Below are 117,054 nucleotides of genomic sequence, written 5' to 3'. Positions count from 1 at the left end.
CTCCTTTTCTTCTCCAGTTGAGTCCTTCTCTTGGTGCATTTTACTTTTCGACAATTTTCACAAAATCAATTCGTTGTTAATCATGGGTTGTCTTCTTCGCTAAAAAACTGAACCCAAACCCAATAATGCATGCATTTGAGACTGACAGATCTCTTTCCTCCCTCTTTTAACACTTTATTCAGAATTAATAATCCATAGTCAATCATTTTCAACGTGGCCAATATTTTCTTAAAATTACCAATTAATAATAATTCACATATCCTCCACCTAATATTGTTTGAATGATATTAAAAAAAAAGCAATAAATAAATAAAATCTGCAGAGTCAATAAAAGGTATATAAATATACGTATAAATAATTATTATAGTATTAAAAAAATTCAATATCGTAACAAAAATTATTATAAACATGTAATATATGTAAAACTTATCTAAATATAACACCATCTTAAGCTTAACCCAGACATCCCCACAAAGGCATATTTCTTTTCATTACCATGATTTTCCACTTTTGTACCGTCTCTTACAGCGTATTATGGTTTTTTGGTTCCTTGTAATGATTAATACGAAGTAACATGTTATTTCATGATGGATGTCAACGAATCTCTCCGTGTTTCTTCAACCATTTAACTCTATAATCTATAAAAAAAAAAAAATCAAGGTTATGCACAGTAAACCTTTGTTGTTCCAGTGAAATTTTTGCCGAAGAAACGAATGTCAGGATGGATTAAAAAATAACTATTTGCATGCTTGAATTTATGTTACACACGATTCCAAACACACTATATAATTACTATCCAAATCAACTTTGAGAGAGGTAGAAGTATTAAAAATTTCAATTTCATTCCGCTTTCTAGAATTCAAGACATAAAGCACTTGTTGAAAGAGAAAAGATAGTAGTAATAAGCTCCACTTTCAATTAAATGATGTCTATAATTCGTGCAAGGTGGAACATGTTTAAGATAACACTATTGATGTATCTGATAATATTTTATTGTGCTTCTCAATTATGTCGGCAATATTAATAATTTTTGTTAACTTTTTTTTTACATGCACACAATAATAATCAATAAACCTTTAAAGAACATGCATCATATACAATATGGGTGGTCTATTAAACTGTACACTTCATTTTTTGTTATACTACAATTTATATCTAAATACCTTAATCAATATTTAAACTGCGCTTCATTTTTTGTTCTACTGCAAGTTAAATCTGTTTTGAACGTAGAACTATTTGCATATTTAAACATGTGACCACTGGCCACTAATGAAGCTGAATTTTAAGTTGATTGAAATAAAAACGAATCACATAAATGAGAAAAAAAAGTGTGAAGAAATAAATAAAATTTGTCCAAACATTTTTTGGGGCGGGTTACTTATTCCTGGATGAGTCCAAAACAGTACTGCGCAGCATGATGCTGGGATCAGACACAAAAAGGAATCATTGAATGGAGCACATGCATCTCCAAGATTACAAATCCTTGCAGATGGCCCACTGCCCAAGTCACCCCTATTCCCCCTTTTCAGTTCCAGGAAGGGAAGAAAAACTCGTCATGGGCACAAATGATGAAGCACGAACACATTTTAATTAATAGATAAGATTTCAATTCTGGGGTCAACTGTGCATGCTATTGGTTGCATTTTATACTTCCATCTAGTTGCATTGCTCCATACGGTGATGTCCACATTTGGTTTCTGCCCCGAAATGATTGGATGATTCAAACATTCCAAGGTTAGGATTTAATTAATTAAATAATTCCAGGTGACGAAACAATATTAGTATATGACGATAAAGTAGATCATATATATGACTCAATTGGAGTAAAAAACCAAAAAATGGACCAAGTTAAAATTACAGTAAGTTCATAATTAAATCTGACACATAATAATTATTCTCTCAAGTACTACTAGCTAGTAATAATTATTTGATCTGCATGCTGAAGGTGCCTGCATATATGATGTATGTGTGTTGGGAGGAGGGGCCGAAGGTTCACAAGTCTAAGACAAGATTAGATTGGCAAGAGGATTACACTTTACAGTTGGAAGTGGGTTCATGTTCATGGTCGTTGTTCCACTTGGAGTCAAACCCAAACCGCAATTCATGTGATTTGTACCGTGTGACTTAAGAAACATAGGCCCCTTGTCTGTCTTTGTTTTCAACTTTCAGATTAATAATTTTAAGATCAAAGATTAGTGTTTTGAGCAGAGAAAGAAAAGTAGAACGTTTGCGTCCTAGTTCCGTTTGTCGGGGGATGGGTAAATACATAAATTTGGACGGGTCTTGAGTCTGCCAATTCTTCGTTGGATCCACACCACCTCCGACAATACGGACCTTCGGTGCTACCAAACCCCACCGGTGAGAATCTAGCTTTTTTTTGTTGTTTCTCCTTGTGTTGTGCTACCCCTTTAAAATAATACAACTTTGATGATTTTTAAAATTAAATATTATCATTAAATATTAATATAATTGTCACAGAATATTATTTTCATGAAACAACACAGGAATAGCACGAGAATGGACAGTAAAAAAAGCCAAATTCCATAGATGAACTGTTTGATTTATTGACAAGTGCGTTTCAAGACCATTGATTGAACAAAAAATAAGTATGTCAGAGATAACTTTCAACTCAAGGGTTGTTTGAAATCAATGACAAAACAAATACACTAGTGAATTAAGCTACTTGCCTACTTCTATTAGTGAAAGAGAAAGTTTGGATTTTTTTTAAATATGATATAAAAAAGCTAATTATTAAATTGCTCCATATATTTATTTTCAGTTATGTTTTGACTTTATGCGTAAAAATGATAAGATTTAGTAGCAAATTTAACACATTTTGGTCTCTTTCCTCGGTTATTTTCTAACTCTGTTAACTTGGAACATTGTAATATTGCTTCAAGATTTTTTCTAATGGTGTAAAATAGCTAAAAATGTTTTCGAAAGTTTCTATGGAAGGAATTAAGTTAGTGGACAATTTGTTGAGTGACAATTGTTGTGCAATAGTTTATAGTTTATTAGATTCCTAGTTCATAATCATAGGGAGCCCAAGAGAGATGTGTAGTTAACTGGTTACTCTTTTTGCCGAATACTTTTTTTCTCTCTTTTTCTGATGGTCCAAACAACAGTGAGAAGCCCGCCTATGTCAGGATATCAAATATTAACAGTTTAACTTAAAAGAGAAAAATGATTATAACCTTAGTGTACGTTTGGATGGTAATTTTAGTCTCAAATATATGTTTAAAGAGAAATAAAATATGATGTTAAACTTATTTTCTTCTCAAAGATACTATTGGATTCTTTTACCGAAAATTCAAAGACATCCTTTACGATCATAATTCATAATATAAGATAAATGAATTAGTATTTATAGTATATGAAAGGGTCGAATAAGGGTATTGAATTTGAAGAGGTGAGTTGTGCTGGTCTTGATGGAACTCCGTGGCCAGAGGACACAAACAAAGGGAATAAAGAGAACACAATAAGCACCACAAGGCGTCGCCCTTGTCGGACTACTCGAGCCTCCGACAAGACCGCGGATTCTGGAAGAGGTGTCGGTGTGGTTGGGTGGCTGCCGGAGCAGATGGAGACGCTGATGAGGGCTGCTGAGATGTGGCGGGAAAGAGCCATGAAGGGTGACCCTGATGCGCCTCATTCAAGGGTTCTTAGAGTTCTTCTTGGTCAAGAATTTTGAGAATCATCCAATCAAATTCAAATCAATGTACCATTGTCATTTTAATCAACAATGATGACCGCGTCAAGACAAATTTACTGTATACATCTTCAGAAACTAAACAAATGTTTAATAACTCACAATTTGCACTGACATGATCTGAAAATTCTGATAATCTGGAGAGAATTAATTTAAATATCATGTAAAATCCAAAACGTTTTGTTATTTTTAATAAATTTTAATTAATAAAAAATTATGTGTCAAAAGAGTATTTTTTTTTTTAACGTTTCTCATTAATTATTTTTTACCAATGTCTTGATGCAACTTTTTTACTGAACCCATACTTTTTTTTTTTAGAACTTGGATGTTGCTGATTAACTACACTTACTTAGTTGCTCATAGATGTATGAGCTCTAGATATTTATTTTTTATATCCACCGATAAAAAATTAGCTCCCACAACAAGTAATATTAGCATAAATTTATGTTTCTCTCCACATGTTTTACCTTCAATATTTAGGGGAAGAAATTAAGTATAAGAAAATAAAAGGGAGTTTTTTTTCTGAAAATTATCAGAAGTCAATACTTTTTCTTCAAATTTTAAAGAAACCTGAAGAGGAGAAAATTTGAGTAGAACTATTTTCCTATTTCTATTCATTCGAATAATATATTCTATTTTTTCTCTATTTTTATTCTTCTTACTTTTTCCTCTTCCATTCACATAACCAGGATTTCCCTTTCAATTTAGGATTTAAATAAATGGACTTTGTATTTTTCATAATTTTAATTGTAAAATTCATTTCAGAAGTTACTTTGTATTACGGTTTTCATTACAAATAGATGTTTTTAAGATTGAGTTTCTGATAATGATTGAAATATTTTAAACTGTGGACTAAAGAATAATAAAGGGAATACTAAAAAACAAATAAGCACGCTTTTTTTTTAGAATAATATTATTTTTACAATGTATCCCCTCAGTATTTTACAGCAATACTCAGATGAGTTTTGGAAAAGAAGAGATATAAGAGAAAAGTAAATCGTAAAAGTCCGTCTACATGTTTACCATTTTGATTGTTTTCTTTATTCAACTTGGTTCGGCACCTAGCTACATCTTAAAGCCCTTCTAATTTCTAATGCCACAACTGGGAATTCAAAGTCCACATACTTTGGGCCCTGGGCTTATAGATCCAGTAGTAAAGCCTTCGCTCTTGATGATTTAAATTTTATTTTCATTTTGAGAAAAGCTACATACACAATTTCTTACTTAGTTCCAAGCTCAAATTAGAAGAAAATAATAAAAATAATTATTTTTATTAATTAATATGCATTTATTTTATAGTAGAAATTGAAAAGAGTAAATAAGAAATTTCATAATATTTTATTAAAATGGTGAAAATTTATTAATTTTTTTTATTTTTACATAAAAACGTTAAAAGAAGGAAAACATGTAATGTTTTTTCTTTAAAAAAAAAAAATCTCTTCGCCTTTGCTAAGCAATGTATTTAATTTTCTAGGATCCACCACCACCTCAAACTATATAGTCAATGACATTTATGAGTTTCCCACACACAGCTAACTTTGCATTCGCTCATGTATTCCATTGTCCCAAAAAACAAACAACAAGAACTCTCGTATGTCATTCTAATTTCGATTCTACAGTCATTCACGTGACTAGGAAAGCGATATATATATATATATATATATATATATCCTACGAGTCGCGATAGAATCTGCCGCTTCAAATTTGTGCGTGAACTGATGTATCGCATTTGTACCCGTTAACTTATGTTAATGACCGTAAAAAGGTCATGAAGTAACAGCAAAATATGAATAAAAGAGGATTATGCTTCAATTTTAGCCACTTAAAATTTAAACTGTGTTACATTTACAAAAAAAAGTGAATTTTGTAGATAATTAATGTTTGACCAAATAAGTGATGAATCATATAGTTTTACTGATTGCCACGCATCCTACTGTCTGGTGTTTGTAAGATATACACGAGCCAAATCTGTGAAATTGTGTTTTTATATATGCTTTGGTTGCAAAATTTGATGATGAGACGATGGCGTAGAAGATACAACACCGACAACTAGTGCGGTCACCAATACATTATACACATGCACATCTCTCTCCCTCTTGTGTTTATTTAACCAAATGAAAGCCACTTTTTATCTTACATTTTGCTCTTTAGCTCCACCTTGCAACATCAAAAACTTGTCAACTAAAAATTATGGCTAGTTCATTGCCTTTGCTGTCTTCCTTGTTCATTTTCTTCCTTGCATCTACTGTTTTTGCTATCAATAATATCACTCATGCCACTTCAGTTGAAAAAGACTTAGTTCCATGCACAATGTGCGCTGAGTGTGAGAACCCATGCCAACCCCTGCTGCCACCTCCTCCTCCACCTCTACCGTCACCGCCTCCACCGCCACCATCGGTCATTAATATTGAATGCCCTCCACCACCAAAGACACCATGTCCAGATAATTGTGAAGAAGTGCCACAAGGACAAGGACCAGTGCCCCGGCCACCGTACCCACCGGTATTGTACTTTCCACCGGGAACTCCGTATCCAAACTATGTGCCATATAATATGAACACTAGCGGTGGAATGATGAGGCCTTACTCGATCTATTTCACAAAGTCCTTCTCCTTGATTATTTATGTGGCATGTCTTTGCCTTACTTATTACTTGTTCATTTAGTTAATTCTTAATTTGAGTAATTCTTTGTCCCTATTATTAGTGTTCACTGGATTAACTCTAGTAGAGTCTCAGATTTGCATTACAAAAATGAATTCTAATAGTCGAAAAAGAAATGTACTCATCATATGGTAGGAGCGAAAGCAGCGACGCCATTTGAGCAGAAGCACGGTAATATGTAATGTGTCCTTTCTGCTATCCATATTTTAGTGTTAACGCCTGTTTTTGCTGTGTCATTGATTAGTCTTCAATGTTGAAATAATTGTGGCTTATTAGTGAATTTTTGTGCCTACATATTTGTGACTCTTCTTTATCAAAAGTTCAATGCTTATAATTGAAAAGGTGAAGTCATTAATTTATCCAAATAATTTTAAAAGGCGTGAAGTAAAAATTAAATAAAAATTGCATGGTTAAAATTAAGTAGGAATTGTTGTTAGAGCAATTATTTGAAACAGTTTTATCTAATTTGATTTTTTTAAATATAAATAATTCTCTAAATAAATAAAGACTTGTATATAGTAGTAATATTTAATAAAATATTTTTATTTTACAGAAAATGTAATAAAATCTTTTTATACTGATAACTTTTTAAACTTAATACTCTTAAATTTTTGTATTATTATATTGGTTGTGAATGACGTTACTCCAACAATAACTCTTGATAAATATTCTCTTTAATAACTCATTGTAAATATTAAATTTTAACAATCAAACTGATTTTGATATTATTTCGATAATCATGTATCCCAAACTTTAGATAAATTAAACATTTATAATTAAGTAATCTTATAATTGACATTTATTTATATTTTAAAAAATATTATACGTCAAATTTATTTTATTTGATGAGATAAGAAATAATTTAAAAGTTTTATAATTTTATATATTTTACAAAATTGTAGAAATTTGATGCATTCAATTAAAACTTTTAATTGTTTGAACGAAATTAAAACATTTAATTTAATTATTAGATTGTTGAAATTTAGCATGTATAAAAAGTTTCTGAATAAAATATATAATCCTACCAGATATTGCTCATAGAATAACTTAATCGTCACTCAATATTATTTAATATATTATATAATACTAAAAATATATAAACTTCCATCACATTAATGAACTATGAATCCTATGTAAAGTGTAATTTAATAACTTAATTGATGATATTGATAACTCCACAAGTGTCATCATCCTAACTATAAAAAAAAAACATTAAAATATATATAAATAAAATAATACCCTAATATTCCAAGCATATACTATATAACTTTAAGTCATTCTTGGGTTTCTCCTTTTTTTTAAAAAAATAGTCATTTGGGTTTCAATACATTTTTGGGACTCCCTAACAGATTGGTTCCATCACCAAGCCATGCATATTAATTATGGCAACTAGCGTATCCTCAGTTGAGCCATCGTTTATATATGTATGAAGCAATTGAGCATATGCTTGACGAGGATTACCATATGTTGAGTGACTTGAGTCTAAGGGAAAAAAATCAATTATTTTCATTGCGTAATATCACTCCTTTCAGGAGTTATAATTGTTTGTAAATGGTTTGACATCTGTACTTGGAGAAACCCAGTGACAAACTTGCCTATTTTCATCCTGTTCTTGATACTAGTTTGCTACTTTGAAAATGATATTACCCACCAATTTTCTTGTTTGTAATTGAGATTTGGAATTACTCACTAGCTAGTTCAAATCAAGCCATCAACCCCACATAGATGTTAGGCTTAATTTCACAAATTGAAACTACAAAGAGTGGTTGAAGATTTGGTTACTTAATAGAAAAAGCTCAAGCTGGAGATACTCCAAGGCTGCATTTACATTTTCGAGATGCTTTGAAATCTTGAAGGTCTTCTTATAAGACGAAGGATGCTGCAGGTGAAACTTTGAGTATGCTAACAAACGAAGTGAAGTGGGACACACCAAGTTGCTTCTAAATCAAATGAATACATCAAATATTTGAAGTACAAGAAGATTATTGGTCTTTTACAAAATATAATAGTCTTTTTTTTGTTTGTTATCATTAAAACTAAAGGTTAGATCTTCTTTTACAGCTAACAAAGTTTATTTACACTTTCCTGTGCAATTTTTTCATGGAGAAATGCTTTATTTACTTGTAAAAGCTAGGCTTGACTGGAGGCATATTCTACAAATTTTGTCATAATACTCATCTTGGCCTTTAGTACTGAGAAGGTACCCAATAACATTAGTATTGCAAATTAATACACCGAAACTTTATCCTATATACTAATTTGCATATTAATGTTTCCTTGCCTTCGTGTTAATAGGTGAACTCCCAATTCTAGCTTTATTCTAGTAGCTAATTTCAACCTCCATTGCTTGCACCTAGTAATCATGTCAAAACAACTTGAACATAGGTCACGTGAAATATTTGTGTTTAGGTATGAGTTTTGAACAGGAAACAAAAAGGATGAACAATATAATACATGATAGATGATAGGAGATAGTAGGTGGATAATGTTATGGTAATCTTAGAGGCATGTGACAGGTCGTTTGACTCTGTGCGTTTCCTAGGTCAAGAAAAGAGATTGAGAATGCTCATTCTAGTTATGAGGCATCATTAGGCGTGGGAAGTGAGAGGAAGTCTAAGTCCACAGATGGAATGTGAAGGTCTCGTAGTAGGAAACCATTGGTGTCAATTGAGACTAAGGAAATTACATGAGAGACAACAAAATTTTAAAATAAGACTTAGTCTCATTGAAAATGGGTTTTTACTTCTTTTTTTTCTCCAACTTTTCCATTTGTTGTGGGATTTCCTCACGTGATGTTTGGTGGATGATGCTCTCTATCTTGTAGAGTTTTGTCACAAAGAACTTTGGATCATTATCTATTTGTATGCATTTTATTTTAGTGTTAATTTGAGTTTCTTCAATTAATGAAAACGGAGAATGAATATTTGATGTTATTTGAAACTCGTCAACTATCATAAAAAAAATTATTTATGCTCATGAACAAATGTTTTTTTTATGGGTAAAGATGCTCATGAAGAAATGTAACACATAAGGAGCCCATGTGTCCATGAGCAAGGAATAAGTCAAGAATCTAAGTCAATTTAGAATTATACAATTAGTAGGGGCGCCTCTTCTGTTTAGTTGAAGAAATTCGCAATAGCTAGTTTTGTTTTAGAGGAAACGTGAGGAAAATTTAGGAATATTGAGGGTTTAGGGAGTATGGAGTACATAAAGCCCGCCTATGACTAACTCAATCATCTTCGAAGTATTGATATCTTGAATCAAGCATGAAGCAACAAGATAAGTTTATTACATTGAAATGAGTTGGCAAGTTTTCTCACAAATATAATGCTAAAACAAAAATCTGGCCAAAAAATTGCATCATTCACAAAAAATATATATTTGGAAGTATATAAGGGCCTAGCAAGCATCAAGCACATAAAGTTCGTCTCTAGTCCTAATTGACCAAATCATCTTCAAATAATTGTTGCCCTATCAATATTTTTGGTAAGTGAGTTTACATTAAAGTGATTTGGTAAGTTTTGTGAATTGTGGTAGATATAAAGTCAAAGAAAGTGAAGAAGAAAACGAACATCGTTAAAGTAAAAAAAAAAAAAAAAAAACGAAATGGGGAAAAAGTTGTATAACTATGCCTCTATTATTGAGTTGAAGGAATTGAATGACTAAGAAAATTAAATCATTCTATAAGTATATATACAAAAGGATTTTAGCTTCATCTAACTAACTAACCGAAATGAGTAGCTTCATCTAACTAACTAACCGAAATGAGTATCGGTTTAGCGAAACTTATATATTAGACTAACTGTAACACTAAAACTTTAATAGTTTAATTTTTATTGAACAAAATCCACATCGGCAAGAATAAACCTGATGAATAACTCATAGTATATAAGATTATTATTTTTTATTTCTTTTTTGCAGAGTAGTATGTTGCTATTAAGTTGTATGACTATGCATACACGAGAGTCTCGGACAATGTCAACTCAATTAATAACCGCCAGTGCTGGAAGTATGTCTAATAAATATAGTAACTCAAGCGAAGACACGGTAATTGGAAAATTACCGTTGGTAAGTAAGAAATAGGAAATAATAACAATTGGAAATTATTGCTTACTATTTTAGGAGTACTAAATTACTGTATTTCCCCACATATATAACAATTTTATATTAATTCGTAAAATTAGTATGATTTCTATAACTAATTTTGGATTTTTTTCTACATCACATATTTTTTTACTAGATATAATTTTCTTCAAGTCAAATATGATTATTATAAATAATAAATAATAAAACTTTAACTTATAAATATTTAATACAATTGTATTCTTATTACTCAAAACTTAAAACCTCTTATTAAATTGAAATAAACTCACTTTAATGTATTCATGTGTTAGCGGTATAGTTATTGAATTCAATGAGAAACAAAAATAAATGTGCTCCTTAAGAAATATAGGAATTTACTATTTAGGGAGAGAGTCATTTATTTGAAATTACTAATCTGGTTCGCAGATAGTTACCCCATTTGAAACGCAACTTCGCTAATATTAATTGACCTCTTTCACGTACATGCCGACCGCATTTATACGGTTATACCTACATGCTGCGCAGGACATTAATTCGTTGAAAGTTGGGTTTTTGGTTTTCTTCTTAAGGTCTATTCAAGTAAAAATTGTGTCAATAAAAACATGTATTCAAAAAAATAATTTTCCAATTCAAAACGGATGGGTTTTTAAAAAATTATTAAAACATATTTTAAACATATATTTAATTTTTTTATCCGAATGCAAATCGACTAAGCAAGCTTATAATAATAAAGGCCAAGAATGCACCGTAACACAAGATAAGGGAGGCGATTCTCATCTTCTCAACTACCAACTAGCAGAAAGACGCAGGAGACAACAACTCTTGCTCGCGGACTTCATTCATCAAGACAACTTGTATTGCACTTCAAAAGTCAACTTTAAGAAGCTACCCCACCTCTTGTTCTCCATTCCAGAGTCTATTTTCTGTTTTTCTCTCACTATTTCTCTTTTTACCTAACATAAAATAAAAATATTAACTCAATGAAAATATTATTTAATCATTTTTAAAATAATTTAAAACATTTAATAAATATTTTAAATGTTTATGTGACCTTAACTTATTATTAAAATAATTTATCATTAAAGTAACAAATTTATTATAAATGATAATTTATTATTAGATAATACAAAATATTTCCTCAATAATGAAAAAATGACAGTACAATTTTTTTTCATTATTAATGCATATATTACTTACAGAACCAAGTATACATTAACTTCAAGTATAACTAGTCTTGAACTGTTATTCTTTTCCTACGTGCTGATTCCTTCCCACTTACATTATTTAGATGCGACTCGCCTATTTCATATTGGGTAATGAGGAGTACTGACAAAAATAAAAGGTGGAGAAATATAATAATAATAATATTATTATTGTTATTATTATTATTAAATGTTACGTGACGTAAACATTTGACTAAATAGCTTTTCCCACGAAACTAATGCTACCATGAATGCATGGATAGTTGTGAGCAGGATCATGGATTTAATTATGATCCTAGTGCCGAAAAAAGAAATATATTAGTCCAACAGGATACTGGTGAGACTTAAGCCTACTCTGTTTAATTTGTTATGGAAAGTGGAAACTGGAAAGTGACGTTCGTGAGAAAAATTAATGTGCCAAGTAATACGGATATAGTCGAATATTTAATTAATTTGATTTTTTTTTTCTTTCAAATAGTACTATACGTGTTTTAAAGTGAAAAATGATCGTATATGTAGTGATATATTTATCTTTATATTTCTATGAATTATTTTTTCTCAGCAAAATTTTAGAGAAGAAAATGATATTCCAGTATAAGACACAGAAAATTTCGAACTCAAAAGACATTTTCAGTTTCAAACACTACCTACATTTGTTGTTTCACTCCAAGAAGAGGAGTCTAACTCAAACTTGCAAACTGTCTTCTTTTTTTTTTAAATTAAAACTTAAACATATGTTTTTAAAATGTTAATTAAGAATATGAATAGGTGGTAGTTAAAGACAATCTAATAATTTCTATTTAGGTACATAAAATTTTGAACGTTGGCATTGTTCATTATTCCATTCTACATTTTTTTATCTTTTTCTATTTATTTTTTTCAATTACAATGTAGTACTATTTCTCACATATATGATTTTCCTTTCCTCTTTTATTTATTTTTCTTTAAAGATAATTACACTATTATAGTGTCTAGCAAATATATATAAAGAGCATCAACGTGTACCAAACTTCATTATCTCCCCTCCTCACATTCTTACCCACCCTACTACCTCATCTTCTTCCGATCCCTATACTTTTTTTGTGTGTGTTTGAGCAAGAGAGAGCGCAATGGAAGGTATCTCAATGGGTTTGAAGAAGTACTGGAGAAGAAGCATTAGGGGATACCAAAGATTACACGTGTCGGATCGGCGAAAGAAGGAAACGGTTCAACTTGGAGGGTGCCAAAGAAGGTGGAGATGGCGCATAAAGATGGCTCCTAAGATGAGAATTCACAAAATCTCTTCCCCAAAGAAGTTAGTGCTGTGGGTCAGAGACGCCTACGTGAGGATGATGCTGGGTATTGCTAACTCCATGGGTGCCTTCGCCGTCGGCTACGGCGGAGACGCCGCGTCCACCGCCAAGGGTGGCTTCGAGAGGGCCCCACCGCCAAAGGAGTACGACCAGAGGATGATCATGCATATGTACAAGTCCTTGATTATGGCACAGGGACAGTTGCTGCCAAGAGATCCAACACCCAAACATGCCACAACAACAATGGTTACCACCTTCTGAGAATTTTTTTATCTTTTATTTTTAATCATAAAAATGTCACTTTATTTTCATTACAGTATAATTTAAGCATTTGTATAGAAATAGTAAAAGAAAAACTGTTTTTACTATTTTTTTATACAAATAATAAAGAACCCCTCTCTCTGAGAGATATCCATGATTTCTAAAACAATACAAATAATAAAGAAAAAAAGGAAAATGAAGTTATATTTTTATAATTGAGATAAAAAATTATTAAGTAAAAATAAATAGAAAATTCTGTTAAGCTAAGTTTGGCTTAACTTCTCTCCTTCTCCCCCACGCTTCATATTCCAATCTTTCCATCTTTTCCGTTTTGTTTTTTCTAATTTTACTTGGGCTTTTGCTTTTAATTTTTTTAATAAAGTTGCATTGCATCAACTACGTACCTGGATTCTTCCCTTCCCAGTTAGACCTGGATTGTAATTAATGACGTCGTTGCATCATGACGTTACCATATGTGTAGCTTGGTTGTTATGATTGTACGAATATGTGCAGCAGAATGCATATTACAATTCACAATACGATTGAATCATTCCAAATTCCAACCATTGTTCAGCATGTGTAGTCCAGTCCAATTCACATAGTATGCGTCAGTGTGAGAAAAAAAGAAGGTCATTTAAGTCATAATCCAATTAAAATAGAGAAGGAGAATGTACTTAGAAAAAAAAAAGTAGATATATCATTTGTCAGGAATATTTGGACCGGATCGGGTTGGGCCTCCTACTTCAAATTATGATATCATTTGTCAGGAATATTTAGACTTCGTAACAACTGGTCAAGTTATGATATTGAGCTAAATATATAAAAATATAAAATAAATAAATTAGAAAAAATATAAAAATTATATAAATGAAACATATTTTGTCCCAAAGGTTAGATGTTGAAAATAAATAAACAAAATTAAAGATTAAGAATGATTAAATACGAATTTAATTGAATTACTAATAGTGTATAAAAAATCTGGTTATTGCCATGTATAGAATGATTGTATTCTTGTAAGTTGTAATAGTCATTTTAAAAACCATGTTTATTTTTTTTAATGGGTTAAATCTCATTAAATATTAAGTATTTTTCATGTTTTAATATGGTTGGGTTGGATGAAAAACTTTTAACACACCCCTCTACCTAGAGGGTAACAAACATGAGCTATGATACCATGTCGAGAGTCTGGGTTTTAACTCAACCCTATCAAACCGACTTGTAAGATGAGGATTGTTCTCCATTTATATAATTTATCTCGACACTATCTTTATTTGATGTGAGACTTCAACATCTAGGTGTGACCACACGCTAATTTTCAAACAGAAATCAATTCATCATTTCAATTCAACTCATTTAATGAAAAATTTGTCAAATAGTTTAGAAAAATTAATTTATCCATATTTTAATGAAAAATTGGGTGAAATTGACAGTTTTAAAAGATGAAGGGTATTTTTATCATCTGTCCATAGTTTGATTGACAAAATGATTAATTACTCAATTATAACGAGTTGATGATATTCATGTTCCATAAATTAATATTATAATAACAAGGAGTTGGCAATATCTTTGTATGGGTGAGAGTTAAATAAAGGGGCCATGATGATATTGAAGATGCATGATAGTATTATATAAAACTCCACATGTGATAAAGGGGTGCATTTGTATATTGTCAAATGCCTTTTTTTTTTTAATCTGATTTATAATCTACAAATTACAATAAATTTTGCATTTAGTTTGGAGTACAACTCACCTATCTACCGTAAAATTTTATCTAGCTTCTGAAAGGAGAATGAAACATTGACTCACAATTCATGATTGTTACTTATACGATACAAAAGTAAAGATAAAAGACCTGGCTAAAAGAGACTTTAACTTCCAAACTCACAATTTGATTCTTAGCTTTTACCTCTTGTTCTCGAAATGTGGGTATCTCTTTTCTACATCCTTGCAAAGCCCTCAAACCGATAATCCACGTATTGACTAAAAGCATCTCTAAATGAAAAAAATTATTTTGAGTTTTTAGATCACTTTTTTTTTTACAAATTACATAATGTCACGTAGGATGTAAAAAAATGTCATTTTTTTCTATTGATAGAATCCAATTTTTTATTTTTGAATTTTACTTACATAAAAAGAATTACTTTTTGAAAAAAGAAAAGTTATTAGGAAAATTTTTTCTTGAAATACAACTTCCAGCAAAAAAAAAAACTCTTAAATATAACTATATTTGATCGACAGAAATCATTAAACTCAAGAATTCAGCTTAAGACCCATTAAAGATACTCTAAACACTCTTTGCCACAAACTTAGAATAAGAAAGACGGTAGAGTTTAGGATGCTTGGTAGCCCTGTAGATTTAGCAGCATAGTAACTTAGTAAGGTTGATGGATTTGATTCTTCGAGTTGTAATAAAATTTAGAATATTAAGAAGAAAAAAAATTATTTTAAGGATTACTCTGTAACTAGGTGTATTTGAAATCCCGTTAGAAATTCTGATGCGTGTTTTTCAAAGTAATTTCTCATTTTCCTAGGCAGTGAATGCGAGAGCAACAAAATGTTATTTGTCTATTTAACATACATCAACGTTTTAACAAACATGGCTTAATGATTTTAGGGATAGTTTCGTTGTGTGAAAGAGAAAAAAATGAGAGAAATAGTTGAATTAAAATAAAGAAAAATAGACATGAGATACAAATAAATTTGGAATTTTTTAATAATTTATTTGACATTTGAACACAATTAAATTATCCTTTAAAAATCATAGGTCTTACTTTTTTGAAAGTTAAGTATAACTATTTATATAAACAAGCTAATTATTAAATGTGTTAGAACCAGAGGAAAAATATAACTAAAAAATAGAGATATATGAAATTGTATTATTGAGAAGTTATATCAATTACAATTGAGCCTATTTATAGGCAATAGTAATTATGCCTATTTAAAAAGTTAACCAGTAAACCTCTTGGTTATAGACTAGAGGTAGTATTGAATTACCCTTTTAACACCCTCCTATAATTTAAAAGCTCTAAACTTATACAATACTGAACACCGCTAAAAAACACCCTCCATGTGTTCAGCTCATTAAATTGCACATCCCTACTGAAAACTATTTGATTCATTCTTGGATTTAAGAGTTTATATGACCCTGTGGAATTGTAGCCAACAAAGATCATGTGTTCACTCTTGTCATCTAATTTCTTCCTTGTTTGATCAGGAATATGTCTGTAACATGTTGAGCCAAAAACTCTCATATGCTTCACAGATGGTGTTTTCCCTAACCATACAGCTTCTGGTACTTGATTTTTAAGTTGTTGTATGGGGCACCTATTCAGTACATATGTTGTTGTGATAACTGCTTCTCCCCATAGGGCTTTAGGTAGGTTCTTTCCTCTCAAAATGCTCCTCACCATGTTCATGATGGTTTTGTTTCTTCTTATAGGATGCCTTTGTCTGTGCAAAAGGCTTCAATTTCTCTAGAGTTGAACTCTCTTCCTCCATTTGTTCTAAGGATCTTTAACTTCTTCCCTGATTTTTTTTTCAATCATGGTTGTCAATTTCTTCAGGTTCTTAAATACTTCACTCTTAACCTTGAGTAAGTATGTCCATATTTTCCTGCTAAATTCATCCACAAAAGACACAAAACCTAATCCCACCTAGAGAGGGAACCTCAAATGGTCCACAAACATCGGAGTACACTACATGTAGTAAATCATTGGCTCTAATGGGTGTGTAATTGCTAAAGGATGCTCTTGTTTGTTTGCTAATCATGCAATGGTCACAAACAAATTTGGGGATTCTAAATTGTGGCAAACCAGTCACCATATCTTTTGCATGTAGAAGGTTTAAATCTTTGAAATTGAGATTTCCATACCTCGTGTTCCAAAGCCAAGACTCATCTGATTTGGTTTCTGCATTTAGGCACTGAGAATCAAATGCTCCTAGCTTCACTTGGAAGGTCCTATTCTCTAAGATTTTGGCCTTCAATATTTTCTTCTAGATTCTGTCAAAGATCTCCATTGTGCCATCATGGAGGTTTATGCTGAATCCTTTCTGCAGTAACTGACCAATGCTTAACAGATTGTTCTTCATTGTGGGAACATACAAAACCTCTGTTATCAAGGCCTAGCCTCCATCTTTCCATTGGATAAGCACATCATCAGTTCCTTTTGCTTCAATGACTCTATTGTCTGTGAATTTGACCTTGCTTCTCTTCTTCATATCAAAATTCACCAACCACTCTTTATGTCCAGTCATATGATTGGAGCATCCTGAGTCAAGATACCAAGAATCATCGTTTCCAGCCTCAGTATTTGTCGTCATCATCAATAACAAGGTGTTGTCTTCTACATCAACATCTTCACCTTTTGCCAAGTTTGCTTCTGGATCTTGTCTCCCCTTGGACTGATTTTGAGTTAGTGCTTGTCATTTTGCAGAGAAATGCCCAATTTTGCCACAATTGAAGCATTTAAGCCTCTTTCTATCAAATCTTTTTTTTCCTCCTCTATACTGCCTGTACCTTCCTCTACCATTGGACGATTCAGATTGTTTTGAGTCATGTTTTTCAGGTTCTTGCTGTTGAGGAGCCTTTCCAGCATTTGATCTTGGATCTCTACCCCTACCTCGTGTTTTGTTGTAGCTTCTACCACTGCTTCCTCCTCTTCTGTGAGTTTGTGCTTGCAATGCCTGATCTGTGTGCCTCTTAGTGGTTCTTTCATTGAGTCGTTGCTCATGGGCTTCAAGGGATCCTTGAAGTTCTTCAATTTTCAGAGACTCTATATTTTCGGATTCCTCAATCGCTACAACGATATGATCGAATCTTAGGGTTAGAGTTCGCGATATTTTTTCAACAATCGTGGATTCTGTGATCGTTTCGCCACACAATTTCATCAAATTCATCAACTTGATAATCTGCTTGAAGAAATCTGCAATCTTTTCTGTATCCTCCATTTGCATTAGCTTGTACTGATGCCTCATGGTTTGCAACCTTACTTTCTTCAATTGATTTGCATCGGCATTTCCCTTTTCCAAAATGTCCCATGCTTCTTTGGAAGTTGGAACTCATGCCGTCTTCTCAAATTGGGGAATATCCACTGGTGAAGAAGACACATTGCCTTGCAGTCTCTCTTCTTGTTCTCCTTGTGGATAGCTTTCTATGCCTTCGTGGCCTCTTCAGGAAGGCTTGGGTAGCCTTCTTTCATGATGTCCATGACATCTTGATAGCGGAGGATCGCCTTCATCTAGATTTTCCCAATTCTTGCCATCGAGGATGGGGAGGACGGTGGCAAAGCTTTGAGTGTTAAGAGTCATTCTTGCAGCAAAGTCTCCATAGGATTTCTTGCTCTTGATACCAAATGTTAGATCCAGAGGAAAGATAGAGCTAAAAAAACAAGAATATATAAAATTGTATTATTGAGAAGTTATATCAATTATAACATGTATTGAACTTATTTATAGACAACAATAATTATGCTTATTTAAAAAGTTAATTAGTAAACCTCTTGATCACAGATTAGAGGTATTAAATTACCCTTTTAACACAATGTAATAGCTAAAATGTATGTTTAGATTCGTTTTAACATTAAATTTATATTGAAATCTTTATTAAAAATATAAGAATTTAATTTTTTTTAAAATGTGGATTTTCGTATAATCCACTCGAGCGAGGAAAAGACACGGGGTTTGAAAATGGTATGTGCACTTGCAGGGGAAAATATAGTCAATTCCAGAAAAGACAAGGACAGCTGTTATTTGTAAGTAGTAGCTTTTACAAAAAATAAAAATGTTAATATCCGGATTTAAATTTAATTGGGTTACTTACCAATTACAGTAATGAAAGGCGCATTTGAGTGGTGTAAAGTGGAAACCGCAATCGGCAAGCTGGAAAGAAAAGGCAGCCTTTCTGCACCACTCCCTGCCTTATCGCCCCATTTCCGTTCCAACATTTGTCACAGATTAGTAGTATATGCTTTCAACAATGGAAGATTAGAAAGCGCCAGTGTGCGCACGTTAGCACCCAACCCCATGGATTCCTCTCCCCCAATTCGTAAGGGAAGGAAACTATAACGGAGGAGGGGGCAATAAACAATAAGAAAATGTTGCGGATAACGAGATTCTCGGGGTTTTTCTCCGCCGCAATGTTCGTGACTGTTCTTGTTATTCTCTCCCCCTCCTTCCAATCCGAAGCCATTCGATCCTCCCACCGATTTTCCTTCCGGAAAGCCCCTCCTTTCCGCAATGCCGCCGAATGCGCTTCTGTTTCCGGCCAAACCACCACCGTCTGCGACCCTTCCTTGGTCCACGTGGCCATAACCCTCGACGTCGACTACCTCCGCGGCTCAATCGCCGCCGTGCACTCCATCCTCCACAACTCCCTCTGTCCGGAGAACATCTTCTTCCATTTCCTCGTCTCCGACACCAACCTCCAAACCCTAGTTGAGTCCACGTTCCCAAACCTGAAATTCAACATCTATTTCTTCGATCCGAACGTCGTCGCTCACTTGATCTCTTCCTCCGTGCGGCAGGCGCTGGAGCAGCCTCTCAATTACGCGAGAAATTACCTCGTTGACCTTCTGGAGAGTTGCGTGGAGAGGGTGATTTACTTGGACTCCGATCTGGTGGTAGTGGATGACGTGGCGAAACTGTGGAGCGCGAGTCTGGACTCGCGTGCCATCGGCGCGCCGGAGTACTGCCACGCGAACTTCACCAAGTATTTCACGGCGGGGTTCTGGTCTGAGTCGAGGTTGTCGGGGACGTTCGCGCAGCGGAGGGCGTGCTACTTCAACACGGGGGTGATGGTGATGGATCTGGTGAAGTGGAGGAAGGAAGGATACACGAAGAGAATTGAGCGTTGGATGGAGATTCAGAAGAGTGATAGGATCTATGAGCTTGGTTCTCTGCCGCCGTTTTTGCTGGTGTTCGCGGGACACGTGGCACCCATTGAGCACCGGTGGAACCAGCACGGGTTGGGCGGGGATAACGTGAAGGGTAGTTGCCGTGACTTGCACCCTGGTCCGGTTAGTTTGTTGCATTGGTCCGGTAGCGGTAAGCCATGGCTCCGTTTAAGCTCCAAACGGCCTTGCCCTCTGGATTCTCTATGGGCTCCTTTTGACTTGTATACACACCCATCGTCTTAACTAATTCTTGCTGCATGCTACATACATACATTCATTAGTCATTCCTGATTTGAAAATAAATTGTTGAATTTTATTAAGTTAAGTTTGTTTATTATAATAAATACTAATTGTTAGAAGAAAAAATAAATATTTAGAGAACACTAGCTGGTTATATATGTTGAAGCCGTCGTAATTAGATTCAGGTGTCTAGTTTGTAAAAGTTATTGTTAGTACTGTTCTGGCTGATGTTCGAGTGAGTAGTTAGTTGATTTTGATTCTGGGAAAAAAAACTTGTGGGTCTGAATCACATTTACTGCATTCGCGAATCTAACGATAGAGTCTTTTTATTTTATGTGTTGGCAAAAGGAAAGTTTTGAAGCATCCAGTATAGCCGGCAGTGCTGCTAAATGAGGCATGAGAACAATCCAACGACAACGAGCCTCTGGATTGTGTTCGCGGGGAATCTGAGGGACATTTTCAAACTATGCCTTCCTTTTTCATTGTCCTTTGCATCGCTGCCAATTATCTGTGTTCTGTTTTCTCTTCCATCATTTGGATATGTGCTTGCCGCATTTTCTTCCCAACTCGGGGGTGGGGGGTTCTGACATTGTTCGATAGTTCAATTTTTCAAATAAAAAAAATATATAAAAGATTCTGATAGCTAGGAGTGTGTAGCAAATCAAGCTCGATTGTTACTTCTGCTACTATTGGATGAGGGGCCCAGATGTCGTTCATGCTTTTAAACGTTTCCTCAACTGAGATGTTTTGTTGTTTTTTTAAAAAAAAACCTGAGATGTTTTGGGGTCCAATTCTAGATTTCTTAAACAATTTTTTTGTGTGAAAACTGCAAAGCAAGAGTCATCGCTCACAGTACTTGTAATTGGTAATAGTTGAGTGCCTTTTTGTTCCCTCTTTGACCAGATAAAAAGTTTTAAGAATTTTAACATTTAGTAATTCTTTACTACGAAAATTTTCTGGCTGTAAACTGCTAAAAGGATTTTTGATCGAGACATAGTTTTGTCACAAATTATATAGTCTAAAATACTGTTATTACTGTTCTAAATTTATGCATGTGAGCTGTCGTTGGCTTTTAGCCTTGCTAGCTGTTGCTACATAATAATTGGGTAGTAAATTAAAGTGGGGAATAAACTATAAAGTCTCCGTGTTGGGTTGAGTTTAGGATAATGTAATATACTAATAAAAGGTATAGGATATGTCTATGGATGGAGCTGAAGCCATAGGCAAACAATGAAAGATCAGTTTTTCTTTTTCTTTTTTTACGTTGACATCTTTGATAAGAATTAAAAGGTTAAAACAAATAGAAATTTTTGGTTTGATATCTAGGTGTTTTGGACGGTATAGAGTGTGAAGATAAACATAAGAGGGGGACATTAGAGAGGCCGAACACTGGGCAGTTAACCGCACTGACCCGTGGTCAGTTTGGTTGTAATAATTTATTCCCTTGATCATCTACCTGTTTACACTGGAATTTGGTAAACAACCGCTAGTCTAAGTTAATTGCTTGCGAGACCAACTAGTGAATCTCAGGAGCATGCCATTTGTGTGTATTTGCATAAAATGTCAAGTTTTTGATGTTCATCGTTGCAACGAACACTTGGTGATTTTGAGGTTTGCAGAAAGTAAAATTTCTTTGCAAGAATCGAAAAACTGGAAGTAAATTAACAAGGGAAAGGAAAATTGCAGAATTTAAAGGCTCAGCGAGTTCATTCAATCGAATGAACCATTTAAAAGGCAGGAATTATAAAATGAAACGTAAATTGCACTGCATTTGAAATGTAAAGTTTACAGAAACTTAAAATGGTTCACAAACATACATTCTCCTTGTGTACTCGTTTCTCTCTGCGCTGGGTACTTTGAGTGTATAAGGATTTGTATAAACGATTTGTGACCACGAAATCTAACTAAAAACTGCTATATATAGATTTTCGAAAATAAACTGCCCTAACGGTCGAACGCTATCCTAATGCCAAGTGTCCTGCTACGTACACCTTGCATGCACACATAACTGCTCCCTAGAACGGTTATCCACATTACTCGAAATCGAACTGATTTGGTGAAGATTTGTTCAGAAATTACGCTAAGTCCAGAACTCTTGCTGCCTCGACTTCGACTCGTCCATACACCAGTTCGAATTGCCCAATGGCTCGAAGTCCTCTTTCTTGTCTTAGCTTTGTACTTCGTAAATACTTCTTTGAACCAGGGAATTCCTTCTTAAAGACTCTCCTCTCTTTTCGATTCGAGCAGGTCCTGACCAGACTCTTGCTCTGTAATACGCTTCGAAACTCGAGACGACATCTAATGCATACTTAGAGCATATTTTAGCTCGTCGAAAATATGGGCTAACAAATTGCCCCCAAAAAATGTCCGCTTCGATTCGAGATCGAAGGAAGATGAGAAGTTGACATTTTTTCTCTTCTTCTACCAGCTTTCCTGAAATGGCGACACGATGGCACGTTTAATGTAACCGTCGCCTCGATCTTCCACTACCCATCATTAATCCCACCTTTCTAGGCAGAGTGGGACACGTGTCACGCCGGGGAGTCAAAAGGGAAATCTGATGTGATTGATTTCTGACCCTTGATTCTTATTATATTATTTTCCCTTTTTTAAAGTGAAACCTCCATAAATAGCGCCAAAAACCTCAGAGAAACCCCTTCAGCTTCTTTGCTTCCGAAACCCCGAAACCTTTCTTCTTCTTTGCTTCATATCCATTATCTCCGGCGACGCTTCCTTATTTTCAGATAACAACTTGCTACTCCTTTCATCATCAAACTCACCGAATCTCTGAGCTCTGCCATTGTTCTCCGCGAGTCCACACTTTTACTCACTGATTCCCTCAGTTATCAAACCCTTCACGAGAACATCGCCCCTTTTCAGATTTCTTACAATGTCGCAAGAATCAGTTCCGTTTGCTGGGAAATGGCACCGTTTTACAGTCAGGCCTGATGGAGAAAAGGTGGTTCCAGAACCACATGGTGACGCCGAACACACAGAAACCTGGGAATCGGAGGTGATGATCCCCTTCGCAGTAGAAAGGACAGTTTATGCTTTCGGTGGACCTCTGCCAGACCAAGAGTCACTTTCGAGTTCAATGAACAAGGTATTTCCCTGCTACCCAACTTGCGAACCCAGGATTTTTGATAGTGAGCCTTACAACTTTAATTGTTTAAGCAAACCCAACAAACTCTTTCGATCCGCCCCGTCAATAGCCCATAGGGATTACCTACCTTGGCTTGATAGAGTCGAACAAGCATATGAGGATTTTTGGAAGACATATGGCATCTTCAATTTGATACAATTCTCTCGATCTGGTCCTGAATATCGACCAGAAATGCTGATAGCAGCTATGCACTTTTTCGAGTCTTCTACCAACACCTTTCAATTTAAATGTGGTATGATGACCCCCACTCTCTTAGACGTAGCCGCCCTTACAGGCCTTAGGCCTAGCGGAGAAACTTATGATCCCACTAAATCTAGTGATAATATCAAGCTAGTATATAAGGAGAACACCTTTTCCAAATATATAGCTGAACACAAAGGATCGGTCGAAGAGGAAGTCTCTGATGAAGAGCATGTAGCCTTCTTGACCCTATGGCTATCTCACTATGTCTTTTGCACAAAATCCTTGCAAGTAGCCAAAAGATTTATTCCAATGGCAATACAAATTCATGAAGGTCAGAACTTTGGATTTGGACGCCTCTTGTTAGCAGTGCTATACGAATCGCTTGGTGAGGCATGTGATGATCTGAAGAAATCGAAGGATGGGTCTTCCTTCTTAGTGTCTGGGCCTATGTGGCTTCTCCAATTGTGGCTTAATGCCACTTTCGAACAAGAAATGGGATTAATAATCCCACAAGATTATGCTGAAGAAGTTGCGAATCGCTCGATCGAAGGCCAGAGAGCACTTCGATTAACACCCAAGACCTTCGATCAAAACCCGCAAAAGCTGTTCCTAAAGTACATGAGGATTTTTCTGAGCTTTGACAAGTTTCTTCCCCAACATGCTCCATTCATTAGTCGAGAGGTTGGCCCGGCCTGGTTCACTGACGATTTTCCTGCTGTCGATCCGGACAATGAAGAAGAAGTGAACGAAATATGGTCATTTTACTTGAATCCACAGATCCTATCTTGTCGTACAGGTGTTCAATCGAACTATTTAGGCTTGGTTGGATACCAGCCTAATTTGGTTTCAAGACAATTTGGCCTCTCGCAAATCCGTCCTAAAAGCTTGTTCGAAGATCCTCGAGATGTTATAAGAGGGGCCAATCTTTCAGAAAAGACTTTCAAGAAGTTTTTGAAGATTTCTCTAGATGAAAACTATAATCTGCATCCTTTTGAGTTCAACCATTCCCACTTCTGCACCATGGGATTTGTTACCTGGTGGGAGAAATATTATTCGAGCCGTTCAGTTGGAGACACTACTATCATGATCTCCAGACTTGAGAGTGGTTTTACACAACCAACGGTCGAGAATATCCGCTCAAACCTTCAAGCTCGAGGTACTAACTTACTTTTTGATTTTCTAAATTGATATGTATTTTTGCCTTTTCTAATATTCTTATTTTTAGGCAAAACAATCATAACAAAGAAAAGCACCGAACTGTCTCGAGCTGATGTGAGACCCAAGAAACCCACTGGGGTGAAGATCCAAGAATGGAAACAAGAAGAGAAGGTAACTCTTCTGAACTTATCTTTTACTCTCAACGTCTTTGCCTCATTTCTTTATTTTTTCAGAGTAAAAAGAAAGATGATAGCACTGAGACTACCACGACCTCAAAACGCTCGAAGCGTGTGGTCATCGAATTCGACGAAGAAAAAGATACAAGTTTTATTTCTAATGTCAATATTATAACTCTCTTTCCAGTCTATATTCTGACATTTCTTTACCCTCATAACACAGGAAGAAGAGGAAAGACCTCTTATAAGAAAAAGAAAATCACCTGAGACTTCGACCAAATCTGCTGACCAAACAGAGGCAGGCAATTCCCAGGCTCAAATGCCTAAGAAGAAAAAGAAAGTGAAGCAGGTCGAGCCTGAACCTTCTGTGACTGTCGAGGGTGGCGAGCCAGCCAGGAAGAAAAAGAAAAAGACCAAGTCTTCAAAAGAACAAGGTGACAATCAACCCGTTGATATCCAACCACCTTCGACTGATGTTGACGGTACTGAAGTAGAGGCTACTCCCTCTATTGCTGAAATGGACAACCCTATCGAGCCACCGAACTTACCACAAAAACAACCTGCCGTCGAGGTATCATCCTCTTAATGTGTTTTAAATCATAGCTTATACGAAACTATTTGTTAACCTTTTTCCATGATAATTCGAATCAGGTACAACACAGTGTTTCTGTAGAAGAAATACCCTTACATGCTCGAACATCTCCCGCTCCTGAGACGGATGCAGTGAATGTTGAGGAACAGGGTGAAGGTCAAGGCATTGGACCCAGCAGTCCTCATGGATCGAGTCAGAAAAGTTCATCTGAAGAACACTTTTCCGATGAAGAGGCCATACAAGAGGCTGAAGCTGGAGGTTCAGACATTTTCCCGGCGTCTTCGACATCTAAACTTTCCGCTAGCATAGGGATTGCAGAAGATACATTCATTCAAATGCAAGACGAAGACCCTGCTGCAGCCCTTCGACTCCTACTGAACACAAGTCAAGCCAACACTTCGAGTGAAAAAATTCCTGGTGCTTCGTCCTCATCCGATGCTGACATAACCTCTTCAGTACGCCAAGATTGCCTGCTTTTGAAGTTATCAATGGAATACGCACGGGCAGACGTACTTAAATCCATTGAAGAGAACCCCTCTGCTGCTTTTGGACACCTGAATTTTTTGAAGAAATTGCACAACCCCCTTACCTCTGATGAGATTCTAGGCAAAGTTATTCAAATCGAGGCCATCATCGACCAGTTTGCAAGTGCCGTGCAGAAAAAACGCGAAAATGACGCCAGACTGGATGCCCAGAAACAGGCACATATCCTTCTGCTCGAGAAAGCCCGAGCTGCTCAACAAGAAGTCGAACGTCTCACCAAAGAGGCAAAAGAAAGGTCTTCTGACGTCAAAGCCTGTGATGATAACATTTCCTCCTGGGAGGCAACTATTACGAATTTACTGTCTCAGGTCGATGATCTAAGGCAGAAAATTGTAACAGAGCAGGCCAAACGCAAAGAACTCCAGGAGAAGGACGCTAACTCGATTCAGAAACTGGTTGCTGAAAAAGGGAGGGAAGGCTTGAAGGCCTTTAGCGCATCTCAAGCTGTAGCAGATGAGGCGAGAGTTATGGAGAGTACTGACCAGGTCTTAACTAAAGAGATGGCCACCTTGAAGAAACTATATGAAGACTTGGTCATGCATTAGTAGAATTTATAATTTTCTTTATTTCGAATTCTGTGTTTCGATTCTACTTTTCGATGTAATATTGACACATGCCCTTTCGTGGCAATTTCTGTTATCGCCATTTTTGTTTCCCATATTCCTCTTATTCTATGCTTATTTTAACTTCGAGCAGTGTTGGTTTATATTTTTTCAAATACTTACCATTTATGCTCAAAGTACGTTTCTGAGGGGTTAGCTCCTCTAACTCATAAGCACCATTCGAATAAATCTGAATTATTTTAAACGGTCCTTCCCAATTTGGGGACCATTTGCCCAAGACTCGATCCTTACTATCCATGGGCAGGATAACCTTCCAAACTAAATCTCCAACATTAAAAGTTTTTGACTTCACTTTCTTATTATAAGCTTTAGCAACTCTTTCTTTTTGTTTAGTCAAAACTTCTAATGCTCTTAATCTCTCCTCATCTAAATCAACTAACTCATCTGACATCATTTTCCAATAATGGTCGATTGGAATGTCCATTTGTTTTTGTACCCTGGCTGATTGCAAATGTATTTCGACCGGAAGTACAGCATCGTGCCCATAAGTCAGTCGAAATGGGGTAGTATTAGTTGATTCCTTAGGAGAATTTCTACATGCCCATAAAACTTGATCTAACGTTTTATTCCAATTTCTTGGCTTTTGGGCAATGTGTTTTTTAATTAAGTTAATTATAATCTTATTGGCTGCTTCGACCTGACCATTTGCTTGCGCGTAATATGGTGTTGAGGTTAATAATCGAAAGCCAATTTTTTGGGCAAATTCTTTCATTTTTCGTCCCATAAAAACTGAACCTTGATCAGTGGTAATTGTTTCGGGAACACCAAACCTATAAATAATATAATTTTGAATGAAACTAATTACTGCTTCCTGATCAACATTTGGCAAAGGGACTGCTTCGATCCATTTTGTAAAGTAATCGATACCAACTATAATATAACGCTGGTTCTTCGAAGAGGCAGGCTTGATTTCACCAATTAGGTCCAAAGCCCATCCTCTGAAAGGCCAAGGTTTGATTATGGAGTGTAACTCACTAGCAGGTACATGCTGTATTCCTGCATGCTTTTGGCATTCCTGACAGCCTTTAGCAAATTCTATACAGTCTTTTAACATCGAAGGCCAATACAAACCTTGTCGAAATAAAAGCCATTTCATTTTATGGCCTGCTTGATGTGATCCACAAGCCCCACTGTGAACATGGGAAACTGCCAAGTATGCTTCTGATTCACTTAAACATTTCAGCAACACTCCTTCTGCAGTCTTTTTAAACAAATCATTTCCCACAATCACGTAATTTAAAGCCCTATATTTAATCTTTCGAGCCACATTACCTATTGGATTTTCCAAGTATTCAACAATGGACTTTCTCCAATCATTATCTAATATATTGTCAATGGCCAAAATTTGAATTTTTTCCTGGAGATCATTCATGCTTTCATCTCCATTATTTTGTGGTGTATTTGCCCCCACAAGTTTTGGCATTGGCAATTTAGTGCTTAATGGCTCTAGTAATTCCAGTTTATCTTTTATTTCGATCAACTGAGTTAACTTTTCCTTCGACATTTTGTACCCTGAAGCTACTTGGGCTAAATCATTTGCTTCTTGGTTTTCTAGTCGAGGTATATGCTCAATGTTAATGTAATCGAAATGATTCAGAAGAGAACTGGCCATAACAAAATATTTTGCTAAGTGTTCATTGACACATTTGTATTCTTGTGTTAATTGCTTCACTACTAATTCTGAATCACCCCTTATGTTAACATTTCTTGCCCCCAGGCTAATTAAAATTTCTAGGCCTGTAATTAAAGCCTCATACTCAGCCTCATTATTAGAACAAAGCCCTTTGATTTTATATTTAAATTTAGTTGGAACTTTATTGGGGGATATTATTAAAACTCCAATTCCAGTTCCATGTTTGTGTTTCGAACCATCGAAATACAAAATCCAAGGCTCTGTATCCACATAGTCTTGCGGCATTTCGATCAGTGAGTGATCTACAATAAAATCAGCCACAATTTGACCCTTAACAGATTTCAAAGGCTTGTACGTTAAAGAATATTCTGTTAATGCTAAAGCCCATTTTCCAATTCTACTGTGTAAAATAGGTTTTGACAACATGTGCTTAATAATATCATAATGAGAATACACATGAACATCAACAGGCTTTATATATTGCTTAAGTTTTGCACAAGAGAAATACAGACAAAGACAGAGTTTTTCTATGACAGTATATCTAGTTTCTGCATCATTTAGTACACGACTAAGATAATAAATTGCATGTTCTATGCCATCATCATCTTCCTGAGCCAACATGCTACCAATGGTCTTGTCAGACGCAGCAATATACAACTTCATAGTCTTGTTTCGACTAGGAGGCATTAACACAGGAGGCTTGATCAGATATTCTTTAATTTCATCGAAAGCCTTTTGATGCTCTTCATTCCATTTGAATGGTTCATCTTTCTTGAGTCGAAGTAATGGCGAAAAAATTTGAGCTTTGCCACTTAGATTCGAAATGAATCGCCTCAAGAAGTTGATTTTTCCTAGTAAAGACTGAAGCTGTTTTTTGGTCGAAGGAGGCTTCGTCTCAAGAATAGCCTTTGTCTTGTTTTGATTTATCTCAATGCCTTTTTTATGCACCACAAATCCCAGGAAATCTCCTGCACGCACACAAAAAGCACACTTTAATGGATTCATTTTTAATCCATGTTTCCTCATTCGTTCGAAAGATTGCCTAAGATAATCCAAATGGCTATCTTCTGAGGAGGATTTGATGATTATATCATCAATATAAATTTGCATAAATGTGTCAATAAAATCATGAAACATGGAATTCATGGCCCTTTGATAAGTGGCCCCAGCATTTTTCAACCCAAAGGGCATAACCACCCATTCATAAGTGCCTAAAGCACCAGGGCATCGAAATGCTGTTTTCGACACATCACTTTCAGCAATAAATATTTGGTTATAACCAGAATAACCATCTAACATGCTTAAAAATTCGAAGCCAGCTGCCGAATCTACCAACATTTCCGCTATTGGCATAGCATACTCATCTTTAGGTGTAGCATTATTTAAATCCCTAAAATCTATGCATACTCTAAGAGTTCCATTCTTTTTAATGACAGGGACTATATTTGCTAACCATTCGACATACCTGGCAGATCTGATGAATTTACACCTCAGCAGCCTTTCGATCTCTTCCTTAATTTTGGACATGATTTCTGGTGCAAATCTTCTTGGTAGTTGTTTTACTGGTCTTTTCCCTTCCTTAATCGGTAATTTCATTTCGACCATTTCTCTGCTTAACCCAGGCATTTCGTGGTAATCCCAAGCAAAACAGTCTTTAAATTCTTTAAGAAGAGGCACCAGCTTTCCTTTTAGACTTGAAGTGATATTGGCACTGATATATGTTGGCCTTTTCATCGAGCCATCTCCAATGTCGATTTCCTCCAAAGGATCTTGAGCCTGCATCTTTGGCACCTCACTTACGGGATTTTTCTCGAACCCCAGCGGCTCATCGTCATAAATACAATCCAGTCTTCGATCCTTTGTTTCTTTGTTTTCATGATCTTCGATCTTGGCTTCAACTGCCATATTTTGTTGAGATTCAGCCTCAAAGGCCGTATTTAGTCTATTTTCGGCCATATAAGCCGTAATTCTGGCCCATGCAGTGGCCTGAGCCATATTAATCTTCATATATATTCCACCCAGTTGGTGGAATGACTCCATCTTCAGAGGGAACAGCATCAATTTCCTCCCTCTCCCATATAAACCCATAGGTAGGATGGAGTTTGACAGAGTGGATAACATTGTCACTTGATTCGACAACAGCCTCCTTGTCACCACAAGGTGCTATGTTAGCCAACTTTTTGTCAAAGGTTTGTGCAGTAACACTATCGACCTCTGACTTATAGAAGCTTTGATCCGCCTCTATATTTTCAACAATCTCATCCTCCCTCCAGATAATGAGTTTCTGGTGAAGGGTAGATGGCACAGCCCCAACTCCATGGATCCATTCCCTTCCTAATAGCAAGTTAAAATTAGCCTTGGACTGAATCACCAGGAATAGAGTTGGTCGAACTATACTGCCTACAGCAACATCTACTTGAATGGCTCCCAAAGAATAGCCAGTTTTACCTTCATAATTCGAAAGCACAATGTTGTGGGCAGATAGATCAGTGTCATGTTTCCCGATCTTGTAGAGCATAGATCGAGGCATTAAATTGACAGCCGCTCCTCCATCAATGAGCACTTTGTTGATTCCAACATTCTCAACTTTTGCTCTGATGAAAAGAGGTTTGAGATGACTTTTCATCTGAAAATCTGGCTTTTCGAAATAAGCTAATTGCTCTTCCACACAGCCATTATTCATAACATAGTAACATACTGGCTTTGGGTCAGCCATATCAAAATGATCGAACTCACTTTCGATCTCAGTAACTTCAGATTGGACATCATATTCAGATGGCAAAATAGATACCACACAGATGACATCAAAATCTGGTTCAGAATCGAGTAGATCCTCATCCTCCATCTTATCTTCATCCACTGGAGGCAGGAGTCTCTCCTTTACTGGCCTCCTAGATACTTCTTTATACTGGCCCGTTTGCAGATTCTGTTGAGCCAATTTCTTCTGACGCTGGAACCTGCGCCATTGGGTCCTCGTCATAGGATTCTTTCCTTTGTAATTGTTCCTATAAGAGTACCTATTGGCCTCCTGTGGGCCAATTTGCTTTGTTCCACTTGAACCACCTACTTCCATGGTCCCTTTGTTGAACCTTATGAGTCCCTGGTGCATCCATTTTTCGACCGGAACTGAACCAGGAGGAACGAAAGTATTCCTTCGACCAGACCTCTGATTAGTATTCGACTGCACCATAACTCTTTTGCCTTTATCGAAACGTTGGTTCTGCTTTGCCCCCTTGTTAACAACTTGGTATTTCTTGAGGCCCTCAGTAGCCTCCTTATCACATACTGCACTGCAGCGAGGGCAAAGCATCACAATCTTGTTTTCGAGTTTGCATCTGTTCAAGAAATCAATTAACTCCTCCTCAGCCTGAGGATACACAACCTTCATTTGTTCGTTGTAATCCTCTTCAGATATGTCCTGAACTTGCACATGGGACACCTCCATTGTTTCCACCATCATTATTTCTTGGGGCTCCGCATAGAGAGTTTCAGCAGCTTTGGATGTTTCAGCATTTGCCTGAACAACCTTTGGTTTCTCATCAAATTTTAGCCTCCCTTCGTCAAGTGCCTTTTGAACCAAATCCCTGAAAAGAACACAACGTGAGGTTTTATGGCCAAGGAAATTATGAAATTTACAATAACCCCTTTTCTTCTGTTGTTCGATTGGGGGTACTTTCAAACCCTTAGGAACAACAATCTGGCCATCTGTGACTAATAAATCAAATATTTCATCACATTTAGTTATGTCAAATGTATAAGTTTTAGACACAAATCTATCATTTTTAGGTTCAACAGGGTTTTTTCCATTGGAAGGTCTTAGGAGTTTACAAACATAAGGAGGTCCAGGTTTTAATTCTGCTAAATCAACCTCACTGTCTTCGATATCTTCATCAATAATATCGAACTCCTGGTCACTGTCATTGGTTTCGACATATGCAACCTTTTCCTTCTTGTGGAATTTAGAATTTCTAGCCTTTTCGGCCTTCAATCGTTCGAGTTGTCGAACTCTATCAGCCAATTGAGCCATATCCCTTAAATACTGGGTATCTAATTTCTTTCTAATCGAATAGTCTAGGCCACCAGCAGCCATTTCGACTAATTCATGTTCAGGGACTTGGGTGAAACACCTTGCCTTTAAGAGTCTGAATCTGTTCAAATAATCATCAATTGATTCAAGTGCCTTGCGTCGAACGCTGGCTAACTCTTTAAGGCTGATCTTAGACTGTCCCATATAAAATTGCTCATGGAAAATCCTTTCCAATTGGTTCCAATTATGTATGGAATGAGGAGGAAGGGTTGTAAACCATGTAAAAGCATTTTTAGTCAAGGAACTAGGGAAAAACTTCATTCTTAAATTTTCATTATTAGCCAAATCCCCTGCCTCGACCAAATATCTAGCAATGTGTTCGACAGTGGACTCATTTGTCTCTCCTGCAAATTTAGTAAACTTAGGGATTTTCACACCCCTTGGTAATTCTGTCTGTAACACATACTCAGATAATGGAGACACAAAATTAGGCCTGTGTAAGCCTAAGTTCAAACCATTTTGTACCAAAATCGTTTCGACCATTTGGGCCAGGTTATTCTGCCTATCGAAACGGTTTTGTTGAATATTCCCTATTACTTCATCAGCATTTTGGTTCCTATTTACCAATACTACACCAGGGTTTGGTTCGACCTGTTGGGCTGGTGGCTCTATGCGTGCCAATGGTTGTGGTGCTTGAGCCATTTGCATCCCTGGATTGTTAGGCATCTGTATCTCTTGGACAGGCGCCTGTATTTGGATCTGTCGAATTGGTGGTTGTTGTATGGGCGGTGCCCCGAAAAAGTCAGCAATTCGACTTATTTGATTTGTTAACATTTGGTAACTGTCATTTGTATTTTGAATTAAGGGGTTAATAACAGTTCCTATTTGTTGTGTTAACATGTTAACCATATCATGGTTACTTTCATCCATTTGTTGTCTAAGTGACAAAACGGATGTATTGGTTAAATGTTGAGGAATTACCCTACCTTGATTACCCGCTACAGATCCTGATGGAGAGGACATATTAAGATTCTCTATATTTGGTTGAGAATTTTGCAACCCTGCCATCAAAGATGTAGGCATGCCATATAGAAGGTTTTGAGGCGGTCGAAAGGGACTTCCACTGGGATTCCCTAAACTAGGGTTATTCCATGGGGCAAAAGCAGACGCTGACGTGGTCGAACTTGCCAACGTCATGTTGGTCATGGGAGAAGTTACCCCTGTCTGATTCATAACCGTCGAAGCGGTCGAACTTATCGTGCCAACAGTTTGGTCAGGAATTGCCCCTATGCCAGAATTTATATTGGCATTACTGACAGATGTTTGCGTTGGTTGCCCCTCCATATTTGGAAGATCATTGTTTCGATTACTTGGGGGTGGTCTAGCCATCCTTGTACGAGTTTTGAATTCTGTTAAGTGTGGAACAGATTTCCCACTTCTTAAATGCATACAAAATCAAAACAATTAAGAAGGCAATAAACCAACTACACAAAACAAAACTTTAATAATTTAAAACCAAAACACACAATTGACCGGTCCCACTGGGCGTGCCAATTTGTTTACACTGGAATTTGGTAAACAACCGCTAGTCTAAGTTAATTGCTTGCGAGACCAACTAGTGAATCTCAGGAGCATGCCATTTGTGTGTATTTGCATAAAATGTCAAGTTTTTGATGTTCATCGTTGCAACGAACACTTGGTGATTTTGAGGTTTGCAGAAAGTAAAATTTCTTTGCAAGAATCGAAAAACTGGAAGTAAATTAACAAGGGAAAGGAAAATTGCAGAATTTAAAGGCTCAGCGAGTTCATTCAATCGAATGAACCATTTAAAAGGCAGGAATTATAAAATGAAACGTAAATTGCACTGCATTTGAAATGTAAAGTTTACAGAAACTTAAAATGGTTCACAAACATACATTCTCCTTGTGTACTCGTTTCTCTCTGCGCTGGGTACTTTGAGTGTATAAGGATTTGTATAAACGATTTGTGACCACGAAATCTAACTAAAAACTGCTATATATAGATTTTCGAAAATAAACTGCCCTAACGGTCGAACGCTATCCTAATGCCAAGTGTCCTGCTACGTACACCTTGCATGCACACATAACTGCTCCCTAGAACGGTTATCCACATTACTCGAAATCGAACTGATTTGGTGAAGATTTGTTCAGAAATTACGCTAAGTCCAGAACTCTTGCTGCCTCGACTTCGACTCGTCCATACACCAGTTCGAATTGCCCAATGGCTCGAAGTCCTCTTTCTTGTCTTAGCTTTGTACTTCGTAAATACTTCTTTGAACCTGGGAATTCCTTCTTAAAGACTCTCCTCTCTTTTCGATTCGAGCAGGTCCTGACCAGACTCTTGCTCTGTAATACGCTTCGAAACTCGAGACGACATCTAATGCATACTTAGAGCATATTTTAGCTCGTCGAAAATATGGGCTAACACTACCAAATATGGATTTCTAAATGACTTTATTCAAGGTCTTATTTTCTGATTTTATTCACATTTCTTGACTTATGGAATGGTCTCATATGCATGAAAAAAAAAAACTCCTTAAAAAAGAACTTGATGTATTTATATACGCTAAAAAAAGTTGTTTCTCACCAAATTTTTTGTGGGTTCATGTTGATGAACTTGGGATCAGTTATTTTCATGCATTTGTTGTAAACGGGGTTGAAGGTAAATAAAACTAGCTTAGTGCGGTGAAACTGCCAAGTGTTTTCACTGAATGGAGGCCTAGAATTTTGATAAATTGGTCACTATCTCCTTAGGATGCATACGGTTACGGTATTGACTTCCATTCCCCATTGTTCACCAGTCATATCATAGGGAGATATTTATGTGACAGTGAGAACACAATTTCAGCACTAGAGATGATGAACATTTTGTCTTGGCCAGTGAACAACAGGTCTTTGTACCAATTAGGCGTCAAAAAGACTACATCAATCATTGCATACTAAGCACGAAAAGAAAAAAATAATACTCATCAAAATTCTAATTTGGTAAGCGTCCATGGTATCTTGTTCTTATGCGAGCAGCCTTGCTTGAGAATAAATTTCGATAAACATTATAATAATTTTTCAAACCGTATCTTGTCTCTTTTGTGGCCACGATTAAATTTCTTTGTTAACAAACCACTTTCTTGATCAAATTTCTCATTTAAATGATTTTATCTTAAATGCTAAATTCAGCTGAAATTATAATGATTTTATAAAATTACTAACCTTGACTCTCTTTTTTACACAACTAACCTTAACTTTTAATCTTAGAGTATGTTTCTCAACATTTTAAACTAACTTCTAGTTCTATTTTCCTAGATGAAAAACTTAATTGATCAAATTAGTAATGTTTGGTTAAAAAAAATGTTATCTGTAGCATTTTGTGAGATCTTATTTCAATTAGTGTTTTAACTTCTAATTTATTGTGAATATCTTTTTATTCTTAAAATATATATTAAACTTACTTTTTATGCTTTATTACATAAGTTTTATTTTTTTATTATTATATTATTTATTTTAACCATAACAAATTCACAAATTCACATTATTTATTTTAGCGTATCTAAAGATGAACTTATAAATATTAATGGTAATGCAAAAAAAAAAAAAAAAAAAAACCTGGAAGGAGAAATCTAGTAACATAAAAAAATATCCACAACAATATTGTCAATTTACTGTGGGAAGCTAGATACTAGATAATACATTTATTTTCTTCGGCATTATGAAATTTAGAATATCACTTTTTCTAATTATTTTGTAATGTCACCACTCTTTTATAATATAACATTTTAAAATTATTGTCATGATTTTTAAGAAAAGGGATTTATTATAAATAAATTCAATTTGATGATTTATAAAAGCTTATACTGCTAGTTTTGGAAAGCTTTTAGCTTATGAAACTTTTCTGACTATTTTCCTCAACGTTTTCAGTTTTTTGTCAGTTTAATTCTAATTAATATACTTTCTGGTTAATAATTTGGTATAATCATTATCCTATACTACTACCATGCGTCTCAGTGAAAATACTAGGGAAAATGATTACATGACTTTATCCTGAATGATTGACACAAATGATTGCTCGGGCACATCTCAGTCATTTGAGATGTTAACAGTAAAATTGAACTGATAACTACAATGATTGAGTTAATATCTCAGTCATTATGAGATATTAACAAAAAAAGTTAACAGATACCTACTTGTTTTTCTCGGACACATATTGAGAGTGTGGCCCACACATAACAGAAAGTAAGATATAATCACAATTGAATGTAATCTAGCACAACAAAGGCACAGTACTACTATTACTACGAGATGATGAAGCAGAGTAATCCAGACCCAAAGCAAAGAGATAATAATGGAGAGCAATCCAGACCAAACATAGATGATGAAGCAGAGGAACTTCATCTATCTACCCTCAAACTCAAGGGAATTGGAAATTCATGTAATCTTGTGTTCTTCCTGAAGGAGGGTTTATGTACACCCAAAGCAAAGAGATAATAATGGAGAGCAATCCAGACCAAACATAGATGATGGTAGGAACCTTCCCTCTCCTTCCCATGAGGCCCTTTGCAAAGGGGTAAAGATGGCACAAAACCCAGAAGCTGAAAAACACCCCTCCTACTAGTCTGCTCCATTGTGGAAATGGACTGTACAAAGTCCTGGCTACCCCCACAGCAATAGCAATGGAATTCACCATCATAATAGTGATTGGAGGGACCATTAAAAAGCTCCACTTCACCTCATAAAGATCAGCAAACTCATCATCTCCATCTTCTGGGGTGGCTGACTTTGAGGTCAAAGTGAATGATATGTCCACTCCTGCTATGACCTTCAACAACCCTTGTAAAACAGCAGCAGGGTGTGCACTTGTTCCACCAATCAACCAGAACTGCTCATTTCGCCACCAATCATGTAGAGTGATTCCTGACCACTTGATCTCGAGGAGTGCAAGCAAGCACAGTGTGATTGTGATGCCAAGCAAGAAGACTAGAAAGGTTGCACTAAGGGACTGGACTATAAACTGCCCCGAAAATAGGGACACTGCTGGTAGAAAGCAATAGACAATCAGAAAGATTGAAGTGAAAGGGTACATTCCCACGTTGAAATATGCCACCCTCTGCAGGAACTTCATTCTAGGACTTGCCAACAATGCATTGTTCCTTGACAAGAAAATCTCAACAGAACCTGTTGCCCATCGAAGCACTTGGTGGAGCCTATCTGTCAAGTTGATTGGAGCTGTTCCTCTGAAAGCATCCCTTTGGGTCACACAGTACACTGATCTCCACCCTCTATTGTGCATTCTGTAACCAGTGACCACATCTTCTGTAACTGAACCATATATCCACCCCACTCGTTTGCCCCATTCAGTTTTATCCTCGTAGAAACAAGATATCACACTTATTGCCTCAGCAACAGTGGCTGCATCCAATGGCTCGCGAGGCACGGCAAGAGAACCTGCTGGCCTTCCTTGTGTTCCCTTTCCTTGCAAATCTTGAAGCAACCTTCCCTGGTATTCCGCCACAGGAATGGATGCAGCAAGAGAAGTAGAGTTCCCGAACCTTCTGGGAAGAAGCAAGGACTCTATGTCTGCATCATCGTCATTGTAACCACCATTTATTGGCACACAAATTTCATCCTCTTCCTTTTTTGACACCTTTGGCTTTCTCAAAAACAACTTGATTTTCCTCCTGCCTAACCAGCCATGGTGTTCTGTGGCTCTTGGAGGACTAAATCCATAAAGAGCTGTTCTTCGGAATATGCAACCCGTTCCCACGTACATGGGGCCTTGTAAGCCATCAAGAGCTCTCATGCTCACATCAAAGAACACTGTGTTGTGGTTTGCATATCTGTCACTGGGGTCGATGCCCTCAAATCTTTGAGGGAACTGAACGTAGCATATCCTATCACCACCCCTGTCAAGCATAAAGCACATACCTTCTCTCATAGCCAAGGAGTTGTAGATGTAGTGATCACAGTCAAGATTCAGAATGAATGGTCCATTGGACATGATGGCACTGGTCCGAACAAGAGCATTCATTGCTCCTGCTTTCTTGTTGTGATCATATCCTGGCCTCTTCTCACGAGACACATAAACAAGCATGGGAAGCCTAATATCAACATCTGTTGTGTCAATCAAGTTATCCCCATCAGCTTCTGCACCAAATTCTGGTTCTGCATTTGGTGGAGCTAACATTGCCTGCACAAACATCATGAAAAACTCAGTGTTAGTGTCCTATCTACGATTCAAGATAGCACAAAGTTAAAATCCAAGGTTAAACTAAATATGTTTTTGTTCCGTAAAAATGTCACAAGTTTTAATAATCTTATTCGTTTGAGTTTAGTCTCACGCATCATTGACAAATGTGTTAGTGAGAAACTAAAACCAAGTCATTTATTAAACATATGAACTAAAATCATGATCATGATATTTTATATGCCTAAACACATCTTTAAACCTTTTATATTGTTACACCCATACACACAACATGGAGAAGTATTGAAGAAGTTACCTGAATTATACCAGCATGGTCCCCTCTTGAGTGGTCTTGATCACCCGATGCCCAAGTTCCTGGCCAATGAGAACCATCGGACATCCATGTAGCTTTAGGAACCTTAATAGGTTCAGAGACATTGGAACCTGCTTCCATCTGTTTCTTCTTAGCTCGCAACTCCTCGTGAGCATTGTAAGCATCAGACCTTCTCCTTATGGATTCAGGCAATGAGTTTATCCTCACTTTGAACTCATCATATTCCCTCTTCACCCTTCTCCTCTCTCTCACAAAGTCCAACCGGACCTTGTTCTTGAGAAAATCACGCTTCTGCCCAAAATACGTTTCAGGATTTCGCGGCTCTATGTGATGCTTCCGACAGAAAGGAACCCAAATTCTAGCAAAGCTAGCAGTCTCAGCAAGAGCTTCAAATGTCAACAGAGCTCCACCATCATCAGACAAGTAACACGCAACCTTCTCCACTGGATAATCAACTGCAAGGATCGAGAGAATGGTGTTGGCGGTTACAAGAGGAGGTTCCTTTTCAGGGTCTGCTGTGGAAACAAACACGTCAATTCCTGGTAGATCAGACCTCCCTTTCGGGTTTCGCAGGTTCGGAGACTCAAACCGCTCTTTCAGAACAGAGAGATCAGTGACTCTGTTCACTGGACAGAGCTTAGGAAGCTGATCAAGAATCCAAGAAAATGCAAACCATAGCTCGCAAGTTATGGACATAGCCCACAGCCAAATCGCTTCATGGTTGGGGTGTCTAACCCTCCACGTAAGAAATAAACCCAAGGCAACAAGACGCAGCAGAATAAGCAACCTGAACAAAAGAATTAGAATTATTAGAGACTAGTTTATGCATCTACCAAAATAGACATATAAAACCATGTGAAAGAATCAAGATTTTAAACAGATAACTATGTCTCTTAAACATATAGTCAAAAATTGATCCCAATTCCAAACCCATCTAAAAAACAATTTGACAACAATTTTGACCACATCGGCCACATTTATCCACAATATGAATGATCACAACAAAAATGTTACAGCAATTTAAAATGTTAAAAAAAGTAAGAAAGAATGCAGAAAAGAAAAGGTGAAAAGGTTTTAGATTTGAAGTGACAGACCTATAAGGACTGATAATAGCAGCTGAAACTCCAACCTTCCTAGTCAAGGGTCTCCTCGCCTTCTCTCCAAACTCCGGAGGGGGTTCAAACCCATTAGCACCACACCCATCTTTAGGCCACACAGCGTTTCCATAGCCATAGGTCCCCTTGGTCTCAAATAGCCACCTCGTGTGGTCAAAATCAGGAGGATGGTTCTGCGTCTTGAACGATTTCACAACAGAAAGCCTCTTATCCAACTTAAACTCAGCCATCGAAGGCAAAGGCAGAGGCTGATCCTCACCCTCAGACCCCTCAACGTCGTCTTCTTCTTCCTCATCATCATCGCTCACATACTTATAAGGCGCTTTGCAGCCAGGGCACTTCCCTCCACACTCCGAGTAACACTCTCTGCAGATCTTGAACCCGCACTCGCACGGTCCACCACCACACAGCCTTCCTTTCATCGCTTCCTCGTCACAGCCCATCATTCCGCAAACCGTCAACGATGTCGTTTTCGCCTGCGCATCGCTGTCCATCGAGCACTCCATGACGTGGCCGCGCGTCACGGAGTTGTACCCTCCTGTGAAGATCGTGCCGGAGATGAAGCTCGTGCTGTTCTTTCCACCGTCCTCCGAGGCTGTCAGCGGCCTGCGGTCCGGCGTCGGAGGGATGTGGACTGTGTACGACACGTATTCGGTGTTGGTTTCTTCGATGCCGCCGTCTTTAGACGCGCCGCCGCCGCGGCCGCCGGAAACCCTGAGAGGGGAAGCGGGGTTGTTGGCGGAGACGGAGGCGCGTGGAACAGGACTGGTTAGACCCATGCTGCGGCGTCGTCCTCCGGACGACACTGTAATGGTCACCGGAGAGGAAGAAGGGGACGACGCCGTATTCACCATGTTACTAAAAAATAGAAAACGGAATCAGAAGGTCTGAACGATTAAGGAAAGAGTGATGAGAAAACGAAAATCGTCAATGGTCCATGAGGACGTGAATTGAAGGAAGAAGGGAAATTTGAAGTGAGTGTGACTAGGAAGAAGAAGTAGAAGTAGCTCGGAAAGGAGCAACGGTCGATTTTGAAAGTGAAGAAACGTTCACATTTTCAGACTTAAATGCAACGGTCGATAGATCTTGACCGTTGATTTACTGAAAGCTGGAGATGATAGATCTGGACCGCTGGTTTACTTAAGTTGGAGTTGCTTTCGTTCTTTAGTAGATCTGGTTCCGTTTGACGGCTGAGGGAGAGAAAAAAAATGTGGAGCCAGAAAATTTTAAATTTGAATGGAATATTTTTAATCAAATAAAAGAAAATTCTTGTGATAAAAATCCAAGAAACGCATTATACTCATGTCTAAATTCTTTTTCACATACTTTAACGAGTAATGAATGATATAAGATAGTATTAATGTTTCCTATAAAAACATTATTAATTATTAATTAATAATATCATGAATTTTATTTTATTCTATTCTAAAATAAAATAAAAATTATATGATTTAAATAATATCATAAATTAATATTTTTTTAAACTATTAAAAAGTGACTCATCTGGTTAATAGGCCGGTGAATGTCTTCAATTGTATAGAAAATGAGAAAGTGTCTTTAATTAAATATATAAGATAGAAAACAATTTCAATCATCCCTTCCATATTCCATCGTCATTTAATTTCTAGTTCAAATAAATTTTGAATCTGAGTTTTTGCTATTTGTGTAACAATTTATACAATACTTTGTGTGTCTCCTCAATTTTTCTCTCTTTATAAATTTATTGTACAAATAGCATTTCCATTTGAATTTCACCAACATATAATACTTGTTAAATTTTGAAATCAATATATAATTATGGTCAGATCTATTTGCAAAGCACGTGGGACCAAGGGTGGAAGGACAAAAACTGCACCATGAACAAAATCAAAATTTTGTTGCAGTAAAATCCTCTGATAAAAGATAAACCTCACCAATGCTAGCTAAAAATAAGGCTGAATAAAAATCACTATACAATTTTGATTTTTTTTTCCAAGCGGATTATAAACAACGGTATAAAATGAGCGTAAAGCATGTGAATTGAGAAGTGCTAAACAGGAAAAAAAAAAAACAGTTTACAAAATATCAACATGTTTGATGACTCTCGGATGTATTGTACAACAAGTTGCCCTTCTGCTTCGTCTTTATACAGGATCTATCTTTGAACACGAAATTGTTTTCTATCTAGCACTACTATCCTTTTTTCTAAAAAAATTGGCCACTGGAAGATGAACTTGCTGAAAATCCCTCCTTACAGGATTTGTTAAAACTAATAGCAATGTTAGCACGAAGGGATGCTGTCCAGTGCCATCCCCAATTTGCCTCTCAATAAGGAGCCAATCATTTTAGCCCATGGCACTTCAAAAACAAATCCCCAAACCTGAAACGCATTATCATAGTGCCCCAATGATACCGGCATCATGATTATCATTGAACGGAAGAATTAACATGATGCCGGCCAGTAAAGTGCTCAGTAACGACTAGAAGAGAATCTCCTTGAGTATCAAGAGAACTAGCATGACAAAGCACATTATAACAAGCGTTGATGCACACATAACCATCCCTCCTTTTTTCTGTATTCTCTCTGCCTGTAGTACATAAGTACGTGTTTAAAATTATGATAACAGGCTAAACAACAGCTAAACAATTCCAAGAAAGGTGCTCCAATTTGCAGTCATAAAGACTGAGCAAAGTCTCTATGCAAGTAAGAAGAAGCATGAGAGAAAACAGAACCTTTTGCAACTGCTTAAGACCCTCTTCAACGGATGTAGAAACACTCTGAATGTTGTAGTCAATTCTATCCACAATTGTTCCCTGCAGGAATACCAGCTTCCTTAGTCACCTTTCATTTTATAAATCTATCTTATACAAGGGTGGGGCATTCACCTGGTCTATCACAAGGACAGAGAGATCCTTCATGATTTGAGCAAGTTCATGGACTGATTTGACAACCTATAGCAAATTTCAGTTAGTCAGACAAGGTACAGAAAGTAATTTGTGTTCAAGCAAAAACCAAAATGCCTTCAAATTGCCTGTTCAATCTCTCTCTCCCTTTCCTCTGAGAACTGCTCACTTCTCTTTAGCTTGGTCATTTGCTCTTCACTAAAACCCTGGAGTTAATCAAATACCAAATATCATTATCTCTTTCTCTGGATAAAACTTCATCCAGGAACAAAAAGAATGTAAGTAAACATTTCATAGCATTTAATGCCCCTTTTAAACTGTCAGCTTCATTGTAAGGATAGAAATAGTTGTCCTAAGAGACAAATTCCACCACTGTAAATAGGTTTTATTCTCTCCTTTTCCTCCCTCAATACCAACATCCCCCATAATTTCAACACACAGCATAAGGTTTCTTCAAATAGTATGGCCCAATCAGAGAAATTAGTTGCCAAAAAAAGCATACCACATCACTGAATTCATCATTATGGGATACAAATTTGCTCCCATTAAAGTTCATCTCCAAGTCAACCCCATCATAACCCTGCATGATTACACCCAAATATAGACATTAGTGAAGCAACAAAAATAATAACACAAAATAAAACTGTAGATCCACTGTTGCACGCACAACAAACTTGTGGGTTGGATATCAGGATAGTATGACCATAAGTTCAAGCATTTGAATACCAAGAGAGTTAAAAATAGAAGGGAAAAAAAGTCAAGAAACGATGAGTCTAGAAAAGTAGATTGATGAGTTAGAAAATAGAGAATCAGACCAACAAAAATGGAGGCATATGGAATATTTTGGAAGGGAAAAATTAGCTACACATGAAAAGTTGCAACCTCTTGTTGCTGCTGCAAATGTTTCAAATATGCTGACTGTTTTCGCCGGAGATCCATTGACAGGTTCTGAAGATCTGTAGCATGGGAACGCTGCCAAAAGTAGATACAAAAAAGTCAGTCATACCAATCTCAAGATAAAAGCAAGAAATAGCATATCATAAATTGCCTAAAATTTGAAGCAAGTAACCAAGATGCAAGTAAATTCTTGTCTATTTACAAACCACTTTTCAAAAGAAATGGCATAAAATCATTATAATGAAACTAATGGTATATTTGGATGAGGGATTATAAGAGGGAAAGAGAGGGAAGGGAAAGGCTTATGATTAGCCATTCTCTTGTTTGGGGGTATTCTAGAAGGAGGAAGGGAATGGGGATTTTTAATAAACCCTCCCTTAGTTTTCTGGGTTCCCCTAAATTGGAGGACAGGTTGGTCAAAAAAGTATTAAGTTAATTTACATTTTTTTTCTTCACGAATACAGGTGGGAGATAATAAATTTGTATTTGCTAATCTTTTTAATTTAACTATCCGTCTATTTCTTTTGCCTTGTGAATTAGTAACATCCAAACAAAAATAAGGGTTTACCCTACATTTTCCCTTCTATTCCTTTCCCTTCCAACTCTCAAACACACCCCTAAACAACAAAATCCAAATGAGGATAGGATATAAACTTACATTCAGTAATACATGAAAGACAAGGAGAAATTAGAATAGAGGCGATTGGGCTTTAAAAGGATGGGGGAGGCTAAAGGTACAATTCAACAATAAGGCTTGTTAGTGATATTTGGATTGAAGAATTTCCACTAACCTACCTATTACTTTCAATCTTGCACTGGAACAAATTATTTTGCAAGAACCTATATCAACCTTAAGAACAAGAAGTCAAAAACAGTCAACCTCAACTGAAAAAAGTTAAAGTCTAAACAAATTAATTTGCACAGCATAAGATATATTGATAGTATAAAACATTTTTATAACAAAATTACCTGAACATTTTTTCTAACATTAGAATCCTCAGAAGATCCAGCAGCGGCAGAAAGTCTTTTGAGCCTCACTTCAGACTTTCTGAGGAGAGAAGTAATTTCCTGGGTGAGAGTCTCAATATGACGCTGATCCTCTTTGCCATCCCCAAAGGAAGGCATCAAAGCCTTCGCATGAGCTTTGGTTAACTCAGAAATTCTAACCCTAGCACGTTGTATATTTGTAGCTATTTCTTCAGAATCATCCACCCAAGATGGCGGCAACCCCACAGTAAACGCATCCCTAACACAAAACATTGACAATTGCGCTGAGTTCAGAATTCACATTTTTAAAGGTACTAAACATCAAGTCCAACAAAGTTCAAAAAGTTAGTTTAGGGCACTTAGGCAATCGCTATTATGCATATAAATGAAATTAAAGCGCAGAAAGGAATATTGAATTGAGATAAGGAAAACCTAGAAGTGGATGGAGCATGTTCCTGGGTGCTTAGAGGAGCATAGGAGGATCGATTAGAAGGAAGAAGCGAAGTTGTAACCATTTCGATGACAGGACTAGATGCTGAGGAGGAGAGAGGAGCGCGCACGCTTTTCACGGCGTCTCTGTGTTTTCTGAACTCTAGAGTTCGATTTCTCGTCGCCATTGAATTCAATTTCAGGTAACCACTCTTTCTCTTTCCCTGGGAAACTACCAACGCCCAGAATCGTACAAGTTTTTGGGTTTAGGAATCTTAAGAATCATATTTGTAAATTAATCTCATCCAAACCTTACTCGAGAAGAAAGAATGTTCCACGCGAATTCCGGATTAGAACTCTTTAAGTTGCATTTTCAGTACCTCTTTCAACTACTAATTCCGTCTATGTTTAACAGTAGCAAATTACTTTCATAAACAAAAAAAATAATAAATTAACCCTTATACACGTACTCCATAGACTAGATTATGTTGAGGTTGGCCTAAATAAACTTATTTTACAAATCATCGGGTACATGTCTACCTTCTTTTTACTTATCATAGTTTGTTTTATTTATGTCGCTTGACTTTTCTTTTTTATGAAAATATAAGACTAGCTGGAATATATATATATATATATATATATATATATATATATATGACTAGCTTATTCCAAAACATATTTAGTGGCATAACCTTCAACAGCATTTATAAAAATATGGTTGAATTATTAGAAAAAAATTATAATTTGATTCAATTTAAATTATTTATGAAATTTTAATTAAACTAAATAAATGTTTTATGATTTAATTTGATTTTTACAATTTAAAAAATATGCTACTAAGTATTAGAAAATGTTTTAAAACTTTGTTATTCAATTATATAAAACTTTAATAATAACTAATTCAACAATCAATAATATAAATAAACAAAGATAAAAACAATGCATAATACTTATTTTTAAGTTTCAACAATTAAACTGTAAAAAATAATAAAATAATAATAATAATATTTACTAGCCGCCATAAAAACTTAAAAAATAGATATTAATAACAAAATACTAATTGCAACAAGAATTTCTAAGAGTTTTTATCATTTGATTTGATTTAATTTTTATGTGTCAAATTGTAAATCAAAAAGAAAAAAACCTAATGATTATCGATTTTTATGTGTTTTTTTTATTTAACACTTGAGTTAGTTCGATTCTGAACAATCTGGTTTTATCAGTTAAATATTTACTCTTAATCTTACAAATAAAAGTATGATCTTGCTATTTAAAAGAAAATGAATAATTTTATGAATTTGTTTTTGCAAGGTGACTTATGAAAAAAAAAATGTTGCTTTTGGTCGGCTATTTATTTACTTTCTAAAATCTTTTTTTTTCTCTCCCAACTACAGTTGTTTTCGAGCATTCATAATGTCTTTGTACCCAAAAAAAAAATCCATAATACCAAATAACACAGTTGATAACTTCATATGTTATTACAAGCTATGTATTTTCTCACAAAATGAATAGTGAGTATAATCTGGAAAGATAATAGTAGTAAGTATCTGGAATTTAATTTAGCCTATTTTAAAACAAAGTTTAATTATTTTTAAATAAAATTTAAAAATAATTCCTGAACATGCATTAAATTGAGATAATTACTAACTCATGAAAAATGTTCTTTAATTTTATTTTTCAAAGTAACTCATCATATCAATGGGTGAAGGGGAGTTTAATTAAATAAAAAAAACAATACACAAATGATTTGATTATAGATGAGAATTTTTTAAATGCAATTTTTTTTTCAAAATTCCTAATTTGAAACCTCCTATTTTAAGGTAAAAACATTTAATCTTTTGTTATTTAACATCTACAATACAATTTTAGTTCCCTTGACACATTTAGTTTTCTATTTTTATAAAATATGAAATGTTGGCTTTATGAAATGTTGGCTTTTTTATTGAATTGAAAAGACAGGTAAGAGTTTAACATTGATTAGGATCAAGATTAAATAAATTATCTTGTATCATATTACTAAATTTAGATTAGATCAAGTAAATTTCTTACTGATTTGTAAATTTGATGAAATGATCAAAATTATATATTTTATCTGAAGGATTAAATATCTTTATTTTAAAATAAGAAAGTTAAAATTGTGAAATTTAAGAGATATAAGGATTAAATGTTTATATTTTAAAATAAAGAGAGAAAAATTACATATTTTAAAAATAAAGGAGGCCAAAATTACATTTAAGTCTATATTTTATTTAAAGATTAGAAATTTAAAAAGATAAATAAAATCAAAATAGCTGGTATATATAGAGAGAAGTTAGGATAGGTACGCTCTTTTTTTTTTTTGTTGAATTAAGATAGGTACACTGTAATAACCAAAACATCGATCCAATAATTCGAATAAAATAAAATTTTTGTTATGAACATATTTTATAAAATTAATAGTAATATGCAAATCCAGCTTAGTATTAACATATCATGTGTTCAATTTTTAGTTAGTTTTTGGTAATACTGATTAGAACTTTCCCACACCGGAGTTGTTATTGGTCTTAATGAGTTTTGTATTAACTCTTATCATTTCTTAAAACTTTAAAATTATTTATTCTTGAAATGTAACAGAGTTGCATAAGGGATGCATAATTGTGATTCTATTGTACATGGGGTTAAAAATATATTGTATAATAGAAATGTGATTTCTTCATATCATATATAAAAATATTCAGCCAAAATGTATTTTTTACTACACATTTTATTTGGATTAATTTTGATATGGATTATATTAATGATAACACACATTATCTTTTTTTAATAATAATCAAATTAATTGTTACATAAATTTATTTATTTTTATTTAAATTTAAATGAATGTGACACAAATTAGTTTTTTTAGTTGTAATCAAAATAATATTATAAATTGATTTGACTATGATTAATAAAGGTAATTATAATAATAATTAATTTGATTATTTTTATAAATGGTAATTTATACTCAATTAATTACGAAAAAGGTTCAACGTAGAGGGTAGATAGTTAAATTTCTTAAACTGATTAAGGTTTGATTTTCTAATTATATGTAAGGAAAAAACTTTGTTAAAAAAAATAAAATTTACTTTAATAATTTTTATATCTTAAGGATTAGTCACATAATTTTCGGGGCTATGAAAATAACTTAGTGGTTTTGTTATGTATTTAAGAGAAAGTGGAGGGTGTCACACGGCTGGCGAAGAGGAAGGGGTGAGAAAATTTTAAATAAGGAGCAAATTAGGAAGTTCACCTTAGTATATTGGCCAAGAGCAAAAGTTGTACGACCAATAGCAGTCCCTTTTCATAGTATTCATTCAAGTGCGTGAAGCTGGAGGACCATATATTTGTGGTGATGGTGCACGGCCATGGAGGGTGTTTTGGTAAATGTATAGTAACTAGAATTCGTGTATGCTAAGTATCCTCAAACCCCCCAACGAAACAATCACGCACAGTCCGAAACCGAAACTCCCCGGTATTTTCCTCGTCCTATGTCTGAGTCTGACATTAACATTATAAATAGTACACACGCACGTACCACTCCCACCCGCCACCGTCCACAAGAAAAACAACAACGATTCCAAAGACAACTTTGCCGTGTTCTCTAGTTGAAAATACAACACCCCTTCCTTCTCAGTACTTTGCTCAAGTCAATGGAAGACGAGACTCTGAGTTTTGTCCTCTCCACTGCCTCAAGAAGCTACCAATCCAGGCTCAAGTCACACTTCGGTCATTCCTTATTCTCATACTTCATTCCCTTCATGGGGTGTCTTGTTTTGGATAAATGTTTAACTTTTTTTGTTTGGTCGTTCAAGCAGAGCTCTTCATCGATCTTGATGAGGTCAATGGGGACGAGGAGTTGAGGACAGCTTATCCATGCCCTTTTTGCGCTGAGAATTTTGATCTTCTTGAGCTATGTTGCCATGTTGACTTGGACCATCCAATAGAAGCCAAGTCTGGGGTATTTTTTTCATTTATCTCTCACTTTAATTTATTTCCCTTTCGTATTGTTTTTTAGCTTTGCATAGAGTACCCTTTACCTCGCCGTTGCTTCTTTATTGCTGCCTGGCTATAATTTATCCATGTTGGTGGTGTTTTATACAGATAAACATATTTCAGTTCCATCGTGAGCATTATAGTTCTGAATTGATTTGTAGATTTGATGTTACCCCTTTTAAAAAATATATTACAAGGAACAAAACTCGTGTTTTGAACAGAACATTCACAAAGAAGCAGGTGTTAGTGATTGCATTTGAAATTGTAGGTATCCAACAAAAACCATCGATTTTGACTAAAAAGACAGTACCTTTTTTACTAAACAAAAGAATACCTCGTGATTAATCTTCAGCAATGGTTATGATACTTGTAATTTGAGTCAATATCTTCCTTATCATCAGTGCAGACAACAGACATTAAATTTGATTTTAACAAATCAAGACAGCTTTTCAAATTGACCTTTGCATTTCTGCATTTTATTGCCTCTGAAAATAATCATTATTGCTTTTATTTCACGATTAATATCTTGTTTATCTTAACTTGGGGTTGACCACTGATGTGATTTTGCAAAATGAAACCTTGTTATGATGTTCTTATTGAATTTTTATATATCTTGCATCCATGCAGAAGCCCCATGAGATGTGGTTCCTGACAAGATCTTAGCTTGTAGAACCTGATGTGGTTACTCCATGTGAATCTAATTTAGATCTTTAGCACATCTAGAATGAGCTTCCATGTAAAGTTGATGTTGTTACTTTTTTAGTTGATTGATTTTAAATAAAATTAGGCAAAAGCACGCACACCAGTTGAACTTTAGGGAGATTGCAAGTAACCACCATGAACTTTTAAATCCATCATAATCGTATGCAACCCCTCTCCACCCTCAAACTATGAAAATTAAACCAGATCTGTCAAACAATACCTGGTAATCATGAGAACAATAATGTGCTTTTCATACATGAGAATTTTCTTTAATGTTCATACTTAAAAATATCAACACGTTTAATTGCTTTATAATATTTTTTATATTTAAAGCGGACTATTAGAGGTGTTACAAGTGTATTAGACAGACTTTGCATGATTATCACATCATTCACAAAATTTGTTAGAACGGGGGATATAATGATCTGTTGTAAACTTGTAATATTCCTCCTAAGTTGAGGCTTCAGTTGGTGGATTTAGAAGTTATAATGGCTACTTGCAATAGCCCTGAAATTCAGATGCGTGTATACTCTTTTCTTTTACAATTGATGTATTTCTCTACTTATAATTTGCAGTACTATTTATACTTGTGGTTGTTGAATTACACTCAACTATCTATGCAGATTTGTCCTGTTTGTACCCTGTGGATAGGGACAAATATGGTTCATCATATAGCCGCACAACATGGAAACCTGCTTAAGATATCCTTTCTGGTTTACTGTCTGATAGAAATGTTTTTGTTTATTCAAAATAAATAGTAGCATCAGTTTGCTGCTTTTGTCTCCTCTTTACCAGAGTCTTTTTTCTGTTCTTTGCCCTTCATTTTCATTCCACTATGCACTTCCTTTACTGGAGATTACAGTCACCTCAAATCAAAATGCTACAAAGATGAACCCTATCCTGCTCTTTACTTTTCAAGTAAGGGTGAACGAGATGGACACTGGCAATCTTTTTCTACTGGGTTATCTCCCACAACCTCTAAGGCAGCAAGCGATCCATGGCTGTCATTTTTATGTGGTCCATCTGCTGTTGATGAATGTGAAAATGTGCAGCCAGATTCTTCAAGTGAAGTAAGCATTGAAGAAATACACTCAAATGATAATGTGTTAGAAAGGTATGATGAAGTATCACTATTCACTATGTCAACTATGTGTCATATCACACTCCTCATGTATTTTCCAATATCATCTTAGAAATCACTAATCATGCCCATGCTTGACCCATCTTCGAAGAGTTTGTGGATGAAAAAATCAGTTTTGAGACCAATAAATCTTACTATTAGATGATCAATAATGCCAAAAACTTGATTTTCTCGGACCACCTTTCAGTTTGTGAAGCAATAATCTATAAATATTCAAAGCAGGCGCTTCATCTAAAATCATTCGAAGCATCCCTCTAAAACAGTTGGATTTGAATTTTTTTCTTCTAATTTTTAGATTAATGAAATTCACTTTGTAGCTTCTGCAGTAGTGTTGATAATATACTTAATCAGGGGGGAATTTAAGTTTGTTCTTTGTCTGGACCATATCTTCCTACATATAGTCTATATAGGTACATTGAGGCAAATGATGGTTTGAGCCAAAAACTTAGCTGCATATGCAATTACCAAAATAAGACTGGTCTTTTTTGTTTGTACTGCATTTTTTTAACGTTAGGAGAATTGGTTATTTTCGTTACTTGTACCTTTTAATATGGCATTCATTATCTTCCTGTTGACTTGAACTTGTTTCACATTCTATTTATTAAGATAAGATATTTATTTTACCTAACTACTTTTATCTTTCTCTTATATATTTACCTAATATTTTTCATTATTGCAGAGATGTTCAACCGTCTTTATCTGACAAAGACCAAATAGAGAAAGCACAGCACATTAAATTTGTACAGGGACTTTTGATGTCTACTATCCTTGATCCTGACTTCTGATTGAGACGATTAAGGACACCTGTCGCTACTTGCTAGTTTCAATTCGATGGGTAAAAACAAAGGAGAAAAATAGTAGTTTCAACCTTGAAAATGATTCATAGTCATAGGATCAATGTTTCTAACTAATCTACATTTAGGAATTAAATGTAATATATATTCAAGACAATGCTATTTATTAGTTCAGATCAATTGCGTACGCACTCTTATAGTTTTTAATTTTTATATATTCTCTTTCAGGATTTTGTGTCTCTTTGTTAACTAGTAAGTCTAGTAGTAGCTTACTGCCTTACTCTTGCTATGGGCTATAACTAGATTGTGTGAAAATCGTGCTAATAATGTGCATGTGTGCAATTTGCTTATCCCATCCCGTATAATTAAGTAAGGTGCTGTGTAGCAACAGTGGCTATATTAACTCCAATTATGTTCATTGCTATTCCGATTTTTATAGTGTAAAAAGAATGTCTCAACGCGTCCTGGTTGTATAGATTTTTCAAACTTCTTTCGATCATTTCACACACAAGGCATTGTTCGAATGGATTTTCTGAAATTTCACTTTTTTTTATTGAATATAAGTTGGTGTAAAATTTTGAAGTGGGTATAGAATCATAAAATCCGTAATTACGACAAAAAAAAAAAGACATTTGTATTTCTACTCTCCCTTGTTAACACTTCCCTCTTGAATTTTTTTATTCCAAAAATACATTCCCCTTTACACACCCCCATAAGTTTTACAATTTAGAAATTGCTACAAGTCAGCATCTCAGAATTAATTTTAGTTGCATTCCATAAATTGCTTTATAGATTATAATAAAATCCTTCTTCCTCAAATCATGTATATAGTCCAACTTTGTCCCAAATAAAGAAAAACCATTAAACCCACATAGCCAGGTGAATTTTTTTCTAGAAAAGCTCCAGCAACAATGCAAAAATTGGTGCTATTTCTTGCATTCAAACTCAATTGAAAAGCATAGTCAAGCAATAAAGCTACTTTTATTAACGTCTTATGATGTCAATAATTACTCACATATTACACCGGTATTTGAACGTAAATCTACACCTCAAGACTGACATATAAAACAGCGTGACCTTGTATTATCCCACATAAATTGGTCCCAGAAAGTTAGTAATCACATCTGACAATGAATAGTGAGGTATTATCCCACATAAATTGGTCCCAGAAGGAGAATCCCCTCACCCTTGCCTTCATCCACGGCCATGTTGTGACTTTGATGACGGGAGTTAGAATAAAAGGAAGGGGGATATTGAAGTCAGAAAGAGGATGTTGGGTTTCGAAATATGGATTAAGAAAACTTAATGGGAGTGTATTTTGTATGATATTTTTGAAAACGAAAATCAAGAGGGAAGTGTGTTAACAATAAAGGGGAGTGGAAATAGCAATAGCCAAAAAATATGATCCATAATTTATTTAGTAAAAAGAGGATTTTATGAGGAAATTTGTGGCAAAAGATTGTTTCCCTTGGCTGATATGCGTCGTGACTCGTGAGGTTACTGACAGGAAGAATTGTATATTCATTTTTATCTTTAGTCGGGTTGTCATTTACGTTTATTTTGAGAGACTAGAGAGCATGAAGGCTCAGTAACATTGCTTTTCCTACCCAAGAAGAAACGGTACCCAAAACGTTAATACCATCTTAGAATGCGTTTTCCCAATATCACTATCCAAAAAGGAGAGTATAAAACTAATGTAATAAAAAAAAAGCAGAAATAACATTTCCAGAAGTATAAAATAACGGGTCCATATGCGTAGAATAAAGTATTGAGTAGCGTTGCAAGGGCATAAGAGGGATTTGGGTTGATAAACCTGGCTTATGTAGCAAGGAAGGGAGGGTAGGAAGAAAAAGGAAACAGTAAGCAAGGATATAGGAAGAGAAAGATAGGGGAGTGTGTCATTGAATGAGTTTTGGTTTGGGGCCCATGAGCATGGAGGCGCAGACCCTCAAAGCTCTGCAGTGCTTTATCCTTGTTTCCTACTTCCTTGTTTTGTGAGTGATCATCATCTTTGTAATTGGGTTTATCCCTACTTCACTACAATAAATACCTAGTTCATGTCAGATTATCAATCAATTGCAGGATGCAAATTTCTTAAACACTTTCCATTCACCTAACCTGAGTATTGTTATATGTGCATTTTGTGCAGTCACTAGCCAAGCATCGTGATGAATATACAAGTTTACTGTGCCTTCCAAAATACTAATTCCATCCTCAGAATGATTAGTTGCACAAATCTGCTTAGAATCCCCCACCCATATAAATCTAATCAGCTAATCTTTCTAAAATAATATGGATCAAAACCAATAACCAATAAGAAATTAAAGAAAAATGAAAGTGGGCATAGGCTACATCTGTATGCGAAGTTTCCTAATCAACCATTTCTTCCTAAGCTTGGCATCCAATGCAAGAAATGTTTTAGCTTTTCTTTCATCCTCCAAGAAATCGCAAGCATCCAAAACCAGCTCATCATCCATATCAGGCAATGCTTGCACTGCTTCTATGACATTCTCTATTGATATTGAGGTATCGATCTTTTTTGCAGACACAGTTGAAACTACAGCTGCCATCTCACAGAGAGCAACAGCCATGCCTTGTTCATCATTCCTTGATTTTTTAGGACTAGTAAAATTAGAACCCTTCTCTAGTTGACGCTTTTGCTTCTGACATATATTTGCTAACTCATTGACACTGCTAAATTGTTCTTCATTGGAATTGGGTGTAATTGGAGACTGACCAGTTTTAGATGTCTGAGGACACTCGGTCTGAAAATCAACTGCATTTTGAAGCTTATCTTGAAGCAGAGATTCTTTTTCGTCAAAATTTGGATCAAATATGGCACACAAATCTTTATAGTATGGCAAAGGTCGGGTCATATATTGTCGTGCATCAGGATGAACCTGCATAACCACATCAAATGTTTTAAACCTTGTAAAACAAGAGGATTAAACTATCATAAGTATTGAAATTTCCAAGGGCATGCTTGATAAGGATGAAAATGGCAAGGTGGTTAGGAAATAAAATCATTGCATGCCTTTTTAAGTACACGAAATAAAGGAAATGAAGCAAGTAACATTCGTTTTCATTTTCAATCTAGAAAATTAAATGAAAATGCAATGTAAAGAGTTCAAACACAATATAGAAATTATATATGTGATTAACTTGTTCAGCCTGTGTTTGCTCAAAAGCTTTGCCAATGAGGATACTACGGTAATTAAATTAAAACATTTTAGGATCTGAAAAATCTCTTGTTTGTCAGAAATAAACACTTATTCAAAAATGTTGGACTAAATACAGAGATTTGATCCCCCCCCCCCCCCTTTCCCTCCACCCATGCACAAGTGTATCACTCTCTTGACACATTATAATTGTTGGAAATCCACCTTATGATTGCAGTAGCCTGCTTTAATTGTGGCCTATTAAAGTTGCTTGCCAATGCCTCGAAAAGGGCTACCTATAGAGGGGCAAACCAAAATAGCTGAGTAAAGTATTGTAAAGTGAAGCCACTAAGATGTTGCTTCTCAGTGAGTTGAGATCTCACATCATGTAAAGATATAATAAGCGTCGTCCTTATAAAGCTCGGGTAATCCTCACCTTACAAGCTATTTTTGTGGGGTTAAGTAAGGCCCTAAGCCCAAATTCTAAGAATAATCAAGAGATGGCCCTAATCTCACTTTCTCATTCCATGCTATTTTACCTTGTACAAAGCACTGAAGAAGGAAAAAGTCTTGGCAGGAAGAATAAGAAATTTTTTTACTGATCCTATCGTTCATCTTCCATAAGCAATGATCACCAAATGAAAATTAGAACCTTCCTACACCTCTCTGTTTTACACCTCTACTACCAGGAACACCCTTGAAATATGTAGTTTTTGCTGTTTTAACTTGCAGGGGAAGGCTGACAGCCTATTACTAAATTCATTACAAGAGACCATGGAAATAAAAAAGAATGAGTAGAAACAATTTTTTTCACGAAAAATAAATGACTTCCAAGAATAAAAAAATAACACCTGTGTCCTTGGCAAACCATTTTCTAGAAGCATTCAATCCAAATTCCATAAATCATTATCAAATGGAACTCAGGTGGAAACAGACACTCTAATTGGAAATATAACCAATTCATACTTCTAAGTGTAGACGTTCAAAGAGGTTCAATTTCCCAGGAGATTCAATTGATACACACCTTTATATAATCTTGCCAGAAACAATCATCGGCAATAACCATCTGGCGTGTTTCATCCCAGTCAAAGCCATGCAACTGAAGGAGACTTTTAATTAAATTGTATTGCCTTCTCAGAGTTTTGTGCCTATTCTTAAGAATCTCCAAACTATACTCAAAGCCAAATTTTTTATTGAATGATGAAATCATTTCCACCCATGCTTGTTTGTTGAAGACCCCATCAAATTGGTTCCCTTTGTGCAGATGGGCAAGCATCAAGTTAATGAAGTAACGATCCATTGGTGGCTGCCAATAAGTCCGGGTCCGGGTACCAGAAGAGGATGCTGTTTTCTTTGCCCTTTGCTCACAGTCATCAGTTGCATTTTCCACGGTAGAGATTCCACAGTCTTCATCAGTCCTAACATCACAAAGAAGCTCATCATCATCCTCACAGACATCCTTAGATAGAAAGGGTGTAATTGCTCCATATTCGCCTGAATTAGATGATTCTTCTGGTGCAGTATCACCTGGAAATTCATGTTTATTAGATATTGAAACATAAGTTAGACCTTCTAAGCATCAAGCATTACATATACAAATTAGTGTTTAACAAGAAGAGCTACCTTTTCCTTCCATCACATGTCCATAAACAGTACACAAATCTTCGAAATAGGGAATGCTTTTTACTCTGTATGACCGCACATTTGCATCTACCTGCATTATTATGCAGAAGATAAACTATTGAACTCCTTTTGTTAAGGTTGAAACAGTTTAAAATAATTTCAAATTTTGATACCGTGAGATATTCATCCCAAACATGATTATCAGCAATAACCATATTTCGCTTTTCGTCCCAGCTAAACCCCGGTTGGGCAAGAAGGTTCTTAATGCCCCTGTACAAATTCCGTAACGTTTTGTGGCGGTTCTTGAGAACATCTTTTTCATACTGAAAATTGAACTTAGCATTGAACTTTAAAGACATATGCTTCCAAGCTCTTTTGCTAAACAAATGATCCTCAAATTTACGGCCCTGGGCAACCTGCTCTAACATAAGATTAATGAAATATCGATCCATCTCAGGTGTCCAAATTGTTCTGAGGCGTTCAGTATCATTGCCTATACCCATTTTGTTTATCTACAATGTAACACAAGATGACGTGTGTCACTATCAAGGTTCATGAATAGTTGAAACAGAATCGCAAGTAGTGCACATATACATTGGTCAAGGTATGAACATTTGTATTCTTATGAAGATATATGCTCTTGTACAGTTATAATTGTAATTATGGTTGATAATAAAATAATAGCAATTGATTAGTGGTGAGAAAAGGAGACATTAGTGGAAGTTCAAAAGCAGAAACAGAAGTTGGTTGCAGAGACAAGAGTCATCCTAATCTGATAAAAGAAAAAGAAATAAACATATAATGATGAATCTTAAGAGAGTGAGAGAACATTGTCTATCAAAATTCTTCCAACACAACACAAATCCAGTTCGTGCCAAGATTTGTAACTATTAAGAGTTGTTGGAAACTTGGAATTAAGATTAAGAATGGTGATAACAAAAGCAGCACCTTGGTAGGAGTTTGACGTTTGCTATGCTGGGGATAAGATTTCCAGGACAAGGTTCAATCTGCTGCGTCATGGGAATAGGATTACCCTAACCTTATTAGGGTTATCCCTCAGTCAGTGTTTGTACACATCAGGAGTAAATTCCAATATTATCCCTTCAACTCCAACCCGACTTTAATTGGAATTTGAAAAAATTCATTTTAACTGAATTCAAGTTTAGTTTTTTGACTTTTTCTCACCTTATTTTGGGTTCGTTCATTAAAATAAAATAAGAAAAACTTGATTGGAAAATTCACTCGAAATCTAGATGTAAATTCTAAATCACTTAAATAAGGGATATAAATAATTACTGTTCAACTATTATTGGAGGTGTAAGTTGTTAAAGTACTTTAATTAAATAATTGGATTTTTAAAAGCAATTTTTAAAAAAATGTTTTTAGAAAGAAAAAAAATGAGGAAAAACTAAAACCACCTTCAAAACTGCTTTTTAAATCAATTATGAAATTAGATTATAAATGGATTCTAGTTGAAAATCAATTATGAATCTCAATAAGTTTTAAAATCAATTTTGAACCTAAGGTTAATTTTTCAGTTGGTTCACAAAAATTTAAATGATTTTTTTAAAAAAATATAGTTTTATTTTTAAATTCAATCCATTTTTTCTTCTAAAAAAATCCAAACAAATATCATATTTTGATTTAGATTTCTGAAAAAATCTGCCCACCTTTATCTCACTACATACTGGGGTGACGAATGAGTGTGCGTTAAAATGTCAAACAAATCACATCATATTATTGACAAAATCAGTGAAGACGAGTTTATCTGTCAACAAGTCGCAACTCGCAATCCGCAGTCTTGAAGCAAAAATTCCCAATTTCTGCCATCAAAACATGTCATTCCTTTTTAATGCCTTTAAGAAAGATAGCGTTGACATAATGACATTTGCCTCGCACACCACGTTAGTTTGACCCTAAATATTAAATAGTCACTGTAAAGAAAATGATAAATCAATAAGTGTTATTGGGTCATTGATTAAAAAATTAAAAAATTAAAAAATTATAATAAAATAAAAAATTATGTTATTTATGATTTTTATTATTTTTTATTGATATTTATAATAAATATTTTTTATTTAAATTTTTTAATCAATATCCTAAAAATACTAATCAGTGAAACTCAGGTTAAATTATTTATGGAAACTATTCTTAAAAAAGTCAAATAAAATGTTTAATTGAAATAAAGTTGCTTTTTCGTGCCACAACTTTATTTCAATTAATAGTATATATTTTATTTGTTGGTAAAAGGTAAGAGCAGTACGCAAAACAATTTTTAAATAAAAAGTAAGGGGGCTTAGTAATATTTATTATTTAATAAGTACTTTTTTTAAAAAAAGATAAACGTTGAATTTGTTTCTAACCTAAAAATAGCATCCCATCTACTTTTTCTAGATTAGTATAGAAAAAAAAATTAACGAAGAGAAAGGAAAAGAATAAAAGTTAAAATATTTTTATCCATAATAAAAAATATAAATATGAGATAAAATGATTTCTTATATGGTAAAAGTGAGTCTTAATTTAGAATAAAATATATAATTTGTGTGCGCTTAAAATTTTCGATGAAAATTTGTTACTTCCACAAAAGAAATGGATAATTTTGTATTAATCCCAAGATTTTAAAAAAAATGAGCTTTACTTTTTATCTATTCTTGCAATGGACAAGTTAAAATACTAGTAGTTTGTATAAACCTCAAAGATTATTTGTTTTTTTGGATTTTCTCTCATACACATTTGAATACTCTTCTCTTTACCGATGAAGGGTAAACTTCATTTTTCTAGCAAGTATTTAGACATCTAGTATATCATTTTATGCTTTTAAAATTTAATATCGAATGAATAGTTTAACAAACTGTAGTTGAATATCAAAAGTTTATATATATATATATATATATATATATATATAAAGGAGGTATCAAGTTATATTGATATAACTTTGATAATTTAATATCATTTTTATAACTTGATGTAAAATGTAAGTTTTATTGATCCAACCATTGAATTGTTGTTGAAACTTTCTATTCCAATAATTAATGCGGGTTAATATTATAAGACAATTATATTAGTTATTTATCATTAGTAGGTTTATTTTATGTGATTGAATTAAGTAAACTCGTTACATAACTAAATAAGATGATATGAACTTAAATGAATAGAATTAAGTTAGCACGCTATAAAAAAGTTATGATCTCCAATATATCGCATCATCACACATAGTTTTATTTTTCTCTTCATATGAAGAGTTACAAAAATCTTATTAAAGAATAAAGTGATTCTAGTTGAGGAAGAACTATAATACTGTTGTTCGTAATCTTGATTAATAGTCACAAAAATCTTACAACAAATGTTGAAAAACGCTTAGATCAATAACTAACTATATATCCAAGTATTTTATATAATTTTCAATAATCAAACATGTTGTAGATCCTAGGGCTTTTGGTGGATTGTCATAGATTATAGACTTATGAATTTTTAGCTTTCACATAAAGAATAAAGATTAAAAACTAAAAATATTCCAACAAGTGGTATCAAGACAAGTTTTCATTGTTTGATTGTTATGATTCAAGTTTTTCTATTTAAAATATAATGTGTCATTCGAAATCCTTGGATGTCATTGGCTTGATGTTATGCACATGGCAAAAAAATTAGGCTTCATTGATACATGAGTTTGTGATGTTATAATAAATTCGATATAGTATTATAACATTATTTATAGATACAATATTTGTTTGTCGTAATTTAAGTATAAATCAATTATAACATTAAATATAATTCAAGTATACAGTATTTACTCGTTGTGATTAATATTTTTATATTTATTGCTATCATGATTGGGTGCAAATTTAGTAGTTACCAATTTTTCCCATTTATTTGTATGTCAAGTAATTTTTTAATTAAATTGATTAACATAATATATTGTCAAAATAATTCCTATTGTGAAATTTGATCTGATTAAAATTACACAGATATTAATGAGATTATCTATGTGAATTGTATTTGACTTAAAGGAAGACACAATTTGTCCAAATAATAACATACCTATGATGATAAATATGTGACAATTATAAAATATTTTCATGTGAATAATGGTCAATCTAAAGAAATACTATCTTTTGTTAGAACTAATTGTCAATTTTTTATCTTGAGAGTATCAATTACAACTTTTTTTTGTCCAAAGACTATGAATTAATGTTAGGTTGAGTATCTTATCATGGATCTATTATTTGAGATATCTGCATGTCTTGTTATATATATTTTATATGACTTACTTGTTATTTGTAAACATGATATATTATGAATGATTCTTTATTATTGACTAAGTAAATATATGGCTTATGTCTAATACAAGGTCAATGTAAGGAATATTGATTTGGATACAATATTAATATATATCACAGTATCTAGTGCAGGTGGTTTGTCAATCAACATGTTTGTATTTTTTTTAATCAACCACCAAGGTCATTTAGATTTTGGAATAATGAGATATTATTCAATATTTTTTTAAAAAAAAATTACATCAAATCTGGTGGGTTAAATATATATAACTGTGATGCAATTTTATTATGGTAATTTGGAGTTAATATTTTACGATCATATATAATATATAATGCCTTGGGAAATCAAAAATTATTTTGGAAATACTTTTTTTTCACTAATGTTTATTGATTATATGATCATTAAATAATAACGTGTAAGTACAATTTTTGGTTTTGCACGCTTATGTGTAAAGTTTGTAAATTTAAAACCTTTCATTTCAATTAAATTGTTTGGTATTTTTAGTTGGACCAATTAAAATAATATATTGTCAAAGTAACCTTTGTTCCGTAGATTAATTTGATTGAATTTATATAAATGTTATATGAAATTATTATTGTAAATTGTGTTCAACTCAAAGGAACACACAATTTGATCGGATAATTAGATGTCTTTGATGTTAAATGTGTGGTGATTATAAGGATTGGTTTTTCATATGAATTACGAAGTGTCTAAAGACAATCATTATTTGACAGAATTTATCACAAAAATAGTTTTCTATGTGAACAATGGAATGTCTAAAGACAATCATTGTTTGACAAAATTTATCACCAGTGTTGCAATCCTACCCCCTAAGGGCATTAGATAGAAGATTCCAAGAAGATTAGATCAGAGATGCAAGAGAAGGTCCTAGGGTTCTCATGAATCTTATGGTAGATTTCAAACCTATGGGCTAAGTATGAATCCACTTATCTTTGTACATATTAGATTAAGGTTTCATTATTTTTTGGCCTTGTATTTAGGGCTTCATAGTGTAGGGAGGATAAATTTCACGATGCTTCATAGTTTTTGTATTAGGGGTAGTTTTGTAATTTCACATGCATTAAGTGTATTATTTGATGTGTGTGTGTTGGGAGATAAATTTAATTGATTTGGAAGAAGCCCAATCCAATTAAATTTTGGACCATCTTAAGGGAGAGGTGAACATTTACTTGCTACACCCCATTGCCACATCATATAGTCACACTTTATGCATGCCCTTCATATTTTACATGTCTCATGACACATAAGCACACTTAGTGGAGAATCTTAGACTTGATCTTGAATTAATGGACTCAATCATAACTAAAATTCACTAATCATAACTAGTGAAATTTTGCAAATTTGGCTCCACAAATTCAAATTCAAATTCAAATTCAAGTGAAATTTGAATAGAAATTCAAATTTTCCTACAATTTTGTGTGACACTTAGAATATAAATAGAGGCCTTGTGATGCAATCCTCCCTAGGAAGGGACCAATCACTAGAACCATGAGCAAGAGGCTCCAAGAAGATTGGGCTAGAGCTGCTGAAGAAGGCCCTAGGGTTCTCATGAACCTTAGGGTAGATTTCTGAGCCCATGGGCCAAGGTTGGGTCCAATTATCTTTGTACATATTAGACTAGGATGTCATTATATTTGGTCCTTGTATATAGGGCTCCATATTGTAGGTAGGGTACCCTAGAAATATAGGATTTTTCAGCCCTTGTATTTTTTGGGCACCTAGACTAGTTTTTGTATTAGGGGTAGTTTTGTAATTTCACATGCACTAAGTGGATATTTGATGTGTGTGGTTGGAAATAAATTTAATTGAATTGGTAGAAGCCCAATCCAATTAAATTTTAGAGGGGGAGGTGAGCATTTGCTTACTACACCCCATTGCCACATCATATAGTCACACTTTGTGCATGTCCTTCATGCTTTTCATGCCTCATGACACCTAAGCACACTTAGTGGAGAATCTTGTAATTGATCTTGGATTAGTGGGCTGAACCATAACTAAAATTCACTAATCATAATTAGTGAAATTTTGGCTCCAAAGTTTGGCTCCACAAATTCAATTTCAAATTCAAGTGAAATTTGAATTTCCCTCCAATTTTGTGTGACACTTAGGCTATAAATAGAGGTCATGTGTGTGTATTTTTTTCAACTTTGATCATTTGAATATTAACTTCAGATTTCAGAGCTCCTTTTGAGCACAAAATTTCGTGCTCTTCTCTCCCTCTCCCTTCATTCATCTCCTTCTTCCTCCAAGCTCTTATCCATGGCCTCCTATGGTGGTGAGCTTCTTCTAGACTCATCTTCTCCTTGAAGTGGCGTCTCCTCTCTCTCTTCCTTCTCCATTCCGCTGCCATTTATCTTCCAAGAAGCAAAGGGATCCATTGATGAAGAAGATCCTAGGCCTACAAGCTCCAATGGAGCTTGCATCATGTTCCCATCCCCCTTGAAGAGGATTTGACCTCAAATCTGTTAGTTCTTCCTCCTCAATATCAGCTCCACCTGCAAAAGGAGTTAAATCAGAAATGTTAAAAGTGGTGCTGACTCCATACTCTTCTGGGAGGTCCAACCTATAGGCATTGTTATTGATCCTCTCCAAAACCTGAAAAGGTCCATCCCCTCTAGGGCTAAGCTTGGATTTCCTTTTAGTAGGGAATCTATCCTTCCTAAGATGGAGCCAAACCCAGTCACCCTCATTAAGAACTAGCTTTTTTCTTCCTCTATTGCCTTTAGTTGAATACACCTTTGTTTGGTTCTCTATTTGGTTCTTAACCCTCTCATGCATCTTCTTTACAAATTCTGACCTAGATTCCCCTTCTTTATGTATAAAAGAAGTGTCCAGTGGGAGGGGAATGAGGTCTAACGGTGTTAGGGGATTGAACCCATAGACAACCTCAAAAGGGGACTGCTTGGTGGTTCTATGAACCCCCCTGTTGTAGGAAAATTCTACATGAGGAAGATACTCATCCCAAGACTTATGGTTGCCTTTCAGAAGAGCCCTTAAAAGGGTGGATAAAGACCTATTCACTACCTCTGTTTGCCCATCAGTTTGTGGATGACAAGTGGTAGAGAAAAGAAGTTTAGTTCCTAACTTAGCCCATAAGGTTTTCCAGAAGTGGCTAAGGAACTTAGCATCTCTATCTGACACAATGGTCCTAGGCAAACCATGGAGTCTCACAACTTCCCTGAAAAAGAGTTTTGAGATGTGGGAAGCATCATCCACCTTGTGGCATGGTATAAAGTGTGCCATCTTGCTAAACCTATCCACCACCACAAAGATAGAGTCTACACCTCTTTGGGTTCTAGGAAGCCCAAGGACAAAGTCCATACTAATGTCTACCCAAGGTGCAGATGGGATGGGTAAGGGTGTGTATAGCCCATGAGGCATCACCCTAGACTTGGCTTGTAAACAAGCCACACACCTAGTGCAATGCTTATGGACATCTTTCTTCATATGGGGCCAATAAAACTTTTCTTTGAGTAAGACAAGGGTCTTGTCTATCCCAAAGTGGCCCATGAGCCCACCCTCATGGCTCTCTTTCACAAGTAATTTCCTAATGGATCCTTGGGGTATGCAAAGCTTTCCCTCTTTGAACAAATACCCCTCAGCCAAATAGAATCCATCTTGGGCCTTTTTCCCACAACTCTCATAAATGGGAGAGAAATGTTCATCTAAAGCATACAAGTCCCTAATATTATCAAATCCTAAAATTCGAGCTCCTAGGGAGCAAAACAATGTGTGTCTCCTAGAGAGGGCATCAGCTACCACATTTGTTTTTCCCTTTTTGTATTTGATAACATATGGAAATTGCTCTAGGTACTCTACCCATTTTGCATGCCTCTTGTTTAACTTGCTTTGCCCTCTAATGTACTTAAGTGATTGATGATCACTATGAATGACAAATTCCTTGGAAACAAGGTAATGTTCCCAAGTTTGGAGGGCTCTTATTAAGGCATAAAGCTCTTTATCATAGGTGGGGTAGTTGAGGGTGGCACTATGAAGTTTTTCACTAAAATAAGCAATAGGGTGCCCACCTTGTAACAATACAGCTCCAACTCCCACTCCAGAGGCATCACATTCTAGCTCAAAAGTTTTAGAAAAGTCAGGAAGAGCTAGAACAGGTGCCTTAGTAAGCTTTTCTTTGAGCAAAGCAAAGGCTTGCTCTTGTTTTTCACCCCAGGTAAATGCCACATTCTTCTTCACCAGCTCATTGAGAGGTGATGCAATTGTAGAGAAATTAGGAACGAACCTTCTATAGAAGCTTGCTAACCCATGGAAGCTCCTAATATCTCCCACACTTTTTGGGGTGGGCCATTCTTGGATGGCCTTGATTTTCTCAGGGTCCACTTGGACCCCATTTCTACCAACTACAAAACCTAAGAAAACTATATTATCTACACAAAAGGTACACTTCTCTATATTTGCATAGAGGGTGTTTTTCCTAAGGACTGAAAGAACTTGTCTGAGATGTCCTAAGTGATCATCTAGGCTCCTACTATACACTAAAATATCATCAAAATAAACAACTACAAATCTACCTATGAAATCCCTTAAGACATGATGCATAAGCCTCATAAAGGTGCTTGGTGCATTAGTGAGCCCAAAAGGCATCACTAGCCATTCATACAAACCAAACTTGGTCTTGAAAGCAGTTTTCCACTCATCACCCTTTTTCATCCTGATTTGGTGATAACCACTTTTAAGATCAATTTTTGAAAAGATATTGGCACCATGCAACTCATCAAGCAGATCATCAAGTCTAGGAATGGGGTGCCTATACTTTACAGTGATGTTGTTGATGGCCCTGCAATCTGTACACATTCTCCACGTACCATCCTTTTTGGGCACCAACAACACTGGCACAGCACATGGGCTTAGGCTCTCTTGGACCCAGCCCTTCTCCAACAATTCTTTAACCTGAGACTCTATCTCCTTAGTCTCCTGAGGGTTAGTCCTATAGGCTGGCCTATTAGGAAGGCTTGCTCCTGGGACTAAATCTATTTGGTGTTCTATTCCCCTTAAAGGAGGTAGCCCAGGGGGTATCTCTTTGGGAAATATATCACCAAATTCATGTAAGAGTTCTTGGACCTTTGGGGGTAAGGTCTCAAATGTAGGAATTGTGGCAGTGCTAAGGGATGTTTCCCTTGATAGGAGAAGGTAGAAAGATTGTTTAAGAAGGAGTGCTCTTTTAATATCACCTTTTGTTGCAAAATGATTTTCCTTCTTAACAATCTTCTTGGAGGAATCCTTTCCCTCTTTTTCCTTCCCCCTGGCCTTTGAAGACAAGACCTTACTATCCTTCTTTTTCTTTTGTTTTTCTAATTTTTCTTCCTCATCCCTCTTATCTTTCATAGTTAGTTGATCTTTGGCCACCTGTGAAGGTGTTTGAGGATGCAACACAAATTTAGTGCCAAGATGGGTGAGGCTAATCTCATTAGTTAGGCCATTATAAATGATCTTCCTATCAAATTGCCACGGCCTTCCTAACAGAATATGTCCTGCCTCCATGGGAACTATATCACAATTAACTTCATCCTTATATGTCCCAATGGAGAAAGGTACCTTCACTTGTTGGTTAACTATCATTTCCCCTTGCTCATTGAGCCATTGAAGTTTATAAGGTTTTGGGTGGGGAATGATAGTGAGGTTCAACTTGGAAACTAATCTTGTGCTGCAACAATTGCAACAAGATCCACTATCCACAATGAGAGAACAAGTTTTATCTAAAATTTTGCATCTTGTATGAAAGATGTTCTCTCTTTGGGATTGAGATAGATCACAAGATTGACCTCCAAGGAGCCTTCTAACCATTAAGAGGTCACCTTCTTCATGAGGGTAGACTTCCTCACTAGACTCTTCACCCCTTACTTCATCTTCACTTCCACTAGAGGAAGGGCAAGAAGTAGTCTCCTCTTGACTACTATAAATGTCTTGACCCCTCATGATCATGGTTTTCTTTGTGGGGCATTGAGAGGCAATGTGACCTCTCCCAAGACATTTGAAGCATTTAATGTTGCTAGTCCTTTCTTGGGAACTAGTCTTAGGGGTGTATTTCTCTATGGTCTTACCCTTATCTTCCTTGGGTTTTGAAGGTGCAGCCCCTAAAATTCCATGGGCTTGGTCCTTCCTTGGATAAGAGTGAGAGCCATAAGATTTTGAAGAAAGCTTTCTTTTAAGTTGTTGCTCCACTCTTATACAAAGTTGGACTAGCTCATCTAGGTCCCTATATGGAAGGAGTTCAACCTTGTCCCTCACTTCCATATTGAGCCCACTAAGGAACCTAGCTATGCTTGTTCTTTCCTCCTCCCTAAGTCCAGCTCTTAAAAGGAGTAGTTCCATTTGTTGTCTATATTCTTCAACACTCATACTCCCTTGTCTAAGCCTTTGGAGCTTGTCCATAAGCTCCCTTTCATAGTAGGAGGGAATGTGCCTCTTCCTAAGGGCACTCTTAAGATCATTCCAATACTCTACTGGAGGATCCTCATGAATCCTTCGTTCTTTAACAAGGGAAGTCCACCAATAGAGGGCATACCCTTGAAAGCTAAGGGTAGCCAATGGAACTTTTCTCTCTTCGCTAATATGATGGCAAGCAAAGAGTTGTTCAACCTTCATTTCCCAATCTAAGTAGGCCTCAACATTATCTTTTCCGTGGAAATATGGGAGGCTAATGTTAACCTCTTGAGGCCTTCTATCCTTTTCTCTTCTTTGGGAGTGATGTTTAGTATGTGAACTATGACGCCCTCTATAATAGTCGCTAAGTTCTTCACTTAAACTCTTGCAAGAGTCATGACTACTATAGGAGGCATGTTTTTCTCTTTTCATTTCTTTCATTATTTTTCTTCTTTCTTCCTCTCTTATTTTCTCTCTTTCATCTTGACTTATTTCTTCCACTCTTTTTTTACCTTTTTCTTTTCTCTCTTGTTTTTCTTTCCACAACTTAAGGGATCTCAACTCATCTAATATCTTATACAAGGGGTCCTTAGGAGTAGAACCCTCACCATTAACACTAGATGAAGAATGAAGACTCATGTTGGTTCCTAAGTTATGGTTCTTTCTTGTTGGGGGTTTGAAAAAAAAGGTAAAAGAAACTATGGTTGAAACTAGCCAAAATAAACACTAAAAAAAGGTGTGAAAGATAAGGTAAAAACTAATTGGTAAAAGGAAAGCTATCTAGGCGGTTTGACAATGGAGGGTAAAGGAAATAAGCTATGAAAGTAAGCAAGAAATTAAAGTGCAAGAAATGCAAACTAGGCGGATCCTAAGAGTGTTTGGATGACCTCATTTAAGGTTCCCAACAAAACACTCACTATCCTAAGGGAAAATTGCCTAAAATTATTACACACAAATGGAAGTAGGGTGACCTAGCGGAGGCTCCCAACTTACTTCCAATGAAAGGCCTTTTTGTTACAAAATTTGAAAGCAAAGCAAATTGCCAATTACAAAATTACAAAGAAAAAAGTCCTCAATTGTGGTGGCTATTCTCTCTTTAGTGTTTCACTCAATTTGGAGTGCTTCTTAGTCCAATAGCTCTTAAGGTGGTTGGCCCCTTGCTTCTTGACTCAAATTCTTCAAGATATGGCACCAATCCTCCTTTCCAATTCCCTATATGGCAACTCACAAGCAAGGAAACAAAGAGACAAGCAATAACCAAAGACCAAAAAAAAATAAAAAATGAAACGAAAGCTAAACCAATAGAGTTTTAACAAGACAAATTTCCAAGGATTATTCAACAACTAAAGCAATGAAAAGCACAAAAAAGCAAGCTAGGACTCAAAGAGAAACCTAGAATGGCTCTAGAGTAGAGTAGAAAAACTCTAAAAAAAAAAAAAAAAAAAGACTCAAGAAACCTCTAGTTTTGGCACTTGTTTTCACAATAATTTTCAATTGAAATTTCAGAACTAGTATTGGTATAAAATAGGCACCAATTATAGAACAAATTTTGAGCCAAAACAACAAGCACACTTTCCTTTCACTTTTCTTTTTTTTTTCCCTGGACACTGATTTTTCTGCCAACTTGTGAGATTTTTCTTATTTTTTCCTTTAATCCAAATCGCTTGGTTCTTTTTTTATAATTTTCGTCCAGATGTCTAGAAAATTCAGTAAAAGTTTCAGCTCAAAAAACGTAGTGACCAATTCCCAGTAATTTATACAAGTTCGTATGTTCAAGCTGCCAGCACCAGCGATTTCAACCTAGAAATCAAGAGTAGTGTTTATGTTGCTTAAGGCTTGGATAGTTACAATTTGTGTTTGCTTATGCTCAATTATCTTGAATAACAAAATTAAAGAGAGCTTAAGACTTATTTTGATTCACAAATCCAGCCACAACTCAGCACCACAACTCAACTTCATCATAGGCATCATGTAGGAAACTTAGAAAGCAAAAAAAAAAGTTCAAGAACAAGACTACTTCTAGGAATTGATTTAGAACATGTTATGAACTAAATAACATGCATGAATTAGACTCAAAATTCAAAAGATAGGCTAAGAATGACAAGAATACATGAACAAATGTATCTAGAATTCAATTAACAAAATAAAATTCAACACAAACTTAGAACATAATGTGACAATTACTATGACTAAACATGACTCTAAGACAACATGGATTAAGTGATTTACACTTAGATTTTTGTGTTTTTTTTTTCTAATCAATATTTTGGAACAAAATTTAGATCTAAAGGTTCAGCACAAGAATATTATGAATGAAAATTGATAGAACCTAAAATCAACACAAAAACAAGATTCAAGAGTAGATCTACAAATTTTGAACCATAGAAATGCAAGAACAAGTGTAGATCTAAGAATTAATCGGTTTATTTTTTTTTTTTTGAATCTACTCTAAACAGCACCAAACCACAAGACAATGGAGGATATACATGGAGAATAAGATGAAGAACAAGGAATTAAAGAGAATTCACCGAACAAAAAGATAGAGGAAGCAAAAGAACATCACCTAGATGAAGATGCTCTTGATACCACATGATGCAAGCTCCATTGGAGCTTGTAGGCCTAGGATCTTCTTCATCAATGGATCCCTTTGCTTCTTGGAAGATAAATGGCAGCGGAATGGAGAAGGAAGAGAGAGAGGAGACGCCACTTCAAGGAGAAGATGAGTCTAGAAGAAGCTCACCACCATAGGAGGCCATGGATAAGAGCTTGGAGGAAGAAGGAGATGAATGAAGGGAGAGGGAGAGAAGAGCACGAAATTTTGTGCTCAAAAGGAGCTCTGAAATCTGAAGTTAATATTCAAATGATCAAAGTTGAAAAAAATACACACACATGACCTCTATTTATAGCCTAAGTGTCACACAAAATTGGAGGGAAATTCAAATTTCACTTGAATTTGAAATTGAATTTGTGGAGCCAAACTTTGGAGCCAAAATTTCACTAATTATGATTAGTGAATTTTAGTTATGGTTCAGCCCACTAATCCAAGATCAATTACAAGATTCTCCACTAAGTGTGCTTAGGTGTCATGAGGCATGAAAAGCATGAAGGACATGCACAAAGTGTGACTATATGATGTGGCAATGGGGTGTAGTAAGCAAATGCTCACCTCCCCCTCTAAAATTTAATTGGATTGGGCTTCTACCAATTCAATTAAATTTATTTCCAACCACACACATCAAATATCCACTTAGTGCATGTGAAATTACAAAACTACCCCTAATACAAAAACTAGTCTAGGTGCCCAAAAAATACAAGGGCTGAAAAATCCTATATTTCTAGGGTACCCTACCTACAATATGGAGCCCTATATACAAGGACCAAATATAATGACATCCTAGTCTAATATGTACAAAGATAATTGGACCCAACCTTGGCCCATGGGCTCAGAAATCTATCCTAAGGTTCATGAGAACCCTAGGGCCTTCTTCAGCAGCTCTAGCCCAATCTTCTTGGAGCCTCTTGCTCATGGTTCTAGTGATTGGTCCCTTCCTAGGGAGGATTGCATCACCTTGTGTGTATATTTTTTTCAACTTTGATCATTTGAGAATTACACTTCAAAGTTCATACCTCATTTGAGACATAAAATTGTGTGCTCCTTCTTTCCCTCTCCCTCCACTCATCTTCTCCTTCCTTTAAGCTCTTATCCATTACTTCATATGGTGGTGAGCTTCTTCTTGACTCATATTTTCCTTGAAATGGTGTCTCTAATCATCTTTCTTCCTTTTCCATTCCGCTGTCATTGATCTTCAAGAAGCAAAAGACGTCATTGATGAAGAAGATCCAAGACCTACAAGCTCCATATAGAGTTACATCATGTGGTATCAAGAGCATCTTCGTCTAGGTAATATTCTTTTGTTTCCTCTATTTCTTTGTTCGGTCGATTCACTTTAATTCCTTGTTCTTCATCTTATTCTCCATGTATATCCTTCATTGTCTTGTGGTTTGGTGCTCTTTAGAGTAGATTCAAAAAAATAAACCGATTAAATCTTATATCTACACTTGTTCTTGCATATAGAGCTTGTAGGCCTTGGATCTTCTTTATCAATTAAGTCATTTGCTTCTTAAAGATCAATGGTAACAAAATGAAAAAGGAAGAAAAATGATTGGAGATGCCACTTCAAGGAGAAGATAAGTTAAGAAGAAGCTCATCACCATATAAAACCATAGATAAGAGCTTGAAGGAAGGAGAAGATGAGTGGGGGGAGAGGGAGAGAAGGAACACAAAACTTTATGCCTCAAATGAGGTCTGAACTTTAAAGTGTAATTCTCAAATGATCAAAGTTGAAAAAAATACACACACAAGACCTCTATTTATAGCCTAAGTGTCACACAAAATTGGAGGGAAATTTGAATTTCTATTTAAATTTTACTTGAATTTGAATTTGTGGAGCCAAATTTCACTAATTATGATTAGTGAATTTTAGCTATGGTTCAATCCACTAATCAAGATCAAGTCCAGGATTGTCTACTAAGTGTGCTTAGGTGTCATGAGACATGTAAAGCATGAAGGACATACACAAAGTGTGACTATATGATGTGGCAATGGGGTGTAGCAAACAAATGTTCACCTCCCCCTTAAGAGTCCAAAATTTAATTGGATAGGACTTCTCCCAATTCAATTAAATTTATCCCCTAACACGCACATATCAAATAGTGCACTTAATGTATGTGAAATTATAAAAATATCCCTAATACAAAAACTAGTCTAGGTGCCCTAAAATACAAGGGCTGAAAAATCCTACATTACTAGGGTATCCTCCCTATACTATGAAGCTCTAAATACAAGGCCCAAAAATAATGGAACCTTAATCTAATATGTACAAAGATAAATGGGCTCATACTTGGCCTATGGGCCCGAAATCTATCCTATGGTTCATGAGAACCCTAAGATCTTCTCTTGTGTCTCTGGCCTAATCTTCTTGAAGTCTTTTATCCAATGTCCTTGGGGGGTAAGATTGCATCAACCAATGTTTGATCATTGCGTTGAGAGTATCACTTGCAATTATTTCTTTCGATTCAAAGGTTGAAGATTAATGGTGTGTTATGTATTTGTTTAGGTATTTAAATTTACCAAAAAGATAATTTGTGCAATGTTTATTGTTTTGTCATTAGTAATTGTTACTATCACTCTTTTTTCATTACTCGCATTTTTTGGGAATCCCAAACTTGTCATTTTAAAATGAGTTAATTGAGAATTTTCTCAATTGCATGGAATTGGAAGATTTTTTTTAACCACTAAAAATGCTAACAAGGCTTTATTTGTCATGATATTATATCAAACTAGGTTTTTTTTTTGGATAAGACAAGGAATATAATTAAGGATATTGCATAAAGTTTTTCTCAATTAGAGTAGAAACACGAGAGCAAAACGAGGAATTTATTTGTTACCTTTGTAAAAAGGTGAGACGTTAAAGTAAAAGTGTCCTAAGTGTGTTTGAAGAAGGGTAAACTTTTTGTTTTGTTTGTTCTAAAATTAATTTAGTTTTTGTACCCAAGGACATTTGGTGGATAGATTTTGATGTTATTACTCGCATAAGTACATTTTTGCAAGGTTACTTGTTAGTCACTTGTCAAGTGATGTTGAAAGAATCAACTTATATAGGTAGATTTTGACGTTATTACTCACATAAGTATATTTTTGCAAGGTTACTTATGGAGTCACTTGCTAAGTGATGCTGAAAAAGGATTATCTACATGAAACAATAAAAATAAAATTGCAGTTGAAATTATGTGAACTTTTAGGTTGCTTTTAAAGACTTTATTATTTGAATTTGGTTTAGACATATGTTGCATCGTCTATTAGACGAAATTTAATTTCTATTTCTATTTTGGACAAATTTAGTTATTATTGTTCATTTGGAGTTAATAAATTTAATTTCTCTTGTAATTCAAATTATGTTAGTTATGAGACTTTAATTTATATTGAGTACTCCTATAATGAAATGTTGTGAAAGATTAGCATGATACAAAACATAAATTAAATGGGAATTTTGTCACTTTATGACATAGACACTTGGCCACATCTAAATAGTTATGAAAGTCCAATTGATAAATAAAGAGGTTCCAGTCGAGGAAGAATCATAATATCATTGTTTGTGATCGTGATGAATAGCTACAAAGATCTTACAACAAATGTCGAAGAACGCTTAGATAAGGAACCAACTACGTATCCAGGTATTTTATTTAATCCTTAATAATTAAACATGTTGTAAACTTTAGAGTTTTTGGTGAATTGTCATAGATTATAAACATGTGAATTCTTAGCTTCCGAATAAATAATAAAGATTAAAGATATTCCAACAATTATATCTATGTATTACCAACATCATTTGTGTTAAATTTTGTCAAAATTAAACAACAACGATAAGGTAATCAAATAATTAATATTTTAGTAGATTTTGAAATGTTTATATTATGTTATTTTTTATTTATATGAAAGAAATAATAACAAACGATTATGGATTAATATAAATTTTTGTATATGTGATTTATGTAAAATAAACTTTTAATTAAAATAATTTTGGATCAATAAAAATCATATTATGTATCAAGTAATAAAAATAATATAATAGTTATCAAAGTTATACCAGTGTAATTTTATCCATTACACACACACATATATATATATTATCTTCAAATTTTAAATATGCTCATATTATACCTATGATATATCATCTTATATTTTTAATATCAACTGAATTATTTAATTTAACTTAGTGTCTACATCAATCAATAATTTTTTAACATATTTATTTTTTTTATCTTGAATTAAATTATTTTTCAAAAAATTATCAATAATTAAAATTAGTAATATATCTAACAACACAAATTATTTATCATAAATTTAAAATATAATTTATTTGTTTTAAAAAATTATTTATTACAGATTTTAACCATAATATAACTTATATATTCACAATTTTTTATTTATTATAAAATATAAAGTTTAGTCGTACAAAATAAACATTCATTTATACAATCCATGAGCTAAAAGAACAATTATAATGAACTATTTATTTTTTACCTTTTTAGAATATAAAAAGAAAGTAATAAAATATTTAAAAAATTTAAATATCCAAACATTAGAAAAAAGATTAAAAAAAAAACCTACCTTTATGGGAGTAAGGATGACAAAATGAAATTGATAATGATAACTATATAGTATAATAAACATTGGGTTACTTATTATTCGCGGGACCCAGTGGAAGAAGCGAACTACAGATATAGAGAGAGGAGCGATTGCATTAGTAGTTGTTTGGTTTGGTGTTGTGGTGGAGGAGGAATACACGAAGCAATATATAGGCAATGAAATGAGGCGTTTTGACTGGCCTTTTCGGATCTGATCGAATCCAAACCCTAATCTAATCCCACAAGCCTATTAGTCTCATTCAATCGAAGAAGCGAGCGAGACTGTGTCTCTCTCCCAGGCCATGCGACCACCCTGTTCCTCCGCCATCGCCCTCTCCATTGAGGATTCTTTTTTCGTTTTCGTCGCTTTCTCCGTCGATTCCACCAGCCATGACTGCTGACACCCACGCCGCTCCTAATATCAATCCCAAGGGCCTCCTCTGCAATGCCGCCGCCGGTGCTTCCGCTGGTATCCCTCAATTCGCCTTTTTTCAATCGTAATTTCCTTTTTCAATTTTCCATCCCGCTGAATTGGATTCGTTGTTTTTATTTATTTATTTTTTTATGCAGGGGTTATTGCTGCTACATTTGTGTGTCCTCTTGATGTCATCAAAACTAGGTTTCAGGTTCACGGTGTCCCGCAGCTCGCGCATGGAAGTGTTAAAGGTGTGATTTTTTTGTTTGATTTATTTTAACCTTGTCATTCTAAAAGAATTGGTGCCATCGTTTTCAGATTTGAGCTTGTCAATACTTTTATTGTATGAAGGATATAACAATATTGGGAAAGTTTGTTATTTGTTGGACTACTGAAATTGAATATTGAAAAATTTGGCTGATGGGTGTTTCTTTGTCAACAGGAAGCATAATAGTTGCTAGTTTGGAACAAATATTTCACAAGGAGGGGTTACGTGGCATGTACCGTGGGCTCGCGCCCACTGTGCTGGCTTTGCTTCCAAATTGGGCGGTGAGAATTTGCTCCCTGTTTTTGTTCGGTTTGAATCTATTATTTTCTTGATGGAGTAAAAAAGAAATAGAATCTTGACAAATTCATCGCCTTCATGTTCAAAATGGCAAAATTTGTAACTACATTTCTAAATTCTAGCCATCAATTTGTTAATGGAATATATCTACAATAATTAATGCCTACCGTGCTCCTGTGGAAAGTTGACATAAATAAAGGTTCATGTTATATATCTGAAATGCTTGCGTATGAAGCCAATCATGAGAAACATTAATACTTGCTGAATTGAGTTAAGAATATGAGCATCTTATGGATTGTATGTTGACATAGATTTGATTTTGGTTGGTTCACTTGATTTTTTTTGTGGAAATACATTGGTGATCAACATCACTGTGCCCTTGATAAAAAATCGACCTACCTCCATTTTTATGGCTGGTTCAGATGATAAGTTACATAGCTGCACTCTGCTTATGCAAATGAGAAGTAATGTGTTAAAATTTGAATTTTATTGGAGAAGTTTTAACATAGCTGCACTCTGGTTTAGATGATAAGTTTTAACACACTATTTCTCATAAGCTTATGCCTTTTGCGTTTCTGTGTTGCCTAATCAATTTAGCTAATTATTGAATAATTTTGTTTTATTGAGCAGTAGAAATCTCTATCTGTAGCGAATCCATAACTATTTTTAATATCAGATAAGCAGAAAACTGCAATGCTGTTTTAGTTAGTGTTCTAATTGTATGAATTTATGAATCTGCAGGTTTATTTTAGTGCATATGAGCAGCTTAAGAGCCTTCTTCATTCCGATGGTTAGTCCATTAGTGATTATTTTCTATTGATCCAAATAAGGGATTTTTGGAAGCATTATTCTGTTTGTGATGAAATTAATTAATCTACTTATTGACCTTTTTTATGTTGCCAACTTGCTGTATTTTGTCCCCTCATTATGTAGATGTCCGAATTATAATAGCTGTGTTATGTATGCAGATAGCCATCATCTTCCCATTGGAGCTAATGTGATAGCTGCTTCTGGTGCTGGAGCTGCAACTACCATGTTTACAAATCCCCTTTGGGTTGTCAAGACCAGACTCCAAGTATGTTTCTCCAATTTATGCTGATATATTTGATTATGCTATCTGCCTATCACATAAACTTGGCATAATGCATGAGCCAAAAAAGTTTTAGTGATATATGCAAATAGAAATGTATTGGAGGATAAAAAGCTATTTGATTGTCTTATTTACCATTAGTATCATGGAATTTGAGATTTTACAGTTTTTTCTGGCATAATTTCTAGAATTTTATGGTAATAAAAAAAATGCAGGCACAATAAATTTGACATTGTTTGCCTTTCTGCATGACCTCCATGCAAGATGATATCATGATTCATTACATGGCCCCTATGTCGTGGATCAGCAGTAGAATGAACACATTTTACTTTTTTTGAAAAATGGCTAGATGCAGTCATGGATAGGGATGGATATGCATCCCTGGTATGTTGACTCCCAATTCCCCACCATCCTCAACCAGCCAAAATATTATTAAGAACAAAGCAAAAGAAACACAAACATGGGGGGACTGTACCAAAACCCATGGGGGGACTATACCAAAACATGAGGAGAAAGAATGAAAGCATAAAACAAGCTACTTAAAATGTTGTCCATTTATTGCTGTGGGCTGACCGTGTTGTCCATTTAGGAGAAAGGGTTTATGAACATTAGCGTTGCATTGATCACTGCACAAACTTTCCTCATTAATATTGATGAACTTCATCTTCCATATATTATTGTGTTGAAACCATAGGGACAATAGAAGGCTTCTTGTGCTTTATTAGCTATTATCAGTGCATTTGTATGTATTCTGTGCTATAACTTTGCTGCCTATTTTATGCAGACCCAGGGAATAAGACCTGGTGTTGTGCCATATAGGGGCACACTATCTGCATTGAGGAGAATTGCTCATGAGGAGGGCATTCGAGGGCTGTACAGGTTGGTGTTGCTTAACATAAATGCAACATGTTTGGAATTATAATCAATGATTTAATGACATTTAAATTTTTTACCACAAACAGTGGCCTTGTACCTGCTCTGGCTGGTATCAGTCATGTTGCCATTCAATTTCCTACTTATGAGACAATAAAATTTTATTTGGCAAATCAAGGTAATTTCATGCCTACAGCTTTTTTGTGAACTCTTGAAAGTTTTGGCAATTAATCAATGTTTTTACTATTTTGTATCAGATGACGCAGCAATGGATAAACTTGGTGCACGTGATGTTGCAATTGCATCATCAGTTTCTAAAATTTTTGCATCCACATTGACATATCCTCACGAGGTATGTTGCTGAATAATTGAGGTAGTTTTGTTCAGGGTATTTGTCCGCATAGGTACTAATACCTCTAGTCTCCTAGTCTTGTCAATGAGTTACCTTTCCCATCATATGACTGAAGAATGATTAGAATCTATTTTCAGCGTTTAAAGCTTCCAAGAATAATATTATATTGTGCTATTTCTTGAATATTTTGAGCTTTCACTTTTTTCCTTCATTGCCAACTTTGAAACTACAAAGCCATGCACCTGATAATTGTGGTGGAATTTTATGAATATATAAGTGTGTGTGTGTGTGTTTTTGTATTTCTGTTCTTTGGGCAGACAAGCATTAGAAAGTTACAAAAAATATGTTGTTTGCAGGTTGTACGTTCCAGATTGCAAGAACAAGGGCATCATTCGGAGAAACGGTACTCTGGTGTGATTGATTGTATTAGAAAGGTTTTTCAACAAGAAGGTGTACAGGGTTTTTACCGAGGTTGTGCCACCAACCTTCTGAGGACAACACCAGCTGCTGTGATCACATTCACCAGCTTTGAAATGATACACCGATTTCTTGTTTCCCTTTTTCCTTCTGATCCACGGCCTCATATTTTGTGACGATTGATCTTGGTGGTCATCTGTCTTCTGTAGCAGTTAGATTCCAAAAAAATATGTTGTTTGCAGGTTGTACGTTCCAGATTGCAAGAACAAGGGCATCATTCGGAGAAACGGTACTCTGGTGTGATTGATTGTATTAGAAAGGTTTTTCAACAAGGTGTACAGGGTTTTTACCGAGGTTGTGCCACCAACCTTCTGAGGACAACACCAGCTGCTGTGATCACATTCACCAGCTTTGAAATGATACACCGATTTCTTGTTTCCCTTTTTCCTTCTGATCCATTTTGTGACGATTGATCTTGGTGGTCATCTGTCTTCTGTAGCAGTTAGATTCCAATTCATAAGCTAGTCCAGCTGAGTAATCCTTCTCTTGGCGATGCAGATATCATTCTTTGTGACTTAGTTGTTTATGTATGGTAGATCCCCATTATATTCCAACCTAGCAACCTCAACTGAGCCTGGTTTCCCTGGTCAAACTTGTAAATTTGAGTGATAACAACGATGAAGATGATAAAGTGATATGAGATGTCCTTTGCTTGCTTATTTTATTTTGAAACTGCTGAATCCTGTAAAACATCCAGCACGATCTGGATTTGCTGTATTGATGAGAATCATGCAATCAGCGAATCTAAATTGTTATACGAAGATAAGACAGTTTATATTTTATCTTGAGAAATTGGACATGAAAAACACATTTAAGATTTGCGGCATCGGATCCTTATGGAACAGTTTCGATTCGTTGACCGAATGAATCCATGATTCAATAAAATTATTAGATTTTTTTTCCGCTATAGAACACATGTCGATAAAATAACTTGAATCCTATTTACTTGCAAGAAATTGAAAAATGGGTTAATTTAACACACTTTTGTAGCGAAACTGGTTCCTTTTAAAGAACCCTTTTTTTTGGTGGTGATAAATTGCTACAAAAACTTGTCTAGGGGCAAAAATGTATAGGTTTTTTATAGGAACTAAATTTTGCATGGGTACAAGGACCAAATGAATTGTTTAATCTAATAGTTTCTAAACAATTCGTCCAACCTTTAACCGGGTGCTCACACACACTAGAATATGTATAGTTTATTAACCAGGATGTTATTTTTGCCGTTGGAGGTTGGGCTGATTCTGAAGGTCACCAATTGTCACAATACATTCTGAAAATCAATTTTTGGAATATAAAAAAGAAATAGTAGAAAGGTACAAAAAAGAAAAAGGGTTTGCAAATAAAATTAGCTGTCATAATGCCCGGGAAAAGTTTAGTGGCTAAGGGGGGGATCAGTATACTTGGATGGGCAGCAGTAGCTCCCTGGTTAGTAACGGTTATAGTAACATGGGTTGCATGCATCTTTAAGCCTACCACATCTGAAACTATTTTTTGTATATATTTTGCTTAAAAAATTTGACTCCAGTATTGAAAAAAAAGGTTAAGGCATCTATATTAATGTGATTAACAAGACTAAGGGACAAGATAATTGAATGTTGAAAAATGAAAGTTAAAAAGGCTCATAAATTAGTTGATTAAATGAAAAATGTTTGATATAATTAACTTGTGAGTATAAAATGATATAAAAGAAAATATAAAAAAGAATTATAATAAAATGGCGAGAATGACTGTGTTTGTTAAACTTGTTGAGGGTGACTTAATGAATATAGTTCAGTTAATAGGACACATGAGTTTGTGGAAAAATGACCTATATTCGATTTTTATATAATACACCCTTTATATAACATGAAATGTGACATCAAACACCATGAATGTGAAAAATCACATGAAATCTGAAATCAAACATGCAAATATGGTGTGAAATAGCATTTTAAGAAAATGCAATCAATATGTTACAAGTTATTAAAATAAATTTCTTTAATATGATCAAATAAACTCCTTTCATCTAATCAAACAAGTCTTCAATATAATCAAATAAGTTAAAAACTAATTTAAAAGCTTTTCCGAACACTATTTTTTTTTATAGTATACGGTATCTATTTTCAAATGTTCAATGAAAAAAACACCCTATTTAAACTTATACTTACATGGATAACAACTTTTTACACTCATCCTTATCTGTTAAAAACTTATATACCCATATTTAAACTTATGATAATTTGCATTTTAACTAAATTGAATACGATCACTCGCAAATTGAAATGTTATAGTTTGATAAATTACTAAGGCGTGTTTGTAATTATAATACTACCATTAACAATAAATAAAAAATAAGGCTTTAGGCAAGTTGAGTTGTCCCATTCAGAGGAACTTTTGAATACCAAACAAAACGTCCAACAGCAGGGAAGTTTATCTCTAGCAAGAGAACGCGTCTCCATCAGATTCCTAATTCCTTGCGAAGCATGCTATCTTTCGTACTGTGGATGGGTCATATTCTGTTTAAAGGGGAACATGTGTTATCGCATAAAGCTTCTATTTATTTTATTTTCTCAACACCTAATAATAAAAGCTTTTGAGATTTTAGTCATTTTACCCTGAATTTCTATTAGAAAATTCACCTCGTCCTTCCATGAGAATGCCAATTAAGTTATGCAAATTGAGGTAATGATGACCCATAATTATACAACTCATTGGTGAATATAAAGGCGGGTTACTGACTTAGCATAAAGATTAAAGACTAAGCATGCATTAGCGTCCACTTGTTGGGATCCAAAGTTTAAGACATCACTAGATGGCTGGAAAAGACACGTGGGATTGGATTCCTTTTATTCTATCGAATCTAAGAGATTAATTACTTTAATTTCAACTTGTAGCACTTCTATCGGCATGATCATTTCTTATTATAAGTAGTAAGTTACGAGATGAGATCAATGAAGACAGAGTGTGTACGAGTTAACTGTAAAAGGCATTACTGATGGTGTGATATGAAACAATATAAGATCACAAAGTACAGAGGAGATACCTAGACAACATGGCCAAAGCTGGGAGTGGGATAATCATAGTTTGGTTGGTCCAAAAAGCTAAAGCTCATCAATTAGCGGTGGATAATTTTCAATAACAACAAGAAAACAATTCTGGAAAACATACATTTTACTCTCTTACAACTCATTTTTATTTGAACACTCTGGCCAAGAGGGATAAGTACAAATTCAACTCACCCTTGAAAACATACAATTTAAAGTAACAAGATATGACATGGTTCGAAAGATACTATGTGATTTCTAGAATTCTCACGAGAGATTTTCAAGTCCTCTCTAACTTGTGAGCTGTGACATTCTTTGACAATTGACAACGTGACGACATGCAAGAAGATGATGCACCTCGTCACTTAACATGTCAGAGGGACAAAACAAAACTATGTTACCGTACTTTAAATATGGAATTGGTTGACCTTACATACAAACACATGACTAAAAGAAGGAATCACGAAGTGACATGTAATGAAAATTGTTAAAAAGCACCTACTATAAAAGGAGGCAGTGTAACCCTTTCCTCAGGTTCACGGTTAGACATTTTTGGGGATGTGTGCAAAGCTTCTAAGCTTGAGGGTTACTCCATGCACTCCGGCCTAAGTTATCTAAAACGAATATTTTTGGTTATATTTTTCATTTTATCACATATCACTTTCTATTTTTTTCTTCTCTCTTCTCCCTCCGTCCAAATTGTGGTAGACATTTATATTTTTTTTATTAAAAAATATCAATAATTTTAAATGAGTTTCTGCTATTCAAAATCAAATGATTTTATCATAAATTTTTTAGAGTGTTAAACTTACAAATCGACATTAAAAAAAAAAAGTCATAGACTAACTTTTAGATGTCAAATTAAAAATTGACAGTGCTTAACTAAAATAAATAAGAAAATGTCAAGTTAAGACTAAAGACACTTCTACTCCTATAAATTCTTCGATTAAGTTGTCTGCTATCGATGTTACGGTGTGATGTTACAGTATATAGGCATCTAATCAGTAATTTGTTATATTTAACCATAATAACAAGGCCTGACATAGCCTTTGCCGTGCAACAACATTTTTTTCAATTCAAACTTAAAATGTCTAGTTATCATGCTTCGAGTCTTATTCTTATCACTCCTAAAATTTCAAAAATTTCTTTTCGCACATTTTATTAATAATTGGTCAGGATTTTATTTTTTTAAGGATGGTTAGGTTGTTTTGTTGAATGGACAAGGCACTATTTTTTTTTTCTTCTCCTACTGGGCACTGGCCTTGCCTCGTACATATATTACCTCTAGTTATTCAACGATTCAAGGGAATTATCTTGTAAACCCGAAGAATAAAAGACAAAAACAAAAGAAATTTCATTAAATTGATGGTGAGATTACGTATTCGAACCTCATAGCTAGTAGTCATATGGAAGATGTGTTAAGCATTAAAAAAAAGGAGTAAATCAAATTCAATTCTTCTGACAAAAGAACTACTATTTATAGATTTTGGTACTTAACAACTAAACCTTCAAATTTAGACACGTATTAAACTCATGACTACAATCTTGAAATTAATTACATGACACTTGTATAAAAATTTAAATTCATAAAATAACTTATGATAACTTTCAACAATTTCTAATAATCGCTCTATTTTTTTTTCTCTAAAAAAAACTCTCAACTTGAAAATTATGTAAATGTTAAGTCCTTTGATAAGAATTCTCAATCACCTTCACTGAGAAACATTCTTTCACTAGGTTACTTCAAGTCATTTTTAATTCCTAAAAAATGCTTCCTTTTTAGTTATTTTTCATTTATGAAAATATGTTATGCGTATAAATCTCTATTTCTATAAATAGGGGGGGGGGGAGAAAATTTTTGTGCAAGACGCAAATCACATTTAATATATTTTTATAGACAAAAAACCTTTTTTAAAAATTAAATAAATGTATTTACATGGCATAAAAATATATTTAACCAAAAATTTCACATCCATCATAATCAAAATATACTTTCATCATTCGTTTTGGAATGCTGGCGACCCGTGGGGGGCAACTTTCTTTTCTGGACCATTTTTTATTTAAATTTTGACCATTAATATTTCATTAATTAATCATACAACGAACCCTTTTCATTCCCTGCATAGAGTTTAAACTCAAGTCTTTACCGCAAAAAAAAAAAAAAAAGAGAGAAGGAAAGTAATGGTTAGGCTTACCTTTCGTTTATGACATTATTTTTATTATAATATGCCGATTAATCTTGACTTTTTTTTTTCTTTTTTGATATATACTACTTGTAATTATGATGACTTTGATGAATGCCTTCACTTGGACAGGAAAAATGGGGTCTCTTGATCCTTTTACCTTGTGGGGTTATTTTTTACCAAAGCTGAAGTTATGCTCCAAAAAGGCACTGCTATGATGAATATAATAAAGTGACAGTCTTCTTATATTTTGGGGTCATGGATCATGGAGAATGAGCAAAATTAAATTACATGCACATTACATAAAAATTAAAGAGGAATATGCACATATTGAGTAAACTCGTTTAGTAGTTAGACTTTCATTGGCGATAACAACACAAATTTGAATTTAAATCCGAATTGATAGACTTTTAGTAACAAAAAAATATTATAATTTTATTATAAATTCTCGTTGGAATTAATAAGTTGTCGTGACATTCAAATTGAGAGTAATTTTTTTAAAGAAAAAAATGCAAACCGCCCACCAGATTGTAATAATGTTGACAGGTTTGTCCTCTTTCAACCATTTAAATTTTTAAACAACGATCATAGTCAGTCGTCATCAATTAGCAACTATTTTTGACATACATGAATGTTTTCAAATATCTCATTCTTGTTTTCATTTGAAAGGTAAACTTATTCGATTTTTTACTGATTTCTGGAAGGAAAATATTAGTTAAGGTCTGTATACATTATATATGGCAATATTTTGTTTGGGGAAAAGACTAAAGAGGACTTGTCTCTGGAGATTGAGTATTTTGTATTGCTTTCCACAAAAACGAAGGTGCATGTGCCTCCATTGTATGATGATGTGGCTGGCCATCTTCAGAGATGACAGCATGAATATGCACATTAATTTTGCACCCGAATGTGATGTGAACTTCACAAAGAGAATTCACGCATATAATCATATAATATTGTGAGCATCAGCTGGGCTCACTTAACATGTGAAAGTCATAAAGAAAAAAACAATAGAATGTAACTTTACCCTTTCTATAATAACTATAATTAGTTAATTCTCTTAGATTTATTAGCATTTCAAATTATTATAGAAAATTAATTACCTTTGTGGTTTTCCTTTGATTAAGAAATAAGAATGATCATCATTCGGCAATTCTGCAGGTCCCATATGCTTATGATACTCTGTAATTCTACTTTCAATTCTCAGAAAAAGAAACCAGCGACATCCCATTAACATCTAAAGCATAGCATAGCTTTTAGCCATGTAAGGCCTTTCTTCCTTGCTTGCATGATGAAGAAAACGTCAAGATGGAACAATAAAAAATATCACATGATTTTTTGAAGGTATATTTTTTAGATATGTATACATAAAAAAGTGAAAAATATATATAAAAAATACAATATCACATATAATATGAATATTTTAATATTTAAATAATGAAATTACACAATAAATTGTAGAATACAAATTGCAACGATATTCAATTAGAGGAAAGTTTTCGGATGACATATCTAGATTTGACAATAGAAACGAACAAACTGAAATATTGATAATTTCGTTTGGAAAAGAAGAATCTTTTATTACAAAGTTAATATTGCTTATTATAACACAAATTACATTAGAAATGTATTTGTATTAAAGGAATGATAGATGATGATATTACCCTTAAGCTAGCATTTGTTCATAATTTTTCTTTTTGGTTATAATTTTTAAAGAATTTAATGGTTATGTATTAACATACAAAAGAGGTCATTTAATTACAACTCATGATTTAAATTGTTGTAAAATAATTATTTTTAAAACTAATAAATGTATCATGTGATTGGATGATTTCTTACAATACTTTTTTTCTCATTTTTAAAACTAAGGAAGAGGAATTTTGCATTTGCAGGTGTTAAATAGAAATTTGGGTTTAGATTTATCTAAAATTTAAAGATTAAACATAAATTACCGTTAATGATACTTTCTGCAATATCTTTATTAATAATATATATTTGGGTTTAGATGCTGTAATGGATACGTTACGCGCTCATAGGTGTCAACGGACAATGTTCTATATGAAGACGGGTCACCCGCTGGTTGACACAGTAGCAAGTTGCCGGTTGAAGATCGCCACGTGGACAAATATTATGGCTCACTTGAGATAAATTTTCCGTCCGATCTGTTTTAGTTCCGAATGAATGACCTGTGACTCTCGGTAAAGTGGGTCCCTTTTAACAGGCTCTCGTGGGCCTTCCCGAACCTAATCGCTTTGGTTCCGAACGGCGAATTTGAATTTTTCGAACGTTACGGGGATGCTCTTGACTCTTTCTTTGTCCAATTCACAACTATGGCTTCCTCCTTGTCTTCTTTCTTGGGTCCTACTTCATTCCATTCTCAACCCTGCCAAATGTTTTTTTTTTTTTAATTCATAGCCAAATGTATTGTTTCCAAACAGATAATGATTTTATTTCATTCAAATTATATATATATATATATATATATATTAACTTAAATTATTTCTCGTTAAATCTTTATAGATCAAGATCTATTTTGACATTTTACGAGTTCTTAGAATACTTTCAAAAATGTTCACACAAAAAAAGTTTCGATTCAGGAAATCTATTTGTTTGTATAGATTAGGAGCAATTTCAAGTTTCAACCGTGTTTCTTAATTATTTGTCATATTAATTTGACTTAATTAATAAGAGCAGATATAATCAATAAAATTTTGTTTTCGATATGCAAAGATAAAACCTGATTGCTGGTAAGATTGGTATGTTCCTGAGCTCTATCACTTCTATAAAGGGAACCTTTATTAGTCTTTCAAAAGCAAATATTGCAATAAATTTTTATTGAAATTTATTATAATATCTTTATAATAAGCATTTTTATTTTATTTTCATGTGACTAATATAATAATAAAAAAGAACATGTATTGTTAGACTACATATATATCTTATGTTTTATTAGTAACCTCTCGAAATTGACTCGGATAAGAAGGCCACAAACAAATGATGCGCAGTTGTTGCATTGTGTTTCATTAACTTGGTTTTAATTTGAAGCCTGGGGAGATAACTGTTTCCCAACAACCATTGCACTTACCGAAAGAGAATGTCTACCAAATTGTATTGTTGCATGCTCGAAGGACTATTTAGTTTATAATATACGATGTGAACTTTATGAATGCTTGCTTTCAACCTTTTTAAAACTTGCTCAAGCCTGTGTTGGTGCTACGTGGCAAATTCTTTGTGTCTTGGACACATTGTGGCATACGAATTCAGTTACCATTGGGATTGGGAGGCTTCCTTAATTAATTAGCAAAATGCACCCAACACATGGAAGAGCGATTAGTTCATCCGAGTCTCAACCATAAAGCCGAATAAAAGCATCTTAGCGTTCCAAACTAATAATTATCATCATTTTAGTCTTAATTGGCAAGATGAATTATGAAATGGAAAGTGCTTAATAACATGTTCTTTGAAATAACTTTTAAAATCATCTTTTTATTATTGTCAAAAAATTTATATTGATCTTGTTAAATAGAGACTAGGAAATATGCTTTAAAATATTTAATGAGACCCATATAAATTTATTTAATAATATAAAGATACTAAAAAATGTATATTTTTTAATAACAAATGCATAACTATAGACTTAAATTATGTTTTGGTTTATCGTTTGAGTAGCAACAATGAGGTATGAACTTTATACTTAACAGTGGACTGGGGCTGGCCAACTTGTCGAGTTGACAATTTTAATTTTTTAAATTAGAAAAAAAATAATAAAAACCAGTGTAAGATTTTGGATTTTCATTTCATTCTTAGTATAAAAAGTAATGCATTTAAGATTGAATATTTATGTTTGGAGATAATCACATGTATCACCTAGACAATTTTATCGTTGATGTGTTAATATTGGAGACTATATACTAGGAATAGAAATCAAAATTCTAAAGATCCAAATAAACACGCATACATACAAATACGAGATTTAATAATGTTTGACAAGTATTGAGAATAAAACAATTATTTCTACTATTGATTGACAAATAAGATGACATTAGTATTTATAAAATAAAACACACTAAAAATTTATAATATTACCCAATTCTTTTAGTCTTTCTCCTCAATAATATATTTATTACTCTAATTTTAATTTCATCGACTATCCATTTGAAAATAAAAATTAAAGTTGTCAAAATACTCCACCAAGGTAAATTTAGACTCTCCAATTAAAAGTTATGTACAAATCCTTACTATGTATTATACTTACTATTTATTGAACTTGGATAAATAATTCATAATTAAAGATATTTTTGTAAAAATAAATAAATAAATACATGAGACATACTAAATTAATTCTTATACAAAGGCTAAACAAAATCTCTAACTTGATTCTTATAAATTAAAAGAGTAGTTTATATAAAAATTATATGTATAAATCCTTTTATATCATTTACAATATTTATTAGTTAGTTCAATAATTACTAAAATTTTTAATACAGAACACGGACAGCTTTCTGCTAGTAGTTTTTTTTTTAAAACTAAAATAATCTTTTCAATGTTTTAAGTTTTACTAAATTAATACATCACCGACGGAGCATTGCTGAAGCAAACAAACCCAACCACCCCCACCCTCTCACAGAACTTTTAGGAATTATGGTTTTTTTGTTTGAACCCCAAAGGAGGGTTTTTATTCCGTTAAGTTAGGCAAGAGATGGCATTTCATTTTTCTTTTCCTCGATTATTCTACTTTTGCTTTACTTTAATTCCCTTCGGTAGCACATATAGAAAAATAGAATTAGGAAAGGATCACTTAAGCAATTTTGATATTAAATGACTGTCATAATGTCGCAACTCTTAAATTACAAACTTGAATTTGTTTAAGAATAAAAGGTTAATTACGTCGACAACTTATACAACAAGACTGGGTCATGCCCGAAACGCATTGTTTATATGTGCAACATTCATAGCTTTCCTTTTGTATACGAAATTCTTAAGCTGGAAACTTGGAATCAAAGAGAAGAAAATAATTAAGAAGGGAATGATCGATGGCAAGTATTCATGTCACCAAGTAGGTTTTGATAAAGTTGGTGGGGGGAATGAGGACAAGTTCATGAGTCTGACTGGAACAGTAAAAACGGAGCTTATAATAATAATGACTCAAAATTAAAGTATGATCGTTATTAGCTAATGGTTGGTCTGCCCAATTGATAATATTACCAAAACCACAACCTCATATTATTATTTTCATATAACCAAAGTTGAGTATTCCTTTAATTGGTTAAACAACATCATGAAGATGGTTTCAAATAAATCATTGCATGCGTTTGTAACCGAAAAAATAAATCATTTGGTTTCCTTTTGAGATATATTATTATTATTGATGGTCTCTTTTGCTTTGTATTTGTTTCTTCACAGCAGCAGTACAAACAAATAGTTATGAGCTTTGACAAACGAATCTGCAAATAAAGGTGGCAGTGATTTATTTGCAAGCTGAAGCAAGCCGGAGCTAGTCGAGAAGATCTAGCACGTTCTAAATCCAACCATAACATCCCTTCTAGGCAGACTAGTATCCAACAAAAATCACTACCAATCTACATTCCGTAGATCTTTTCAAGAGATTTTTTTTTTTAAACTAATCACTTTTTCCTTAATTATATTTTTTTATTATTTTAAATTTTAGTCTATTGAAAAAAATTGTAAGCTTTTTGTTTCTAAAATATATAAAAGTTAAGTTTTAGTTTCGACCACTAATACCATGAAATACTTTCCGATGACGTAAAATCGTCACAAAAGTTTTCTTACAATAATAAATTGTTAAAAATATTGTTTAGAGACTGTAACATACAGTTTCTGATAATAGAATAAAACCAAAAATTAAAACTGGAACAATTATAAAAACTAAATGAATAGTTTAAAAATAGCTTAATTATACTTTTCATCATTTATCTTATTTTCTGTTTGAGCTTAGTTATTCAAGTTTAATAAATATCATTTTGCTCTCCAAATCTCTTAGAGCAAGTTGATCTTTATGTGTTAGTTTTTCACACTAATTAGTTAATTGAATGATTTTTTCATCTATATATTTATAAAAATTATCCAACTCCAACCATGTCACATGATATTCGCTGTTGAACAGTAATATATCTTACTTGTTCTCCCACTCAGGGTCTATTTATATGAGGAGAAATAAAATAGAGAAAAAATAAATAAAAAGAAGACAAATGAATAATAAAATAATATAAAATTTATATCTTTATATTTTATTTTAATTTTAATTTTTCATTTTAATCTTTTTTTTATTTCCACCCTATCAAACAGATTCTTAAAAAAAAAACTCTTTACATTGTTTTCTTTAAGAACGGTGCAAAAACACGATCCAACGCTTAATATGATATATACATTGTTTTCTTTAAGAACGGTGCAAAAACACGATCCAACACTTAATATGATATAATATTTCTCATATAGTTTTACACATGCTATTCAACTAAATATTAAAGTTTGAAAATTAAAGGATCAATTTAGTTTAATAGATTGAGGGGCCAGAATAGTAAAATACACATAAGAAAAATAAACTTTTTGGCATAAAAAATCAGGATTTGACTTCTCTACTCCCTATTTAAAACAACAAGCCAGAATAGTAAGATACACATAAGAAAAATAAACTTTTTTGGCATAAAAAATCAGAATTTGACTTCTCTACTCCCTATTTAAAATAACAGAAAAATCAAGTTGGGTTAATATTTAACTGAACTCATTTCATGAAAATCATAAAATAATATAATTTTGAAGGGACAATATGGACACAGAAAATGAATAAGAGAGAAGTCAATTTCAAAAAATTAGGGGTGAAAATGATGTTTCAGTTTAAGTAAAAAAAAAAAAATATTTAAAAAAGTAAGCTAGCCTTACAAATTGCGTGAAGTGCACGGGCCTAGAAACGAAGTGGGGTTTGGGAATGGGAGTTTGAAAGAGTGAGGTATGGGAGTAGGTTCGGAGTTGAGGTGGTGGCAAGACGAGAGAGAGGATGGAGAGTATAAAGCGAAAGCGAACTAACTACTACTTGCTATCTGTATCTGTATTCTGTAGGGAGAACAGCTAAAGGTAATGTAATGCAATGGAACTAACATGTAACATGGAAAAAAACAAAGAAAGAAAAAATAAATCTCAACAACACTCTATAGAATAGCATCATGATATCAGAGACAAAACGATCACACGCTTTTAAAACTTGTTCTTTTCTTCCTTCCTTCCTTCTCTGTTCCTCACATCAGATTCTTTTTCTTTTCTTTTATTTCTCTCTGCAAATCAGATTGTGCAATGTCGATGAGCTTCTTGGTCTGTGATCAGGGATATCATTCTTAATAAAAACAACAACCACACTTTCTCCGTTTCTCGTGGTTCATGCTATGGCGGCAGAGGCGGCTTTGTTCTTTTCTGTGGCATCAGTGGTGGAGGACGTGCTTCAGCAGCACGGTCCTCGCCTCAAAGATCTTGATTTGGAATCTAGGAAAGCCGAAGAAGCTGGTATTTTCCCTTTTTTCTGGGGTTCCATCAAAATTCAGTTTTGGAATTCCTCATAATACTAATAATAACGTGTGAAAATTCATCTTTTAGCATTTTTTTTTGTCTATGGTGGTTGCCTTGACTGAATTTTGATGAGTTTCAATTTGTTAAAGGTATCTGGATTTTGTATCAGTTATCCTGAAATGGAAAGTTCTTTACTTTGCAGCATCAAGAAGATACGAAGCTGCGGGGTGGTTGAGAAAAATGGTTGGAGTTGTTGCAGCCAAAGATTTACCAGCAGAACCCTCTGAGGAAGAGTTTAGGCTTGGTTTGAGGAGTGGGATTATTCTCTGTAATGTTATTAATAAAGTTCAATCCGGGGCGGTACCCAAGGTGAGTTAGATCATTGTTTAGTTTAATTTCCTAAGGTTTTGGTTATTTTTTGTTTACAGTTTATTCGTCTTTTTAAGGTTGTGGAGAGTCCTGTTGATTCTGCATTGATCCCTGATGGGGCACCATTAACGGCATATCAGTATTTTGAAAACGTGAGGAATTTTCTGGTGGCTGTCCAAGAAATTGGAATTCCTATCTTTGAGGCATCTGATCTGGAACAAGTATGTGAATAAAGCATTAGATACTTGTTACAGTTTTTATTTAAATAACCAATTTGTATCATGGTGAATTCAATTGTTAATAACAGCTGCTTATGTTTTCTACCAAAATTTTTGTTATTTTAGGGAGGAAAATCATCTAGGATTGTCAATTGCGTGTTGGCCCTGAAATCCTACAGTGAATGGAAAATGAGCGGGTCAAATGGTGTGTGGAAATTTGGTGGAAATCTCAAACCAACTGTGTCTGCAAAATCTTTTGTGAGAAAAAATTCGGATCCATTTACTAATTCCTTGTCAAGGACTTCGTCGCTCAATGATAAATCTATTGCTGCTCTTAATTCTGATGTTGAGAATATTAAAATGGTAGGTAACTTTGTTTTTGACATTTGTACCTGCTTGAACAGAAAGCATAACTAATGATTTTTTTTTTATATTTCTATAATTGCAGTCTGGTTCCCACTCTTTGAGTATGCTTGTTCGGGCAATTTTATCAGATAAGAAGCCAGATGAAGTTTCAACGGTATGTCAATGTGTAGCTCTATGTGTTTCACAATTGAATTTCATCACAATTCACAACTTTACTAATTAAGCTAGACACTTAGACCTTATATTGAGTCTGTTAGTTTTACTTGAGTCTCTTTTGCCTCTACCATAATAAAAAGGTTTTGAAAATTATAACATTATCATGAAACAATGTTGCATTCACAGTCCCATTCATAACACTGAGCAAGAATGCCTTTAAAACTAGTTGTTTATTTGTAATATTTTTATTCTTCTGCATGGAACAGTTGGTTGAATCTGTTTTAAACAAAGTTGTAGAGGAGTTTGAGCAACGAATTGCAAGCCAAGGTGAACAGGTATGACAATTTTCACCTTCTCATAATGTCATTAGTTTTTAGCCCACCCCAAGAGAGTACTTGTTCTTAAGTTGATTCTCATGACAAGCTGTTCTTGATTTTCATCCTTTTCATGTAACTTCGCAGACAAAAGTAACTTCAAGAGATCCTGTTTCTCAGAGCAACGGGTCTGCCATGGCAGATAAAAAGGTAACATGCCTTGTGTTTAACATATTCCAGGACCTTGAGGAAACTTGAAAATGCTTTAATTCTTACAGTCATCTATTTTGTGACTAGGGGGAGAAGAAGATTCATGTGGCAACGAAAAAAGAGGATTACATTCATAAAAATCAAGTTGCTACTATGGTAACAACAAAAAAAGAGGGCCACAGTCATAAAAATCAAGTTGCTGATGAGGAATCACAAAGGCAACTTATGAAGCAGAAAATGCTCTTCGACCAGCAGCAAAGAGAAATTCAGGTAGAGAATGAGTTCATATTTATCATGTTTAATCTTTGTAATTTCTTACTACAGAAGTTAAATATTTCCGTTCTTGATGATATTGTAGGAGCTAAGGCATACTCTTCACTCCACAAAAGATGGTATGCAGTTCATGCAAATGAAATTTCATGAGGAGTTCTCCAATCTTGGTAAGGATCTGTGATTTTTTCATTTTCAGTTTTTTGCTCTATTGTTGTCCTCCCTTCTTTGTTGCCTTGTGATTGATTAATAAAATAGCAAGCTAATTATAGCTAACTACCAGAAGTAACTAATTAACTTGAATATGTGTAATACCAGGCATGCACATTCATGGCTTAGCTAATGCTGCTTCTGGATATCATAGAGTTCTTGAAGAAAATCGCAAACTATACAATCAAGTCCAGGATCTTAAGGGTAATAAATATCACTGGTTGGTTTGTTGCTTTTGGTTCAGACCTATATGCCTTTGTTATTTCATGTAATCCCATAATTGAATTAAGATGAATAAATTTGTTCCATCAGGAAGTATTAGGGTGTACTGTCGTGTAAGACCCTTCTTTCCTGGACAAGCAAACCATTTGAGTGCAGTGGAAAATATAGAAGATGGAACTATCACAGTTAATATTCCTTCAAAGAATGGGAAGGGACGCAGGTCCTTCAACTTTAACAAAATCTTTGGACCATCTGCAACCCAAGGTTGGTTTGCTTTTTGGTTTCAATTATCTCAAAGGTTTATAGTTTTAGTGTAATTGAAAATTTGCTCCTGTTGCAGCCGAGGTCTTCCTAGATATGCAGCCACTCGTTAGGTCTGCTCTTGATGGTTTTAATGTTTGCATATTTGCATATGGCCAAACAGGATCAGGAAAAACCTACACTATGGTAGGATCCATATGCACTTTCATTTTTTCTGTAAACCAAAAAATAATGAATTTTTTAATGATCGTTTGCTGATTTATGTTTTTAACATGTAGACTGGACCAAAAGAGATCACAGAGAAAAGCCAAGGTGTAAATTACAGGGCTCTAAGTGATTTGTTTCTTATAGCAGATCAAAGGAGGGACACTTTCCACTATGACGTTTCTGTTCAAATGATTGAGATTTACAATGAGCAAGTCAGGGATCTGCTGGTCACTGATGGAACAAACAAAAGATATCCTTTTACCAGTTATTTGATTCTCTTTGGTTTTGTATAGAACAACATAAGTCCTGTCTATTTTGGTTTAGTATAACCTCCAAAAATTATAGAACATACATAACATTTATTGCTGCCCTTAACTATTGATACATTAGAAATTCGAAGTAGTTCTCAAAAAGGACTCAGTGTGCCAGATGCAAGCCTTGTTCCTGTATCATCTACTATTGATGTTATTGAACTAATGAACCTTGGGCAAAGGAACCGTGCAGTTGGAGCAACAGCCCTTAATGACCGCAGTAGCCGATCTCATAGGTATGGTATATCATATTCACTTTCTTGCTCTTCACTCGTGTTTTTGTGATGATATTTCTTGGACACAATTAACCATTGTCTTCTTCCAAATATCAATTTTGCAGTTGCTTGACTGTTCATGTTCAGGGAAGAGATTTGACATCTGGAGCTATCCTTCGTGGTTGCATGCATTTGGTTGACTTGGCAGGAAGTGAGAGGGTGGATAAATCTGAGGCCACAGGAGATAGACTAAAAGAAGCACAGCATATTAACAAATCTCTTTCAGCTTTGGGAGATGTCATTGCTTCCCTTGCTCAGAAAAACTCACACGTACCTTACAGAAATAGTAAACTCACACAACTACTCCAAGATTCACTTGGTAAGGTTTAAGAAGTTGGTTTTCCAGCTATATTCTTTTCTGTCCTTGAGTTGTACAATTCCTATGAATTCTGATAATCTTGGTTTGTTTTGTTTCAGGAGGACAGGCCAAGACACTAATGTTTGTTCACATAAGTCCAGAGAGTGATGCTATTGGAGAAACAATTAGTACCTTAAAATTTGCTGAAAGAGTTGCCACAGTTGAACTTGGTGCTTCTCGAGTAAACAAAGATAGTGCAGATGTTAAAGAGCTCAAAGAACAGGTTGATAGTGAAATCTAAATTTTCTGGTTCTCTTTATAATAATCTTAGTAATTCCATTTTTCTACTTCGATCAAGTCTAATTATTGAATTGTGTTTCAGATTGCCAGCCTCAAGGCAGCACTGGCAAGAAAGGAAGGAGAATCAGAACATTCTTTTTCCAGCAGCTCTGAAAAATACAGAACAAAAGCTAGTGAGCTATCACCTTATCATATAAACCAGCGAGATCCTGACACTGTGGATCAGCTTGGTTGCCGGCAACCAATGGTTGAGGTTGGCAACATAGAAGTATGTATACTACTTTTCCTTGTGGTTTGCTTATGTTGATAAAGCATTTTAATTTCTCATTTGTTCCAAATGATTTAATGCATGTAGGAAAACAGAAAGCCTTATATTTAGTATAGAGAATTTATTTTAGAAAAATTTGATATGATTTTTGAACATACACACGGTTACTAATAATTCAATGGGATCATCAAAGTACACTTTTGTGTATTCAACTACTTACTTTACTTTGGTTAGGAAAAAACATGTGTTTACTACTAAAAGTTGTGGGCCAAGCCATGCCTGAAAAATTTTCTGAGACACATTTATCATTTTAAAATTTTAGTTATTATTATTAATTTACTACTATCCCATGTTGAACTGAGATGGAATTTGATTCATCCAGCAGCTTCAGAGTAATACCACAGTGAGGCACAAAACTCAGAGCTTTGATTTCGATGAGATATCAGCAAATTCACCACCATGGCCCCCAGTGAACAATAGTCTTGCACAAAACTATGGGGAGGATGACAAAGAAAGTGGTTCTGGTGAATGGGTTGACAAGGTCATGGTCAACAAGCAAGATGTAAACAAAACTGAGAACCTCTTGGGGTGTTGGCAAGCAGCAAACAATGGGAACTTATCTGAGGCCTTTTATCAGAAATATATAGAAGATTCTCCCAAAATGTACTCGGAACAATCCTATACTATGTTCATGGGAGCCAACCAGTTTAACATTGCGGGTTCTGATGACATCATGGATGAGCTTGATGCTGCAACCAGTGATTCCTCAGAACCTGACTTACTTTGGCAATTTAATCATTCCAAACTTAGCAGCGTGACCAATGGAATTGGATCAAAGACTATGAGATCTATCTCAAAGGCAGCAAAAAACAGCCCTGAGTTGAGGTAATGCAAAAATGATATTCTAGTAAAACGTTTCTTTATATAGTAAAATATATATAGACTCTACTAAAGTTTATTTCAGATTTTTTATATGTACTATCTAGTATCTATTGGATGTTAATTATTATTTTTTTTTTGTTGCAATTTTGCAGCAAGAATGCTGTTCATTCTTCTCCTCTAGGTCCTTCACCTTCATTGAAAAACTCAAATGGTGTCCCACATCGATCAGGAAGGCATCCGGCTCCAGTTGACGTGAAACGTAGAACTGGGAATAGAAAATAAACGTGTTTACTGAAAAGGTAAAGAGAGTGATTGTTTATATTTGATTTTTTTTAATTTTTTCAATTTTTAGATCGACGCGAGAGAGAGAGAGAGATTGTTATAATTTTTTTTGTTGGTTTGTATTTTGTAATCACACGGGTAATGGAGCAATAATGCTTGTTGCTTTGTTTGTATCGTGGCATTTTTTATTTTACTCTACACTAGATTTTTAGGGGATGTAAAAAAATGAAACTCCTAACACTGCAACGATTTTTTATTTGTACAAATCAATTTCCTTATCTCTACCCCCCCTCTCCCTCGTAAGTTTTTTTTTTCCTTATCTTTTCATCTCACATTTCTCTTTCTTTCTTTGGATTATGCTCAATGAGAATGCTTTTATAAGCGTGGCAACCATAAATAATTTTTATATGAGCTTTGTCTAGGAGAGAAAATTACTTGAATAAAAGCAAATGCTTATTTTTTAAATATAAAGCAAATGTTTGACTGAAAATATAAGGAAGAAGGTATAATTTAGTTACAGCTTAAAATCAACTAAGTTAGTTGACACATTTTATCAACCGAATAGTTTTCCTAATTGAGCTCATTATCATTATGTTACAAAATAGGGTAGTCCTGGCATACAAAGAAAATATAATGGAATGGCTTGTTTCTTTCTAATTTTTTTAGTGGAAATAAATATAACTATTTTATGTTTAATTTTGTTGTTTTTAATTATATCAAATACAACCAGTAATCCGCCATGACATGCTACTTTAAGTTTTACGGCCTAACGAGGGGGGAAGGGGTTGGTCAAAGGACAAGTAGAATGGCCTAAGTGGGATTCAATTTCGAAACCAAGTAATTCTCGAAAGAGCTTGATATCACTTGAGGAAGGCTTTGGATTAAAGTACACTTAGACAAATATACGTTTCTCATTATTCCTTAACAATAATTTTGCAGCACGAGTGTCTGTGTTTTCATAAGGAGTCAAATTATTAAACTAAAGAAAAAACTGGATATTAACTGCATATTATGGTGTCAGCATTGTTTCAGCCCGAAATGAGAATATCTATATTGACCATATAAGTTGCAAAACAAATTACCAAAAACAACGTTAACAAGTTGCAAACAGAGATCAAATAATGCAGCTGATATACTAAGGAATAGGCTAGTGCTTCTTAGCTTAACCCCAAAATCTTCGTCTACCTCCAACAGAAATCAGTCCGTAGCCCAAAGTTGAATTGATCAACTTTTGTTGCTGTTTAAGAGCCCAATGTTGAAATATGGCTGGGTCTATAAAAGGAATATCATTCTCATCTCACAAATTGCTATTCTCACCCCATGTGCTTTTAAATTTTTATTATTCACAAAATATCCTTTTAATGGAAATATGTTTCCACCTTATAAAGTACACATTCGAAATCATATTTTCGTTGTGTAAAAGGGGCATAAAAAATTACACAAATATGTTTTTGTTATTTACTTTATACAACAGGATCTTTACATTACACTGATATTCTTTGAAAAATCAACTCATAATAATATTAATAAACCACGAATAAAAAAAATACTAACTCTATGAAAATACTAATTTCAAGTAATGTTTTGTTTTATTACTCACTCAATTCGAAGGCTAAACTCAAGTAAAAGGTACATATATTTTCCAATATCTACAAAGTAAGAATATCAAAAGGAAAAAAAAAATTTACATACCCAGTGTCGACCCTTATAGTAAGTTGCAACTTACAAGCGATAAATTCTATAAACAACTTAATTTAACACTTATTTAATAAGTGTTTCCTACACAAGTTTTTTTTTTTTTTTTGCTGAAAGGGTTGGGGGCAAAGCTCCCTGTTTCTTATACAAGCGTTTATGTATAAATTATTTCTATAATGACTGAACTATTTTTATATAAGTTCTAATCTATTTTCATAAATTATCTTGAAAATTCCAATAAATAAACAGCTTATGATAACTATTTTCATAAACACTCTCAATTATTCATATAAATAAATTTAAACAAATTATAAATAATTTTTCCAATCAGACTTTTATAGTGTACTCGAAAGATGGAAATAAATTGGCAGATAGCCACATAAATAAGTAACTACGACTCAACGAGGACCACCACTTTTTTTTCTTTTTCAGTTTTTACTTTAATTGGTGAAGGAATTAAGGAGAGAAACAAAATAGTTCAATTTTTGTGGCTAGGCAATGCACGATAACAGTTTGTGGTGAAACCTTGGATCATTTATAAGTCATGCAACTTGTGGATGTGGAAGACCCAAAAGAAATCTCTGGAACTTTCTGGCTGGACATATGGATCTTTCACTTCCAAACCTTTTCGACATAATTAAACTACGGAAACCAGCACAAGCTCCCATTACATTACATTATATTATATTTTATGCATCAAAAGGTTCCTCCCATTACATTATATACTCTTCCAACTGCTGACTACTAACTGAAATAGCAAGAACATTTTGATTTTCCTTGTTGCAAATATGTTGGGCACCGTCGAGTCAAACGGTGCCGTTTGTTATTATTCAGAGCTTGGGATTGTCAAACATTGCACCGACGACGAAATTCGATGCGCTTATCGTAAGATGGCTCTGGTATTTCCATATTTATTCCCTGCACTTAAACATTGTACTATATATAACTTTATTATTATTATTATTATTACTACTATTTATTTAACAAGGGTTCTAATTAATTGGTGCATTTGTGTTGTTCTTTTGGATTAAAAGAAGTGGCATCCTGATAGGTGGATCAAGGACCCTAAGCTTGCACTAGAAGCTAAAAACCGATTCCTGCGCGTACAAGAGGCTTATTCAGGTGCTTTGCGTTTACAAATTAAGCTTATATATGTGTCTGTAATAATGCAATTTCTATTATAATGAGGCTGTAACTGATTGTCTCTGTTTTCCCATGTAAATCTAGTTTTGTCTAATAAAGGGAAGAGAAGGATATATGATGCTGGCTTGTTTGGTCTGATCGGAGAGGATGATGATGAGGTGGGTGTTTTTCCCTAGTTAAGAATTGAGAAACGTTGCTCTCTTATTTTTTTTCTGAATTTCTCCTGTTGTTAATTATTAATTAATTATCATGAGATTTGGTGGCTGAATTTAGCAACTATGAAAATTACAGGGATTTCTTGATTTCATGCAAGAAATGGCCTTGATGATGCAGAAAGTGAGACCCAAGGTATTGCATATCAATCCCTCTGTAGTGTCCGTTTTGTTTAAATTAATTTCGAATTATTAGACAAAGACTACTTAAAGTTTAATGTTTACGCATGTAAAAATGTAAAATAATCAAACTGTTATGTAATTATAAATTATCATTTGAATTGTTTTTTATTAATAGTATATAGTTTTTTTTTCTCATACTCATATATACTTTTTTTTACAGAAACTTAAATCTATACACTTAAATTAGCGTAAATCATATATTTATATTAAAATATATTTTTTTATTGAAAAATTCTCTAACTGGTTTTCTAACTTCAAAACCAAGACTCCACGTGTATGATACTCCATAGTAAACTCTTTACTAACATCTAAAGTGAGTGAGAGGAATTTTTGCTTATTAATATTTGTTCCTTAAATATAATATAATAGTTCTAAATAACGTTTTGGATCTTGATTTTTTATAGGATGAGAAAGGCATGTTGGAGGATCTTCAAGGATTGTTAATCGATAAGATGGCAGATAATGAAGGGATGGAAAAGTCTGGGTTAAGCTGGAATTCATCTCCATGTCCTACAAAAAGGGCACGTATCTTATGATTCCCGTGTTACAATTCAGTTAATTATTTTGATTCTCACATTTCATCAATATGTAGTTTACATAGTTGAGAATTATTAACATCGTTAAATTCTCCACCATTCGGGCAGTAGCACATCAATTATTAGTATCTCATCATTTCATGGAGTATATATCTTCTGCTTTTAAACTTGCCAATTAACACTGAAAGTCCGTGAATAATCATAGCCATGGGGCGTATATATGGGTTACTTATTCGGAAAATAAATAAATAACAAAGGAGAACAGAGCAAGCTTGTATGAAATATAAAAGAAATAATCACGCTATGAACCATACCTATTTTATTTATGAGAAAAGATTATGCACCTGAAATAAAAAAAGTTTTACATAATTATTTAATTATAACTTATCATGTATAATAAATTTATTGACATTTAAAATAATTATTTTAAAATAATTTAAACATTAATATATAATTATGTTACGACATAAAACTATTTTATATCATTAATATACAGGCATTAATCTCTTTATTTGTTTTCCTCTAAACTATGATACCAAATTACCAATGCAAGCAAATACTGTAAAAATGGAGGTCCTCTAAGAAAGAAAAGGAGAATAGGCGCAAGCCATTAATCATTATACTAGCGGAAATTTAACCTGGCACTTGACTTGATTACAAGTGTTTACAACGATAAAAAAGCCTTAGGGTCCATTATAAAATTGGATAAAATTAATTTTTATAAAGTTAATTTTGAATTGTTAAATATATATATCTATATATATATATATATATATATATATATATATATATATTTAATTAAGCTATTTACTCAAACATGCCTGGGTCTAACAAGACCAAAAAAGGCAGAGTCATAAATGGCCGGAATTATTCAAAAAATAAATAAAAATTAAGAAATAAAAAATATAGAAAATTAAAAAGGCATAAATACAACATACTAGTTCATAAAAACAAACTCAAAGAATAAAAAATATCAAGGATGTTTAAAACCAAAATAAAAGAGTAAAAGATTAACACGAATTTGTCCAACACACTTTTGAAATATAAGTCAACATTTTTCCGACTCATTTAACTCGTGATTAGGTTGAACCAGATTAACTTACTAGAGTTTTCAATTCTTGGAACTTTTTTCTTAAATTTTTTGAAATATACGAGGAATTATTGTGTATTTTGAAAGTATTTGAAAAGTTTTAATTAAAATTAGTCCCACATTAATTAAATGAGAAGTATTAAAATTATTTTGCTTTTAAAAATCAGAAATTTTATTTTTTTCTGTAACTTTTGTAAGTTTTTAACAATTCATATGTTTTATTTAATCAAACTTTATCCTTTAAAACAAACCATCTTTTTTTTCTTTGATTATTATTTCTCTCCAATTCTTTCAAATGTTTTTCTCTCTTCTAGTCCCTTTTTACTTGTGTTAACAAAGGAGTAGTCTATAAAAAAAACACTTACATATCAAATTCCTTATTACTGTAGTTTTGTCACCTGTGTTCAATTCAGAAAAGTTTGTTATGTCCTTAAAGACTTTCGCAATATTCAAAAACTTACATTGGGAGACGAATAATATTCTTCCTTTTCTCCTAATTTTTACAACAGAATTGGCCTGGGAATTAGGCTGGATGACAAGTGCCTGGGCAAATTCTTCTCAATCTCAATCAATCTTGCTCTCTTTTTTTCACTTTGTTTTTATGCTGACTGCAGCAGAATTTTTTTTCCCGTGTTACTGATAGTTGGCCTTAATAAAGCCATGCTGTTTATTGCCCTTTTGAAAAAAAAAAAATCTTATTTGTATGTTTAACGCAATCAAAGACCAGTGTGTAAATCAACACCGGGTTGTTTTAGTTTAAAAATTATTTCTAGTTCAAGTTTTATTATATATGCGACTACAATAAATATTTGGATGAACAACTTTATGCAATCAAAACGTTAATTAATTGTTTGAAGTGAGGATACATATTAGTTATTCTTTGACTTAAAACCATACAAGACTCTTTCTATTTTAGAACATCTTTACAGTTACAAGGTCTTTTGAAAAACATCATAGTACTTGCATATATGTGAATATAATGTAAATAAATGACGAAAGTAATATATCGCTTATAGATTTGATGACGATGATCACCATGTTTTGCATGCCAATTGTTGGTTTAGTGGTGGTTCCATTAATTAGATGGTACGTAAGAAAGTTGAAGTGATGTATTTTGGCAGCTTCAGGTTCCCCAACTCCAGCGTGGAGTGGGACAATGAACAGCCATTGATGGAATTGTTAGCCACTCCCACTACATCAGATTTAGTCAAGTATAGCTGTCTAGCAACGGGGAAAAGGAAAAGCATAAGAATCAAGACCAACCACGGACCTAACATTTAGACACTAACCTTTCTACCTTGTTCATCAAAATCTACCTCCTAATATATTCCTGTCCTTAAAATAGTTTAACATTATCTATGCATTGCCGTGACAAGAAAACAATGTCAGTAGAATTCAAGGCTAATAAATTATATTTCATCACCTTGCATGCTTCTGCCATATCAAGCAAGTCAACAAAAGCAATCATATACTGAGAATTAAAGAGAATATACTGTCAACTTTGCTTTAACAAAACCAATACACAGTGTACCCCAATGCCAATTCATGATGGACAGAATCAAGGTAGCACTCCATATATATTTTAAATGATTCGTCCAAAGCAAAAAAGTGTCTTGGGCTGTACACCACCTTCAAAAAAATTTCTTACATGAATGAAGAAATTGAGGCTGTACACAAATATACTATTTGGACTTGACACCAACAATGGAAGGTTGACTGTAATGTTGAAGAGAAGGAACATGTTTGCATCAAGAATTTTCTTTTATTGGAAAATTGTGATTGAGTTGAAGAAGCTCTAGATGGATTATGAATTTTGTATCTCATGTATAGAGTGAATGAAAATGAGTGACTGTAATTCTTGTGGTTGATGATCCAAATAGCCTGAGACATTACTAAAGAGTGGATATAGAGAAGAAAAACAAGAAAAGGAAAACTTGGAATACGAGCTCTGGAGATCAGGACATGGCTCGGGAATCACATCCTCAGAGAAACCAATTACATTAGAACAGAACCATGAAGGAGATGGCTCAGAGCTGAGAGAAAAAGTCACGTTTGAAAGACAGATTGTTGAGAATGGTGATTCAACGATTCCTGAAAAATTCCCAGCAACACTAATATTTGCACCAATCACATTCTTGAAAGTAATGTCACCAACAATTGGAAGTGCACTTGTGTCATACTTGTCATCTGGATGGAAACCGGAGTATCCTGTCATGCTTATTCCCAAGCTAATATTTTCCAATTCTGCATCAGAAATGAAGATCCCTCTCATATAACCACCTCTACCCTTAGTTGTCTTCAGTTCAATGCCAATAGGAGAGTTGAGTATATGAAGCTTCTCTGCAATAATATCAGATATCCCCCCAGACATCTCACTCCCAAATGCCAAGCCAGCACCTGATGATGATTGTAGGTAAACATTACTGATGTGAACACTTGAGGTTGGTTTTCCATAGGCAATGCCATACTGATCCCAACCACTCTTCAGCACCACTGCATCATGACCAGTGCTAATGTTACTGTTCTCAATGCATACATACCGAGAAGAATCTGAAAGTTGTTAAGACTAATGAGTCATGATGCCCCAAAAATAACTTGTTTACAAAATAAGCTCCAAGGAAGGAAATGCAAGAAACTGTCACTAAGTGACTAAAGTGCATGTTGAAAATATCAAGTTAACGAGAAACACCTATAAGAATTGAAGAAACAAAATCAACAAGTATGTTAAAGGGACTAATAAATCAATTAACAGTAAACTATACTACTTTCTTCTGTTATAATTAAAACAATTAGTGGTTGTGAAATAAAGGTTTAGCCAACTAAAAAGTTTATGATAAAGGTGTGTAGCTTGTGTGTTGTATCCTAATGAGGTAAGAGAAAACTAAATTTACCTGGAACTATACCACTTGTGTAAGGGAATTCAGCTGGTGCACGAGAAGTTATGTTTTGAATTTGAACGTTACTACATTGTGGAAAGAAGAGAGATTAAAAAGGAACAATTTACTTTGAGAATTCAGTGAACACAAATGAGTTACTACTACCTGCAATGTACTGGATGGATGCCCCAAGCAGGAGAGTCAAGAAAAGTCAAATTGGAAATTATGATATCAACCGAATCAACAAATTCTATAAGATTTGGTCGACTATAATTTAAGGAATTAGAACTGAACAGCTCCCACCAGATAGAGCCTTGTCCATCTATAGTTCCATTATCACCTGTTTCAGTTATTAAATATATCAATTTAAGTAAGACAGAATTGCATTGCCTATCCTATGAGAGAAATAGTTAAATGGTAAAATGGTAAAGAAAATTCTTACCTGTTATTACCACATCGCTTAAATTCTGCCCATAGATCAAGCTGCGATATCTCCCAATTCCTCTACCATAAGAAGGGAGGAAATCCACTATGTCCCAATGAGAATAATCCTGAAGTGATACAAGAGATATATATATATATAATTTTTCAAGAGTGAGTAAAAGTAAGTGCTTTATTAAAATATTCTTCATTAGTAATAGTAACTTTTTAGGATGCAGAAAAATCACATCATCTATAGTTCTACACTACTAAAGCTAGGCAAGGCTTAGAAAAAAAAGACATTAAATATTTGATTCCATTTTATCCTCCATGGTACTTCTACTATTCTTCATGTGTTGTTCTTTGCTGTTAAATGAAATGAAACCTGAGATGCAATGATGATAGCTCCTCTCTCAAGGAACAAAGTGAGGTGACTGGTGAGGTTAAAACTCCCAGTTAGCCATTTGCCAGATGGAACATATAGTTGAGCACCACCTTTGTCAGCAAATGACTTGAGATAAAACATTGCATTTTCGAATGCAACTGTGTTCAGTGTTATTCCATCTCCAACCGCCCCAAACTCCAAGATCGACACACTGTGAGGCCTAGCCTTGAATGCATTCTGTTTACATGGTCCACCATTGTCTTCTCCATTGCTTTCCACGGCAGTGCTTATTGCTACAAGTAAAAGCACTGCCACCTTAAAAGAAGATAGAAATAAGGAGATGAATTAAAGTGCAATTCCAACTTCACAGTAACAACCTATTCAATTGGAAATAATTTTTAAAAACATAACCTACATACACTCTAGAGATATGCAAATACTTCATCACAAAGCAAACCGTTTAAATTTTGATAGTGAAATTCCACTTTCCAATTGGACAATATTATGAAAACAATATTGTACCATACATACCTCTGTAGTCTGTACCGTACCACTGAACTACTAAGATCTCTACATAGACAAGAAAAAGCAATATCTCAACTAACCTATCTTAGCGTAGTGACCAATCTCTAATATCTCCACAGAATTCTCATTAAAGAAAAAGTGGATCCTAACAAGATATTGACGTAATTTATGATGGCTACACAGAAATTTATATATAAACATGGAAGTGTACTGTAAAAGCCAAACACTGGAATACACATCGAGGCCTATTGCAAGTGTTTTAAGTGAGTGAAACAAAAAACTTAGCAGGCTATCTTGGACTCAAAACAAACAAACCCCTGCTTAAAACAAAGTAAAAGAACAAAACTTTGGTTTAAAATTTGTCATGGTATAACAAGACAACGTACTTACTAGGCTCTTCATGTGTGCAACAAGTTGAAACTGCAATGGGGCAAGAAAGTTCTGAATCCAGTGCAGGAACAGTTGCATGGAGTTAAATAGAAGGAGCGGGTTAGATGAAGAACATAAAATAAAATACAGAACAAGAGAAAGAGAGCTCCGGTATTTCGTATATAATGCTACTAGGGAAGCACTCTGTACTCATAACAAATAAAAATGAAATGAAAAAACAAAAAGGATGGTAAGAGAAAGAGACAGCTAAAAAGGGAATGCCAGAATAACACCTTGCACATTAACAAATTTATGCGCATCCAATAAGTAAACTAATGCAAAGTTAATAATAAGCACGGTTTTTTAATGTGTGAAAATAAGAATAATTAATTATTTAATTTTACCTAATTTAGATTAATACTTTTTAATTACTTTTAAATTAATTATTATCTTTTCTTTATTTTTTTATATAATATATTTTCCTTATTTAAATTGATAGATTCACTTTCAATCAAATTAATAAATATCTCTCTCATTTACTAAATAGATTCATTTTTTATTATATTTTCCTCCAAAAAAATAATTTCTCTCTTTCTAAAAATAATCAAAATAACTGCACAGGTTTAAATAATATTTCAAAGTATCATTTTTTTTACGATCAAAGAATTTTAATTCTTAAATCTCGGCAATATTTTGATTTTGATATACCATGGAAATATATCAAAATTGACAAAATAAAGGTATTTCCCATGGCTCGTGCCGACACAGATGGAGGTTGCATGGGGTCAATATGAATGTCTTGAAGATTTTAAGACTTGAGAGAAATAATAGTATTGTACAATCGTTGATTTTATTAATTGATAATTAAACTAATTGATTAAGTAATTTGCACTTAAGTATCCTGCCGTCTGAGCATTTGGCCTATCTGATGTGAGAAAATTTCTACCTAAGAACTCATTATTCAGAATGGTGTCATTATTTTATTTTGGATTTAATTGTGAGGATGTGAGTTAAAAATATATGTAAACTCAACTAATTATTTAATAATATGCACGTTATTAAAAAATTTAAATTCTTACCAAATCAAATTTCACAATAATTATTTAAGATTTTAATAAATATGTACTGTTGGGTGGTTTAGTATGAAAAATATATTAGGAATTAAGAATATATTACAATTAGGTATGTTTATTTTTGTTTCACTTACCAAGTTAAAAATTTGTTATCTTTGTGCAAGAGAGACATAAATAAAGCTTAATTTCCAATATAACATATAAACAATGCTTTTTTGGAATAAAATGATTGACAGGAAAACAAAATCTGATTTGCACCTACCACAATTGGCATCCCTAAGTATAATTATTTTTACCCTTGTAGTAATAAGGTAAACAAGATTGGGTCCCCACATGCTTTTGCTCCCTCAAAGGAAAGTTACGCGTTTTAATTAGTTTTTTTTTTTCTATTCAATGCTCATAAAAATTTATGGTGTGTGGAAAAAATTATGGAGCATGGATATACACAATAAAACTAACCATTGATTTAATATTGATAAATCAACAACGCATCGAGAATTTAACTCGGTTAGACGAATATGATAAATGAATTTTATAAACTTTTTTAGTACTGTGTTCAATTTTTACGAGTAAAAAAAAATCAACAATAATAAATATAAGTAATAATAAATTATGTTTCTTAACCAAGTGACTTACTATTCAAATTTTAACCTTAAATATGAAATAAGAAAAAAATATTTATTACCTATAGACTCACGATTTTTGATGAACATTAATCATTGTTATTGACAAAGACTATTTCATATTTATATCATAATAAAAAAATATTTAAAAATATGTTACTTAGATTTATGATCCTAACTTATAAAATAGGTGACTCAATTATTTTATAAATATTAGTTAGGACAAAATTTGCAAAATTAAGTAAGTTTAGAGTCAAAATGAGATCTTTTAAGGGCACAATTCACAAAAATTTGAAAATTAAGAGACAAGAAGTCCGTTGAAATTTTTTAATGAACTAATTTAATCGAGGATTAAATTAATTGATATTTATAATGTCAAAAGTTATTTTGTCATTTATTTATTTTAGGGATCAATTTGTCCTTTCATTAGAATTTCAATGACAAAATTGATTGATAATATAAGACTATTTCATTCTAAAAAAAGATTTGGAAGCAATTTATCTGTCTATTATAATTTCATGAACTAAATTTGTATTTCATTTTTCTTTTTTTCTTATTTTGCTTTTTTATTCTTTTGTTTTTCTCCAATTTCACTTTATTTTTTTATTTCTTATTTCAACTTAACCAAGGATATCAAAAAGTCTAGTTCAATTGATTGAATAGAGTATGTAAGTATTATAAATTTATTGGTACTGCATTTAATTTATATTAAAAAAAAAACTTAACCAAGGAGTAAAACCAGTAGAAATTATAAGGACGGATGCATTATTATCATTACTGTCTTTTTTATTTATTTTGTTTAATGGGAGATTCCTTTTGGGACTTACAAGAAAAAGAGCAAGATGAAATACAAGAATAAGAAAGCGAAAAAAAGAGTAGAATGCTATGAATATGAATGATCAAATATGGATTATTCATGTACTATTATTTAACTCAGTTTTTTTACAGGATTATTCAACTTAGTTAGCTGTAACCACTATGAATTTATTTAGATTTTACTTAAAATAATTCAAAAGTATTTTTATTCTTAAAATGACAGTTTTTATTTATTTTTTATTTTGTGCATTAAAATTTGTAATTACATATTAGAATTCAAGAAATATTTTTTTTTCAGATTCGGAAAGAATACTTTCCAAACATTACTTCATACATAATGTACTTATTTGTAATTTCTTTTAAGAGTTTAATATTAATAATGTAAAATTTTATATTATCATTCAATTATAAATCATCATTTAAATTATTTTAAAATAATTATTTTAAAATTTTAATAAATGTATCATACGTAATATGTTATGACTGAACGATTATGTTAAATTTTCTATATTATTAATGTATATTTTTTCTTAAGTCTTTTTCAAGATATTTTTTATGACATATTCAAGATATATACTTTTTATTTGAAACACAAGTATCTCTTTCATCATAATTTTATTCAAGATGAATATAATTATTATAAATAACAAAAGTTTATATTCAAATAATTAACATAATTTGAATATGAAATCAGTGAATAAACACCAATTAATTCTTAATCGAAACATGTGGTTTGATAAACAAACAAGGCAATTGGAAATTTGGACCGGATGCACGGGATTTGACACCCATTAGGAAAAGTTAACACACATCGATATAGTGGTCCAAATTCAAAGAAACTTCACAATGCCACGGCCAAGAAAGTTGAATTACGAACACCAAAGCAGAATTAAGGACTTCAAATATATTTTTTTGAAAGGGTGAATCGAATCTGAAATTTATTTTACACGTAGCCAGAAAAAGTGAAGCTGAGTAGGCCCAGGCCACCGTCCAATGAATTCCCATTTCCTAACATAAAAAACCACAGCCACATTAGCTTCTAGGCAAAAATGAGAAAATATAAAATAAAAAAAGGTCCCAGCCAATCCGAAAATGATGTGGCACGTGTGTAAAATGAGAGAAGCATGGAAAAAAGGGAACGCCCGAGTCAGAGTAGGCGTTTGCCATGCTTGTCCGTGAGGGAGAGAGCTTAAGGATTAATGAATGCTTTTTTAACTCACTCTCACACTCTTTCTTCCTTTCTTCTTCTTCTTCTTCTTCCTGTCTTCACCTAACCAAATGGGCGCCTCCACCACCTGATCCACCTCTGTTTCTTCTTCCTTTCGTAATAATCACCTCTCTCTCTCTCTCTCTCTCTCTCTCAATCATTGGATCCATTCATCACGATTTCTCTATGCTGTTTCATAAACACTCTTAGCTTTGTTTTTATTCGCTGTATTTACTTCCGCAGATTTATATTGACCGTTATCCTATGTAGATCAAATACTCCGTTATTTTCATTTCCGCTAGATTTTATCAGGATTCGAGCGATTGTTGGATACGCGTAATGATTTTTTTTTTTTTTTTTTTGGATTGGTCTCTTAACTCGTGTTTTTAGGGTTTATTTATCCAAGTTAATGGTGGTTGACTTGTTGCTATTGTTCACTTGTTGAAGTTTGAATACTATTTTGGGAAATGATGGAATACAAAATGCATAGAGAATAATTTTTTTGATACCTGTTATTACAGATCCGTTCATACGGGGGTTAGATGATGGAGTCCTGTGATTGTATAGATACGCAGTATCCGCCGGATGAACTTCTTGTGAAGTATCAGTATATCTCGGATGTGCTAATTGCTCTTGCGTATTTTTCGATTCCGGTGGAGCTCATCTATTTTGTTCAGAAGTCTGCTTTCTTTCCGTATAGATGGGTGCTTATGCAGTTTGGTGCCTTTATTGTTCTCTGTGGAGCAACTCATTTCATAAACCTGTGGACATTCTCTCCGCACTCTAAGTCTGTTGCTGTTGTCATGACGATTGCCAAAGTTTCGTGTGCTATTGTGTCATGTGCGACGGCACTGATGCTTGTACACATTATTCCCGATCTGTTGAGTGTCAAGAGGCGCGAATCGATCCTCAAGAACAAGGCTGAAGAGCTTGACAGAGAGATGGGACTTATTCTTACTCAGGAAGAGACGGGAAGACATGTTAGAATGTTGACTCATGAAATTAGGAGCACACTTGACAGGCATACAATTTTAAAGACTACTCTTGTGGAGCTGGGGAGGACTTTGGGCTTGGAGGAGTGTGCATTATGGATGCCTTCGAGAAGTGGTCTGAATCTGCAACTTTCCCATACTTTAACCTATCATGTGCAAGTTGGGTCTACGGTGCAAACAAACAATCCTATTGTCAATGAAGTTTTCAACAGCCCTCAAGCTATGCGGATACCACCCACCTGTCCATTGGCCAGGATCAGACCTCTTGTGGGAAGATATGTGCCCCCTGAAGTTGTTGCTGTTCGGGTGCCGCTTTTGAATCTGTCAAATTTTCAAATTAACGATTGGCCTGATATTTCAGCAAAGAGCTATGCAATCATGGTTCTCATCCTCCCTACTGACAGTGTTAGAAAATGGCGAGACCATGAGTTGGAACTTGTTGATGTTGTTGCAGATCAGGTATTGGATTCATTTTGAGATTTCCTTTATCATACTAGTTGTCATTTTTCTTGTGCCATTCTTGCCTTTGATTGTATGTTCCCCATACCTTATTTTCATTATTGTGTTTTCCTTTACTCCTTATTAATTTGCTTAGATAGTCGTACTCATTGTCATTGGTAGTTCTGTTCTTACTGTCATATGGCACTTGTTTTGGAGAATGGAATATTAAGAGAATTGAGAATTGGGAAAGGTTATCAACCATTGGCCATTCGACCTTGCCTTAAACAATAACGATTCAGGATTTATTGGTTTTTCTCACCCACTGAGGAATAAAGAAGGTAAGTAAATGCTATTTGGTGAACTTGATCCCAAAAGCTAGCTAAGGCAGAGGCAAGATTAAAGGATGTAATTACAGTAATTAGAATATCTGTTATCACTGTATTTGTTGCTTTTCACTGTGTAATTAAAATGATTAAAATATCTGTGATCTTTGTATTAGTTGCTTTTCTCTATATAACCCAACCTCTACCATCTAGTCAATACCTAGATTTCATCATGCCTCTGATTTTCTTTTCCCTTAACGTGATATTAGGAATGGGATAGAGTTTGATACCATATAAAAATTGAGAATGGACTGGGCCTTACTCAACCAAAAGCTAGCTCAAGGGGGATCTTGGCTAGCTGATGTGGCCATGTGGGATCTTAACAAACCCCATTTGGAGATTGGATAAAGGTGATAACATCTAATAGCATCTTGACAGAAGAGATTGAGCTAATCTGATGTAGATCTATAATTTCAATCAGTAATTCAGTATGTGTTTGGATCTGCCTCATTCTCTACTTTAACTACCTGAAACAGTTCATTCATTTGTGTACTTTCTAGGAATATAATTTTCTTACTGGATTATATGACCATGTTAACCTGATGTTTGAAATTAGGCTTTATGGAAGTTGTCATACCAAAACTTTGCTGACACTTTCTGGTGTCAGTGGGATTTGTTTCTTTGTACACACCTCAAATTGGGTGACATGGCTGTGTTATTGTTAAAACATTTCAAAATACTTATATTTGGTGTCTATTCCTCTACTAGTTGAATTCATTTGTAGTTTCCAAACAGGTAGCAGTTGCCCTTTCACATGCTGCTATTTTGGAGGAGTCTATGCGTGCCCGTGATCAACTCATGGAGCAGAATGTTGCTTTAGATTTAGCCCGGCGAGAGGCAGAGATGGCAATTCATGCTCGCAATGATTTTCTTGCTGTCATGAATCATGAAATGAGGACACCAATGCATGCAATTATAGCATTGTCATCACTTCTCTTGGAGACTGAACTGACGCCAGAGCAAAGGGTTATGATAGAGACAGTGTTGAAGAGTAGTAATGTTTTGGCAACACTCATTAATGATGTTCTAGATCTTTCTCGACTTGAAGATGGTAGCCTCGAATTAGAAATGGGAAAATTCAACCTCCATGGAGTTTTGGGAGAGGTAATTGCTATAGGATTTTCTGCTTCATTATTCTGAAAAGGCAGTAACATAATTCTTTAGTCTTTACTATGAACTGCATTTATGCATTGTGTTCATGTTTTCTGTCTTGAATGCAGATTGTTGAACTGATAAAACCAATAGCATCCGTGAAAAAGTTACCTATCACCTTAATTCTGTCTCCTGATCTGCCTACTCATGCCATTGGTGATGAAAAGCGGCTTACACAAACTCTTTTGAATGTCGTGGGTAATGCTGTCAAATTCACTAAGGAGGGCTATGTTTCTGTAAGAGTATCAGTTGCAAAACCAGAATCTTCACAGGATTGGCGACCTCCAGAGTTTTATCCAGCATCTAGTGATGGCCATTTCTACATTCGAGTCCAGGTTATGACCGAGCCATTCAATATCTGAGCCTTAATTCTTTTAATTGTTAACTTATAAGATTTAGAAAAATACCATGTGTTTTATATCCAGGTAGTGATGTGATTGAACTCTTCAGTTATCTATAAATAATTGAGCCATCTGAAGCATCCATATGGCCATACCTAGATGCCTAGGAATTAAGCCAAAGACATTTGCCTTTTATTATTGTTGTCAGTATAACAACTGTTAGAAGTTAATCTAGATATTGCTTTTTCTTTATTGTTATTATTGACCCAAGCATATCCCTTATGCAGGTTAAGGACTCTGGATGTGGGATTCTCCCACAAGATATTCCGCATCTCTTTACCAAGTTTGCCCAGTCTCGGAGTGGACCAGCTCGACCTAGCAGTGGTGCAGGTCTTGGGCTTGCCATTTGTAAAAGGTAGGGGGAAAGCATCTAATTCTGCTTTGAGTTTGCATTAGTTTCTCAATTCTCACTATTTACATTAATTTTTTGTTGATTACCTAGTGAGACACCGTTATTTATTGTATTTATACTAAATGGATGTCAATACTATAGCTTAAAGAATAGTTTCGTCTATTAAGCCTTTGACTCCTCCATAAAATTGATTCAGATTTGTAAACCTCATGGGAGGCCACATATGGATTGAGAGTGAGGGCCTTGACAAAGGAAGCACAGCTACATTTATAGTCAAACTTGGGATTTGTGGCAATCCAGATCCATCCGATCATCAAGCTGCAAACAGAAGCCAAGCATATAGTGGAAGTGGTGGCCTCGCTAGATTTAAACCCTTCATCACAGATGAAAACGACACTGGTTTTTCTACTAGACGCAATCAAAGAAGTTTCTAATATCCAAGACACCAAAATTGCATACCTCTCAATCACAGTCGACAAGATGGAGTAAACCTCCTACTTTCATTTTGCATGTGCTAAATTGTATAATTTGCAGTTTGCAGCTGTAGAATAGGATTACTATGTCAGGCATATTTCTAACAAACAGGTTTTATGCGAACTCCTGTTGTATTAACTAGAATACAATACAACAAAACAAAGTTGAGAGACGATCTGTTACTTAATTTGACTTGTAGTATATATTGTCAGTGGCTTTTGCCGTTTAGCGTTCATAAAAATGACAGTATTGGCATGAATCAGTTGTCATCCCTCCCCATGTTCCGTGATTCGTTAGATTTGGTGTCTGTCGTTTGTGCTAAACTTAAACTGTTTTGTGAAAGAAACATAGGATAAGTGGACGGATCAAGAAGCTTTGGTACAAAATTTGTGGGTTGGGAGCTTAATATTGGAACGGAATATATGCTTGTATAGCAAATATAGGGTGGGTAATTCACACAATAAACTCAACATAAAATATTACTTGACATGAAACTAATATGATGTATATATTTATAAAATAATGTTACTTTAGTAATTTTATTTTTCATTCGCGTAGACTGCCTTTCCAAATTGTTATCATCATTTTATTTATGTTTAAGCCATGGTTGGTCAGTTGGGTTGCTTAAGCCATAATTTTTTTACATTTGAATGTTTATTTTATTTTTTAGTTTGGATATTAACGTCCAAATACCAAACCGAACACAAAGCCTATTTTGGACCCTGTAAAACAAGTGCATGTAAACCTTAATCCATTTTCAAGCTTAACTTTGCGAGAAAATAATTCCTAAGAGTAGCATTTGTTTGTTTTTAGCCCTCTCGTTTCATCTGAACTAATTGACAGAAAAAGAAAATTAACTTTCGAGAAAATATTGCTACCAGGTAATGTTTAATTTTTTTTTTCTTTTTAAGGGGAATTTAGATTAGATGCTTTTTCACAAAAATTCTTAAAAGTAAAAGGACTTTGTTTATAAAAAAATAAAATAAAGAATAGCTTAAAAAAAAGTTATGCTCTCCAGCAATATGTTATGTTAATGGAGGAATTGGGATAGTGACCTCCTTATTACTCCAACCTTTATGTCACTCTTTCATTCCATCTCATAACTTTTTCGTTGTAATGTTAAATATTAGTTAGGGGGGGCAGGCGGGGCCATCCCCCTCTCCCCTCTCTTAAGCTTATGTTATGTCATATATATTAACATGATTGTTTAGTAGCTTAATTATAGGAAATTCTGTTGATAGAGTAATAATAAGTATTGCTTAATTATAGGAGATTTTGTTTTCTTATTTTTTTGCCTTCATATCAATTAGACTATCTTGTATATTTAACTTCCTTAATTAACTAACCAGTGCTCTGCCGTATAATATTGTATTCTTGTACAAAATCAGAAAAACAATACACCTTTTACTTTAATCCTTGTGTCCTTTTTTTGCTACTATGGTATCCCAAAACTTATCTAGACATTGATTCCAAGATTTGAGATTTGACCATGTGAATATGAGTGGTTCTTAAAAAATATCAAATCCATTGTGATAACATTATTTTTGTTTTATTTTCCAGCAATTGCATCACAATTCTCAGCAAGCAATGAAACAAATCAGTTAGATATCAATTTATAACAGAGAAATAATTCTCCTAAGAAATCAATGTCTCTAATGATATAACAAAGTAGCGTGAACTTAGTGGAACATATCAAAATTAGTCCCCCCATTTTGTTTGAGTTCTGGATCCGTTCCCGAAGAGAATCTTAGAATCTTACTACATTGGTTTTACATTTTTAGCAGATCATTACTTCAATTTTTTTTTTTATCTTTTTAATGAACCAATGATCCCTTATATTTTTAATGGCTTTAAACTTACGAATTTGCTCCGTGGCATGAAAAAAGAACCAAACTCTAAGAAAAAGTGTTTTCATTAACTAATTTTGAAATTTTTATTTCATAAACAAAATGATTTTTGTATATTTTTTATTACTTACAGATTATTATTAGAACAATTTTTTAACCAGAGTAACTTTATGTATATTCAATTAATTTACACAACATTTTTTTATCTTATAAATATAGTTTTAAAGATACTAATAAGCAAAATCATTAATAAAGTTTAAATATTATATAAAGTAAAAGTTATACTTTGTTAATCCTTATATTGAATTAAATCAATTTTAATTATAGCTTGCTTTAATTGACTTTTAGATATAACTTTAAATTTTCACTATACACATTTTTTACTTTAAATAATTTAAATTTAAAAATAAATTTATAATTTAAAAAATCTTTAAATAATTTTTTAAATATTTTTATTTTCTAATTAAATATAAAGGTGAGAAAGTTAGTTAATTTTTTTTTCTATTTTTAATGGTAATCCATTTAATTTTTTCTTCTATGGTTGTATGAAATTTCACTTTCCTTTTTTATTGACTAATTTCAAAGGTCTCTTTTAAAAATTGTTAATGTGTTAAAAAAAAACTAAAGCATAAATAATCATATTAAAAGTATTACACATTTGCAATATTACATAATACATTAAAAGAACATATTTTAAATTTAAGTTTAAATATTTTTATTAGTATTATAATATTTTAAGTATGACAATAGTCCAGATGACACGATTTTCATAAAAGATTAAATATAAATGTAAACTTTTCAATGATTGAAATTCATCAGTGTTAAATAGTTTAATGTTTATTATAAAAAAAACATTAGTTAATGCATAAAGACTTTTCAATGAATCATTAATAATAAATTGTAGATTATAAAAAAGCATCCCATTTGTCAAACACATTAAATAATTATAAAAAATAAATATATAAATTACAAAAAAAAACTTTTAAATGACTTATTAAACAATAAAAATTAGATTGGAAAAAAGTCTTCAAAGCATTTTTATTTTATTTTAAATAAACTTATAATAAATGTTCTTTTTTATTTTAACTTTGACAATTTTATTTAAACAAAACAATTATTATTTTTTTTAGTTTATTTTAAACCGTGATTTTTTATTTTTTTGTTTTTAACAATACCCTTAAACAATCTTGGATTTTATTTTAAACAATAATTATTATTTTTTTGCTTCTAACATTATTATAAAACAAACTCATTCGAACATTTTTTAATTATAATAAATTATCATATAATCTTTTACTTTTACAAATTAACTTAAAAGAGAATTACAGTCCGCGGTAGTACATGACATTTTTTTAGGGTAGTTCATAATAG

At 33.9% G+C, this 117,054-nt stretch overlaps 13 protein-coding genes across 15 annotated transcripts; 9 read left to right on the top strand and 4 right to left on the bottom strand.

Moving 5' to 3' along the window:
* Positions 1-3,373: 3,373 nt before the first annotated feature.
* Positions 3,374-3,691, top strand: LOC114405318. Its single transcript, XM_028367907.1, has one exon. It carries the CDS (start codon positions 3,374-3,376, stop codon positions 3,689-3,691), a length of 318 nt encoding a protein of 105 aa, XP_028223708.1.
* Positions 3,692-5,899: 2,208 nt separating this feature from the next.
* On the top strand, positions 5,900-6,373 carry LOC114405316 (uncharacterized proline-rich protein-like). Its single transcript, XM_028367906.1, has one exon. It carries the CDS (start codon positions 5,900-5,902, stop codon positions 6,371-6,373), a length of 474 nt encoding a protein of 157 aa, XP_028223707.1.
* Positions 6,374-12,764: 6,391 nt separating this feature from the next.
* LOC114405315 lies at positions 12,765-13,208 on the top strand. Its single transcript, XM_028367905.1, has one exon. The coding sequence runs from the start codon at positions 12,765-12,767 to the stop codon at positions 13,206-13,208; it is 444 nt and encodes a 147-aa protein (XP_028223706.1).
* A 5,821-nt stretch (positions 13,209-19,029) lies between these two features.
* Positions 19,030-20,564, top strand: LOC114407406 (probable galacturonosyltransferase-like 7). Its single transcript, XM_028370488.1, has one exon. It carries the CDS (start codon positions 19,301-19,303, stop codon positions 20,339-20,341), a length of 1,041 nt encoding a protein of 346 aa, XP_028226289.1. The 5' UTR covers positions 19,030-19,300; the 3' UTR covers positions 20,342-20,564.
* A 15,897-nt stretch (positions 20,565-36,461) lies between these two features.
* Positions 36,462-41,111, bottom strand: LOC114407405 (cellulose synthase-like protein D5). Its single transcript, XM_028370487.1, has 3 exons — positions 40,060-41,111; positions 38,948-39,752; positions 36,462-38,634 (listed from the first exon to the last, which is right to left on the bottom strand). Exons 1-3 carry the CDS (start codon positions 40,932-40,934, stop codon positions 36,859-36,861), a joined length of 3,456 nt encoding a protein of 1,151 aa, XP_028226288.1. The 5' UTR covers positions 40,935-41,111; the 3' UTR covers positions 36,462-36,858.
* Positions 41,112-42,015: 904 nt separating this feature from the next.
* LOC114407404 (syntaxin-43-like) lies at positions 42,016-45,689 on the bottom strand. Its single transcript, XM_028370486.1, has 8 exons — positions 45,280-45,689; positions 44,830-45,106; positions 43,846-43,935; positions 43,466-43,543; positions 43,092-43,169; positions 42,946-43,011; positions 42,793-42,873; positions 42,016-42,647 (listed from the first exon to the last, which is right to left on the bottom strand). Exons 1-8 carry the CDS (start codon positions 45,462-45,464, stop codon positions 42,540-42,542), a joined length of 963 nt encoding a protein of 320 aa, XP_028226287.1. The 5' UTR covers positions 45,465-45,689; the 3' UTR covers positions 42,016-42,539.
* A 2,825-nt stretch (positions 45,690-48,514) lies between these two features.
* Positions 48,515-52,163, top strand: LOC114407403 (protein DEHYDRATION-INDUCED 19 homolog 3-like). The gene is made up of 5 exons (XM_028370484.1): positions 48,515-49,020; positions 49,110-49,252; positions 50,613-50,690; positions 50,850-51,103; positions 51,810-52,163. The coding sequence occupies exons 1-5, from the start codon at positions 48,945-48,947 to the stop codon at positions 51,913-51,915; spliced, it is 657 nt and encodes a 218-aa protein (XP_028226285.1). The 5' UTR covers positions 48,515-48,944; the 3' UTR covers positions 51,916-52,163.
* A 1,845-nt stretch (positions 52,164-54,008) lies between these two features.
* LOC114407402 (L10-interacting MYB domain-containing protein-like) lies at positions 54,009-57,771 on the bottom strand. Its single transcript, XM_028370483.1, has 5 exons — positions 57,654-57,771; positions 56,879-57,217; positions 56,706-56,796; positions 56,107-56,609; positions 54,009-54,824 (listed from the first exon to the last, which is right to left on the bottom strand). The coding sequence occupies exons 2-5, from the start codon at positions 57,206-57,208 to the stop codon at positions 54,273-54,275; spliced, it is 1,476 nt and encodes a 491-aa protein (XP_028226284.1). The 5' UTR covers positions 57,209-57,217; positions 57,654-57,771; the 3' UTR covers positions 54,009-54,272.
* A 16,887-nt stretch (positions 57,772-74,658) lies between these two features.
* On the top strand, positions 74,659-79,162 carry LOC114407401 (nicotinamide adenine dinucleotide transporter 1, chloroplastic-like). Its single transcript, XM_028370482.1, has 9 exons — positions 74,659-75,042; positions 75,144-75,239; positions 75,431-75,537; positions 76,295-76,343; positions 76,522-76,628; positions 77,428-77,522; positions 77,606-77,694; positions 77,774-77,868; positions 78,225-79,162. The coding sequence occupies exons 1-9, from the start codon at positions 74,964-74,966 to the stop codon at positions 78,459-78,461; spliced, it is 954 nt and encodes a 317-aa protein (XP_028226283.1). The 5' UTR covers positions 74,659-74,963; the 3' UTR covers positions 78,462-79,162.
* An 11,340-nt stretch (positions 79,163-90,502) lies between these two features.
* On the top strand, positions 90,503-96,772 carry LOC114407399 (kinesin-like protein KIN-14I). 3 transcript variants are annotated; one of them, XM_028370480.1, is made up of 20 exons: positions 90,503-90,643; positions 90,852-91,066; positions 91,272-91,438; positions 91,516-91,659; positions 91,783-92,019; positions 92,105-92,176; positions 92,445-92,513; positions 92,640-92,702; positions 92,790-92,972; positions 93,061-93,142; positions 93,291-93,386; positions 93,495-93,668; positions 93,745-93,851; positions 93,944-94,122; positions 94,258-94,419; positions 94,524-94,777; positions 94,876-95,039; positions 95,139-95,324; positions 95,707-96,209; positions 96,359-96,661. In XM_028370480.1, exons 2-20 carry the CDS (start codon positions 90,949-90,951, stop codon positions 96,486-96,488), a joined length of 3,090 nt encoding a protein of 1,029 aa, XP_028226281.1. In that variant the 5' UTR covers positions 90,503-90,643; positions 90,852-90,948; the 3' UTR covers positions 96,489-96,661. The 3 variants fall into 3 exon arrangements, with proteins under 3 accessions (XP_028226281.1, XP_028226282.1, XP_028226280.1); XM_028370481.1 differs by lacking the exon at positions 90,503-90,643 and having other exon boundaries at positions 90,710-91,066; positions 95,710-96,209; XM_028370479.1 differs by lacking the exon at positions 90,503-90,643 and having other exon boundaries at positions 90,756-91,066; positions 96,359-96,772.
* Positions 96,773-98,762: 1,990 nt separating this feature from the next.
* Positions 98,763-100,407, top strand: LOC114405563 (chaperone protein DnaJ-like). The gene is made up of 5 exons (XM_028368034.1): positions 98,763-99,082; positions 99,218-99,305; positions 99,411-99,484; positions 99,618-99,674; positions 100,126-100,407. Exons 1-5 carry the CDS (start codon positions 98,972-98,974, stop codon positions 100,255-100,257), a joined length of 462 nt encoding a protein of 153 aa, XP_028223835.1. The 5' UTR covers positions 98,763-98,971; the 3' UTR covers positions 100,258-100,407.
* Positions 100,408-102,796: 2,389 nt separating this feature from the next.
* On the bottom strand, positions 102,797-106,112 carry LOC114407398 (probable polygalacturonase). The gene is made up of 6 exons (XM_028370478.1): positions 105,944-106,112; positions 105,029-105,343; positions 104,666-104,774; positions 104,389-104,563; positions 104,239-104,309; positions 102,797-103,897 (listed from the first exon to the last, which is right to left on the bottom strand). Exons 1-6 carry the CDS (start codon positions 106,019-106,021, stop codon positions 103,152-103,154), a joined length of 1,494 nt encoding a protein of 497 aa, XP_028226279.1. The 5' UTR covers positions 106,022-106,112; the 3' UTR covers positions 102,797-103,151.
* Positions 106,113-109,573: 3,461 nt separating this feature from the next.
* LOC114407397 (ethylene response sensor 1-like) lies at positions 109,574-114,095 on the top strand. The gene is made up of 6 exons (XM_028370477.1): positions 109,574-109,758; positions 110,163-111,092; positions 112,193-112,561; positions 112,678-112,944; positions 113,238-113,365; positions 113,559-114,095. Exons 2-6 carry the CDS (start codon positions 110,184-110,186, stop codon positions 113,794-113,796), a joined length of 1,911 nt encoding a protein of 636 aa, XP_028226278.1. The 5' UTR covers positions 109,574-109,758; positions 110,163-110,183; the 3' UTR covers positions 113,797-114,095.
* Positions 114,096-117,054: the final 2,959 nt, after the last annotated feature.

Source organism: Glycine soja, chromosome 3, assembly GCF_004193775.1.
Source record: "Glycine soja cultivar W05 chromosome 3, ASM419377v2, whole genome shotgun sequence".
NCBI classification, from domain to species: Eukaryota; Viridiplantae; Streptophyta; class Magnoliopsida; order Fabales; family Fabaceae; genus Glycine; species Glycine soja.
This window is presented reverse-complemented; position numbering and strand designations above follow the sequence as displayed.

Bases quoted from the DNA above. Each gene is read 5' to 3' on its own strand.
- LOC114407405 (XM_028370487.1), bottom strand. From the start codon at position 40,934: ATGGTGAATACGGCGTCGTCCCCTTCTTCCTCTCCGGTGACCATTACA. The intron at 39,753-40,059 runs GTCTGTCACTTC...TCTTTTGTTCAG, and splicing joins GCTATTATCAGTCCTTATAG to GTTGCTTATTCTGCTGCGTC. The intron at 38,635-38,947 runs GTAACTTCTTCA...ATGTTTGTGCAG, and splicing joins ACCATGCTGGTATAATTCAG to GCAATGTTAGCTCCACCAAA.
- LOC114407404 (XM_028370486.1), bottom strand. From the start codon at position 45,464: ATGGCGACGAGAAATCGAACTCTAGAGTTCAGAAAACACAGAGACGCC. The intron at 43,936-44,829 runs GTAATTTTGTTA...TACTTTTGGCAG, and splicing joins ATGTTAGAAAAAATGTTCAG to CGTTCCCATGCTACAGATCT. The intron at 42,648-42,792 runs GTTCTGTTTTCT...TATGTACTACAG, and splicing joins GTCTTAAGCAGTTGCAAAAG to GCAGAGAGAATACAGAAAAA.
- LOC114405316 (XM_028367906.1), top strand. From the start codon at position 5,900: ATGGCTAGTTCATTGCCTTTGCTGTCTTCCTTGTTCATTTTCTTCCTT.
- LOC114407399 (XM_028370479.1), top strand. From the start codon at position 90,949: ATGGCGGCAGAGGCGGCTTTGTTCTTTTCTGTGGCATCAGTGGTGGAG. The intron at 93,852-93,943 runs GTAGGATCCATA...TTTAACATGTAG, and splicing joins CAGGAAAAACCTACACTATG to ACTGGACCAAAAGAGATCAC. The intron at 95,040-95,138 runs GTTGATAGTGAA...ATTGTGTTTCAG, and splicing joins TTAAAGAGCTCAAAGAACAG to ATTGCCAGCCTCAAGGCAGC.
- LOC114407397 (XM_028370477.1), top strand. From the start codon at position 110,184: ATGATGGAGTCCTGTGATTGTATAGATACGCAGTATCCGCCGGATGAA. The intron at 112,562-112,677 runs GTAATTGCTATA...TCTTGAATGCAG, and splicing joins TCCATGGAGTTTTGGGAGAG to ATTGTTGAACTGATAAAACC. The intron at 112,945-113,237 runs GTTATGACCGAG...TCCCTTATGCAG, and splicing joins ATTTCTACATTCGAGTCCAG to GTTAAGGACTCTGGATGTGG.
- LOC114407403 (XM_028370484.1), top strand. From the start codon at position 48,945: ATGGAAGACGAGACTCTGAGTTTTGTCCTCTCCACTGCCTCAAGAAGC. The intron at 49,253-50,612 runs GTATTTTTTTCA...CTATCTATGCAG, and splicing joins CAATAGAAGCCAAGTCTGGG to ATTTGTCCTGTTTGTACCCT. The intron at 50,691-50,849 runs ATATCCTTTCTG...ACTGGAGATTAC, and splicing joins AACATGGAAACCTGCTTAAG to AGTCACCTCAAATCAAAATG.
- LOC114405318 (XM_028367907.1), top strand. From the start codon at position 3,374: ATGAAAGGGTCGAATAAGGGTATTGAATTTGAAGAGGTGAGTTGTGCT.
- LOC114407402 (XM_028370483.1), bottom strand. From the start codon at position 57,208: ATGGGTATAGGCAATGATACTGAACGCCTCAGAACAATTTGGACACCT. The intron at 56,797-56,878 runs GTATCAAAATTT...ATAATAATGCAG, and splicing joins TTTGGGATGAATATCTCACG to GTAGATGCAAATGTGCGGTC. The intron at 54,825-56,106 runs GTGTGTATCAAT...GTGGTTATGCAG, and splicing joins TCTGGCAAGATTATATAAAG to GTTCATCCTGATGCACGACA.
- LOC114407401 (XM_028370482.1), top strand. From the start codon at position 74,964: ATGACTGCTGACACCCACGCCGCTCCTAATATCAATCCCAAGGGCCTC. The intron at 75,240-75,430 runs GTGTGATTTTTT...CTTTGTCAACAG, and splicing joins CGCGCATGGAAGTGTTAAAG to GAAGCATAATAGTTGCTAGT. The intron at 77,869-78,224 runs GTATGTTGCTGA...TGTTGTTTGCAG, and splicing joins CATTGACATATCCTCACGAG to GTTGTACGTTCCAGATTGCA.
- LOC114407398 (XM_028370478.1), bottom strand. From the start codon at position 106,021: ATGCAACTGTTCCTGCACTGGATTCAGAACTTTCTTGCCCCATTGCAG. The intron at 104,775-105,028 runs GTTTCATTTCAT...GTATCACTTCAG, and splicing joins CTATCATCATTGCATCTCAG to GATTATTCTCATTGGGACAT. The intron at 104,310-104,388 runs GTAGTAGTAACT...TCCACAATGTAG, and splicing joins ATCCATCCAGTACATTGCAG to TAACGTTCAAATTCAAAACA.
- LOC114407406 (XM_028370488.1), top strand. From the start codon at position 19,301: ATGTTGCGGATAACGAGATTCTCGGGGTTTTTCTCCGCCGCAATGTTC.
- LOC114405315 (XM_028367905.1), top strand. From the start codon at position 12,765: ATGGAAGGTATCTCAATGGGTTTGAAGAAGTACTGGAGAAGAAGCATT.
- LOC114405563 (XM_028368034.1), top strand. From the start codon at position 98,972: ATGTTGGGCACCGTCGAGTCAAACGGTGCCGTTTGTTATTATTCAGAG. The intron at 99,083-99,217 runs GTATTTCCATAT...TTGGATTAAAAG, and splicing joins CTTATCGTAAGATGGCTCTG to AAGTGGCATCCTGATAGGTG. The intron at 99,306-99,410 runs GTGCTTTGCGTT...ATGTAAATCTAG, and splicing joins CGTACAAGAGGCTTATTCAG to TTTTGTCTAATAAAGGGAAG.